The sequence below is a fragment of the Amblyraja radiata genome, unplaced genomic scaffold (assembly GCF_010909765.2).
Source record: "Amblyraja radiata isolate CabotCenter1 unplaced genomic scaffold, sAmbRad1.1.pri scaffold_4_ctg1, whole genome shotgun sequence".
In the NCBI taxonomy this organism is placed as follows: domain Eukaryota; kingdom Metazoa; phylum Chordata; class Chondrichthyes; order Rajiformes; family Rajidae; genus Amblyraja; species Amblyraja radiata.
The window spans coordinates 242,916-364,316 of NW_022630571.1; the positions used below are offsets into that span (position 1 = coordinate 242,916).

Sequence of the window (121,401 nt, forward strand, 5' to 3'; positions counted from 1 at the left end):
ATGCTGGAGTAACTCTGGGTCAGGCTGCAAGTGGAATGGATAAGGGAGAGCCAGTGGATGTGGTGTATTTGGACTTTCAAAAAGCCTTGGACAAGGTTCCACTCAAGAGATTAGCGTGCACAATTAGAGCACATGGTATTGGGGGTATGGTAATGACATGGATAGAGAACTGGCTGGTAGACAGGAAACAAAGAGTAGGAAATAATGGGTTATTTTCAGAATGGCAGGCAGTGACTAGTGGGGTGCCGCAAGTGTGCTGGGACCGCGGTTATTTACAATATATATTGACGATTTAGATGAGGGAATTAAATGTAACATCTCCAAGTTTGAGGATGGCACAAAGCTGAGTGGCAGTGTGAGCTGCAAGGAGGATGCTATGAGGCTATTCTCATAATCCCCCATGGTGGCAAGAACAAAAAGGCAGATTATTATCTGAATGGTCAGATTTGGAAAACAGGTGCAACGAGATATGGGTGTTGTTGTACATCAGTCACTGAAAGTAAGCATGCAGGTGTTGCAGGCAGTGATGAAAGCAAATGGCATGTTGGCCTTCATAGCGAGAGGAGCTGGGACGACAGATGGCACAATGGGCTAAGTGTTCGGCTGGCGACCGGAAGGTAGCCGGTTCGAATCCCGCTTGGAGTGCATACTGTCGTTGTGTCCTTGGGCAAGACACTTCACCCACCTTTGCCTGTGTGTGAATGTGTGTGAGTGATTGGTGGTGGTCGGAGGGGCCGTAGGCGCAGATTGGCAGCCACGCTTCCGTCAGTCTGCCCCAGGGCAGCTGTGGCTACAGAAGTAGCTTACCACCACCGAGTGTGACTGAGGAGTGAATGAATAATGCGATATAAAGCGCCTTGAGTATTAGAAAGGCGCTATATAAATCCCATCCATTATTATTATTATTATAGGAACAAGGAGGTCCTACTGCAGTTGTACAGGGCCCTGGTGAGACCACATCTGGAGTGTTGTGTTCAGTTTTGGTCTCCTAATTTGAGGAAGGACATTCTTGCTATTGAAGGAGTGCAGCATATGTTCACCAGGTTTGTTCCCGAGATGGTGGGACTGACATACGATGAAAGAATGGGTCGACTGAGCTTATATTCACTGGAATTTAGAAGGATGAGAGGGTATCTTATATAAACATGTAAAATTCTTAAGAGATTTTACAGGCTAGATGCAGGAAAATTGTTTCTGATGTTGGGGGAGTCCAGAACCAGGGTTCATGGTTTAAGAATAAGGGATAGGCCATTTAGGACTGAGATGAGGAAAAACATTTTCACCCAGAGAGTTGTAAAGTTGTGGAATTCTCTGCCACAGAAGGCTGTGGAGGCCAATTCACTGGTTGTTTTCAAGAGAGAGAGTTAGATTTAGCTAAGGGCTAAAGGAATCAAGGGATATGGGGCAAAAGCAGGAACGGGGTACTGATTTTGGATGAACAGCCATGATCATATTGATTGGTAGTGCTGTCTCGAAGGGTCGAATGGCTTACACCTGCACATTTTTTAAAATGTTTATATTTATGCACCTCTGATGAAAAGGAATAGGTGTCGTTCTGGGTCTGAAGAAGGGTCTCGACCCAAAACTTCCTTTTCTCCAGGGATGCTGCCTGACCCACTAAGTTACTCCAGCATTTTGTGTCTATCTTCATGTTTGTAGGTTAATTGGCTTCAGTAAAAATTGTAAATTCTCCCTTGTGTGTAGCATAGTGCTAGTGTACGGGGTGATTGCTGGTCGACGCAGACTCGGGGGTAGGGGTTGTCTGTAGGTTAGTTACCTAAAATTGTAGAATTCAATATTCATACCATTAGGTTGAAGGTTTCCCAAGCGAATGTGAGGTGCCGTTCCTCCAGTTTGCATGTTGCCACTCTCTGCCATTGATCACCTGTTCACACTAGTTCCATGTTATCCCACTTCCTCATCCACTCCCTACACACTCGGGGCAATTTACAGAGGGCCGATTAATCTACAAACCCACATGTCTTTGGGATGTGGGTGGAAACTGGAGCACCCGGGAGAAACCCATGTGGTTACTGGGAGAACGTACAGACTCCACATAGACAGCATCTGAGGTCAGGTTCGAACCCGGGCCACTGGCGCTGTGAGGCAGCATCTCTACCAGCTCTGCCACTAAGCTGCTCGATAAGCTCTGCTAGTTTCCTGCTCAGTGGACGTGACTAGTGATCAGGCGCCATCTAGTGGACAATACAACACCATATTTATTGCTGTAAAATGATAGACAAAAAATGCTGGACTAACTCAGCGGGTCAGGGTCCAACTCTGGAGAAAATGAATAGGTGACATTTCGGGTGAGGACCCTTCTACATTTATACTGCCTCCTTATCTGACACCCTCGTGTCTCATTTTTGTCCCCTTTTGAACCCTTTTGTCATCTTTTCATCTTTAATTTTTGTCCACCTATCTTCCAATCAACCCACTCTCCGTCATTTATCTGTATCCACCGATCACTTGCCAGACGTTGTCCTGTTCGCCCCCCCCCCCCCCCCCCCCCCCCCCACCCACAGCTTTATCCCACCCACGACAATCAGTCTGAAGCAGGGTCCCGACCAGAAACGTCACCTATCCACATCTTCCAGAGATGCTGCCTGACAAGTTGAGTTACTCCAGTACTTCGTGTTCTATGCAAGATTTCAGCACCTGCAGTTCCTTGTGTCACCATTTATATTAATTTCCATTATTTCGTTTGAAAGACACTTGGACAGGTACATGGATAGGAAAATGATTGAAGAATATGGGAGAAATGTGGGCAAATGGGTCTGGCGTAGATGGTCCATCCTGGTCAGCATGGACGAGCTAGGCTGAAGGACCTGCTGTTTCCATGCTGTTTAGCTCTATTTCCTTTTTGACATGCGTTAGTGCATTTCACATTCCTGAAGTGAGGAATTGTGACAGCATTGAGTCTGATAGTGGGAAGCCTGGTTTGTCAATGACTTAGACATTGATTAGAGACTGTCTACAGTTGTTTGCGGAGCAGAACACTTGGTCAGAGTACCTTATTCACTTACAGATGGTATAACTTCACTTAGAAGGGATTGAAAACCTTTGTTTAGTGTATCCTGAAATTAAAAATACAGAGGAAATTTTCAGCAAGGTGTTTAGGGATGGTGTCTTGACTAAAGCACTAATTGCTGGTGTAACTCAATGGGTCAGGCAGCATCTCTAAAGGACATGGATGGCCTATATTGTTGATCAGGACCCTTATTCTGATTGTCTTCTCTGGCTGAGGTGTATACAATCGGGGATCTTGGTAATAGTAAACAAAAAAAAACAATGAATTAGAAACCTTAACGTTAATTCAAACACCTCAAAGTCAGTCTTTCAGAATAGAGATAAGAAGAAATATTTTCACCCAGAATATAGTGAATTTTTAGAATTCTATACCCAAGAGGTCTTCAGCAGTTCAATTATTGATTAATATCAACTAATAATTATTGAGTGTATTCAAGAGTGTTATTGTTAGATTTTTTGATTTCATGGAAAACCAGGGATACGAGATTAATGCAAGAAAATGGTTTAGTTTAGTTTAGAGATATAGCATGGAAACAGGCCATTCAGCCCACCAAGTCCGACCGGACTAGCGATCACTCATACACTAGTTCTATCCTGCACACTAGGGATAATTAGCCTACGAAGCTGTGCGTCTTTTGAATGTGGGAGGAAACTGGTGTGCCTGGGTAAACCCACATGGTCACAGGGAGAATGTGCATACTCCATACAGGCAGCACCCGTAATCAGGACCGAACCCGGGTATCTGGTACTGTAAAGCAGCAACCTTACCGCTGCGCCACCGTGCTGCCTCCAGTGTGGTGGTGAGAGGTATGATTTGACTGACTGATGCGACAGATGGAAGTGAGACCAAAGGACCTGCATCTACTTCAGCCTCAGACTGCTGCCAAAGTCAAAGAAGGTTAATTTTAAGTGCTAGATAGATAGAGATAGAGAAATACAGCATGGAAAATTGCCCGTTTGGCCCATCTAGTCCATGTAGCCAATCAACCACCCATTTATACAAATCCTACACTAATCTAATCCAATTTTATTCTCTACACATCGTTTTCGATTCTACCAGTCGCCTACACACAAGGGACAATGTACAGCAACCAATTAACCTACAAATATGTCCATCTTTGGGATGTGGGAGGAAACCGGAGCACCCGGAGGAAACTCACGCGGTCTCAGGGAGAATGTACAAACTCCATTCAGACAGCACCCAAGGTCAGGATTTAACCCGGGTCTCTGGTGCTGTGAGGCAGCAGTAACAAGTCTTCTATTTAGTTTAAATTTCACTGGACAGATGCTGATGCATTTGAAGGCCACTTCAATGTTCCTTGACTTCCAAAGTTGAGTTTGAATTTGCCTTACTTGTCTTCAAACTTGGAGGAGTTTGGATGGAACTGAATATTTGTGCTCTGATTATTGAGCCCACCAGCCTTGACATCAATTTTGTAGGCTTCATATTTGTCAGACCAGTCCATCTCCAAAAGTTCCTTGGCATCTCTGTTCTTCCTGAAACACAACAAATAGAGCACATTTAGATTAAAGTTGTTTTAATTAAATGCAGGTTATAAAATAAACTACGTCTATGATGACAAATTATTGGAGTACAATAAAAAATATATTTTTAGCCAACTTTGGGTCTAAATTGGGTCTGGAGTGAGCATATGACTGGGTTCGTAACAAAGAACAAGACCACAACATAGGACTCAGTGCGCTGGAGTAACTCAGTAGGTCAGGCAGTATATCCAGAGAACAAGGATAGGTGATGTTTTGGGTCGGGATCCTTCTTCAGACTGATTGTAGAGAGAGAGAGAGGTCTGGAAGAATAAAGCTGGAAGAGGGGAGAGGCAGGACAAAGTGTGGCAAGTAAGAGATCAACACAGGCAAGGGTGTTTTTGGTAGGCAGATGGATGTAACAAAGCCTGCCTGTCATGCCGACTATCTGATTGAGCAGCTCCAGCATTTTCTGCTTCCATTTCAGATGACCAACAACCCCAATCTGAAGAAGGATCCCAACCTGAAACGTTGCCAGTCCATTCCCTCCCCAGATGCTGCCTGACCCACTGAGTTCCTCCAGCACATTGTGTTTTGCTCAAGATTCCAACATCTGCAGTTCCTTATGTCTCCCCAATATTTTGCCTCTGTTTACATTTTATTCCAGGCAGCCACTATCATTTGTGGGCTAGAGAGAGGTTGTTGAAATATTATTTCACCATTTTAGCCTGGGCCAACACTGACTAATCACTATTTGTCCCTTCTAACTTACATGGTCCCAGTTCCCAACTCCCTTCTGACCCACTGGGGCCCCAGTTCCCTTTCTTCCTTCCAATTTGCCAGGGCCTTTAGAGAGATGCAGCGGGGAAACAGGCCCTTCGGCCCACCGAGACCATATCGACCAGCGATCCCTGTACACTTGCACTATCCGACAGACTAGGGACAAATTTTACCAAAGCCAATTAACCCACAAACCTGTAAGTGTTTGGAGCGTGGGGGAAAACCAGAGCACCTGGAGAAAACTCACGTGGTCACAGGGATAACCTACAAACTCTGTACCGACAGCACCCGTAGTCAGGATTTAATCTGAGTCTCTCTGGTGCTGTAAGGCAGCAGCTCTACCACTATGCCACTCTGCCGTTCCCACGTTGTCTTTCAACTAACCATTTCCGATGCTCCCTTTAAACATCCCTGGCACAGTGGGACATTGATTATAATACAATGTAATATCGAAAAAGGTGAATTAACAACGTGTTGGGGTATTAGTCCAATAGTCTGGGGAATTTACTAATCTGGCCCCACCAAAGTGTTGTACGTTCCAAATAATTGTGATTATGACTGAAGATAAGTAAGTACAGGTCCACCATCGATTTTCTGGCAACTGGTGGTCCACCATCTCTGGACAAAATTAGGAGAGCGTACTTGAAATCTCCCACCAGAAGTCCCCTTGAAAATATGGCGCCTAGGTCGGATGAGGCGGCCAACCTCGACCTCTTTGGGGCTTCTCCGGCCGATCGGGGGTTGAATTTGCCGCCAACTACCGGGAGTCTAGGACTCTAGCCTGGCCGGAGCCGGCAGATCTGTTCCCATAGCCGACTTTGGGGATCGGTATCTCGGCCCCATGACAGCCTAGGCAAACCATTCTGGTTCCGTTGGACCTCTCAGAGGCCGTGACCAGCTCCTCTAGTATCTTTGGCCGTGACCTCTGTTGGTCCAGCAAAATGGACGATCCAGAAAGGCTCCGGAACCGAGGGTGCCCGAATAATCGATGGTGGACCTGTAATTTGTAATGGAAGTTGTCAATGGGAAAAATGTAGAAACAAAGAACTGCAGATGCTGGTTAATTCACAAAGGGACACAAAGTGCTGGAGTAACTCAGTAGGCCAGGCAGCATCTTCAGCAATGCTGCCTGACCTGCTGAATTACTCCAGCAGTCTGTGTCCTTTTGTCATTGGGAGAACAATGAATGAGAGAGGGATTGGTGACATCTTATCCCTAATGAAATTTGCTGACCTTATCTGAATATTGACCTGGTCCAAAGATCGCTTCAAAACTCCTTGGACATTCTGAATCAGATCAACCTCCTGGAATACAAAAAAACACCATGTTGTTGCAGTAAAGGTGCATTTCTGATGGAGCGGCCATTGTGATATGAAGCATTCCGGTCATATGCAAACCATAGACAACCTGCACCAAAAAATCATTAAAAATGTAGGTTTACCATCATGCTGCCTGGATTAGAGGGGTTCAGTCTCAAGGAGACGTTAGATAGACTTGGATTGTTTTCTGAGGGGAGACTTGAAGAGAGACGTATATAACATTATGAGAGGCATAGATAGATAGGGTAGACAGTCAGAACGCTTTACCTAGGGGTGGCACAGTGGCGCAATGGTAGATTTGTCACCTTACAGAGTCCAAGACCCGAGTTCGATCCCGACTACGGGTGCTGTCTGTATGGAGTTTGTACATTCTCACTGTGACCGTGTGGGTTTTTTCCGGGTGCTCCGTTTTCCTCCCAAACTCCAAGGGCGTACAGGTTTGTAGGTTAATTGGCTTCGGTAAAGATTGTAAATTGTCCCTAGTGTGTGTAGGATAGTGCTAATGTACGGGGTGATCGTTGGCCGGCGCGGACTTGGTGGGCGGAAGGACCTGTTTCCGCGCTGTATCTCTAAACTAAAATAAAATTGATCCTAACCAGACACCCTTTACATTCAGGTGCCTGGGATCTTGCACTGTGGGGGACCCAAAGCGTGCAAGGTCTCTAGGCTGGTCCTCTCACCCTGAGTAGTTCATCCTCCACGATATCCTTGACCAGGTCAGGACCTTGCCTCCTCTCCCTGTTCTGCAAGTTGTCCGTGGAGATGAACATGGCTATCTCGGTGGCGTCCAGGGCAATTTCCAGCCGCCTCTTCCTCTCCAGTAGAAGCTCGGTCTCGGCTAGCAGGTCTTCGATTTCCCTCTTGAGCTCCGACTTCCAGAAGAAGATATCTTGCAACCTCTCGCCCAGCTTCTTGGTGGAGCTGGCTTGGGTATCTTGAGTCAACTTCTCCCTCTCCACGATCAGAGATTTGGACTCGTTGCGCAAGTTCTCCGCAGTGTCCCGGTCGGCGAAAGACTGGTAGAACTTCGAGTAGTTGTTTTGCATCCATTCTTCAGGGATGTACTTGGCCGTGCGAAACCCGGCCGTGGCCAGTCCCGCCGAGGAATGCAAACCCAAGTTCTTGATCATGCAATAGGGTTTGCAAGGCAATTCCTCCTCGGGTATACACCGCGCTATCTGAGGGTGGGACACCAAAACCTCTCCAACAGACATGGTTTCTTGGAGATACAGGGAGATAGTTCCTTTGTCTTTTCTCTTTCTCTCTTCTTTCCCCAACAAAAATATATCACAAACGCAGAAATATATCGATGGCCACCACGTTGGGTTCGAACTCTTGCCTCATTAATCCCGTAGTCCCGGAACTAATGTCAACACTCTCCAGTAACTTGTATCGCTCCCTCCAAACTTTGGTTACATGGGTTTGTTGTGGACGTTGCTAGGTTACCCGCAGACGTTACCCGCAGACGTTACCATGGGGAGAACGTTTCGCTACGAAACGCGTGGATGTGGAGGTATCTCCTTCCTGTCCGTTCCCCTCCCTCGCTCCGTCTCCCCCTTCTGTTTAAACGCAGCCTGTTGCTTTACAATCAAGAGGTCAATATATTAAAAAACATATTACCATTGCTCTGTGGATCACCCAGGGATGTATCAAAGGGACTGGAAGAAGAAACAGGGAGGGTCCTAAGGACAACATATCTTTGCTTGAGAATGGTTGGAGACAGAGTCAACAAGGCTAACCAACGGGAAAGGTAGACACCAAGAACTGCAGGTGCTGGTTTACAAAAAATACACAAAGTGGTGGAGTAAGGCAGCATCTCTGTAGGACATGAATAGGTTTCGCTTCAGGAAGCGACCCTTCTTCACTGATTCTAGTAGGATGGGGGGAGGGGGGGTGGAGGTGGAGGAGGTGGGGGTGGGACAAAGCCTGGCAAAAAAACTAGAATAACTCAGTGGGTCAAGCAGCATCTCTGGAGAGAATTAATATATGATGTTTCGGATCGAGGCCCATCTTCGACCTCGAACGTCACATCCAGAGATGCTGCCTATCCCGCTGAGTTACTCTAGCTTTTTGTGTGTATCGTCAGTGTAAACCAGCGTCTGCAGTTCCTCCCTACATGCAAGTGATAGGTGGATCCAGGTGAGGGGGTTGATTGGCAGATAGGCCGACAAAGGCCAGAGATGTAATGGTGACAGAGGCCAAGTAACCTACAACATCTTTGGGAAACTAGAGCACCCACGTGGTCACAGGGAGAACCCACGTGGTCACAGGGAGAACGTGCAAACTCCACACAGACAGCACTCGTAGTCATGGTCGAACCTGGTTTTCTGGCATTGTATGACAGTAACTCAGCTGCTGTACCACTGTGTGGATGGTTCCTCTTGGAGAATGTAGAATTTGGTATCATGCTTACAAGTAAAATGTCACCCATTTAACCTGAGAGGAGGCAATATTTTTTGCTCTCGGATGGTCCTGGGTCTTTGAAACTTGCTTCCATTACACGTTGAGAAATTGGATAGAAAGAAATAGATTCTTGAAAAGCGAGGGGAGTGAAAGGTTACCAGGGTCGGGAGAGGGGAGGAGTATGGTCTTAGATTATAGTCAGGTCAGTCATGATCTTAATGAATGGAAGTCTAGACGAGAACCATTCATCCCACGATGTTAGTGCTGAATTTGATGACGCCCAACTCTTATCTGACTGCACATGATCTATATCCCCCCATTCCCTGCATATCCATGCGCCTGTCTAAAAGCCTCTTAAACGCCACTGTTGTTCAGAAAATGGTGTACCCTCCATGTTCCCAAGGGCAATTGGGTTTATTTAAATATTGGTTTTGCAAATGAAGCCTGCATCAGTATTTGCATAGTACAAATCCCATTGCAGAAATATGCTTCAATATTTCATCAACCGAGCTGTGGCCACTTTAGAATCATTTAGCCAAATCTAAACATCCTGGAGACGTTTGAAAGAAAAAAAAGAGGGAAAAATACCAATTATTTTACGATGCATAAATGTCACCAGCAATTTGTCTTGCCACAATGAAGCTATGGCCATGAGAGCACACCAACACTTCTACTTCCTTAGAACATTTAGTTAAATCAGCAATGTCCCCAACAACCCACACCAACTTCTACAAATGCGCTGTAGAAAGGATTTTATTGGGATGCGTCACAGCCTGGTTTGGGAACAGCTCCATCTAAGATCATAAGAAATTGCAGAGAGTTGCGGAAGTAGACTAGATCATCACGCAAACCGACCTCCCTTTCCATTGACTCCATCCACACTTTACGATGCCTCTGCAAGGCCACCAGCATAATCAATGACCAGTCTCACCCCGGTCACTCCATCTTCTCCCCTCTCTCATTAGGCAAAAGGTATACACATTTGAAAATGCATACCTCCAGATTCAGGGACAGTTTCGTCCCATCTGTTTTCAGCCAACTGAACCTTCCTCTCTTCAGCTAGAGAGCTGTCTTTACCTACCATCAACCTCATTGGAAACCTTTCAACTATATTTTATGGGGTGGGAGATTGCAACCTTCATGTGGTCCACCCTGTTTCGACGAGTGCAATCAACCTGGCGTGCACAAACAGAAGATCAAACAGAACAAGTTGTCTTACAACTTTAGGCTGGGCACGCCATACGCAAGAAGAAGAACTATATTTAATCAGATTTTATCTTACACTAAACATGGTACCCATTATCCTTTATCTGTAAACTGTGGACGGCTTGATTGTAATCATGTGTATTCTTTTCTTTGACTGGAGAGCCGGGCAAACAAAAGCTTTATTCTGTACCTCATTGCACATGACAATAATAAATAAACTAAACTAAACATTTGTGCATTCACTAATCTCCAAATGATTCAGTCCAATATATATTTTATTCCAATAATGTCAAAATATTATCATGTCACTTTCTATTACGATCTTAGATGGAATCAAAGTAATCTTTATTTCATTGAGGAAGAAGATACTCTTTACAATAGGTTCACGACTTCAAAGTATTACACAATACGAGTCATTAAAAGTGTAATTGCAACAATTATCCAGGCAAAATTGAATTAGGGAAGTCATTAAAAGATAGGGTTTTAATATACTGGGCATTATAACAATTTTGTCCTATAGATTAAATATTAATTTGTCATGGGAAATTTAAGTACATTGCCATAAATAATATAGTGGTCAGAATATTACATCATGTGCTTTATTCGATATTCCTTATATCAAGTTGCATCAACGTTACCATAACACACTGTGATGAAATGTTTCAACTGTAATCTTACAGACAGAATTCAAGGTGAAAGCTGTGGGCTATTTTGAAAAATAAATATCCTTTAATTCCTCATTTCCAAAACAAAATGACGCGTTTTGCTCATGATCCATTAACGGTTGCATGATCCATTAATGGTTAAATGATTCCACCTATGAAATATCCTGTATTAATTGTCGGTCTGAAATATCCTGTATTCATTGTTGGTTTGCATTTTCCAAAGCCTCGATTCAAAGTTTGATCCAATGAAGTCAAATAGATTTGAAGATGATACACAGCGGAGATAAAAATGATCAATCATTCCAGAATTACCAATATTTCTCTCTGTGTCAACACAAGATTATTACATTCTCCTTATTTCAATCAATGCAAGAATGCCATTTAAAAATTCAGCTTTTACAGATTTTTGAGTATTCTCAAGAGGGTTCTAAGTCAATGGTGGAATTGTATAAAGCCCAGCCTGTTGTGTAATGAGAGGATAGTCCAGGGCATTTTTCTCTCACAACTTCCCAACCTCTCTGTCAGCTTAGAGAATGGTTTTGTCAAGTCGGTGCCATGATCCTCTCCTCCTCTTAGTTTCTTTCATGGTTCTGCTACTGCTCTTGAATCCAACACAGGCTTGGTACAAACAGATGGCCAAAACTCGGTATTACGTGGTGGGACGAGCCTCTGGAATCTTGCTAGGCATCCACTAATCTCCCTACACAAGGCGAGCTCTACCTCACCTACATTTACCCATGTTTGTGGAGCCATCTCGCACTGGACACAAATTCAAAGATGCACGTGGTCCACCCACTGATGGAACCAAGGACCCATCACTGACTGGAGATCTATCAAGAAGCAAACTCTCCATTGGAAAGGATCCATATGAGATGAAAAGCTAGGAACAGGGAAAGCAAAATGAACTGCACATGAAGAACTAGGAAGCATGATAAATGATGGTAACATCTATTTTAACATTAGTGCTATTTTCTTGTATTGATGTGCAAACAAGAAACTGCTGGTTTTCAAAAGACAAAAGTGCTGGAGTAACTCAGTGGGCCAGGTGGCATCTCTGGACAATGGATAAGTAATGCCTTCCAAGGAAGTAGAGGCGTTGGTGTGTTTTCTTGGCCATTGCTTCGATATAGCAGGCCAGGCCAAGTTATATTATGTTAATAATGTTAATCTTCTATGTTAATAATCTTGCTACTAATCCTACTAATAATCATGTTAATAATCTTCTATGTTAATAATAAAAAAGATGCTTACAAAATTAAATAATAGTTATTTATGTTTATATATATCTGTAATATTAGCAGGCACTTACATTGACTGCAGGGCAAAATATCTTTCTTGAAGTTGGTTCTCTCTGTTTCGTAGAGAGTCACAGAGTCACAGAGTAATTCAGCGTGGAAACAGGCCCTTCGGCCCAACCTGTTCATGTCAACCAAAGTGCCCCATCTACACTAGTCCCATTTGCCTGCTTTTGGCCCCTAGCCATCCAAACCTTTTCTATCCAAGTTTTAAATGTCATTGCACCTGCCTCAACTGCCTCTTCTGGCAGCTTGTTCCATATACCCACCACCCTCTGATTGAAAATATTGCCCCTGTTTTCTATTAAATCTTTCCCCTCTCATCTTAAAAATCTATGTCCTCCGGTTCTTGATTCCCATACGGCAATTCATTATAACATAGGTTCCTTGTATTGGAATGGCCTAACTGGACTACTTCCATTATCACATCCATTCATAACACATCCATTCATTAACACATCTCCATCCATCCAGTTCGTTATAACTTTTCCTAGTAAGTTGAACAACCAAATAAATGTTTCAAAATAATTTGGTGCCATTAATGACCTTGCAACTTGTTTTTGTGAAGGTTTGTTGAAAGAAAGCCAATATTTCATAACATAGGTACCCTGTATTGGAATCACCTAACTGGACTGCTTGCATTCACTAGAATGCTATTTCATACAGTTGGCAATAACTTTTGTCAGGAAGATTGTACAACCAAATGTGTCCTTGAGACTCTTGAAAGGCGCCCATAAATAAAATTTATTATTATTATTATTAAATGTACATTTCCAATCGATTCGGCACTATGTGTTACATCAGCTAGACTAATTTACAACTGGTTATTGTGAAGGTTTGTTGAAATAAAAGCAATTGAATGTACCATAAGCACTCAGTATGGAATTGCCTACGTGGGCTGCCTACAGCAAGAAGCAAGCTTTTCCATGCCATTCACAATTATTCTTCTGAGGATAGTTGTACTGAGGATAGTTGTACGACCTAGTTCTCTGTGTAAAATACTCCATGGATTCACTCTATCAATAAATGATTTTATACACATTTATAAGATCGCCCCTTAGCTTCCTGCGCTCCAAAGAGTAAAGTTGTAATATAAAGCCCGTGATAGATGGTGTCTTAATAAGACATGGAGTATATTTCTGTCCAGAAGCTTAGAATGACCTCTTTTTTCTTCTCTCCAGCATTTTCCTGATCTGCAGACATGCAGGACCTTGCCTCCGAACACCATGATCTTGAATTGCAAGGCCCGATTTTAGATGGATAAATGGCATCGCTAAACAAACGGAACTACACCAAAGAAAAACACTTCCTAAGGACACTTTTACGAGAGTTTAAGAGATGAGCAAATTTTTGATATTAAGCTGTAGGATTTACACCAGCGATGACAGACTGTATGCAAAACCAACGTGGGCTGGAAGGCGCCACAGCTCCCCCCTCAGCCACCGAGTCACACAAGGTGGCGACTGCCTGGCTTTGCACTGCCCTGCCCTGTACTGGTCTGGCGGGTTGATTTTACGGCCTGATCTTGTTTGGTAGGTTTTTGACAGGAGGTGTTGGGGTCTTGTGACTTCGCCGGTTCGGTGGGTGAGGTAGTCGTTTGATTCTCAAACTTTAATTGGGTAAGAAGCCCGGCTCGCTGGCTTGGAGTCGGGCGTGGAATGCGAGTGCCCAGTGGGCCACTTTTGGTGAGCAGAACTGGCGCTGCGGGAAGAACCGAACGCTGGGTTAAGGCGCCCGATGCCGACGCTCATCAGACCCCACGTCGCAATGAAGGTGAAGGTTCGACCGAGGTGGGATCCCGGAACGGGTGAGACGGGCCGTGCGGTGGGTGCACCACCGGCCCGTCTCACCTATTCTGGCGTGGAGGTGGAGCAGGAGCGTATGTGCTAGGACCCGAAAGATGGTGAACAGGGCGAAGTGAGAGGAAACTCTGGTGGAGGCCCGCAGCGATCCTGACGTGCAAATCGGTCGTCTGACCTGGGTATTGGGATGAAAGACTAATCGAACCATCTAGTAGCTAGTTTCGTCTGAAGTTTCCCTCTGGATAGCTGGCACTCGCTCCGCATGCAATTTTACCTGGTAAAGCGAATGACTAGAAGCCTTGGGGCCGAAACGATCTCAACCTACATTCTCACCAATCATAACCCGTGTGCAGATAAGGCCAGTTAGTGCGTCTGAGCGTGGAGTTGTTATTGAGCTCTTGTGGCTGGAACTTCTCGTGAGGCTGCTGGCGAGTCGCCTGCGGTGACAGGCTGTATGCAAAACCAACGTGGGCGTGAAGGCGCCACAAAGCTATAGAAATTGCAGTAGTCCATTTAGCCTTCTGACCATGCTATATCTTGTCTAATCCGTATTTTGACTTCATTTATCCATCCTGGTTGTGTAACTCTTATCAAATGGGAAAGAAAAACAATCCATCAAAGAGGAGCCATTATTGGTTCTGAGATAATTGCTTTCAGTTTTAGTTTTAGTTTTTAGTTTTAGAATCACAGCGTGAAAACAGGCCCTTCGGCCCACCGAGTCTGCGCCGACCACCGATCCCTGTACACTAGCACTATCCTGCACACAAGGGGCAATTTACAAATTAACCTACAAACCTGTATGTCTTTCAAGTGCGGGAGGAAACCGGAGAAAACCCACGCGGTCACAGAGAGAATGTACAAACTTTGTTCAGATAGACTCTGTACTCAGGATCGAATCCGGGTCTCTGGCGCTGTAAGGCAGCAACTCTACCGTTGCACTATGTGCCACACTGATATTAGTTTTGGTTTTAGAGATACAGCATGGAAAAAGGTGGATACTGAAAACTTATCTGCAGATGCTGAGAGTTTCCTGCATATTTTTTTTAAATTTTAGATTTCTAGTATTGATTGAATTGATTGAAAGATACAGCATGGAAACAGGTCCTTCGACCCAGCAAATCCACGCTGACCATCAACCACCTTAATTCTATATTATCCCACTCTCTCACCCACTTCTCACACACATTGGGAAAATTTACGGAGGACAATTAACCTCAAAAACTCCACAAGTCTTTGGGATATGGGAGGAAATCAGAGCACCCGGAGGAAACGCAAGCGGTCGCAGGGAGAATTTGCAAACTCCACACTGACAGCGCGAGAGATTAGGATCGAACTCAGATCTCTGGTGCTATGAGACAGCAGCTCTACCTCCAGCGCCACTGTGCTGCCTCTATTTCTGGAGACTAATGAGCAGGTGTTCACATATTAAATTGCTAAACTTTGCAATATATATAAATGCTGTTAGTTTAGATAGATGCAATGTTCAAATCCATTGAAACATTAAAAAAAATACCACTGCTAATAATGTAACCTCCATGTCTATGCTAAACACACATGTCAATGCGTGCCAGAGGTTCACTTGCACCTCCTCCAACCATATCTACTGTATCCGCTGTTCTAGATGTGGACTCCTATATATCGGCGACACCAAGCGCAGACTGGGCAATCGTTTCACTGAACAACTTCCCTCAGTCTGCCTTGGCTTAGGCGATTTCCCAGTTGCCAAACACTTTAACTCCCCTTCCCACTCCCATACTGACCTTCCTGCCCTGGGCCTCTTCCACTGTCAGAGTGAGGCCAAATGCAAATTGAAGGACCAACACCTCATATTTTGCTTGGGCCGCTTACAACTTAGTGGTATGAACATCGATTTCTCAAATTTCAAGTAACCTTTGCATTCCTTCTCTCTCCATCCCTCCCCCACCTTAGGCATCCTGCTAGATTCACTGTAGTCCTGTTTCACTATTGGCATCATCTCGTTATGACTTCCACAGCCAACAATGGACCACTGTTGGCTCCACCTTTCCTTGATCATTGGTGCCGGCTCTGATTTGTTCTTTTCATACCTTCCATTCTTTTGTTCTCTGTACCTTTTCATACCTGCAGTTTCCCGCTCAAAAGTCTTGAGGAGATTGACAGATTCCTAGAAACATAGAAACATGGAAAATAGCTGCAGGAGTCTGCCATTCGGCCCTTCGAGCCAGCTCCGCCATTCAATATGATCATGACTGTTCATCCAAAACCAGTACCCCGTTCCTGTTTTTTCCTCATATCTCTTGATTCTTGGTGTTGGGGAGAATAGGGAGAAGGGGTTATGGGGAGAAGGCAGGAGAATGGGGTTGACAGGGGAAACAGCCTTGAATGAATGGCGGATTAGATTTGATGGGCCGAATGGCTTTATTCTGCTCCTGGACCTGGACAATGAGATCTGACCAGGTGTGTTGGGTTTAAGACCGGTGGATCAATGAGCTCAGGTTTGGAATAGTCATTGCCGGCTGGGATTTTAATTGCATACCCAAGCAAACATTAAATTCAAGTCATTCTTACAGCAGGTGGCAGAAATGAGCCAACTATTAAACCAAATTTTACAGTTCTGCAATTCTTCTGCTTGCTACTTGGTTCAAATCGTGCACCAGTCTAACGTTGCATCTTAGAAGACCTATGATTTAAAACAGCAGATGGCAGCTGTTGGATGACGTTGTATAATTCGTGTATACGGCCCATGTGTAAAATCCAAAGCAAAATAAAAATACAGACATTACTGCGACCAGTCTTCTTGTTAATAGAGGTGATCTTTTATATTTCTCATTATAGGCAACTTGAATGGTTTTGGAACCACCATAGTCAGACTGACACAAAAGACTATGTTTTACTTAAACATTGTATCAAGTTGATATACTTAAAATATGTATGTCCCCACCCTTGTAAAGGTAAAAATGGTAAGCTTATTCTAGTCCAGCCATCAGATATTTACACTAACCCTTGAGTCCACCACAGGTAGTGACTTCCCCGCCATCGGAGGCATCTATAAGAGGCACTGCCTAAAAAAGGCAGCTGGCATCATCAAGGATCCACACAACCCTGGACCCACACTCATTTCACTCCTGTCATCGGGAAAAAGATATGTAGGAATCTGAAAACCGTGACTTTCGGGTTCAAGAACAACTTCTTCGCAACATTAGGCTCTTGAACACCACAAACATCAACAGGTGAACTAGGGACTTTCTTGCTTGCATTTGGGACTTTGGGCTTTGTTTTGTTTTTGCACTATATTGTTTTTTTAATTTATTGATCTTGTTTTTGTTTTACTCTTAAAAGTATGTGCATAGCAATCTGCGGTGTGAATTTGTGGAATGGTCTGGAACAGGAGATAAAACTTAGCACACGCATAATTCAGTTAAAAAAGATGTACAAAAACACTTGTTTAAAAGGATATTGGGATGAGGATAGGTGATTGTGATATTTGTTATACTGATTGTATTGGGAAGGGTGATTATAGAGTGATGGTTGTAAATATGACTAAGATACTGTATAGTATTTGCGGGTTTTTTCTTTTCTTTTTCTTTTTTTCTATTTTGTATGGCTTTGTAAATATTTGATTAGTGTTCAAATGTAAATAATTTGGTGTACATATAGTGGCTGGTGTACATATGGTGTACATATAGCTGCTAAATTTGTATGAGATAATTACAAGCAGTTGAATAAGGGGTGGGAATTAATAAGCTTTGGCTTCTTCCAGCTCCTTTTCGGACACATATGATTTCATTTATTTATAGATATTGTTTATGACACTTTATAAATATTTTTGTTTTGTTTTTTGTATGCTGTTTCACATTTGCTTTTTATTCTTTTATTCTGTCCGAAATAAATAACTAATAAATAAATAAATACATTTGTTCATTATATTATCTATTGGGTACTGTGTTCACATCCCGTTGTGCTGCTGCTGCAAGTAAGAATTTCATTGTTCCATTTCAGGACATATGACAATAAAACGTTTGACCATTGACCCTTGACCCTTGACCAATCTTCTGATTCTGCCTGAAAATTGTCCTTGTCGGTGAGGATGGAAGGGGCATTAACTTTAATGAGGTTGATTGAAAAGATAAATAGGCAAGAATTGACTTCACATTGCCCCGCACTTAATCAGGTCCAATTTCACAGCTCCTGGCCACAAGAGGAATTACAGAGCACATATGGTGCATGGTACTTGTGCAGGTTCATTAGAAAGAAAGCCTTGAGTTACTATAGTGACTTTCACAGCCACGAGAGGCTCCCCACACAATGAGGTAATATGTCAAAGTGTAGTTGCTGCTGTAATGCGAGAAGCAGCTAAATAAAAACATGGACTATTGCAACTAGGAGGCCAGCTGGAGATATTTTTCTTTCCAATAAACTGGAGGCAGATGCAGAGGAAAATCCATTGGATCCGTTGCACAGACTGCATTTTCTCCAACTCTATTTTCCAGAAAAATCTAAATCAGCAAGGTTTGACTTTGGAGGATTGCAAAGCTTGGAAGCAATACAGAAGTTCATTCCCTTTTGGTCTCTCTTGCTCCCTGTTAATGAGGATGTTTAGAAACAAAGAGGGCAGTCAGGCAGATGCCATAAATTTGGAAAATCAAGCCTACAATTCCTACATTATGTTTTCATTGTTCATATTCATAGTTGCTGAGGTTAGTGTTGTGTAGTGTTCAAGAGCCTGATGGTTGTTGGGGAGAAGCTGTTCTTGAACCTGGTGGTCATAGATTCATAAGTGATAGGAGCAGAATTGGGTCATTTGGCCCACCAAGTTTACTTTGTCATTCAATCATGGCTGATCTATCTTCCCCTCAACCCCATTTTCCTGCCATCTCCTCATAACCCCTGACACCCGTACTAATCAAGAATCTGTCAATCTCCACCTTAAAAATATCAATTGATTCGGCATCTGTAGCTGCCAGTGGCAATGAATTCCACAGATTCACCACCCTCTGACTAAAGAAATTCCTCCTCATCTCCTTTCTAAAGGTATGTCCTTTTATTCTGAGGTGATGGCCACTGTTCCTAGAAGCACCCACTAGTGGAAACATCCTCTCCACATCCACTCTACCCAGGCTTCTGGTCACAGTTTTCAGGCTCCTTCTCTACCTTCTTCCCAATGGTAGGAGTGAAATGGGAGCATGGCCAGGGTGGTGTGCATTATTGGTACTGGCTGCCTTTTTGAGAACCCCTTCTATAGATTCCTTCAAAGGTGAGGAGTTTAGTACCCCTGATGGTCCTGGCAGTGTCTACCACTCTCTGCCATTTACTTTGTTCCTGGGTGTTTGAGTTGCCAAACCAGACCTATATGTGACCATCAGTGTGCTCTCTACCGTACACAGTCAGGACCATCAAGGTTACTAACATCCTCACCATTGAAGGGATCTATAGGAGTCATAGAAACATAGAAAATATGTGCAGAAGTAGGCCCTTCGGCCCTCTGAGCTAGCACCACCATTCAATATGATCATAGCTGATCATCCAAAATCAGTACCCCATTCCTGCTTTTTACAACAGTGCCAGTTAAGAGGATTTTGGACAGACACATGGATATGCAGGGAATGGAGGGATAATATGTGGAGGTAGATTTGAGTTGGGAAGATATGAGATTGTTGAAGTTTGAAGAAGGGTCCTGACCCCAAATGTCACCTTTCCATTATCTCCAGAGATGTTGCTTGACCCGCTAAGTTATTCCAGCATTTTTAGTCGACCTTTGGTCTCAACCAGCATCATCAATTCCTTTTAATTACAAATAAGAGTTGGTCTTGCTTTTGTGTTAGACACAGATATGGTGAGCTGACGAGCCCGTTCCCTGTACTAATGCTGTACTGTTCTATGATCTCTGTCTGTGGAAGGCTCAATCCTTACATTCTACTGTGTGCTGCTCTGCAGGGGCAACATGGCACAGTGGCACAGCAGTAGAGTAGCTATCTTACAGCAGCAGAGACCCGTATTCAATCCTGACTATGGGGGCTTTCTGTACGGAGTCTGTACGCTGTTCTCCCTGTGACCGTGTGAGTTTTCCTTGGGTGCTCAGGTTCCCTCCCACACTCGAAAGACGTATAGGTTTGTAGGCTAATTGGCTTTGGTAAAAATAGTAAATTGTCCCTAGTGTGTAGGATGGTGCTAATGTACGGGGATCACTGGTTGGTGTAGATTCGATGGGCTGACGGCACTGTATCTGTAGGCCATTCAGCCCACCAAGTCCGCACTGACCAGCGATCATCCCATACACTAGCATTATCCTAGACACTTGGGAATTTTTTTCTAAATCCAATTAACCTACAAACCTGCACGACTTTGGGGTGTGGGATGAAAGTGGAGCTCCTGGAGGAAACCCACGCGGTTACAGGGTGAACGTACAAACTCCGTACAGATGGTACCCGAAGTCAGGATCAAACCCGGGTCTCTGGCACTGTACCGCTGCGCCACTGTACCGCCCCACTATCACTATATTATGTTAGTGTATCTAACACTCCAGTCAGGCACCACAGAATACTGCGCTGTGAAAGATGACCTTTTCCAAAGACACTTTAAACTGAAGACTGCCGTATTTCTCAAGTGGTTCAGAATGATCCTCAGAGGCTGAGGAGAGACCTGACAGAAGTACATAAAACAATGAAAGGCATAGATAAGGTAGACAGTCAGAAGCTTTTTCCCCCCAAGGTGGAAATGTCAAACTATTATTAGGCAACTGAACTGTCCTCTCATCAACTAGAGTGTGGTCCTGATCTCCCATCTACCACATTGGAGTCCTTTGAACTCTCATTAATCAGACTTATACAGACCAATGTTATAACTTGCACTGATTATTATACCCTTCATCCTTTATCTGTGCACTGTGAACGGCTTGATTGTAATAATGTACAGTCTTTTCCTTGACTGGACATGGCCCGTGGAACCGAGGGGGGCTGCAGCCCCTCCATTTTTTTAGGGAGACATGCTTCATAACCCGAAATTATCCAGCCCGCAGGCGTATTTTTCTCTTCTTGAGAGTGGGCCCAGAGAGAGAGAGAGAGACGGGCTGAGATAGAGACAGAGAGAGAATCGGCCCCGAGAGGGAGGGAGAGAGAGGGAGAGAGAGAGAGAGAGAGAGAGAGAGAGGGAGGGAGAGAGAGAGAGAGTTGGGGGATGGCCTGTATTATCCTCCAGTTTTTGGAGGTCGAGCAACAACAATAAATAATAATTGTGCCACCCTCCCACACCCTCCTCCCGCTCAGTCGCTCCGCTCCCTCTCCGGGTGCCCCCGAGGCCGTTGATCATTGATCGCTCAGCCCACCCACTTACAAAAACCTTCTGCGGCCACAGTGGATAGTATGCAAACAAAAGCTTTTCACTGTACCTCAGTACACATTACAATGATAAACTAAACTAAACTAAAAAGACCCGAGGACATATCTTTAAGGGGAGAACGGCAAAGTCTAAATGAGATTGGTGAGGCTTGTTTTTTACACAGATAGTGTAGGGTGCTTGGAACGAGCTGCCATGGGTGGTGATGCAGGCAGATATGATAGTGGCATTTAAGAGGCTTTCAGATAAGCACATGGATATGCAGGCAGATGAGTTTAGTTACAGTTGGAATCATTTAGTACAGACATTATGGGGTGAAGGGCCTGTTCCTGTGCTGCTTTGTTCTATATTCTATGTAGAGCGTGGAGATATGCTCGAAAGTGCTGGTTAATATTTATTCTTCAAATAACTTCATAACTTTAAAGTGGAGATTGACAGATTCTTGATTAGTACATCTGTCAGGGGTTATGGGGAGAAGGCAGGAGAATGCGGTTCAGAGGGAAAGATAGATCAGCCATGATTGAATGGTGGAGTAGATTTGAATGGCCTAATTCTGCTCCTGGAACTTAAGAACATGAACTCCAAAGAAGGGTCCTGACCCGGATAGTTGCCTATCCATGTTCTCCAGAGATGCTGCCAAGACCGCTAAGTTACTCCAGCACTTTAGTTTCATTTATAGGTACAACATGGAAACAGGCCATTCAGCCCATTCGCATTAGTTTTATGTTATCCCACTTTCTCATCCACTCCTCACACACTAGAGGCAATTTTCAGAGGGCCAATTAACCTACTAATCTACATGTCTTTGGGATGTGGGAGGAAACCTACACAGTTGCAGGGAATTGTTTAAGAAGGAACTGCAGATGCTGGAAAATCGAAGGTAGACAAAAATGCTGGAGAAACTCAGCAGGTGAGGCAGCATCTATGGAGCGAAGGGAATAGGCAACGTTTCGGGCCGAAACCCTTCTTCAGACTGATAGGAGAACGTGCAGACTGCACACTTTGTGTCCTTTTGTGTAGACCAACATCTGCAATTCCTTGTTTCTACGTACTATCGTAAGGTTTTGTAGTCATATTGTAGCTAACGTCACGCAAACGAGAAACTTAATTGCAATCTAGTCGACATGACAATAAACTAATCTGAATTCGTTTTAATTGAATTGGACTGCCGAGCGTGTCTGGTGCGCATTCCCATTCCGTTATCTTTCGGCAGATGGCAGTCAATTAAAGGCCAGCAATTCTGCAAACCGAACTTGCAACAGACCCCAGTGTCATTGTTTATATCGTCGGCCTGCAATGCACTCGGTGTGTGCGCGAGTCATTCAATGAATCGATGAACTTACTTTAAATCTTTCCTTCTGTGATAATTTGGAGGAGGAGTGAGAAGGGGAGAACGAAGGACTGGATTCTGCGGAGTTAGTTTGAGTCGCAACGAACGGGACTTGGAAGTTTGCAAGGAAATTGAAGCGAGCTTCGCCTAGGGAGCTGCGACTGCGGCGGAGCGCCGGCAATGGGAGTTTAACTCCGGTTTTGGTGGGCGCTGTATCGGGGTACACACATACACAGAGGCACACATCCTTTCGGCAGAACAAAGTGGCCCGGAGAGAAGATAACCCTCGAGTGAATTTTTATTTTATTTTTTATTTTTGCAAATTTTTTCCTTTTTGCAAAATTTACTTTTCTTTGGCGAAAATTTCTCTTTTTTTTTTGTAAGGAGGTTTAAAGTAGAAAAGGATGGCGAAAGATCACCTGAAACCGCGTCTGTGCCATATGATAAAGGAGGAAGGTGGTTACGGTTTCCATTTGCACGGCGAGAGGGGGAAGCCCGGTCAATACATCCGCAAAGTGGAGCCCGGATCCCCGGCAGAAGCCTCGGGTCTGTCCGCAGGGGACCGGGTTATTGAAGTTAACGGGCACAATGTGGAGAAAGAAACCCATCATCAGGTAATTTATCTGTTCTCTTTATTGCCTTTTTGGTTATAAAGTTTGCTTTAATTGTCCCCAGAGGGAGTGAAATTGTAGCCTCTCGTCTTGAATAATCGATACATTCTCTCTGTGTGTGAATTTAATGGAAACATAAGGAACTGCAGATGCTAGACTTGAGAAAAATGCAAAGTACTGGAGGAAGGGTCCCAAGCCAAAACGTCACCCATCCATGTTCTCTAGAGATGCCGCCTGACCTACTGAGTTACTCGGGATACTTTGTGTCTTTTACTGTAAAGTAACATTTGCAGTTTATTTTACCCACTGAAACGTCGCCTGTCCACCCCCCCCCCCCCCCCCCAGATGCTGCCTGGCCTGTTTTGGTCAGTGGGAGTAAAATATAAGGACAATATTCTGTGATGGTGGTAAGAAACTTAAACCCAAGCTGCCGTCTACTTTGAAGACGGGACAGGCAACATCTCGGGAGAGAAGTACTGGGTGATGTTTTTGGTCGAGACCTTTCTTTGATAGACTTGCCATTTCTTTTGCTTCTTTCTCGACCCTTTTAGGGGTGAACATTCAACGTGGATGGACTACTATCTGGCTTTATGTTTGTAGAATGGAGAACTCTGTGGTCACAGGGGCAGTTTGGATGATGTGAGTCTGCGTTCTGAATGCAGTGGTGATTTATTACAGTAGGGTTTGAGTGCAAGATAGGAGGTCTTGTTGCAAGGGTTTAGTGAGTTCTACCTGCAGAAATTTTAGGAAGTTGCCAGGACTCAAGGGCTTGAGCTATAGGGAGAGGTAGAGCAGGCTAAGACACTCTACCTTGGAGTATAGGAGAATGAGGGGTGATTTTATAGAGGTGTTCAAAATCATGAGAGTAGCAGATTGGGTGGACACATTCGCCCAGAGTAGGGAGAATCGCGAACCAGAGGACATAGGTTAAGGGGGGAGGGGGGAATGGAAGATTTAATAGGAACTTGAGGGGTAACTTTTTCACATCAAGGGCGATGGGTGCATGGAACAAGCTGCCAGAGGAGGTAGGTGAGGCAGGTACTATTGCAACATTTAAGAAACATTTAGACAAGCACATGGATCAGATAGGTGTAGAGCAATATGGGCTAAACGCAGACAGATGGGACTAGTGTAGATGGGACATGTTGACTGGCGTAAGTTGGGCCGAAGGGCCAGTTTCCATGCGTTATGACTAAGTTTGGTCTCAATATCTAAAGTTGCCTTGGGGTCAGTGAAGTGTTAACTGTTTAGATTTTTTGGAATGAGGGGTTGGCCTATGGGAGAGCGAGTCTGATTGTCCCGAACTCTGGAACTTTAGGAAAATGGGATGGCGTTTCTTTGAAGCGGAAGGGATTTGGAGAGAGAGAGACGGGTGTACAATGTAGGGGAAGTAGTGACATGTGTTTCCCAATAACTTTCCATGTTCAGTGTGAGTTAGTTCTGCTGAGAGAAATTGGCAAGGGCAGACACTGAGGGGCTTTATCCTCTGGCTGGTAAGTTTGAGGTTTGAAGGGTCAGTCCTCTAGGACTGAAATGGAAAGGAAGGAACTACAAAGGAACCAGTGGCCGACTAGGAAAAGGGGAGATGCAGCGAGACCTGGGTGTCATGGTACACCAGTCATTGAAAGTGGGCATGCAGGTGCAGCAGGCAGTGAAGAAAGCGAATGGTATGTTAGCTTTCATAGCAAAAGGATTTGAGTATAGGAGCAGGGAGGTTCTACTGCAGTTGTACAGGGTCTTGGTGAGACCACACCTGGAGTATTGCGTACAGTTTTGGTCTCCAAATCTGAGGAAGGACATTATTGCCATAGAGGGAGTGCAGAGAAGGTTCACCAGACTGATTCCTGGGATGTCAGGACTGTCTTATGAAGAAAGACTGGATAGACTTGGTTTATACTCTCTAGAATTTAGGAGATTGAGAGGGGATCTTATAGAAATTTACAAAATTCTTAAGGGGTTGGACAGGCTAGATGCAGGAAGATTGCTCCCGATGTTGGGGAAGTCCAGGACAAGGGGGTCACAGCTTAAGGATAAGGGGGAAATCCTTTAAAACCGAGATGAGAAGAACTTTTTTCACACAGAGAGTGGTGAATCTCTGGAACTCTCTGCCACAGAGGGTAGTCGAGGCCAGTTCATTGGCTGTATTTAAGAGGGAGTTAGATGTGGCCCTTGTGGCTAAGGGGATCAGAGGGTATGGAGAGAAGGCAGGTACGGGATACTGAGTTGGATGATCAGCCATGATCATATTGAATGGCGGTGCAGGCTCGAAGGGCCGAATGGCCTACTCCTGCACCTAATTTCTATGTTTCTATGTTTACAGACGTTGGTTTATGCCGAAGATAGACACACAAAGCTGACGTAACTCAACGGGTCAGGTAGCATCTCTCGAGAGAAAGAATAGGTGATGTTTCAGATCAGGACCCTACTTCGACTGAAGGTAGAGGGAGGGAAATAAACGGGAGGCGAGCTGGGGATCACTGATGTTCAGGAATAAGGGGAGATGTGTTGAGGTGGAGGTTAAGCCATAACCTTATTGATTCAATGATATTGTCACATGTACCCAGGTACAGTGAAATGCCTTGCTTTGCATGCAACCTGGTAAAATAATACAGCAGACCTCACCCAGGCAGTACCCAGAGTTGCCACGTTTCTGGCACTGATAAAGTTACATAAAGTTATATGAACAGACTTATGTTCTGCTCGTAATGGCGAACCAGGCCTGCTGTCGCACATGGCCCACCTTCGATCTCGGTGGGTTCCCCCTTCGGTAACTCTGGCCCCTCTGTCAGGTCCCAAGAATGGTGAATTTCTTGATGTTCTGTATTTCTTGAATTCTTAGTTGAAGGATAAACATACTGCCGTTCAATAACCCACCTCTTCAGCTTAATCCTTTCTGCTAACTTAACGAACTCGTCCAAGAGATATCTGTTCCAACAGTGCAGTGCCCCTTCACTACTCTCATTCCAAGAGAGTATCACTATAGAGTTCACATTCAGACCCTTCCTTGCACTGACTCTGAACTCCAAATTTGAGGTGGAACTAGTTTCCAAGTGGGATGACGATACAAGAGTCACCAAAACCTGGTGACTCTTGTAAATGGACTCAGTGGGCTTTTTCTATGCATTTTCTACACTTAACTGAGGATTGTACATACGTATGGCAATAATATTTCTGGCCTGTATGACAAAAATAAGGGCGGTACAGAGGTAGAGCTGCTTCCTCACAGCCCCAGGGACCTGGGTTCCATCCTGACTACTTTGTATGGAGTTTGCACATTTGTGACTGCATGGGTTTTCTGCGGTGCTCCAGTTTCTTCCCACATCCTAAAGATGTAAAGGTTTGTAGTTTGAGAAACTCAGCGGGTAAGGCAGCATCTATAGAGCGAAGGAAATGGGCAACATTTCGGGCCAAAATGATGCCTATTTCCTTCGCTCTATAGATGCTGCCTCACCAGCTGAGTTTCTCCAGCATTTTTGTCTACCTTTGATTTTCCAGCATCTGCAGTCCCTTCTTAAACATAAAGGTTTGTAGTTTATTTGGCTTCTATAAAAATTGTAAATTGTCCCTAGTGTAGGATTGTGCTGGTGAACAGAGTGATTGCTGGTCAGAATGGACTCAGTGGGCTGAAGGGCCTGTTTCCGTGCTGTATCTCTAAAATCTAAAGTAAAGTCTAAAAAACTTCACTGTACTTTGGTACTCGTGATAGTAAATGAGCCATTAAACTATTCAGGTGACATTTTGAGTCTGAACCCTTCTTCAGATTGAAGAAGGGTCCTGATCTGAAATGCACCTATTCCATGTTCTCCAGTGATGCTGCCTGACCCGCTGAGTTACTCCAGCACCTTGTGTCCTTTTGTATAAATCAGCACTGCAGTTCCTTGTTTCTACATCAGTAAATGATGGCAAGATAGGTTTCTCATAAATGTGTCTTCCTTAACTTCATGTATACTTTATTAACTGAATATATAAGTTTGCCACAAGGCATTGGGGACCTTAATGGGTCGATGAACATATTTTGTTCAAGAGGGTTCCTGGATATAGATTTTTCTCCAGTCTCATCCAAAGCTTGAGTGATTTACTTTTGGATCATTCTGATCTGAGAAATGTGGTATACTGTCACAATCAAATAAAATCTGACAAGTTTGATTCATAAAATTCAGTCAAGATCAAAGTTGAACTTGTTATGTAAACCAGCATCTGCAGTTCCTTGTGTATACTTGATTTTTTGTTTAGTTTCGAGAACTAGTGCGGAAACAGGCCCTTCGGCCCACCGTGCCCGCGCCAACCAGCGATTCCTGCACACTAATGCTCTTGCGCATTGGGGTAAAGTTACAATTTTACTAAGCCAATTAACCTACAAATCTATGTCTGTGGAGTGTGGGAGGAAACCGTAGATCCTGGAAAAAGGTCAAAGGGAGAACGTGCAAATTCCTTACGGACAGGATCTGTAGTCGGGATTGAACCCGGGTCTCTAGCGCTGTAAGGCAGCAACTCTACCGCTGCGCCAACCTAATATACCGTCCTTATGCACTGAACTTTCTTTTTGTTATATTGTTTACTGAGTACTCTGTGTACATATTCTGTTGTGCTGCTGCAAGTAAGAATTTAATTGTTTTATTTGGAACATATGACAATAAAACACTCTTGACTTAATTTGGTCGTGTGAATTTCAAATGATCAAAATCTCTTTATCATGATGAGATCACGTGTATATTTCAATGCTGCAAATCTGATTTGGAATGGATGCACTTTTATGATTTGTAGTGAAAAATGCATTAAAAAACAGTGTATTGCAATGCAGCTGAGGAGTGTGGTGTTTTAGTACATTTTAGTTAAATTTCTGGAACTGGCCATTTGTGTGAACTTTATCCCAGTCGTCAGGAGGAGGAGTTTAACTTGTGATTCCATGCAGATCAGGGTTGAGTGTGTGGGATTGGGAGCGTCTTGCATATAATCATATTTTCTTTTTAAAATGTGTTTTCCTGCAACAACAAAAAACACACAATGGGCTGTTTCTACTGAAAGAAGTCTTTGGGAGGTTTGGTGAATAGGAGTCTTGTGAATGAGAGACTTGGTTGCGTGAATCTCAATTCACCAATTTTATTTTATGTAAACTTTTAACCCAAAGAAAGTGGGAGAGTGAGATCTATAGTCTGTGTGATCTTAAAGGATTCTTCAATGCCCATTTTGGGTTATAACCATATGGTAGTGGGGCAGCACAGCTGGAAGAGCTGCTGTCTCCGCACCAGAGACTCTGGTTCCAATCTGTATTCGAGTGCTGTCTGTACGGGTTGCACCTTCTCCATGTGACCACGTGGGTTTCCTCTGGGTACTCTGGTTTCCTCCCTCATCCTAAAGTTGTGTGTGTTTGTAGGTTAATTGGTCTCTGTAAATTGTCCCCTTGTGTGTAGCGAGTAGATGAGAAAGATGGATAATTCAGAACTAGTGTGAATGGGTTATCAATGGTCAGCATAGACTTGGTTTGTCAAAGGACTTGATTCAATGCCGTATCTCTAAACTAAACAAGTAGCAACGATTACAAATGTTAGTACCATATACTGAGTCTAGGTGTTACTATTGTAAAGTGGCGGATGAATCCAAGTGTAAGGGGAAGTATTCGATATAGATGCAACAATATTTTACTCTAGGTTTTGCTGCACCTGCTAGTAACTTTTTTCCTGTTTTGAGTCTATTTTCTATTGACTTATTCCTCAAGAGAATTATGGAGGACCAATCACAATTTGACTTTGAGATGAACTGTTGTACTTTGAGATGGACCATTATTTGTCTTTAGACTTTAGAGATACAAAGTGGAAATGGGGCCCTTCAGTCCACCAAATCTGTGCCGACCAGCAATCACCCCATCCCCATGCACTAGTACTATCCTACAAACTGGAGACAATTTGCAATTTGCAATTTGGAGAAGCCAATTAAACTACAAACCCGCACGTCTTTGGAGCACCCGGAGAAACCCAACACTGTCTCTGGGAAAACGTACAAACTCCATACAGACAGCACCCAATGTGACAATTGAACCCGGATCTCTGGTGCTGTAAGGCAACGACTCTACCGCTGCACCACCATGCCATGTTTACCAATAAATTCAATGTCTAATACAAAAATTGCCACTCCAGCTCAGTCTTGCAATGGTTCATTGCAATCATGTGAAGAATAGTTATTTTAGTTGATGTGTTCAGAAACGTCTCAAGGGTGATTTTTTGTGTGAAAGGTAGGTGCGAACATTACTGAGTATGACACTACTGGAATGTGTAGACAGTGTGAATGTCTGAAGAGTTTTTGCAGTTTTTTGTTTTGTGTGTATTTTAATTCTGAATGAAGCTTTTAGTCCTTGTTTTGCATTGGAGGCCTTGCCACAACTTCCGAGCATTTTTTTGATAGGTTGCTACCACCTCTTTCCCCAGGTTGTGCAGCGGATCAAAGCCATGGAGCATGAAACGCAGCTGCTGGTGGTGGATAAGGAGACGGATGAGTACTTGCGTAGTCAGCACCTTGCTAGCACAGGGGACTATGACCAGACTCTCCCTGCAGATGACTCCAAGGACAATGGGCTGGTGTGGAAGCAGCAAGTTGTATTAACCAGCGGGGAGCCCACAAGATTATCCATCAGGTCCATTGATGGGACCAAGAAGGTAGGAAATTAATTGAAAGATCACTGAGATATTTTCCAATGCTCTTTTCTTTAGTGATGTTGGATTGGCTACGGAATATATTTGAAGGAACTTTCCACTATCAAATACACTGTACTGCATCCCCATGTTATTTATTATGTTACCTCTAACCAGGGGATTAGCAAGACAAAAATACGGTATTGTACTGTTTGATTTACTTGCTCCTTTCAAAGGAGTGCACTGAATAGTTTGTAATGTAGTCAAGGTAAAAAAAATGGCTAGGTCATCTATGCTTTCAGTGGAGTTTTGATTAACTGGGCCAATGGGTCAAGGAATGACAGATGGATTTAATTCGGATAAATGTTGTGTTTTAGTTGGGCAAACCACAATAAATGGTGGTACCCAGTGAAATGTTATAGAAAAGAGACCAAGGGGTCCAAGTACATAGATCCATGAAGGTGGTGACACAGTTGGACAGGTTGGTAAGAAGGCATTTGATATACTTAAACATAGAAAATAGGTGCAGGAGTAGGCCATTCAGCCCTTGGAGCCAGCACTCCCATTCAATATGATCATGGCTAATCATCCGAAATCAGTACCCCGTTCTGGCTTTTTCTCCATATCCCTTGATTCCCTCAGAGCTAAATCTAACTCTCTTGCCTTCACAGATGAGGTTATTGAGTACATGGGTTGGTCTCATGTTAAAGCTGTACAAGACCTTGGCCAGGCTATGTTTGGAGTAATGCGTACCATGCTGGTAATCCTGCTTTGGGAAGAATGTCATTTTAACTAGAGACGATGCAATAACGGATTGAGAATCTTACCAGTTTTAGTTTGGTTTAGAGATACAGCGTGGAAACTGGCCTCTCAGGCCACCAAGTACACACTGAACACTGTTCACATTAGTTCTATGGTGTTCCACTTTTGCATCATAAGAGGGATTGATAAGGTGAATAGCTAAAGCCTTTCCCCCAGGGTACAAGAACCCAAAACTAGAGGGAATAGCTTTAAGATGAGAGGACAAAGATTTAAAAGGGACCTGAGGGGTGTGTTTTCTTCACAGTGGGTGGTGGGTATCTGGAACATAGCTGCCAGAGGAGGTGGTAGACTTATGTATAGGTATGGCATTAAAATATATATTTTTTTAAACAGTTGCTTTTATAGATTTGTAAGGTTTAGAAGGATATGGACCAGGCGTAGGCAACTTGATTCAGCAAATTGGTTGGTGTGGACCCGTTTGGCTGTAGGCCCTATTTCTGTGCTGTTCAGCTCCATGACTTGAAGTCACCAAATGGACAGGTTTGAAGTCAAGAACGTAGGAAAATATGGTCTTGTCAGGGAGAATATGTAAGGAGAGGAAAAAAAATGCATTACTTTATTATTAGAACTTGCTGTTGTGAATAAATGTTTGTTGTCATCAGTCCAACCGTGTAATGAATGATATAATGTAAATTCCTTTCACTAGTTTGTATCTCAGGCTGTCTGAGATGTGTTCATAATGATGTTGTTCTTGGGTTGGGGGTGGGGTGCATTTTCACGGTGCAGGGAATTTATGATATTTGGGCAATTTTTGAACATTTGACGGCACTGGGCTTGTACTCATTGGAATTTAGAAGGATGATGGGACACCTCATTGAAACTTGCTGAATAGTGAAAGACCTGGATAGAGTGGATGTGGAGAGGATGCTACCGCTAGTGAGAGAGTCTCGGACCAGAGGCTATAACCTCAGAATAAAAGGACGTTCTTTTGGGACGGAGACGAGGAGAAATTTCTTTAGGCAGATGGTGGTGAATCTGAGGAATTCATTGCCACAGAAGGCTGCAGAGGCCTGTCAATGAATATTTTAAAGGCGGAGATTGATAGATTCTTGATTAGTGTGGGTGTCAGGGGGTTGTGAGGAGAAGGCAGGAGAATGGGGTTGAGAGGAAAAGATAGATCCGCATGATTGAATGGGGGAGTAGACTTGATGGGCCGAATGGCCCAAATCTCTTCCAATCACTTATGAATTGTCAAATGCTGTACAAAGCTCGGAAAGAGGTAAAATTATAAGTGTGCCCATGCTTCTCTTGTGAGCAGCCGCACTGACTGTCAACCATAACCCATGCACACGATTAACCTGTGTAAATGCAATATGGAGTGTTAAAGCCCTGTCCCACGGTACAAGTTCATTCCAAGAGCTCTCCCGAGTTTGCCATGATTCGAACTCGGAGATTTACGGTAATGGCCACTCGTCGGTACTCGGGGCTCTCGTGGACATTTTTCAACATGTTGAAAAACTTCACGAGTCTTTCCGTGCTTACTTGCCGTTAGCGGGTCTTCCCGAGTACCTGCCGTTAGCGTTACGAGCCGCTAAGAGACGTCCCGAGCTACGACATACCCGCTACGTTAATTCTCCGTGCTTACCACGAGTTTTTTTTTTTTAACTCTCGAGAGCTCTTGGAATGAACTCGTACTGTGGGACAGGGCTATGAACCTGAGGTTTGTTTTCTTGTGAACTTTTTAATTTGAATCAGATAAAAATGGGTATGCATGTTTTTTCTGCTGATGAATAAATGTGAGGGGAGAAGAATTGGATATGCAGGAAATGGAAGGATATGGATCACGTGCAGGCTTGTAGGTTGATTGACTTTTGTAAATTGCCCCTCGTGTGTAAGGTCGAACTAGTGTACGAGTGAGTGATTGTTGGTCGGCACAGACTCGGTCGGCCGAAGGGCCTATTTCCATGCTCTATCTCTAAACTAACAAAGTAAATTAATCACTAACCAATATCATTAAATGAGCTGTGCACTGTCCTGGAATATTCAGCTGTGCTAAAGGCATTAATTAGACATCACAAGATTATTTGTTTAAAATGTTTTTGTTTGATTAGAAGTATGGTAAGTATCAGAGCTGCTAATCCTGTTGGCTCTGCTTGTTGCAAATCTCTTCGGGATGCTGCAAATCTGGGACACAGCCCCTTCACTGAATATTCCTTGTGGCATTTTTTTAAATTTAAATTGGAACCGGCCCAGAAGAAATTTATGCTTTCCAAGTTTCCAGTATTGTGTGTTTTTGATCTGTGTTCATATTGTGTTTCACAAGCTGATTACTGTTAAAGAATGCTGTCACATGGTCTCTGAGCTTCCTAAAAGGACTTAATAAAAAGCAGTGGCACAGCGGTCGAGCTCTGCCTCGCAGCACTAGACACCTGAGTTTGATCTTGACCTCGGGATCTGTCTGTGGAGTTTTCATGTTCTCCCTGTAACCAAGTGGGTTTCCTCCGGGTGCTCTGGTTTCCTCCCACACTCCAAAGATGCACAGGTTTGTCAGTTAATTCTCTTCTGTAAAATCTGCTTGGGGGTACAGTATGGAAACAGGCCCTTCAGCCCACTGAGCCCACACAGACCATTGATCACCCGTTCACACTAGTTCTATGTTATCTGACTTTCGCAACCACTCCCTCCGCGCATTAGGGGCAATTTACTCTATTTTATACCAGTGCCCCAGTAGCTTCCAATATCTTAAAGATGTGTGAGTTCGTAGGTTAAATTTGCCTCTCTAAATTGCCCCAAGTGTGTAGGGAGCAGATGCAAAAGTAGGATAACATAAAACTAGTGAGAACGGGTGATCGATGGTTGGTGCGGACTCGGTGGGTCAAAGGGCCTGTTTCCACGCTGCATAACTAAACTAAGGAGCAGTGTCAGGCTTTTATTAATGCTGAGGTTTCCCAAAGGAATTTTGCTTAGTGGCTCCTTGCAGTCTTGTGTAAATGTGGAGTCAAAGCTTTGAAAATCCAACCAAGAATATAGATTGATCACTTTGTGGTATTTTTTATATTCTTCCTGCTTTCAAACCTTCCCCGCCTTCCCCTCCTTTGTCGTGTTTTCCAGAGCTTCTTTCTGGGCACATTTTGTTACCTTTGTTCTTTTGAAGCGTATGTTATGCTGGAGAAATATTTTGGTGAATACCAGTCAGTTTTAAGGTCACCGATATGTGGATCATGGTTTTTGATTAGATTTGGAAGGGGGGGGGGGGGGGGGGAAAGGAAGATGCAATTTCAAACATTCTGGGCACATCGATACAATGTAGTATCGAGTGGAGTACTGTGTAATTGTTGATCCCTGAAGTACAGTAAACCCTCACAATAATGCACCTCTCTATAGCTGAATTCTGTTATAGTGGACTAAGGCTCCTGTTGCACCATCGTTGCCCCCGGGTAAAGCAGCCAACATCATTAAAGATGTGTCCCATCCCGGTAATTCCTCCTCTTCCCCACTCCTGTCTGGTGGAAGGTATAAAAGCCTGAAAGTGCGCATCACCAGACTCGGGAACTGCTTCTTCTCCTCTGTTATCAGGCTTCTGTACAGTCATTCCAAAAGCTAGGGTGTAGTCCCGATCTTCCAACCTACCTCACTACAGACATTGGAGTTTCTTTGTCTGGAACTGTTATGCGACAACGCTGCCAAACGCTATTGTGTAATCTGGCATCTTTCTCGTTGCTCTACCTGTTGTACTTGTGTTATGTATGCCTTGATTGTATTCATGTGTAGTATTATCTCCTACAGGTCCTGTCTGTCGGGAGTTTGTAAGTTCTCGCTGTGACCTGTGTGGGTTTTCACCGGGTGCTCTGGTTTCCTCCCATGTTCCAAAGATGTGCAAGTTAGTAGGTTAATTGGCTTGGTTAAATTGTCCGTAGTGTGTGTAGGATAGTGTTGGGATCACTGGTCGGCATGGACATGGTAGGCCGAAGGGCCTATTTCTGCGCTGCATCTATTAACTAAATCAACTAAACTAATGCTGACATGCAAAGTAAAGAATATCATGAAGTCATTGAAATGATGTTCCCTTTTGAAAGGCCCCACTTGGTTTATTAATATTCTTATGGGGAAGGAAGTCCATAGTCCTTGCCCTGCCTGGTCCTTCCATGGCTAGTATTTAGGCTCCTGACTGTCTCCCCAGTCCAGGGACCATTTGGGAGGAATTATAAACTTTGGCATTGTTGGAGATGACCACATCCTTAAACAAAAAAAAAAATACATTGAAGTAGTAACTTTGTTCCAAAGTACTTCCACATTTTATGTTGAAAGATGCAATAGAAATGCAGGTAATTCCATTCCTTTGCATCTTAAAACCATGACTTTAGAGAGTGGAAACGGGCCAGATTAGAACTTTCTTCAGACTGGAGTTATTCTAACACTTTGTGTCCTTTTAGTCAAACAGACTGGAAACAGGCCCTTCAGTCCAACTTGTCCATGTTGACAGGAATGTCCCATCTGTGCTCATCCCTCCTGCCCATATTTAGAGCTATATATTTCCTATCCATGTACCTGTCCAAATGTCTTCTAAATGCTGTTATAGTACCTGCCTCAACTACCTCTCTGGCACCTGGTTCCATACACCAACCACCTTTGTGTGGAAAAAGTTGCCCCTTAGGTTCCTATTAAATCTTTCTCCTCTCACCTGTGGAAGCATGGGATGTTCGATTAGATCCTGCAACCAGTTTTGGCAACTCTTCAATTCTCAGACAAATCTCTCCAGTAAAGCTATTCCCCTTTACCCTTCCCCACCGGTGTAACTGTAGGCATAATGAAATGTGGCTGTATCTTGAGTATTAATAGCAAAACTATGCAAATGTTAACTAGCTAAGAAATTTACTTTCAGATCAAAACAGGCTGGCAGGTTAGTTTGAAGAGGGTACCGGCATGAAATGTCATCTATCCCTGATCTCCAGAGATGCTGCCTGACCCACTGAGTTACCCCAGCACTGTTTTGCATTTGTTTTTGTGTTGGCACATTTGTTTACTGGGGAACTTTGCAATTAATTAAAGGGTGACAGGGTAGTGCAGCTGGTAGAGCTGCTGCCTCGCAGTGCCAGAGACCTGGGTTTGATTCTGACCTCGGGTGGTGTCTGTGTGGGTTTCAATGGTTCTTTATTGTCACGTATGCACATCACAGTGGCATTATTCTGCACAACCCAGTCGCCATATTGTGGTGCAGTTCACAAAGTTTTCCTCTGGTTTCCTCCCCCTCCCCAAGACGAGCAGGTTTGTAGGCTAATTGGCCTCTGTAAAATTGCCCCAAGTGTGTAGGGAGTGGATGAGAAAGTGGGATACAGATCTAGTGTGAATGGGCGATCGATGTTCGGCGTAGACCCGGTGGGCCGAAGAGCCTGTTTCCGCGCAGTAGCTCTAAAACAAACTGATTACCTCAATTAGCAAATTACGTGGTTTGGCATTTATCACTTTCCAGTCAAAATCTACATTTCTGAATTTATTGCCCTATATAACGCAGAGAGCCACTGGACTAGGTGGCTAAGAATTCTCCTTCAGGCATGTTTTTGTTTCTCTCTAGTATTGATTTCCATTTGCTAACTTTTATTTTTACCGCAGTCATACACCAGCAATATTCCTGGCTATTGTGAATCTAATTAAGTTGCCCTGTGAAGCGTAATTGTCCCTGACACACCGAGCCATCCATTTGGAACCAGGATCCTTTGTGTGATATGTGGACCAAGGTGAACTGTTCATTATGACTTAATTGTTTGTATTGTTCCAGTAGAATTCCAGGCTTCTGTTTGCAGTTTGATATGAAGGCAGAACTCTCTCGGGTCAGGATCCATATGTGGAGATTTGGTTTGCTTTTAACCTTTTTTAAAGTCATAACCTAGTCTTTTACGGGCATAAGAAATTACAATGGGAGCCGGCCATTAGGTTTTTGTGGTCTCTGCGAACATTCAGTAGCACTATAAGCTTAATACATTTGGAAGGTAATTGAATGGATAGAAACGGCTTGGTTGGATGGATGTGGGCCAGGAGAGGACAAGTAGGGCTAGCTTGCATATGGCATCTTGGTGATCACAGGAAATAGCCTCGTGACCACAGGAAATAGCATTGTAGCGAGCCAATTCCATTGACAATGTCTAATGTGTGCAATGGGGTAGCGGTGAATTGAACTGTACCCTAGCTTATGTTCAGAAGCCTGTTAAAACAGTGGCAAAGACTGGTCCTGGTGGTGCATGCTTTCAGGCTTCTGCATCTTCTACCTGATGGCACCGGGGAGAAGATAGAATGACTAGGGCAGGACAAGTCTTTGTTTATGTTGGCTGTTTTTCCCAAGCAGCTTGAAGTGCCGATGTAGTCAGTGGTGGAGAATCTGGTATGTGTGATGGACTGGACTATATCCACACTAAAACACTCCTGCCTGATCCCAGAACCTTTGAATTCCTGTTGTTCACTTATCTAATTCTTCTTTAGATGTATTTAGTGGTTCGGTATCTGCAATTCTTTGGGAATTCTAAATATGTACAATCCTCTGAGTAGAAATTCCTTCTTATCTCGGAGCTAAACAGACTACCTTATGGCCAACTTTATCTACAAACCATGCCCCCTCATTTCAGAATCCCTTGTCAAAAGAAAACATTCTCATTCATTTGCTCCACCCATCTATCAATCCAACCAGAACTCGTGTGTATCCACCTATCACTCGCCATGCATTGTCCTGCTCCCACCCCCTCTTCCAGCTTCCTCCCCTCTACTACAATCAATCTGTCTTAACCCAAATCATCACCTGTCTATTCCCTCCGGAGATGCTACCGGGGGGGGGGGGGGATCTGATTGAATAGCATGCAAAACAAAGTTATTTTTTTCACTGAACCTCAGTACACTGAACCTTTGGCAAGTTAAATATCCCCCCCCCCCCCCTCTCAGAGTTGAGTTGTTCCCATTCTATCTCTGTTCTCCTGCCCCAACCCCACTCCCACCAAAAGGAACAGCAAAAACCCCTATCTGCCTTTGCAATCTGGAAACATCCACTCAATAGCACAGTCTTCACCCTGAACCTCTATGCTTTTGAATGATTTAATTCACCGTCTCCTATAACTAAACTCCAGCTCTTATACAGAACATGTTTCTTCCTGTCCCTTTCCCAGTATTTGCTCTTCCAAGCTCAAGAAAACCAGCAGGTAGAGCTGCTGCCTCACTGCGCCAGAGATCCGGGTCAATCCTGACCTCTGGTGCTGTCTGTATGAAGTTTGCACGTTCTCCCTGTGTTCGCATGGGTGCTCCGTTTTTTACTCCCATGTCCCAAAGACGTGCGGGTTTAAGTTAATTGGCCCTCTGTAAATTTCCCCTAGTGTGAGCGGTTGATCGATGGTCGGCGTGGGCCGAAGGGCCTGTTTCCATGCTGTCTGTCTAAGCTCTAATAGGAACAATCTGCTTTATTTCTCCTCAGTCATTGACTTAAACCATGGAGTTAATCTCATGAACTTCCTTTGAACTGCTCCCAGAGCATTTATATCCATCCTTTAAATAAAGAGACCAAAAAGGCACAGAGTACTTTAGGTGTGGTCTCATTAAAGCTCAGTAGGTTTATAGCGAGACTTCCTTGCTCATCTTCCCCAGCCTCAGTGTAGCCACAGAAGAGGATGTAGATAGGTTCAGGGAATGGGGCTGGGTGAGGTAGACTGGGTGGGGACAGGCGAGCATTCACTGTTTTTGGCAGCAGCTGAAAATAATAGCTTCAATCGTGATGATTTCTTGAATTGAAGGAAGCCCCCTGTTTATGCAAGGATAGATTTGATGTCAGCAAAGCATTTGCACATACGGGAGGATGGTCAAAAGTTTACGATCCAGCCGTCATTGTGGCGTGTGAATCAGTAAATCACAGATACCCTTTGAATTTTAAGCAGTGACAATTATTTAGCTGGGATCTTTCAAGGCGAGGGGGGATGATTTAATAGGAGTCTGAGGGGCAATTTTTTAACAAAGGTGGGTAGGTATTTGAAACTAGCTGGAGGAGGTAGTTGAGGCAGGTACTATCATAACTTTAAAACAAAAATGGTTTGGACAGGTACATAGGATAGGGCAAATGCAGGCACGTGGTACTGGTGCCGATGGGGCATGTTAGTTGGCGTGAGCAGGTTGGGCCAAAGTAACCCGTTTCCATGCTGAATGATTGTTAGAATCTATGACTCTTTGACTGCGATTGCCTCCAAGTTGGGACTTCTCAGATTTTAAACTTCAGAAATGGGAGTGTCAGTACATGAGGGAATGTTGGAAGTTCCATCAGTAAATGAGACATTAAACGAGAAAGAGTGCTAGAGTAAATCAGCGGGTCAGGCAGCATCTCTGGTAAACATGGCTAAGTGCTGTTTCGGGTGGAGAACTTTCTTCAGACTGGAGTTACTCCAGCACTTTGTGTTCTTTTAGACTTGAGTTTTTAGAGATACAGCCTGGTGAGTGGGCAGAAGCATGGCAGATGCAGTATACTGTGGATAAATGTGAGGTTATCCTCTTTCATGGCAAGAACAGGAAGGCAGATTATTATCTGAATGATGTCAGGAAAAGGGAGGTGCAACGAGACCTGGGTGTGCTTGTACATTAGTCACTGAAAGTAAGCATGCAGGTATTTAAGAGAGTTAGGTAGAGCTCTAGGGGCTAGTGGAGTCAAGGGATGTGGGTAGAAGGCAGGCACGGGTTATTGATAGGGGACGATCAGCCATGATCATAATGAATGGCGATGCTGGCGCGAAGGGCCGAATGGCCGCCTCCTGCATCTATTTTCTATGTTTCTATGTATATCAGGCAGTGAAGAAATCCAATGGCATGTTGCCTTCATTGCGAGAGGATTTGAGTTTAGGAGCAAGGAGGTCCTACTGCAGTTTTACAGGGCCCTGATGAGACGGAACCTGGAGTATTGTATGCAATTTTGCTCTCCTAATTTGAGGAAGTATTATTCCTATTGAGGGAGTGCAGCTTAGGTTCACCACGTTAATTCCCAGGATGGTGGGACTGACGTATAATGAAAGAATGGGTCGACTGGGCTTGTATTCGCTGGAATTTGGAAGGATGAGAGGGTATCTTATCGAAACATGTAAAGTTCTTAGAGGATTGGACAGGGTAGATGCAGGAAAAATGTTCCCGATGTTGGGGGTCCAGAACCATGGGTCACAGTTTAAGAATAAGGGGTAGGCCATTTGGGACTGAAATGAGGAGAAACATTTTTGCCCAGAGAGTTGTGAATCTGTGGAATTCTCTGCCACAGAAGGCAGTGGAGGCCAATTCTCTGGATGTTTTCAAGAGAGAATTAGATTTAGCCCTTGGGGCTAGGGAACTGAGGGATACGGGGGAAAAAGCCAGAACGGGGTACTGATTTTAGATAATCAGCCATGATCATATTGAATTGGCTCGAAGGGCCGAATGGCCTATTCCTGTACCTATTTTCTATGTTTCTAACAAGCTCTTCAACCCACTTAGTCTGTGCCAACCAGCTATCACCCTGTACACTAGCACTATCCTACATACTAGGGATAATTTTTTCAATTTACCAACGCCAAACAACCTGCAGACATGTACGTCTTTGGAGTGTGGGAAGAAACCAGAGCACCCGGAGAAAACCCATGCAGTCATGGGGAGAACGTACCAACTCTGTCCAGACATCACCCGTAGTCGGGATCGAATCCCGTCTCTGGAGCTGTAAGGCAGCAACTCTACCGCTGCGCCACCCTTTGTGTAAACTATCATCTGCAATTCCTTGTTTTCATCAACAACTCCATCATCGTTACCGACGGCCACCACCACATTAAACAGGAACCTGTTCTCTTCCAATGGCAGGAGACCATTCGGTTCCTTGAGCATGCTATCTCATTAAATAAGATTGCATCTGATCTGCTCAGTACAGCACAGGAACAGGTCCTTTGGCCCACAATGTCTGTGCTGAACGTGGTGCCAAGACAAACTTTTATTAGTCTGCATGTTATCCATATTCCTCCATTCCTTCCATATCCAAAAAGCATCTTGAATTCATGTCACTTCAACTCTACTTTTTGCCTTGCTTTCTTGCTTATCAAAACTTCTATGCTCCATATTCCCACCACTCTGTGAAAAATGTGATCCTCTGGTTCCTATTAAATCTTTCCTCTCTCACCTTAAAGCTACACCCAGATAGGGTCTGAAGAATGATCTCAACCCGAAACGTCCCCTATTCCTTTGCTCCATAGATGCTGCCTTACCTGCTGTGTTTCTACAGCATTTTTATCTATCCTCCACTTCTCAATTCCTTGGGGAAAAGACTGCATTTGGCCTACCTATCGATGCACCTTGTGATTTTATGTTCCTCTAAAAGATCACCCCTCAGTATCTTGTGCGCACTATATGTTGTACCCTTTATCCTTTAACTGTGCATTGTGGATGACGTGATTGTGTTCATGTATAGTCTTTTAATTGACTGGACAGCTTTACACTCTGTCTTGGTACCTGTGATGATGATAAGTCCATGTCAGCCCAACCACTCCCTACACCTCGGGCCCTTGTCCAGACTCTTTTGGGAGAGGGGTAGGAAGGACAATTGTGCATCTGTTTGGAAAAAATAGTGAACACTACATTTGCGATACACTGTAATGCTAAACTTATTGACACGACCATTCAGAAATTTGCATTAATTTAACTTGGAGGTATTTTAAAATTAAGATTCAGTTTTAAAATTGAATTGGAGGTGAGCAGGGTAAGTGTATTTCAAGAGGAACCAAATATTTTGGAGGAGACTAGTCTGTCACTAACTTGGGGATGTAATTAGCTTGAGGTAAATAACGTGTTAACTGGGGTAAATGGCCCTATCTCCTCCCTTATGTTTTATTACAGTGTTTTTACAATGGTTACTGGCTTCACATGCATCTGCTTGGAAATGCAGATGTTTCCAAAAAGTTATGTAATCGTTTGGTCCAAAGGACATTTGACAGATGTGGCTCCTGTTTGAAGCCACTGCTTGGCTTTAGAATGGGTGATCGTTTTGTTTTTTCATCGTGCCCTTGGACACACATCCTGTTTGTATTTTTTAATCATTCCACCGTGGGATGTGGGTCTTGCTGGCAAATCTGTCATTTGTCCGTCACCTTGAATTGCCCTTGAATTAAGTGATTTAAGAAAAAAAATCTCTGAATTCTTTCTGGAGGTGGACTTTACTTTAGACTTGAAAGGAGCAAAGTTTAAAGGAGCGTTGCGGGCAAGTTTTTTTTTTTTTAAACCAAGGTGGTAATTACCTGGAACATGCTGCTTGTGGTGGCGGTGGAAGCAGATGCGACAGTGGCATTTAAGAGGCTTTTAGATAGGCACATGGATGTACAGGGAATGGAGGTATATGCATCACGGTGCAGGCAGATATTAGTTTCTTGGCATGTTCAGCACAGATATTGTGGGCTAAAGGGCCTGTTCCAATGCTGTACTGTTCGATGTTCTGTGACTCTGTGACGTCGATATGTCTGAAACCTTTTTTCATTTGGCTATCTCAGAGTGATGGTTGATAACACGATAGATAAACTGCCTTTCAAGGTCAGTTTTTGATTGATGTACAATTTTCTTTGTGTGGTGGATGCAAGTCTGAGTGAAAATGAATTGATCCATAGTCTGAAGAAGGGTCTTGACCCGAAACGTCACCCATCCTTTTTCTCCAGAGGTGCTGCCTGGCCTGCTGAGTTACTCCAGCACCTTGTGTGTATATTTGGTATAAACCAGCATCTGCAATTTCTTGTTTGTACATTTATCCATGGTCTGTGTGATAGACTGGGCTCCGTCCACAACTCTCTTTCAGAAGGTTACAAAGTGTCTTGCATTTATCTATGTGCAAAAACTGTAGTAATGTGGCTTGCAGTTGGTGTCATAAGAGTCTGGCAGCATAGAGACAAAGCCCTTCGGCCCATTGATTCCATGTGGACCATCATGCACCCATTCATGCTAATCCTTTTTCATCACTCTGATTCCAGGCTAGAATCAAAAGCAGGAGTGAAAACAGACAGTCTTGGTATGCCAGTACGTGTGTGACTTTTATCAATGCTCTCTCAAGTTATTTTTTGTGAAAGAGTTGAGTTGCAAGTGTTTTTTTAATATGGTAGCTATCTGAGGTGGCTCTAAGGAGGAGGAACTTTTGATCCTTTGCAAATAAAGGACAAAGCATTTAAAAAGATACAATAGACCTACGTCATTGACCAATGTTTAGGATGCAATGAAGAGCTTATCTGTATCAATTTATCTGAGTCATGGTTCAGGTTTTTGTCTAAATGTTTGCATTAGCAGTTTCACTGAACCCTCTCCTGATATTGATATTTTTACTTAACTTTCTGTTTCTTACAGCTGAGGAATATACTTGATCCAAAGTTTTGGCAAAGTTTAGAGATACAGCATGGAAAAGGACGCTTTGGCCCGCCGAGTCCACACTGACCATCAATCGCCCGTTCACAGTGATGACCTTCCCACTGATATTTTACAAACTGCGGAGTTTAAACTGTCGGTCAGGCTCAAGGGGCGACACAGTGGCGCAGCTGGTAGTGCTGCTGCCTTAGCGCCAGAGACCTGGATTCGATCCTGATGGGTGCTGTCGGTGTGGAGTTTGCACGTTCTCCCCGTGACCGGGTGGGTTTCCTCCCCGTAATCCAGTTTCCTCCCATATTCCAAAGATGTTTCAGTTTGTAGGTTAATGCGCTTCGGTAAGTTGTAAAACTGTCCCCAGTGTATGTTTGTTGGTGTACAAGGGTGAACGATGGTCGGCCCGGACTCGATGGGCTGAAGGGCCTGTCTCCATTCTATATCTCTAAATTCTAACGTCAACGTCAAGCTCCACCAATTACTGTAGTTTTCTGCAATGTAATGGGAACTAGTTGCATTTGTCGGGGATGCTGAAGCAAGACTGAGAAAGATAAACTCCATCAGTTTTGCATTAAGGTAATGAAATGGAAACGCAAGGCTTGGAGAATGTGAATAAAACTAAGGGCTCTGCTGGAAGCTGTTACCGCCATCTGTACAGGAAATGGGATGTACTTCAGTGATTAATACAGACAGCATTCCAGATTCTCCTGTGAGTGAGAAACATGTTCAATGTTTTCTTTTGCCAAATGCATTTCTGGTCTCTCCACAGTAAAGTAGTATGAAGTTACAATGTAAATGAACATTCTCATTAACCAACAGTATTTCACAAAAGCTTTTCACTGCATCTTGGTACAATGACAATACAGACCCACCACCGATTTTCTGGCACCCTTGGTTCCAGAGCCTGTCTGGGTTATTCATTTTGTCAACAGAAGTCACAGCCTCAGGAGTCCAACGTTACCAGAACGGCCCGCAGTCGGCCTCAGAACTCGGCTATGGAGACAGAGTTCCAGAGCCCCGGCCGCAGGGGGCAAACGTGACCTGTCAATGGTGCGAAAGCTCCGATGAGGTCAAGATCGGCTGCCCCACTTGGCCTAGGTGCCACATTTTCAGGGGAACATCCCTGGGTGGGGAGGTTGGGGAAGGGGGGGTGGGGGAGGTGGTTCTGTTGGGAGATTTGAAGTGTGCTCTTGTAATTTTGACCGGATTAATGGAGGTGCTGGACCACCAATTGCCAGAAAATCGGTGGTGGACCTGTATTTATAAATTTCCTTGACACGAGGAACTGCAGATGCTGGAAACTTGAGCAAAAAAAAAAAACGCTGGAGTAATTCGGAGGGTCAGGCATCACCTCTGTGGGACAAGGATAGTTGATGTTTTGGGTTGGGACTCTTCTTCGGACTGACTGGTACCTGGGGGGGGGGGGGAAAGGGGGGGAAGCTAGAAGAGAGGTGGAGATGAGGCAAGTGATGGGTGGATTGAGTTTGGAGGGGTTAATTGGCAGATGGACAGACAAAGGCTAAAGATGAAGAGGAGACACAAGCTGTGAAATAAGGAGCGGGGGAATTAATTGTGAGGCTGGATGAAGGGATGCAGATAGAAAGATAAGGGCGATGGGAGAAATGGGTGTGCACCCAAATGGGGCACAGGGAAGTAAGGGAAGGAAAAAGATGGAGGGGGAAGGGTTGATGGTTAGTAACCTAAAATTGGAGAATTCAATGTTCATACCACCAGGTTGTGAGCTACCCAAGTGGAATAAGAGGTGCTGTTCCTCCAGTTTTTGTGTGACCTTGCTCTGGTGATGGAGGCCCCGAACAGAAGTTGGTATGGCAATCTGAAGGGGGGTTAAAATGGTTAACCATAATATTTAACCTACATATTATGCTTGTGTAGGTTTAAATTTCCTGCTTTATATTTGATGACCTGATATTGCCAGTAATTTATTTTTAAATCTTTAGTCCAATTCTGTGATCTTGTCACTACTTCTCATAATCTGGAATATCCACAGTACCTGTGGGGGGGGGGGGAGGTTAAGAAATATTTATTTTTGGGGTGGAGGGAAACTAAAGTCCTTGTTAGGATGCAATAGACAATAGGTGCAGGAGCAGGCCATTTGGCCCTTCCATTCAATGTGATCATGGCTGATCATTCCCAATCAGCACCCCGTTCCTGCCTTCTTCCCATATCCCCTGACTCTGCTACTTTTAAGAGCCCTATCTAGCTCTCCCTTGAAAGCATCCAGAGAACCTGCCTCCACTGCCCTCTGAGGCAGAGAATTCCACAGGCTCACCACTCCATTTGTTACTTCAGAGTAAATGGGTTGATGCCTCCCACTGACTTCAATATCACAGATCAAACCTGTGGTTTGCCTCTCAATCTCCATGTGGCCCAGCCTGCATTCATTCATGCTTAATTTCATGCCAGAGAGAGAACTTTGCAGATGACAATAAACTGGGTGGTTTTGCAGACAGTGAAGATTATCAAAAATTATAGCTGGAACAGTTATGCACTCCTATAAGATCTCCACAGCCCCCTGCACACCATGAAATAAAGTCCTTCCTCGATGGCTCAGATGCTGAAGTTTAGGGTGGCATGGTGGTGCAGATGTAAAGTTGCCGGAGACCCAAGTTCGATCCAGACCTCGGGTATGGTCTATATGGAATATGTGTGATCTCCCCGTGACTGCATGGATTTTCCCTGGGAGCTCTGGTCTCCTCCCACACTCCAAAGACGTGCAGGTTTGTAGGTTAATTGGCTTTGGCATTAACCCCCCCCCCCCCCTCCATTAATGTGTGGAGATTGCTGGCCAGCGCAGACTCTGAGGACCGAATGGCCTGTTTATGTGCTGTATCTCTAAACTAAACTAAACTTGATCAGCTGGGCAGGTCTGAAGAAGTGTCTCGACCCAAAAAGTCAACCTATCCATTTAAAAAAAATCCATGTACTGCCCGAGCTGCGAGTTACTCCAGCACTTTTATGTCCTTTTGAGGAATGGCTAATAGATTTCAATGCCGATAAATGTGAAGTGTTGCATTTTGCGAAGTCAAACCACGACAGGGCCTTCAGTAAATGGTACAGCTCTGGAAAGTGTTGTAGAGCAGAGAGATCTAGGAGTTCCCTGAAACTGGCATCACAGGTAGTGTGGTAAAAAAGGGCTCTTGGCATATTAGCTTTCATCAGTTGGGACAATGAGTGTAAAAGTTGGGACATTATGCGCACTTGTGTAAGATGCTGGTGAGGCCGCGTTTGGAGTATCGTGTTGGAGTATTTTGGTCACCCTGCTATAGAATCAATGTCGTTAAGCTGGAAAGAATGCAGAGAAGAGTTACGAGGATGTTGCCAGGACTTCAGGACCTGAGCTATAGGGAAAGGCTGGGCAGTCTAGGACTATTCCTTGATTTGCAGGAGGCTGAATGGAAATCTTATACAGATGCATAATATCATTGGGGAATAGAAGGGGTGAATGCATGGCAAATCTTTCACCCAGAGAAGGGGAATCGAGAGCCAGAGGACATTTAAGGTGAGAGGGTTACTGAGCTGCCAGAGGAGGTAGATGAAGCAGTTACAATACCAATATGTAAAAGCTACTTGGACAGATGCATGATTAAGTCTGTGTCCAAGATGGCTGCCGTGAAGAGAGAGTGGACGCTGGCGCGCTTTGGCTGCCGCTGCTCTCTCTTCACACTGTTTATGATTTTCTGTTTTTGGATTGAATTCTGTTTTTAATTTGTCTCTGATGTCTTTTTTACCTGTTCTATTCCGATTATATGTTTTTATTCCGATTGCTATGTAAGGTGTCCTTGAGATGTCTGAAAGGCGCCCATTAAATAAAATTTATTATTATTATTATTAAGTCGTTATGGGGCTATTAGTCGAAGTGGGCAATTAGGACTAGCTTAGATGGAACATTTAGTCGGCATGGACTCGTTGGTCTGAAGTACCTGTTGCTTTGCTGTATGACTCTGAGGCTTGCTGCCCTAACTTCTAGCACTGTGTGGAGTTTGCACGTTCTCCGTGACCGCTTTTCTTTTTGTTACTCTGGTTTCCTCTCACATTCCAGAAATGTATATATTTGTAAGTTAATTAGTCTCTAATATTATTTAGGGAATGGATGAGAATGTGGGATAAGACAGAACTAGAGTGAATGGGTGATTTTACTTCGGAGTCACGTGAGTGACTACGTGAAGAAGGCAGTCAGCCTGCATGCGCGTCATTACGACTAACGCATTGCGCAACGACTGACTGGCAGGTGCGTTGCTCCTTCCAGCGGTAAGTTTAAAAGCCTCAGGTAAGTGTTTAAACTTTCTCTGAGGTTGTTTTTTGCTTAGTTCTGTAAAATTCATATCTACAGACGAGTTTGAACCATTCCTCGAAGGTGAAGAGACTGTCCACGGCAAAACCGGCCACCGAAGACCACGGGAATGCGGCTAACGGGTGGCTGTCTATATCACCTTCGCGGTCACTGGCGGTGGAGACAACGACAGCAGACTTGGTGCCGGGAGATGGCACCGTGGCAGTACCACTTGGGCGGAAAGCCACACATAAGTCTGCCAGGCCCATGGACTCAGATGATTCGGACCAGGAGGATTCCCCTCCTACACTGGGGAGCGCCAGTGGACGACTCGCCCACAAGGAGCACCTATTGGAGAGGTGGCTCCAAAATGATATGCTCCGAAGGAGGGAGCTGTATCAGCGCGGATCTCCATGGGGGACTGCACCTGCGGCACCCGTCACAGGGCTGCACAGTGTCTCCCTCTCTGGGGAAGGGAGCACAGGAGGTCAGTATCGAGCTGACTCTGAGTTCGGTGGCACAGCTGGTGAGTACACTCGGGGGCACGAGGTAGAAGTGCCAGTATTGGCATCAAGATTTGCCATCCCGTCGCAATCTGGGGAACCACTCGACGAAGACCTAGCCAGTGGTATACATTACCTGGCATCTCACCAGCTACAAGACCTGGCCATGGAGGAGACAATAAATAAATATCATGCTCCTGCCTATTGTTCACCTTTATATGTGCCAGTCGTGAACCACTCCATCTGGGGCATCATTGGAGCGGGCATCAGAGCCCAGGACGTAAGGCTCCAAAAGATTTTAAAGTTGCTCGCCTCAGGCATAACAGCGTTCGCCAGGTCAGTGGATGGGGAGACTCTATCAGACACTCAGCAGGACGCCATGGGTCTCGTGTGCAATGCATATTTTGAAATTAATTGCCTGCGGAAGAATGCCATCCTGCCGGCACTAAACCCCAAATTTGCTGCACTGTGCAAGGCCAGCAACATCCAACCGGCAAACTATCAGTTCGGGGAAGACCTGACTAAACGGATCCGGGAGCTAGATGAGGCAAAGACGGTGTGCTTAATGAACGTCCCCACCACGCCTAGAGTCTCACCATACCGGCGGCAACACCCCTACGCTCCCTACAACACCAGGCGGTACACTGGTGGAAGACCGGAACAGGCGACACAGAAGCCTTTTAGAGCAAGGCCCAAGCCGGCCAACATCCAGGATGCGCGGGAGGGCACCCACTATCAGGACTAACCCCCAAATCTCGGGAGTGGAAACCGGCACCCTACCACCAGTAACATCGGAGGTATGTGAATCTAGTTCCTTATGGAACACGTCAAACATGGCTCGGTCACAAGTTGGGGGAAGATTGCAATATTCTTGCAAAAATGGCGTTGGATCACTCTAGACCCGTTTATACCGCACAGTATACAAGGTTCCAAATAGAATCCCTTCACAATTTCACCCCACCATACATGTTTTTTCACAATAAGAAAGTTTGGAAGTACAAACTGAAATTGAAAAATTTACATAAGAAAGAGGTAATTGAGAGGTCATCTCATGAACCTTACCAATTTGGAGGATGCTGTATCATCCCAGACTTGACCGAACTCAACAACTTTTGTGCAGCATAAACACTTTAAAATGAATAAACTTTGTTACTGCCATACAACTGATATCTAAAGGAGGTTATATGGCATGCATTGACCTTAAAGATGCATACTACTCGGTACCCGTTCACAGGGAGCACTGGAGATATTTGAAGTCTAACTGGATGGGACAATTGGGGCAGTTTTTAAAGCATTGCCTAATGGTCTAACCTCAGCCCCAGTCTGTTCACAAATGATTGAAACCAGTACTGGGACTACTTCGAACCCAGAATCATATTGTCATGGCATATTGGATTACATCTTGTCATAAGGGAAACTATGAAATTAGCTGAATCATCTGCTTCAGCCACCAAGCTCATGCTTGAAAGATTGGGGTGTCTCATCCATCCAGTTAAGTCCAAATTGATACCTGCCAGGGTAATTGATTACCTGGGATTCACCATTAACTAAACTAACATGTCAGTGACTCTGCCCTGGGACAAGTGATCAGATTTGATAAAAGCTTGTAACAATCTCATTGTTAAAACAGCTGCATACGATTAGACAAGTAGCTAGTGTAATTGGCAAACTAGTGGCTGCCTTTTCCAGCAGAACAATTTCGGGCCTTTGCATTATCATATTTACAATGTGCCAAGGAGCAGGCACTCAAACTCAGTGCAGGTCACTACGGTAGACCAATGCGATTGCCAGCAGAGGCCACTGCTGAATTACAATGATGGGTAACGAATATTCGTGATTGCTCCAGAAAATTTTAATCAATTCACCGTCTGTTATTTTACAAACCAATGCAAGCGCCCTCGGCTGGGGAGCTACCAATACCACCTCTAGCTGCGGTGGTAGGTGGAATGTGCAAGAGTCACTAATTCTTCAGCAACATGGTATTAACTACTTAGAGGTTTTGGAGCACTCTATGGGCTGAAGGCTGATTGCATTAATATGCAGCATGTGCATGTTCAACCACAAATGGACAATACTACAGCGGTGGCATATGTTAATCACATGGGTGGAATCAAGACTATCTGGTGACAAATTGGCTAACCTTATTTGACACTGGTGTATTACGAGGAACATTTGGGTTTCAGCCATCTATCTACCAGGTAGATACAATATGGTGGCGGACACTAGATCACGGAAATTTAATGACGATTCAGAATGGATGTTGAGTCATGAAGTATTTCAAAACATTGTTGCTCGGTATGGCATACCGGATATTGATTTATTTGCATCCAGGCTAAATCACCAGCTACCCAAATATGTATCAAGGGAACCAGATCCAGGAGCGGTGGCAGTAGATGCATTCTCGCCACACTGGGGAGGAATATTTCTGTATGCTTCAGTCGCTGTTAGGCAAAATCAAGCAAGTCAACGCCTCGGGCGTTTTTAGTAGTACATGACTGGCCTACACAGTCTTGGTTTCCACTAGTCCTGGCTATGATGACATAGCCTTTTGTGGCTGTTCCCAAAAGCAGGAATCTGCTGGTTCACCCAGCAACAGGGAATAGCGATCCACTTCATGACCGGTTCAATTTATTCTTTTGCAGATTCTGAGGAGACCATACCTGAGGCTCGGATTATCAGAACGGACAGTGGATGTGATAACTGCGTCCTGGAGCAACAGTACTAAAAAACAGTACATCTCTCACATCAAGAAGTGGGAGATGTTCTGTTTATCCACAGGCATAACGTATGAAACAGCACAAATTACAGATGTATTGGAGTTTCTATCTACCCTATTCTATGATCTGAAACTGAGCTAAAGTGCCATCAACAGTGCCAGGAGCGCATTATCCGCATATTTAGTGCTGGGTATGGGCCATCATTCTGTAGGATCACACCCGTTGATAACGAGATTTATGAAGGGTATTTTTAATACCATACCGCCCAGACCCAGGTACACGGAGGTATGGGATGTAAGCGTGGTATTAACATAGAAACATAGAAAATAGGTGCAGGAGTAGGCCATTCGGCCCTTCGAGCCTGCACCGCCATTCAATATGATCATGGCTGATCATCCAACTCAGTATCCTGTACCTGCCCTCTCCATACCCCCTGATCCCTTTAGCCACGAGGGCCACATCTAACTCCCTCTTAAATATAACACTGCTTCGCCAGTGGGCACCAGCTTTGTCCCTCCCTTTATCCAAACTCACCCTCAAGATGGTCATGCTCATGGCGCTGGTCTCAGCACAATGTGTCCAGACGCCACACAAATTACGACTGGACAACATGGCCACATCTGTCAATAATATTACTTTTTACATTTATGATTTACCTAAACAGAGCAGAGTGGGGGTGTCAGGACTTAAACTAGTGTTTTAGCATACCACATGGACCCACGGTTGTGTGTGGTAACACACATTCTTCAATATATCAGGGTCACCAAGAACCTTAGAGGCACAGCGTTATCTGTACTCATTAGCTTCAAAAAACCGTACAAAAAGGTATCGGTATAAACCATCTCTAGATGGCTAAGAGAGGTCCTGGCCAATGCAGGAGTGGACACTGACACTTAAATCTCACGCCACCAGGGCTACATCTACGTTGGCAGCAAGGGCAATGAACATCCCCTTCGACCTCATCCTAGCGGCTGCAGGATGGGCCAATGAACAGACATTTCAGAGATTTTACAATCAACCCATTGCCGGACCAGGAGTCTTTGCCAGCTTTGTTTTAAGTTCTGTCTTATAGTTTCCCCCCAGGATGGGAGGGGTCGCTATTATTTTTCTTTTTGATAATTAAAGCATCAGCATTATTTTTAACAATCTCGTCATGTCTGAATGCTTAAATCATTCTCACTCATCCATGGTCAATTGGTGCAGTGTGACGCTTGGACTAGTTTCCGGCATGAAATCACAGAGCTTCAAAGTCTTCACTTTAGATTAGATTCATTTATTGTCATTCAGACCTTTCGGTCTGAACGAAATTTCGTTTCCCTGCAGTCATACATATAATAAAAAATGACAAAAACACACAATCAACACAAATTTAACATCCACCACAGTGAGTTCACCAAACACCTCCTTACTGTGGTGGAAGGCAAAATCTTAAAGTCTCTGTCTCTTCCCTCTATTGTTCTCCCTCTGCGCCGAGGCGATCCAGGCTCCAGATGTTGTGACCTCACCGGGTGATGGTAAATCCCGCGGCTCAACCGTGCTCCGCGAACGGGCCGGTTCAAACTCCGCGGGTGGTCGCTGCCGCTGCCACAGCCCCGAGGACGAGTCGGGTCTCCGTTGCCGCTGCCGCATCCACAGCTTCGGGGCCGAGTCGGGTCTCCGCTGCCGCTGCTGCTGCCTCCGCCGCCACAGCTTCGGGGCCGAGTCGGGTCTCCGCTGCTGCTGCTGCCGCCACAGCTTTGGGGCTAAGTCGGGTCTCCGTTGCCGCTGCTGCTGCCACAGCTTCGGGGCCGAGTCGGGTCTCCGCCGCTGCTGCCACAGCTCCGGGGCCGAGTCGGGTCTCCGCTGCCACCGCCACAGCCAGCTCCGCCATTAGGCCTCGGCACAGACGGAGATGGGGACGGGGAATACGACAGAAAAAAAAGTCGCATCCCCCGAAGGAAGAGACCAAAACATGTTTCTCCCACCCCACACACACACAACTTAATAAAACAAAATTAACTAAAACATGACATAGGAACAAAGAGAAAGAAAAAAAACAGAAGGACTGCAGGTGGGCCGCAGCTGTTAAGCCAACGCTGCCATCTTGCATCTAGTCACTCACGTGACTCCAAAGTGAAATAATAAGGTTAAACGAGAATTTACCAGTTTGAAGTTTGATCTTTATTTTATGAGGAGTTACGATGAGGGATTACGTGCCCTCCGCTCCCACTCATATTATAAAGATCATCTGGTAGGTTGTAGTCCTCTCTAATGTTCAGGTCAACTACTACTATCTGTGATTTCCCACCGCTGCTTTGAAGTTTGAAGCGCATGCGGGCTGACGGCCTTCTTCACGTAATCCCTCATCGTAACTCCTCATAAAATAAAGATCAAACTTCTAACTGGTAAGTTCTCGTTTAATCTTACTATCAATTTGGACTCCATGCTGTATGTTTTAATCTAGACTTTGGACTTTAGAGGTACAGCATGGAAACAGGCCCTTTGACCCAACGAGTTTGTGGCTACAAGCGATTACCCTCGCTTGTAGCACTACCCTACACGCTAGGGATAATTTACAATCTTATGGAAGCCAATTAACCTACAAAACTGGACGTCCTTGGGGTGGGAGGAAACCGGACCACCTGGAGAAAACCCACAAGGTCATGGGGAACGTACAAGCTCCATACAGATAGCACCTATAGTCAAAATCGAACCAGGGTCTCTGGTGCTGCAAGGCAGCAACTCTGCCGCTGCACCACTGTGCTGCCCCTAAAATCAATTAACCTAAAAGCATCATATTGTTATCTATGCAAAGGAGTGGGCATTTCTCAATTTTCATTTCTCTTTGTAATGCTTACAGAGTGCTGTAAAAGCTGAGCAAAGGCAAACGGCTTTCGATGGAAAGTTACAAATACTACTTTGTGTTTTTTTTAAAGAAAGTGAGCATACGCATGGTTGCATGGAGAATACGCTGTGATCGGCAGTCCATGCGTTTTCAATTCATATACATGTTGGTGCGAAAGCACCAGAGAAATCCCACTGAAAATATATGGAAAGGAGCGGAAGAAATTTGATCTGTGCAAGAGCTTGAGTTTAGTTATGAGAGCACTGTGAATTAAACCACCCAAAAGCATAAAGGTTCCAGCTGAAAAACGTGCTCTTGAGTAGCTGTGACTGGATTTCAAAGGCAAATAAGGTTTTTTGCTGGGAGAGGGGAAGCTGGAATGTTAACAACTTAACTCTGATGTTGACCTTAGGAGGGCAATCTAACTTGCCAGATATCCTGAAGCTCCTGAAATGTTACTCTAGGCCATGGGGAGCTTCTATTCTGAAGAGTGTTTGTGTGTTTTGTACACTGCTGCTTGAATTAAAGCTCCCAGTACAAGTTTAAGGTTTATTATTGTCACTTGCACAGGGGTACAGTGAAAAGCTTTGTTTTGCATACTATTCATAGTTAATACTGTACATAAATACAATCGTCAAACTTGGGTACAATAAATAGAACAAGGGGAAGATACAGAGTGCAGAATATGGTTCTGAGCATTGTAGCGCATCAGTTCCTTTACTTTAGAGATGCAGTGCTGGATTGGGCACTTCAGCACACTGCACTGACCAGCGGTCAACACTTTCCTACACACTAGCGACAACTTGCTACTTTTACCAAAGCCATTTTACCTACAAACCTGTATGTCTTTGGTGTGTGGGAGGAAACCAGAGTACTTGTGGGGGGAAAAAAAATCCGCGTGGTCACAGGGAGAATGTACAAATTCTGTACAGACAGCACCTGTAGTCGGGATCGATTCCGGGTCTCTGGTATGTAAGGCAGCAACACCACCACTATGCGGCCCTTCCATAGACAAAGTTCAATGTCTGCAATGGGGTGGACAGCCAGAGCCTTTTTCCCAGGATGGTTAAATTAAATGCTGGAGGACATAGTCATAAGCTGAGAGGGGCAAAGTTAAGGGAGATATGGGGGGGGGGAAGTTATTTCTGGATCTGGATGTAGTTACGCAGGGGGTGTTGGGTGCCTGGTATCCATTGCCAGGTGTGGTTGTGGAGAAGTCGGATATGATAGTGGCATTTAAGGGACTTTAAGATTGGCACTTGGATAAAGAGGGGATGGAGGAATACGGATGATGTGCAAGCAGCGACTAGTTCAATGGTACTTTATTTTCATGCACCTATGTTCAGTGATATTTTTTTTGGCATACAATTCAATGATATTCTTACTATAGGTCCACCACTTTTTTTTCCAGCAACTGGTAGTCTGGCACTTCCTATAATCCAGACAACATTTCGAGTGCACTTGAAATCCCCTCTGGCAGTCCCCCTGTGGTGGCCAATCCCAACCTTATCGGGACTTCTGTGCTGATTGGCGGGTTGGATGTGGACCTATTCCTGTGCTGCACTGTTTCATATCCATTCTATGAACCTAATTAAAGAATCAATATAAGGTTTTTAAACACTTTCTTCTGGAGCACAGATGAATACTAATTTTTTCAAACTTCTCCTAGCCTCAATAAACCCGAGCTTGCCCACTTTGTGAACCACACCATCTCGTTTCCCTGCCATTCCAGTGCTTGCTGTCCCATGTACCATTGTTAGCTTCTTTCTGCTACCTCCATTTTAACAATTCAGTCCTTATTTTCATCCATGGTCTCACCTTTGTAACCTCCAGTTTTGTGATTCTCTGAGATGCCTCAGGCTTAGATGGATACAGGCCAAACATGGGCAAATGGGTCTGGCATGGACGACTTGGGTCGAAGGGCCTGTTTCCGAGCTGTTTCTTTGACCGACTTTTTTCCCCCGCATTTATAATAACGAGAGTCACGAGTGTTTAATTGTCATATGTAGCGAAAGCGGAACAATGAAATTCTTGTAGAAACAAAGAACTGCAGATGCTAGTTTATACCAAAGATAGCCACTAAGTGCTAGCGTAACTCAGTGGGTCAGGCAGCACCTCTTGGGGGAAATGGATGGATGTTTTGGGTCAGGACCCTTCTTCAAACTAAAGAAAGGTACCGACACAAAATGTCACCCATCCTTTTTCTCCAGAGATGCTGCATGACCCGTTGAGTTACTCCAGCACTTTGTGTCTATCAGGAATGCAGCTTGTTGCATATCCAAACCTCCCACTGTGTTGGTTTGACCAACCAAAGCTGGTTGGGTAGTTGAATCTGGTGTCCATAACTAACATGAGAGGAAATTCTGTCCAAGTTCTATTTCCTGTTGGGTGTAGCTGAAAGTATTTCCCCCACCCAACCATTTGGGACGCGAGTACAAGTTAATTTTATTTAAAATGTTTTCCCATTGTTGATTAGCACAAAATCTAAGTTCCCAAAGGATTGGCATGGAGGCTTTTTGTGTAAGAGCTAGCTGGAGCAGACCTTGGCAGAACCATTGGTCGGTGAGCAGCTCGTTACGGGCTCTTGTTTGTCAAAGTTCCTGTGCTTGCTTTCCTTCCTCATTGTCTCCCCTTCTTTAAAGGCATTCAAACTCTCACCCCAGCCTGTCCTTCCTCTGAAAGTTAGGACTTCTTTGTTCCCACTGGCTACCTTACCTAGAATTTTTTCAAGACTGCGTGATATGCTAATTTTAAGGGAATGTGAGGGGAAAAATGGACACCCTCAAAACACCCACCCATAACATAGCTGCACAGTTACGCAGCAGTAAGTGTTGCTTCCTTGCAGTGCCATAGAACAGCTTTGATTCTAACTGCGGGCGCAATCCGTACGTTCTCCCTTTGACTGCATGGGTTTTCTCTGGATTACTCCCGTATTCCAAAGATGTGCAGGTTTGTAGGTTAATTGGCTGCTGTAAATTGTACGTATGTGTGCAGGATAGAACTAGTGTACGGGGATGGCTGGTTGGCGTGAAATTAGCGAGCCAAAGTGCCTGTGTCCACACCATCTCTAAACTAAAGGTCCTCAGCACTCGTAATCTGGATTCCTAATCACAAGTGTGTATTCCCATGACTTGTGTCACAAAACAGTTTAACATTGAACCCCTAGCACGCACCGGTTTGGCCTGTTCTAATGTATTACGCCTATTGCCGGCCACCGCACTTCAATGTTCAAAGAGCCAGCGTAGACTTGATGTGCCGAATAGACCCCTACTTCATTGTTCCCAGTTCTCTCATCTTTATGTGGACACAAAGAACTTCATATGCTGGTTTACCAAAAGAAGTACAAAGTGCTGGATTAACTTGGTAGGTCAGGCAGCACCTCTGGATCGGTGATTGTTCATGTAGGGTGTCTATCTTGAGTCTGAAGAAGGGACGTGATCCAAAATGGGGCTATTTTTGTTCCCCAGAGATGCTGCCTGACCCGCTGAGTTACTCGAGCACTTTGTTTTTTGTTGGCAGATCAGGTTGCTGGGTAACTTTGCAATTAACTAAAGGGTCGGCACAGTAGAACTGTCGCCTCATAGCACTAGAGACCCAGGTTTGATGCTGACCTCGGGATATGCCTTCGAGGGCTGAGGAAGACCTGAAACATTGCCTGTCCATGTTTTCCAGAGATGCTGACTATGCTGGGTTACTCCAGCACTCTGTCCTTTTCTGTAAACCAACATCTGCAGTTCCTTGTATCTACAGTTTATTCTGGTGCAGTCTAAAGTTGCTGCAATATTTCATGCGGAGGGGGGGGGGGGAGGGAGAGAAATGATGTCTCTTCCAGTGAGATTTTGTGCTTTTTTTTCTACCTTCTTTGTTCTTTGCCTCAGGCGATGATGTCTCCAGGCGATTATTTGTTTGGCTTTCCTGCACTTCATCTTGCACTAAATATTCCCTTTATCCTATATGTACAATGTGGGCTGTTTGATTATAATCATATAATACCCTTGCTGTTGACTCTAGCATGCAAGAAAAAAGCTTTTCGCTGTACCTCGGTGCATGTGACAATGAACAAAGCTAAACGAAACCAAACAAAGATGAGGTGTCATCATAGAGGCTGTTCGTGCCTGACTGCGTTAGTAAATGAATGAGCCAGACAAAGTGGTTTCACTTCCCACTGCCTCGGCAAGATCCTTGCACCACCCTCGGGATGGTGTTTTTCCCTTCTATCTTCCAATTCCGCTGCATTTTGGCATTGCAGTATTTTGGACTCTGCCTGCTTTTTCCTCATCATAGTATTCCCCTGCAGATTTTTCCTTTTACAAAAGTTTCAGAGTTTTTTTTAATAAAACGGCAGTATGAAATCTGAAGGAAGCAGTTGGGCAGTTTATCACATTTCCTATTGAATTATTAAAAAACAAAATTATACACTAAGGATTAACTATGTATGTGCCTGAAATTGAACTCTGATGAAACTTGAGATCAGTCATTTATTGACCAGTTTAGTGATACAGCACAGAAGCAGGCCCTTCTGCCCACCAAGTTCCTGCCAACCAGCGATCCCCATTACACTAGCACGCACTAGGGACAATTTACAATTTTTACCGAAGCCAATTAACCTACAAACCTTCATGTCTTTGGTGTGTGGCAGGAAACCGGAGCACCCGGGAAAAACCGACGTGGTCATGGGGAGAACATACAAACACCATACAGATAACACCCATAGTCAGGATCAAACCTGTGTCTTTGTCACTAAGGCAGCAACTCTACCGCTGCTCCACTGTGCCAAGGACAAGTTTTTACAAATGACAAATTTTAAACAAAATATATATCGGATTGTAATTAATTATTCATATTGTAGAATCATACAACGGGAAACGTATCCTTCAGTCCAACTTGCCCATGCCAACCAACATGCCCCATCTACACTAGTCCCAACTGGTTGTGTTTGGTCCATATCCCTCCAAACTATATCCCAACAATTCCCTCCTATCCATGCCCCTATCCAAAAGTCTTAAATGCCACTATCGTCTCTGCCTCCACAACCACCCCCTGCAGCGTGTTCCAGACACCCACCACACTCGGTCCTTTAAAAAAAATTAAAAATCCCAACACACCTTCTTTAAACTTTTCTCATCTCTCCTTAAAACTATGCCCTCTAGTATATGATACTGTATTTCCATCCTGGGAGAAAGATCTTGACCCCCGTATCTATGCCTTTCATAAATATACATACTTCTATTGGGTCTCTCCACAACCTTTGCTCTAGAGGAAACAATCCAAGTCTGCCTAACCTCTCTCTGTAGTTAATACCCTAATCCAGGCATCATTCTGATGAACCTCCTCCCTACCCTTTCCAAAGCCTCCACATCCTTCCTGTATTGGGGCAACCAGAACTGTACTGTTGTTTAATTGTCTGCCCTGCCCACTGTTTTGAGTCTTCAGCCTTGGTTTATTTTGTTTATCTGGCCCTCACCGTCAACATTGGTGTCATTTTCCACTCGCCTGCGTCCGTCAGGGTTCGCTTGGTGCCCGCCAGCTCCGAGGCCAAAGGACATGAGCTCGAGTTCCTTTCTGGAGACACTAATCTAAAATCCAGGCTGACAATCCCACGACTTCTCATTCGGATCCCAAAACAAGAGTTCGAATCCTACAACGGCATCGAGGGAATTTAAATTTGAGTAAATAAAGCTGGGATAAATGCTAGTTTTGGTATATGTAACCATGAATTACTAGCTTGTAATTAAAAACCCAGATGGTTCACAAATGTCAGACTTAAAACCTATGAAGTGTAAAAAATATTTCATGTACATGGTAGAAAATCTCTGGAATTGCCTATGTCTGGGGTGGTCTGAAAAGATTTTGCGCAGTTTTTATTTTGTATATATTTATCCTGAATAATGTTCATTTTAGCAAATGAAAATAAAATCCTTAATATTCACTGTGGGAGGTAGATGGACAATGGGGAGCTGGCACAGAGAGGAGTTGAAGCCTGGAGTAGATCAGCCATAATCACATTGAATGGTGGGACAAGTCTTGAGGGGCCGAGTGTCTTTCTCCTGTTTCTCTTGCATTATCAGTTTAGTTTATTGTCACGTGTGCCGAGATAAAGTAAAATGCTTTTTGTTGTGTGTTATCCAGTCAGCAGAAAGTCAATACGTGATTACAATCAAGCTGTCCACAGGATAAATGGAATAGCGGTTAGTGCAAGGTAAAGTCTGATTAAAGATTGTCCGAGTCCCAGTGAATAAAAGATTGGACAGTTCAAGGGTCTCCAATCTAAGTGACAGAATAGGCCCTCCAACATGGTTGACTGTGATAAGTTCATGGGCAATGAGGGACACACAATAAATGCTGGCGTTTCACATGAATGAAAAATAAAAACTAGATCCTGGTTTGCTCGGAGCAAATTGTTGTCGGGAAGACCTCGCCAGCTGAGGCTCCATCAACCTCGCTTAAATAGATTTATGTAACGGGTTATAGTGAAGAAACAAGTGGTTTACAAAATAAAAAAATACGCAGTGCTGGAGTAGCTCAGCTGATCAGAAAGCATCTCTGAAGAACGTGGATAGCTGATGTTTTGGGTTGGGATTCTTCAACCTGATTGTGTGTAGGGGGGGGGGGGGAGAAGTACCTGTCAATCAGATTGTCTGCTTTGATGTGGATGTATATTATCTAGTGCCATACTATTTATCATCCACACACCACATTGTTATATAATGTAAACACAAGGAACTGCAGATGCTGGTTCATTAAAAAAAAAAAAAATACAGTGCTGGAGTGACTCAGCAAGTCAGGCAGCATCTCTGGAAGAACTGCATTGGTGAGGTTTCTGATCAAGACCCTTCATACTAATTGTAGTAGGGGGAAGATCTGGATTTTTGCACCCATGTCTCCCACTATTCCGTCCCCCTTTCCACATCCCCCTGTCAACTCCCATTTTCCTGCTTTCTTTCCTCTTTCTCCACTCCCCCTCCCCCACACCACATTCTATCTAAAAAAGGGTCCCGAAATGACACCTATCCATGTTCTCCAGAGATGCTACTTGATCCGTTGAGTTATTCCAGCACTTTGCATCTCTTGTTTTGAGATTGTAATGGGATCTTGCTGTGCACATATTGGCTGCCGTGTTTCCTGCAGCTTTGAAAGTGCTCCATGTTGCAGGTTCTGAGTAAGAACACTAATTTTGGCGACCTTCGCTGAGAAGGCTCAACTTGTTGGTCTACTCTGTCTGCAACCTGAAACATTCCGCTGAAAAATGTTTTCGGTTTTCCCCTTTTAATGCTACTTTTCCATCCCGTGCAACCTTCTCCTCTCCGCCCTCCCCTCCCCCACCCCTCTCCTCAATTACAAATTACTTTTGTGAAGTGGAGCCAAACTTTCCAAAAATTCATCTTGTATTTGATTGGATTTGCCACTCCACGAGACCGTTTCCTTTCTGAAATTAAAATCGCCCTCCTGTGGGCTAATTAAATGTGATCTCTTCTTCCTGAACACATGCATGCTGCCCTTTTGCTAAATTAAGCTATTCCACATTTGCACACAAGGTCCTCAAAGATCATTTGCGTGGGTTTTCCCGAGTAACAGATGCTAAGCCTGCCTCTCTGGGTGCTTGCAAACTGCTGCAAAATGTAACCAACTTGCAGCAAATGTGAATTGAAATTTCGCAAACAAGTCTTGCATTAAGACTCGGAGTGCAATTTGTTTGCATCGGCCACTTTGTCTAAGAGCATTGAGCCTTTTTTTAACTTCCTGTGTCTGATTCCTCTATACTTGATAGAAATCTGATATCTTTTTGCCCCTCCACCCCCCTTGGTAAGTAGTAACAGATGTGAAGTCACTATTTAATAGACCAGAAATGTTTCTGGATAAGAGTTTCCTCTGAGTTTGGCTGCATTTGTAAAGTTTCACTGGGACTGATTTTTGACTTGTGAGGCAATGAGTTAGCAGCTTGCGCTTACTGGAATTTAGGATGAGAGGGCGTCTTATACTTTAGAAACATATAAAATTCTTGAGGGATTGGACAGGCTAGATGCAGGGAAAATGTTCCCCTTGTTGGGGGAGTCCAGACCAGGGGTCACAATTTAAGAATGTGGGGTATGCCATTAGGGAGAGATGAAGAAAAACGTTTTCACCCAGAGAGTTGTAAATCTGTGGAATTCTCTGCCACAGAAGGCAGTGGAGGCCAATTCACTGAATGTTTTCAAGAGAGAGTTAGATATAGGTCTTGGGGCTAATGGAATCAATAGATATGGGGAGAAATCAAGAGCGGGGTACTGATTTTGGAGGATCAGCCATGATCATATTGAATGGCAGTGCTGGCTCAAAGGGCTGAATGGCCTACTCCTGCACCTATTTCCTATGTTCTGAAGCTCTCTCCCATTTCTTTTTGATTTACATTCTGGTCATTACAATTCAAATTGAAGATGGATCTATACCTACTACAGTAATGGTTTAAGATAAGAGACACTTCATCATTGCTATTTCAACAGTTGTAGAGTGGCACAGTAACGCAGCAGTGGAGTTGCTGCCTTGCAGCGCCAGAGACCCAGGTTATCGCTGGTGGATGCTGACTCAATGGCCTGAAGGACCTGTTTCTGAGCAGCATCTCTAAACAAAACAGTTCCTCCATGTATTCTTGACTGCTTATTTGAACAGTTTTCCCTCTATTCAGCTGCCAGAAGTTGCCTGATAGAAGTTTATAAGATTATGAGGTACATAAATAGGGTAGACAGTCAGAACCTTTTTCTCAGGATAGAAACATCAAATACTAGAAGACGGCTTTAAGGTGAGAGAAGGATAGTTTAAAGAGATGCAAAGTTTAAAGAACCATACCAAACAAGTTTATTATTATTTTTTTACATAGATGGTCGTGAGTGCCTGGAACATGCTGCTGGAGGCATATATGATCGTGACATTTAAGATACACATTAGGATAGGCACATGGGTAAGGAGGGAGAATGTAGGAACAAGGAACTGCAGATGCTGTTCACCACTAACTTCCATCCGGCACTCAAATACACCTGGACTATTTCCGATACTTCCCTACCATTTCTTGACCTCACTATCTCCATCGTAGGTGATAGACTTCTGACCAACATCCACTATAAACCCACTGACTCCCAAGGCTATCTAGACTACACTTCTTCCCACCCTGCTTCCTGTAAGGACTCCATCCCCTACTCCCAAATCCTCCGTCTATGCCGTGCCTGCTCCCAGGATGAGGTGTTCCACACCAGGGCATCAGAAATGTCCTCATTCTTCAGTGAACGGGGGTTCCCCTCCCCTACTATAGATGAGGCTCTCACCAGGGTCTCTTCAATACCCCATAACACTGCACTCTCTCCCCATCCCCCCCCCCCTCCCACTCGTAACAAGGGCAGAGTCCCCCTAGTCCTCATCTTTCACCCCACTTGCCGTCACATACAACAAATAATCCTCCGTCATTTCCGCCACCTCCAACGTGACCCCACCACTCGCCACATCTTCCCATCTCCTCCCCTGTCTGCTTTCCGCAGAGACTGCTCCCTCCGTAACTCCCTGGTCAATACCTCCCTTCCCTCCCGCACCACCCCCTCCCCGGGCACTTTCCCTTGCAACCGCATGAGATGCTACACTTGTCGCTTTACCTCCCCCCTCGACTCCATTCAAGGACCTTCGCTCCATAGATGCTGCTGCACCCGCTGAGTTTCTCCAGCACATTTGTCTACCTTCGATTTTCCAGCATCTGTAGTTCCTTCTTAAGCACTGCAGATGCTGTTGGACACAAAGTGCTGGAGTAACTCAGTGGGGTTAATGAGCATGAGGCAGGACAAGCACAGCAGAACACAAGATGAAACCATATCAAAAACTGCAAGAAATAGGTTTAGGTTTATTGTCATGTGTACTGAAGAGCAGTGAAAGTATTTTGGGACTGTCACCTAGCTTATGGAAGGACCACTAGGAGAGGGGACAGCACAGTGGTGCAGCGGTAATTGCTGCCTTAAAGGACCAGAGATCCGGGTTCGATTCTCCTCTTGGGTGCTGTCTGTACAGAGTTTGTAGGTTCTCCCTGTGACCACGTGGGTTTTCTCCAGATGCTCCGGTTTCCTCCCATATTCTGACGTGCAGATTTGTAGATGAACTGGATGATGAAATTGTCCCTAGTGTGTAGGATGAGAACGAATGTGTGGGTGATCGCTGGTCAGTGCAGACTCAGTGGGCTGTGTCTCTAAACTAATCTAAAGTCTTACAATAGAGTGGAAGATGTTGTTCCCGTATCTGGTGGTGCACATTTTCAAGCTTCTGTACCTTCTACCTGACAGGAGTGGGGAGTAGAAAAAATGACTGGGGAGGGAAAGATCCTTAATTATCATAATCTTAATTTATTAGCCAAGTATGTTTTGCAACATATGAGGAATTTGGTTTTCCATACAGTCATACCAAAAAAGCAACAAGACACACAACTACATAAAAATTTGACATAAACATCCGCAGCGGCTCCTCCACATTCCCCACTGTGATGGAAGACAATAAAGCCTTATCTTTCCTCCTTTTCTCCCACAGTCAGGGGAGTCGAACCATCCACAGTCGAAGTGATCGAAGCTTCCGTGATCGGGGCGTTCGAAGCTTCCGTGATCGGGGTGGTCAAAGCTCCTGCGGCTTGGAGCTCCCGAAATCGGTCCCTAACCTAGGGACTGCGATCTCTATGATGTTAAAGTCCGCAGGCTCCCGTGGTTGATGCTCCGGCAAAAAGGCTGCCAGCTCCACGGTTAGGTTGCAGTGCAGATGGAGATACGACATGGAAAAAGTCACATCTGTCGAGGAAAGAGATTTTTAAAAAGTTTCCCCCAACCCCCGCATAATACAAAACTAAAGATAAACTAAAATGAAATAATTGAAATAATTTAATTGCCACACAACCAAGGTCGGTGGTATTTGGGTTGCCAGCAGCGGTACAATAATAAAGAACACAACCACAATAAAAATTTTACACAAACATCCACCACAGCATTCATCACTGTGGTGGAAGGCACAGAGCTTGGCCAGTCCTCCTCCATTTTCCCCCGTGGTCGGGACCACCACCCTCCACAGCCGTTGCTGCGGGCGTCCAGATGGTAAGGGACAAAGTCAAAGTCAAGGTGAGTCCAGGATCGGCTCTTCCCAACCAGAGACCGCGGCTTCAGGCTGGTGTAGGCCGCAGGCCGGCGGTCAAAGTTTTAAAGTACCTGCCGTGCCGCAGCCGGAAGCACCGCAGTCTGCAGGGCCGGCGGTCGAAGCTCCCCTCCTGGGGTGATGTTAAGTCCATACCGCACCCGCGGTAGAAGATGGCCGCGGGCCGGCGGTGGAAGCTTCTTCTTCCCCCCGGGTCCCCAACGTGAGATCCCGGGCTGTAGACGCCGCACCAGCTGGAGTTCTGCAGACCGCGGCTTCAGGCTGCCGGCTGCCGCGGGCCAGCGTAACGGAGCGCTCCCCTCCAGAGAGGTCTCACCCGCTCCGCGCCGAGAGTCCACGCTGTGCCCGCCGCTGAAGCTCCGGGCGCGTCTCCGGGAAAGTCCGCGCCGATCCTGCTGTTAGGCCACGGGGGAGGCGACCTGAAAAAGTCGCCTCTCCATGGAAGAGGCGGCCGAAACGGTTTCCCCCTTACCCCCCCACACCACCCCCCACACATAACACACAAAGAAACATTAAAAACAGACTTTTAAACATACTAAAAAAATAAAAAAAGTTGAAAAAAGACGGACACGCTGCCGACAGGCTGCTGCCAGTGCAGCACCCCCTAATGAAAATATACATTTTAGAACAAATTAAATATACAAAGAAGGAAAAAGACGAGACAGACTGTTGGCGAGGCAGCCATCGTTCGGCGCCCCTTATGTCGGCTGCTTTCATGATGGAGCATGAGGCGTAGATGGAGTCAATGGTGGGGAGTATGGTCTGTAATGGACTGGGCTCCATCCACAATATTAGGGTCAGGCAGTGGGTCTGAGAGAGAGAATATTTTCAGATTGATAACCTCGCATCAGAACTAAATAAGATTAGGAAATGAAAGGTGTAGTGAAGGCTGAATCTCTTTCTCCACAGATGCTGACTGATGTTGTAAATATTTCTCAAATCTCCTCTTTATGTTCAGGTCTCGTATACCGCCAGTGTTTAGTCTTTTCAGAGCTAAATTAAGTTTGATGTCTGAATCGGGGAGGGAGTGTTTCGAAGATAGCCACAGAATGCTGTAGCGAATAACTCGGCGCATCAGGCACTATCTCTGGAGAACATGGATCGGTGACGTTTCTGGTCGCGGCCTTTCTTCTGAGAACTTCTTCAAAGTAGGCATACCCTGAAGAGACTTTGCAGTGGAGCAGTCAAAATGTAATAAAAAGGTACTGCTGGTACTGATTTACACCAAAGATAGACACAAAAGGCTGGAGTAACTCAGTGGGTCAGGCAGCATCTCTGGAGAAATTGGGTGAAGTTTTGGGTCTGGATCCTTCTTGAGTGTTTTATCTCTTGGTTACGGTATCCATTTTGGCAATAGCTACTTGGCTGCCCTTTAAACAACCCTCCCAGAACTTTATTTCCACTGAAGGAGTAATGAGGGCTTGACGTCTCAGCTCATGAGACTTGCTTTTGACCTTATTTCACAAATAGCTGCTGCTCTTGGTTTGTAGAATGGAGACATAGGCAACTACAGATGCTGGAAAACTTGCTTGAATGACCCCTACATTTAAGCAGGAAAGAATCCGCTGACACCCTTTTCTGCTCCAGTGGAGTTCTTTGAATTTCTTTTGGGTGTGACCAGTTAACCGGTTAAACCCATGTGCTTGGGTTGATAGATAAGCCACGCCTGTCTAGTGGCCTTGCTACGTGCTGCCTGCCTTGGACAAACAAGATGTTCATGGCCTGATGCAGATGTGGGATGTAGCCTTGTATGTCGGTGTACTCCTCATAGCTGTTGCTGTGTGTCAGGAGCTTTGATCGGCAGCTGCTCATGCGGGTAGAGCTGATGCCTCGCAGCACTAAAGTCCCTGGTTCGATCCTGGCCTTGGCTGCGGGCTCTGTGGAGTTTGCACGTTCTCCCTGTGACCGCCTGGGTTTTCACTGGTTCAGTTTAAAGATACCGTGTGGAAACTGGACATTCGGCCCACCGGGTCCATGCCGACCAACAATCACCCATACGCTATTTGTGTTATCCCAGTTTTGCGTCCTACCCACTAGGGGTGATTTGCAAAAGCCTACAAGCCTACTTGTCTTTAGAAGCTGGAGCATCCGGAGGAAACCCATGCAGACACAGGGCGAAGGTACAAATTCTGTACAGACAGCATTGTCAGGATCAAACCCGAGTCTCTGGCGCCGTAAGACAGCAACTCTACTGCGACACCACTATGCCGCCCCATTCATCAATCCTGTATTACAGCCATGTAGATGTTTATGACGGAGGAAATAAACATAAATTCCTCTGAAGGAGTTGGTGGAATTCACTTCCCGATTATGTGCGTGTGTTGTTTCCTGCATTTCTGCAGTTTGTGGGACACGGGAGGTTGCTGATCATAAGGGATGGAACTTGAAGGAGTGTGCGGATGGGGCATTGATGTTAAATGTTAGTTTAGATTACCCGGCCCAAGGTTTTGTTCCACCAATAGCACCCATTGGGAATGGCTCCATCCAAGTTGTGAATGCAGCCTAGACCATAGTGCAAACCAACCTCCCTTCCATCAACTCCATCTGCACATCATGCTGATTCGGCAAGGCCACCTGCAAAAATCAAGGACGAGTCTCACTCCTTCACCCCCTCTTGTCTCCTCGTCCATTTGGCAAGAGGTGAGGCGACAACACAAATGTGAAAACACATACTTTACGATTCGGGGACAGTTTCTTCCCTGCTGTTATCTGGTAACTGAACTGACCACTCACCAACTAGATAGCAGTCCTGACCTCCCAACCAACTCATTGGAGACCCTGGATCTATTTTTAATTGGATTTTACAGGATTTTATCTTATTTACTAAATATTATACTCTTTATCCCGTATTTCTCCATTATGGCTTGAGTGTAGTTACAGTATGTATAGCCTTTTCACTGATGATAGATGCAAAGTGCTGGAGTAACTCAGCACATCAGGCAGCATCTCTGGATACAAATTATGGGTGACTTATCAGGTCAGAACACTTCTTGAGACTTCTCGTTATCTTGTTGCTGACTGGATAGCACGCAACACAAAGGTTTTTGCTCTACCTCGCCACACAATAATAATAAACTAATCTAAAAACTATGTCCAGGAAAGAAGTGCAAATGCTGTTTTACACCGAAGATAGACACAAAATGATGGAATAACTCAGTGGGTCAGGTAGCATAGGTCAATGCTGCCTGACCCGCTGAGTTACTCCAGCATTTTGTGTAAAATTAAACTGGTTTAAACAAAACCAGATCTGCCTTCGTGATGTGGCCACGGCTCGCCGGGATTTCCTTCACCATGTTTAACGTTACATCGGTAGAAATCGGTAAGTCATTGGAGATGTGCTGAATTTCCTTTAGTCTTTAGTTTAGCTTTTAGTTTTAGTTTAGTGATACAGCGTGGAAACAGGACCTTCGGCCCACCAAGACCGCACCAACCAGCTATTCCCAGCACACAAACACCGTCCTACACACACTAGGGACAATTTGCTTTTATACTAGGCTAATTATCCGACAAACCTGTATGTCTTTGGAGTGTGGGAGGAAACCGAAGATCTCGGATAAAATCCACACAGGTCACGGGGAGAACTTGCAAACTCCGTACTGATAAGCTCCCGTTGTCAGGATTGAACCCGGGTCTCAGGTGCTGTAAGGCAGTAGCTGTTCCGCTGTGCCACCATGCAGTAAAGGTGTTGCCGTGCTTTTCTGGCTATGGTGGTGCATGTGTTTTGGTTTCATCTGTTTTGGGTTCAGGCTGTGTATGAAAACTATGATAACTCCTAGATTGGTCATTCATTTCCCTCAAGCCTCCTTACGCCAGGCATCATCTCCGTCTAACACTATCTTCATTCCTTTCTCCCTCGTGTACTTCTTTACAAAGACGTCTCAACTGCACTTCAAGGTAATAACTTCCATACTCTTTGTGCGGTTTCTTTAGTGTGGATTTAATGGTAGCCGTGTTTATTTTATGGCACCCTAATTTTGGGCAACTCCCAAGAATTCTCTATATGTTTAACCAATCAATCCCTTTCATTATTTTAAATATGCGGCTAGATTCAGTCTGGCTCTACCCCAGATTAAACGTTAAAATGAATGAAAACTAAAGGTTGGGCAAAAGTCCTCGGTCCAGCAATGAACAGTGCTGGAGTAACTCGACAAGTCAGGCAGCATCCCTGGTGAAAATGGATAGATTATGTTTTGGGTTGGGACCCTTTAGACTGATTGCAGGGGGGGGGGGGGGGGAGAGTAGCTAGAATAGAGGGGCAGAAGTAAAAGCGTGGCACGTAAAAGGTGAAAGGTAAAAGGTAAAAGGGGGGGGGGGGGGTTGATAGGCAGATGGTTGAAACAAATGCCAAAGTTGAGGGAAAGGGTCTGAGACAAAAGGAGTGAAGAGTTACGATTATGAAGTCAGAGGATGGAATGCAGGTGATGGAGAATTGGTGCAAATCTAGGTGAAGCACAGGAGAAAGTGGGGGATGTGCGGGATGAGGGGAAGGGGTAGTTGTTAGAGTTAACTTAAAATTGGAGAATTTAATGTTCATACAATTGGGTAGTAAGCAGCCCAGGAATATGAGGTGCTGTACCTCAAGTTTGCTTGTGGCCTAATAAAAGGAACGATATTTGATTTCCTTAGCGGGCCTGCCAGCATCCCTGGAGAACTTGGAGGGTCACACTGATCTGTCTCAACCCGAGACGTCACCTACCCGTGTTCTCCAGGGATGCTGCCTGACCTGCATCTTTCCTTGGTCATCCAGCATCCGCAGTTACTTATTTCTGCAGTAATGGATTTATTGAGTTGTGCAATATTAAAAAACAGTTAATTTCCAATTTACGAACCCAACTCCGTGGATTGATTAACACCAGGCACAAATAATTAGTTTATTTCTGCTAAGTGCTAAGGCTTTTGTAAGAAATGGTGGCACTATAATGCAGTAAGTTGTCCCTAGTGTGTTGGACAGAACCGGCAGCCGGTACCTACTCGGTAGGCCAAAGGGCTCGTTTCCACGCTGCATCTCTAAACTAAAGTAAACGAAGCTTCACTGAATTACCAAGCGCAAGCTGGTATGGAATTACATGCTAGGTAATGGAGCTATTTTTTTTCTTGGCACAAGGAGGCACTAATTGAGCAACAAGTTCCCTATTTGGTTGCTAAGAAATTTAACTGAGGCAAATCTTCGAAGGAAATGCCTGATCACTCTGTGAAACAAAGTCTCTGGACATTCGGAAGGTTTGCAGTGCCTTGTTGGATTCCAATCCGATTTTGCGATAGTTGGATTGTGTTTGGATACTTTTTGAAACACGCAGTGCCGAGCGTTATCCAACAAACAAGCTATTGTATGGCATAATACAAATGCTGGAGTAAAGCCAAAATGGGGGTCATTGACAGCTTGAAATGTGGTAATTGATTTGGTTTGGTTACTGCGACCTCCCCTTGATTATTGTTCCAATATATTATGGGGTGGTTGCCTCCAGTAAACAAAGAATTGACCTATCTGTGGATCGATGAAAGGCTATGTGTTTTTTTTCTTCAATCCATTGTGCGGTGAGATTAACTAAACGAAGATGAGATCAGAGGACGCATTCACACATAGTCATACAGCATGGAAACAAGCCATTTGGCCCAACTTGCACATGCTGACCAAGATGCCCCATCGACGCGAGTCCCACCAGCACAAATGTTCCATATCCCTCAACCTTTCCTATTCATTTATCTGTCCAAGTGTCTTTTAAATGCTGTTGTGGTATCTGCCTCAACTACCTCTGGCAGCTCGTTCCATATGCCCATCATCCTTGAAGTTTCTACTTGTGTTCCATTTAAATCTTTCCCCCCATAACCTTAAGCCTATTCCTCTGGTTCTTGATTCCCCAACTCGGGGTGAAAGCACAGAATATTTTATTCCCCTCAGGATTTTATACACCTCCACAAGGTCACTCATCTGCCTCCTGTGCTCCAAGGAAATAGCTTTTAGCCTTCCCAACCTCTTTCTATATCTCAGGCATCAAGTCCTGGCAACCTCCTCTTTGCATTCTTTCCTGCTTAACATTCTTCCAATAAAATGATACAGTTCTGGAAGAACTCAGTGGGTCAAGTAACATCTCTGGAGAACATGAAGAGGTGGCATTTCAGTTCAGGACTGTTCAGTATTTTTTGTATACCAGCATCCGCAGTTCCTTGTGTTGACACCTTCCCTATAGCAGGGTGACCAAATCTGACCACAATACTTCAAACGTAGCCTCACCAATGTCTTAAGGGATTGGACATGCTAGATGCAGGAAACACGTTTCTGATGTTGGAAGAGTACAGAACCAGGGGCCACAGTTTAAGAATAAAGGGGTAGACTATTTAGAACTGAGATGAGGAAAAACGTTTTCACACAGTTATGAATTTGTGGAATTCTCTACCTCAGAAGGCAGTGGAGACTGATTCACTGGATGCATTCTAAAGAGAGTTGGATAGAGCTCTTGGGGCTAGCAGAATCAAGGGATATGGAGAGAAGGCAGCCGTGATCACATTGGATGGTGGTGCTGTCTCAAAGGGTCGAATGGCCTACTCCTGCACCTATTGTCTATGCCTTGTACAACTGTAACATAACATCCCAACTTCTATACTCAATCCTGATTGAAGGCCAAAGCCTTATTGACCACCCCATCTACCTGTGATGCCACTTTCAGGAAACTATACATACGCTCCAAGATTGCTTTGCTCTATAACATTCCCTGCCGTTCACTCATTGAACGTTATACACCTTTGTCCACTTGAATGGTAGTACACTGCTTAGTGACCACCCAGTCAAAATCGGTGTCAGTATTCCTCCATAGGTTGTGTTATTTGACGCCTACACAGCAACAGTCAAAGAAAATCAGTTGAATTTACATGAAACCTAGGTGTGTAGCAATCGGCCGTGTTTTTGAATAGCCTGGAATTTGGCCGGAAGTCTAAATAAATTTTTAATGGTGCATTAACAGGCTCGCAAACTCCTGAACCAACTCTATGCAAGTGGATGGTAATATTAATCTTTTTATATAATGTAGGTACATATATCTTGGCTCCTCCCTTGTGCTTCAATATATGGCACATATATATATATAGCAATATATAATAGTTAGTTAAAGTTTGCTTTCTAGTTTCCTGTCTGCAAGTGTTCTTTAACGTGACTGGTTGCTCGTCCAGATGTATGAAACACAGCTGAGGTGTTCCAGTGATCTCTCGAACTGAAATCAGACATCTGGCATAGATAAGGGGGGAGGATTTTAGCGTGGAGACTCCTGGATCCTTGTCGAGAGCTCTCTTTGAGGCCCAGGGCAAGTCTTTCTGCTTTACTCACTGTATGTTTCATTCTGTATTAATTGTGTATAAATAAGTCATTCTACACATGTCCATGCTGGGTGTATTATGCTCCATTCAAACTTCCGTGTCTTTTGATGGTTAGATCTGTTGTCATAACCCTTTATTCTCTACCTTGTGCAATTAACTAGACTTAACTTGCGTCTGAAGCAGGCTCCCGAACCAAAACGTTACCCATCCTCCAGAGATGCTGCCTGACTCGCTGCGTTACTCCAGCACTTTGTATCTATCTTTGGTATAAACCAGCATCTGCAGTTCTTTGTTTCTTCTTTAGACTTCAGACTTTAGAGATACAGCGTGGAATCTGGCCCTTTGGCCCATTGAGTCCACACCGACCAACGATCATCCCATGCACAAGCACTATCCTACATATTAGGGATAATTCACTTTTTTTTTTACCGAGGCCAATTAGCCTACAATCCTGCGTGTCTTTTGAGTGTGGGAGGAAATTGAAGCACCCGGAAAAAAAGCCCACACGGTCATAAGGAGAACGTACAAACTCTGTGCAGACAGCACCTTTGGTCAGGATTAAACCCTGGTCTCTGACACTGAGACAGCAACTCTACTGCTGCATCAGCATGCTGCCCAAAAAAGAAAATCTTAAATAAGTGTTTTTTAATAAATAACTCCACATGAATCCATCAACCAATAAGCTCTGGAGACATCAGTATTAGCTTGGCAACCTTGGATTCAACCAACTGGAGACATTCTCTTTAAGCTATTCACACCCTCCCCCAAAACTTGCAACTTAAAACTAGTTGTCTTACTTTTCCAATTCTGATGAGAAATCTTTGACCTGAACCTTCACTCTATTTCTCTTGCCAGATGTTGCCTAATCTGCTGAGTGTTTCCGGCATTTTGTTTGAATTGACGTTGGTCAGATGGTTCTAACGGCATTCAGCGCTGTAAATTTGAACCCTGACCTGTCAACGACACAACTACAATTCATCCTTTTAAAGTCCAAAGCAAGTAAATTCTCATGTACTCCATGGGATTTATAAAATACACATGGAATGAGCTGCCAGATGAAGTGGTTGAGGCAGATACAATAACAATGTTTAAACAAACTTTAATGAGGAGAACTTCTTCAAAGTAGCAATACTTTGAGTGGATTTCGCGGTGGAGCAGTAGGATGGTGAGGCACGATGCTGGGACCTTGAGCAATACACAAAGAGCTGGAGCAACCCTTGCCTTATAACGCCAGAGACCCGGGTTTAATCCTGACCACGGGTGCTATCTATGTGGAGTTTGTACGTTCTCCCGGTGACTGCATGGGTTTTTTCTGGGTGCTCCAGTTCCCTCCCACACTCCAAAGACTACAGGTTTGAGGGTTAATTGGCATTAGTAAATAAATCGTAAATTGTCCCTAGTGTGTAGAATAGTGCTAGTGTAAGGGGTGATCGCTGGTTGGCACGCACTCAGTGGGCCGAAAGGCACTTTATCTTTAAAGTCTAAAGAACTCTGCAGGACAGGCAGCATTGGCGAACAACTCAATGATTCTTATCTGTCAGTTGGCCACCTCTTTACCCGAGCAAGGATCGTCTGACCTAGTATGCAACGCTCCACCATTGATTCCATATACATTTCACACTACCTTGTTAATACAACCAATATTATCAAATACCTGTTCAACCCCAGTCATTCCTCCTTCTCTTCGCTCCTGTGAGGCAGCAGATACAGAAGCTTGAAGGCACAGGCTTCCATAAGCTAGGGTACTGTCTGATTCAGCTCTACCGCATTGCGGACATTGGACTATGTAGGACGACAGATGGCACAGTGGGCTAAGTGTTCGGCTGGCAACCGGAAGGTAGCTGGTTCGAATCCTGCTTGGAGTGCATACTGTCGTTGTGTCCTTGGGCAAGACACTTCACCCACCTTTGTCTGTATGTGTCCTTGGGCAAGACACTTCACCCACCTTTGCCTGTCTGTATGGAAGTAATTGTGTGAAGCACTTTGGGGTCAATGCAAGTTGACTAAAAATGTGCTATATAAATAAAGACATTATTATTATTATTATGTAACTGGTGCACTATAATGCTGAGAACTATATTCTGCACTCTGTATCTTCCTCTTCGCTATGCCTATTGTACTCGAGTTTGATTTTATTGTATTTAAATATAGTATTATCTAATTTGCTTGATAACATGCAACATAACACTTGTCACTGTACCTCGGTACGTGTGACAATAATAAACTTAAACCTATAAAATATTTTTGCTCCACTTGGGGCATTTGTGCATCACTTACATTTAATGTGTTATTACCTGTTCTGTAAGTTTTAGCTTCTATAGAACTATACCCGCCTTAGAATGGCAACACAAAGTTCTTAGGAAGTTTATCCAATGACAGTCCTAATTAATTGTGAAGATGTTGACTTCAAGTGCACATTTTTGGACAAGTCTTGATCCACGAGTCAAATAGTTGATTGTCTCGATTGTATTCATGGATTAGATTATCTGATTTGGTTGGTTCACATGCAAAACAAAGCTTTTCACTGCACCTTGGTACACGTGACAATAGTAAACCTAAACCTAGTGCTTGAGGTTAATTCGTCTGACTTGAGGAATAGCCAATGAAGAAAATTTGATGAAACTGCTCCTGTATTCCCTGGTGTTTAGAAAAATGAGTTGATTTTAATGAAACTGTTAAAATATCAGGGGAGTTTGATTGCTAGATGCTGGGCAACTTATTTCTCACTGGCTCTCAAGTCCAATTCTGGACTTGGGATTACGACTTGAATGTTAGTTTGGTTTAGTGCAGAGATACAGTGCGGAAACAGGCCCTTCAGCCCACCGAGTCCACGCTGACCACTAATACTATCCTACACACTAGGGACAATTTACAATTCTTACCGCAGCCAATTAACCAACAAACCCTAATTTGGAGTGTGGGGGCACCCGGGGAAAAATGGGTGGGGGGGGGAACGTACAAACTCCGTACAGACAGCACCCATAGTCAGGATCAAACCTGGGTCTCTGGGGCTGTAAGGCAGCAGCTCTACCGCTACACCACCATGTCGCCTGAGACTTAGGATTTAGGCCTGAGATGAGAGACGTCCTTTGTTTGCGGAGTTCTGAATCTTTGGAGTTCACCTACTCCCGAGGGCTGTACGTGCTTACTCGGCATAATCGAGGTTCAAGTTCATGGAGATTTGGACAACAGTGGAATCGAGGAATATGACGATCAAGTGATTTTGGGAACGATAATTTATGGTGAGGGCTTGCCGTGGTTTAATTGAACGGCTCTATGGCTGGCTTCAGTACTTATTTATCTTTATCAGGGCGGCACTGTGGTGCAGCTGGTACAGCCGCTACCTCAGTACCAGAGACCTGGGGTTCAATTGCGACCTCTAGTGGTGTCTGTGTGGAGTTTGCGCATTTTGCGTTACCATGTGGGTTTCCTCTGGGTGCTCCAGTTTTCTCCCACATCCAAAAGATGTGCAGATTTGTAGGTTAATTGGCCTCTGTAAACAATGTCTCTCGTGTGTAGGGAGTGGTTGTGCAAGTGGGTTAACATTGAGCTCTTGTCCAAAAAAGATTGATGCAATCCCAGTTTTGTTTTTTGTTTCCCCCATTACTGATTTAGCAGTGGGGCAGCGATCCCTGCAACCCTTCCTGAAAAACTTCTTTTAGATTTGAGAATTGAAAAAGGCCGGCGCAGTGTCACAGTTGGTAGAGCTGTTGCTTCATGGTGCCCGAGATTTGGGCGTAGATCCTGACCTTGGGTGCTGTCTGTGTTGAGTTTGCACGTTCTTCCCGTGACTGCCTGGGTTTCCTCTGGGTGCTACACTTTCCTCCCACATCCCAAAGATGTGCGGGTTTGTAAGTTATTAGCTTCTGTAAAAATTGTCCTGAGTGTGTACGGAGTGGATATGAAAGTGGGATAACATAGACCTGGTGTGTTCGACGGCCAGCATGGACTCAGTGGGCCAAAGGACCTGTTTTTATGCTATATCTTTCAAACAATTAACCTAACAGCATCAGATTGTTTTCTTGGCATAGAAGTGGAGATTTCTTAATTTTTATTTCTCTAGGTAACGGTGCTGTAAAAGCTGAATAAAGGGAAACAGCTTTCCATTGAAAGTCCCAAAGAAGTACAGCTTTGCAGGATAATTACCCCTGGTATGTAGGGGGTGAATGCGAAAGTGGTATAACATAGGACTAGTGTGAAGGGTGATCGATGGTCAGCATGGACTCAGTGGGCTGAAGGGCCTGTTTCCGTGCTGTTTCTCTTAAAATAAAAAACTTGAAGTCCGACCCAAAGAATGTTCCTTGCATATCAACTTGAATTTACAATATGGCACAGTTGTGAATGTATTTTTAAATCCAGTTGGGTCTCTGAAAGACTTTTTAAAACCAAAATATATTTACAACGTGTTTTTCCCCTAGGCATCCCAATACAAAGCATTCCATTGTGCCTGTCCAGTATTTAGTCAGCCCACTTTTCTATAGCTGTCACTCCCTCCATGCCTTTCAACACAAAACAGATATTCACACACAAAATCACTTTGATTTTTTTTTTTTCCTTCTGATTTTAAAGTAGGCCTCTTTGCTTTATTTGTTATCATAGTTGGGCCATGTTGATCCTTTTTATTTATGAAACGGGATATAATTGGTCCAAACTTGATATATACTGGTTGTTAACTCAATAAATTTCATAAGGGAGAGGGGGGTTGACTCGTACCATGGCATGTCTTTCAGATGTTTCACCAACGCATAGAGCACCGGGAGGAAATCTGGACAGTCAGAGGGAGAAGGTGCAAACTCCACACAGACAGCACCCGTGGTCAGGATTGAACCTGGATGTCTGGCAGAGTGAGACAGCAGCTCTACCATTTGAGCCTCAAGCCCTCTGACTTGGGGAAGGTGTCCAAATGAGTCCCAACGGGCATTGTTTCCAGTTTAGTTTAGATACAGTGCGGAAACAGATCCTTTGGCCCACCGAGTCCTTGCCGACCAGTGATTTTCGTTACACATGCACTATCCTACACACGAGGGACAATTTACAATCTTTACTGAAGCCAATTAACCTGCAAACTTGTCTTTGGCGTGCAGGAGGATACTGGAACACCCGGGTAAAATCCATGCAGTCACAGGGAGAACGTAAAAATCTGCAAAGGTAGCATCCCTGGTCAGGATCAAACTCTGGTCTTTGGCACTGTAAGGCAGCAGCTCTACCGCTGCACCACCGGACCGCCCTGACAAAGTATCTTTGATCTGAAGCTCTGTCCTTTTCTCCTTCCATGGATGCTGCCTGACCTGCCGAGTGCTTCCAGCTGTTTCTATTTTGTTCTCAGATTTTCAGCATCTGCAGTTTTTTTAATATTTTCACGCATTAGTCCTTCATTCAATTCAATTCAATTCAATTCAATTCAATTTATTGTCATTCATCTAATTGAATTAATGAATGGGGTGCTGTAGTGGCTAACTAATTGGTCTTGTATCCAGAGCCTAATCTGATAATTTGAGTTCAAATCTTGTATTAGCAGCTGTGGAGTTTAAATACAAATAACTTGGGGAAATCTGCAAGATAAATTTTGTATAAAATGTTACTACCAGATTACTGTGAAAACACTTGATTCCTAAATGACTTGCAGAGAAGGAAATCTGGAATACATTCCCATTCTGTCACAGCCCTGCCAGTATGATTGATTTTTATTTGCCTAAGCAGGTCAGGGGTAATTTAGGATGGGAGGTAAATGTTGGTACTGCCATGAGATCCAGGTTGAAGAAAAAAGAACACTACAGAAGATAGACACAAAATGCTGGAGTAACTCAACAGGACAGGGGGCATCTCTGGAGAGAAGGAATGGTTGAAGGTTTCGGGTCAAGATCCTTCAGACTGATGAGGAAGATTACAGCACAGGCACAGGCGCTTCGGTCCACAGCGTCTGTGCTGAATATGATGCCACGTTAAACTGATCTCCTCTGCCTGTTATCCAGATCCCTCCATTACATGCAAATCCATCTGCCTATCCAAAAGCCTCTTAAACGCTACCATCGTATCTGCCACCACCTCCACCCCTGGCAGTGAGATTATGGCACCCGACACTGAATGTGTGAGTTGTGTGTGGGGGGAAAACTTGCTCCCACACATCTCCTTTAAACACTGCATCGCTCACCATGAAGCTTTGCTCTCTTGTCTTTGACATTTCCACCTTGTAAAAAAATACTGACTCTGTCCTATCTCTGGCTCTAATTTTATATACTTCAAAGACATGTGCTGCTAATAGATAATAATAAAAGCTCAAGAAATCTGTTCAATACTGACCTCTGCTGTCAATGTGGAGTTTGCACGTTCTCGGTGCAAGCTCACTGGTTTCCTTCAAGTGCTCCAGTTTTCTTCTGTCTATCAAGGACATGAGTTGCTTTAGTTAATGGGCCATTGTGAATTGCCCCTTTTGTGTGGGTGAGTGGTAGAATGGAGGGGGAGTTGATGAGAATGTAGGGAGAATACAAAAGGGGGCAGCACAGTGGCACTGCTGGCAGAGCTGCTGTCTCACAGCACCAGAGACCCAGATTCAACCCTGAACTTGGGTGCTCCCTGTGTGGGGAATGCATGTTCTCTCCGTGACTACGATGGATTCCTCTGGATGCCACCTCACAAAAACGTGAGGGTTTGTTTAGTTTAGAGATACAGCATGGAAACAGGCCCTTCGGCCCATCGAGCCTGTGCCACCCATCCCCAGTCACCCCCATGCACAGGTTCTATGTTATCCCAGTTTTGCATTCTACACTCAAGGGGCAACTTACGGAAACCAACTAACTTGCAAACCTACATGTCTTTGGAATGTGGGAGGAAACCAGAACAGCCGGAGAAAATCCACTTGGTCACAGGGTGAATGTACAACACCCATAGTCAGGATCGAACCCGGCTCTGACGCTGTGAGGCCACTGTGCCTCTAGTCCCATTTGCCCTGTGTTTGGCCCACACCCCTCTAAACATCACCTATCCATAAACCTTCCTTTGAAATGCTGTGATAGTAATTGGGTGATGTCAGAACCGTCTGAGCCTGTGTGCATTCTGTGTGACCTTATGGCTTTAATATTCATCTTTATTCATCATTGAAAGCTGCTGCTAAGCAGTGTAAAAGCAGCTGGTTTTAATGACAGCCCTCTTGTTCTTGAATGTAATTATATAGATCTCTGCATGCACCACGCTGGGTGCAGGTGAGATTGGGTTTTTTTGGGGCTTGACCACCCTGTTGGCCCATAGCAACCATTACAATCGCAAGTACAGCTCTCCTTAGGATCATTTTTACATTAAGAAGAATGTAGTGCAGCTGTATATTTGATGTTGCCCCAATGTATACACAGATACTCTCTCGTGTTTGGATTAGGCTCTTAAGGTTTGTTTTTTTTCCTCTTGGTTTCCTGCACGAAAACTTAGAATTTATCCAACGTACACAAGGTCAGAGGTCCTTAAACTCTGGTATGCACTTCCCTCGGGTATGTGGGGCTCTGGGAAGTATGCAAGAAGTAATGTACACTAGCAGACTTGTGAGGTTACCTTTGCATTTAATTCTGGTCAGGTTTGCAGAAGGGTATAAGGGCGCAGTGGCGCTGCAGTAGATGCCTTGCCTCACAGCGCCAAAGACCTGGGTGGGCCGAAGACTCTGTTTCCACGCTGTTTCTCTCAACTAAACACAAAATTCCAAAGATGCGATTTGTTAGAATAGGTGACATTTCATTTTGGAACCCTCCTGCAGACTGTCTGAATAAAGGTTCCAATCCAAAATGTCACTTTTTTTCCCTCCTGTGATGCTGCCTGACTTGCTACGTTACTCCAGCATTTTGTATTACACTCATCAAACATAAGTAGAACGAAGGTGAAGATATAAGTTGCAGAGTGTACTCGCATTGTAGCACATCAGTGACAAATATGACCGGAAGGCTAAAACACAAATTTGGGCCCCAAATACATCCAAAATTAAATGTAAGTATTTGGGATCCAAGTTTGTGGGGCGGGGGGGGGGGGTTCCGCATCTGTGGAGCTTTGTAGCCAACATGGGCAATGTAATACTCCTGAATTTGCAACATTGCGAGGTGGGTCAAATGTGGTTATAGTGCACTTCAGGTTTGTTTTTGAATTTGTGCACATTACATCAGTCATGAAAGCTGAGGATTTCCTGCAGTCTATTGTGCTATTTTAGGAAATAGAAAGTGTGCTGTTGGTAGAACGCAATAGATGTGGGAATAATCAAGCCAGGAAATTCAATCCAACACTCCCTGGTTAATTCGATGCAATAAAACTTTTATCACCTGGTGTTTGTACGGAAGAGGAAAGGAAACTCAGTAAAGGAAAAATAAACTCTTATTACTATACTGCTTTTCACAAGCTGAGTTCCCAAAGTACTTCCAATGTGGTCAGATATCTTTGTACTCCCGCTGTTCCAGAGGGGATATGATACGGTACGATAGAGTTTAGTTTAGAAGTACAGTGTGGAAATGGACCCTTCGGCCCACCAAGTCCGCCCTGACCAGCGACCACACCGTACACTAGCACTATCCTACACTCGAGGCACAATTTTACAATTTTTACTGAAACCAATTAACGTGCAAAACCGCACGTCTTTGGAGTGTGGGAGAAAACTGGAGCACCAGGAGAAAACCCACGCCATCACAGGGAGATCGTGCAAACCCCGTACAGACAGCACCCATAGTTAGGATCGTATCCGGGTCTCTGGCACAATAAGGCACCAATTCTACCGCTGCGCCACTGTGCCACAGAAGGTGTAGCAGGCTATGGACCAAGTGCTTGGGAAATGGAATTTGTACTTGTTGGTTGGGACATGTGGGCTGAAGGGCCTGTTTCAGTGCTATACGACTCTTGTAGGTGACAGATTTCTCATTGAAGTAATATGGGAAGGAAAGTGAGTGCTCTTTACGATTTAAAATAAAATCCTGAATTCTGTTGCTGGTATTTTACAATGAAACTTTCAAAGACGAATGGACCTTTTGAAAACTGAAGTAGAATAATCTAGACAGTTTCAGGAGAATGTAATCACACCCTAAATAACTTAAATTTGCCTGCTTCAGTATTTTGTTTTAATCTGGTCCAGTCCTTGTTCTGCAAAGATTAAACATCTTAATCCAATTTTAATTCAAAGTGATTACCAAATTGATGAAGGTCTCTGCTTTAAATTCAGTTAAGCAGATTAGTGCAGTTTTAGTGTGTTTACATATGCAAACTAAACCAAGCCAGCTGGTACTAGCCCAGTATCTGATGTAGAAATGTTCTGGCTTTGGGGAATTGTTGTACAGTCCGATTGATGTATCCCACAGAACTGCTTTCTGTGGTTTCCAAAGGTGCTGTGTTGTGTGTGTGCATAATTTATGAAAGTGTCGCAGAATTTAATCTGCCTGGAGATCACTGTCCATTTTTGTTCTTGAGTTTACCTGCGTTCAGAGGGAGAAGGGGCTGTCTTCCTCACAGCACTTGCACACTGGCGTGCATAGAGCAGAACACATCGGTCTTCAGTCTCGACCTGAAAAATCACCTATCCATGTTTTCCAGAGATGCTGCCTGACCTGCAGTGTTACATTAACAATTTGTGTCCTTTTCTATATTAACCAGCAACTGCAGTTTCTTGTTTCTACATTGTCACACACGTACAATGCAGGTAACGTTCAGACACATATGACACGCACATACACACGTAACATACGCACATTCACACAGAAAACACATGCATGTGTGCACACACATGCACAAAGCGTGTGCACGTGCATGCACACACGCCTACACATAGATTGATAGTCAGACACAAGGGCTGATAGAGATGTTTTTTTTGTAAAAGCATGTTTGTTTTACCAAAGGTAGACACAAAACTCCAGAGTAACTCAGTGGGACAGGCAGTTGTACCTGTTCCATGCACTAGGTGGAATGTGCCAGTATAGGGACAGTTGAATGGGAGTGACTGGTTTAGTTTGTTGCATCCTTTAGGATAGCAATAGAAATAGGAATACTTTATTGTCACATGTGACTTGGCACAGTGAAATTCTTTGCTTGCATACACAATGTATACAAATAGCAGCCACCTACGGCACTGACAAAGTTACAAAGAACGCCGGCTCCTTCTTTTGTCCCCCGTGTTGGATCCCGATTGTCCTTTGTTTCCCCCCCCCCCCCCCCCCATTGTCCATTGTATTCCCCCCCCCCCCACCTCCCTCTTGGCAGTCCCTCCAAGCCGGGTCCTTCATTGTTCTTCTCCCCCCTCACGGCAGTTCCCCCCCCCCCCCCCCCCCCCCCCCAAGCCGGGTCCTCCTTTAGTTCTTTAACAACAGTAATTGTGATCTTTGATTTTCCTTTACATGGAGCTGTAATTTTTAATTTAAATTTCCCAGCATGTTGACGTTGACATTCATTTAACCATTCCAATCTGTGTCTTCTTCTCCCCCACCCCCCTCCCCCTCCTCTGAGCTGCAGAGGGTGAAATCTGAACGGGTTGTTTTTTTTTGCTCTGACTTGCGCTGCATTGAAAGACAGTATCATGACTGCATGCAGTTGACTAATTCATGTGCTTGTGCAACTCTCTCACGGGCTTCAATGTCTTGGTCAGTTCATGGACTTTGGCAGCAGATCAGGAGCTAACAAACAGTATTGTGTACCAAGGACTGCCATAAATCTAGGTTATCCTCAACAGGCCTAGCTTTGTAATTCTCTGGTGACGAAGTGGCAGTTCTGTTTAGTAAACCTACCGCCTTGTTTTTGCAGCGTGATGCATTTCCTGAGTAAACTATCCAATCTGATCTCTTAATCTGTTTGGGGCACTGAATAAAGCTGTATTCTCAATTACCAAAGAAGTCTTGACTAAATGCAGTGCCTTTCACAAATTCCTAAACTCTCCAATAACCAACAAGCTACCCCTGAGGTGAAGTCACCATTATAATTTCAAAGCATGTATAAAGGAAACAAACTACTATCTAATAAAGGTTTTATGGTTTGGTATAGTTTCAAAGCGTGGAAACAGGCCCTTCGGACCAACTTGCCCAAACCGGCCAACATGTCCCATCTACACTAGTCCCACCTGCCTGTGTTTGGCCCATATAAGCTTGTCCGATCCATGTACCTGTCTACATGTTTCTTAAACATTGTGATAGTACCTGCCTCAACTACCTCCTCCAGCAGCTTGTCCAATCACCCACCACTCTTTGTCTGGAGAAAGTTACCCCTCAGATTCCTATTAAATCTTCTCTTCCCCCCCCCCCCTCCTTAAACCTATGCCATCTGTTTCCCGATTTCCCTCACTCTCGGTAAGAGATTGTGTGCATCTAATTGATCTATTCCCCTCATGATTTTGTATATAAGATTGCCCCTGTGCTCCAAGGAAGATTCCCAGCTTGTTCAATCTCGCCCTATAGCTCAGGCCCTCGATTGCTGGCAACGTTCTCGTAAAATATGCTCTGCATCCTTTTAGTTTAGACATACGGGGTGGAAACAGGCCCTTTGGCCCACTGAGTCCGCCCCAACCATGATTGAGCAGATAAATTATTGCATTTTATTGAATTATGTTCTCTGTATTTTAATTATAACATTTGCAAAGTGACACTGTGTGAATCGGATATCCCACTGCAAATAAGTCTGAAGTAGGGTACCGACCTGAAACGTTGCCTGTCCAAACGCTCCACAGATGCTGTCGGACCCGCTGTGTTCCAGTGTTTTGTGTTTGGCTCATGATTCCATCATCTGCAGTTTCTTGTATCTCGAGCTTAGCCACCTGGCTTTCACGATCCAGTCCTCATCTTGTTCACCTTCTACAACCCTGCTTTAAACTCAACTGTGATCATTGGACTACCCTTGAAACCGTCCATGTCAATACTTAGTTTTGAATTCCTTGTGTGTTTGTGAAGTAACTGGCAGATAATTTTTTTGTTGATGAATATAAGTATTTGTTATTCTTCATTAATAATAGGATGGCACAGTGGTAGAGTTGCTGCCTCAGTGCCAGACACCTGGATTTTATCCTGACTGCGGGTGCTGTCTGTGTGGCATTTACACGTTCTCTCTATGGCTGTATGGGCTTTCTCTGGGTGCTCAAGTTTCCTCCCACTTCTTTGAGAGTCAAGATTGTTTAATTGGCATAAATACTGAATATGGAACAAAGAATTTCTTACTCTGAGCAGCATAACAGGCCTGTAAACATAATATTCATAAAAAACACAATAAAGAAAATAATTCAATAAATTGAAAACCTGAATATTATTGCAAACAGCTCAAAGTCCTTAGTGCAAGAAAGACAGTTCATAGTTTAGTTGGTGTTTGTAGTGTTCAAGAGTCAGATGGTTGCTGGGGAAGAAGCTGGTCTTGAACCTGGAGGTCATGGTTTTTAGACTCTTATACCATCTTCCAGATGGCAGGAGTGAAGTGAGAGCTTAGCCAAGATGGTGTTGGTCCTTGATGACGCTGGCTGCCTTTTTGAGGCAGTGACTCCTATAGATGTCTTTGAAGGTGGGGAGGTCAGTACCTGTCCGGAGAGGGTCTGAAGAAGGGTTCTAACCCGGAATTTCACCTATTCCATTTCTCCAGAGATGCTGCCTGATCCGCTGAGTTACTCCAGCACTTTGTGTCTATCTTCTGTACCTGTGATGGATGACCTTTCAACTCTCTTCCTCATTTATCCCACTCCCCCTCCTCCCTCCCTTCCACCACCCTGCCTCTCCTTCCTTCCCCAGTCCCTCCTTATTTACCTGGAAAAATATTGTTGGATACAAATGACTTTCAACTCTTCTGTAATTGTCCTAATGAAAATCTGAAATGCCTTAATTGGATTAACCCTGCACCATATTTACATAAACAATATTTGAACTCTGCCCATCATGAATGCAGTGAAAATCATTCTCTGCCATTTGTGCTATTTAAAATATTTATGTAAACGATATTGTCCGTCATGTTGAGCATCTTTGATTGGATGTACAGCTGCATAGAATTTTCCACCAACAAAAATTATTAAGAATTTAAGCTGATGGGGAAAATTGCGATGAGATAAACAAATTGAAAATGAATTTTAATATTTTGTCATGGCAATTGTTCAACATAACATCTATCTCCTGATATATATTTCAATTAAAGAATATTGGCACACGAGACTACAAATGCGAGAATCTTGAGCAAAATGTCGAACTGCTGGAGGAAATCAGTGGGTCAGGCAGCACCTGTGGAGGGAATGGATAACTAAAGCACCCGGAGATAACTTATGTGGCCACAGGGAGAACATACAAACTCCGTACAGACTGCACCCACAGTCAGGATAGAACCCGGGTCTCCAGCGCTGTAAGACAGAACTCTGCCACTGCCTTGTTAGGATGGGCTTTCTGGACCAAAGGGCCTCTTTCTACTCTGTATCAGAGCAATGAAGCAAAAGGAAGATTTACCAGCTGCAATCCATCTGTAGGTCAAACAAGGCATAGTTGGAAGCACCTGAGCCAAAATCCCACTCTTGTTGGAATTTACGTGGTGTAAATGACGACGGTTCAGAGTGAAATCAATGGAATTCATTCATTTTCAGCCTATTTTAATCTTAACCTGACAACTTTTACATTTATTTCTACTTTGGTTAAGCTGAGCATGTGGTTTTGTGTTCCCAGACCTTGTGGTTTTGCGTGTAATGCTCCAGTCAACATAATGGGGTCCTTGGCAGAAGAATCCTCTGGCACTTCCAATCCATTGCTCTTGAGAATGTGGGGACTTTTGACTTCAGAGTTTATGAACTTCAGGGCTCTTTCCCTGAGGACTCTGGATGCTGTGTCATTTTGTGTTTGAGGCCAAGCACAATGCATTTTATGGGAATTTAATAAAAATGTTGGCTTGAAGCTCAGAGTTAGTCATGATATTAATTGGTGCGGCTGGAACAAGGGCCCTGGAGTTTAGAGAGAGAGAGTGAGTGTGGAAACAGGGCCACACAGTCACAGGGAAAACATACAAACTGTGTACGGACAGCACTCATGGTCATGATCAAACACGTGTCTCTGCGTGCTGTGAAGCAGCAACTCTACCCCTGCACCACTGTTCCGCCCCTAGATGCAACACTGACAATGCTTCCAAGTATTTAATTGTGTGAAAAATATTTTGAGATATTATGTAGTCTTGAAACACAATAAGCAAAAGTGGTGGATCTATGGAACAAGCTGCCAAAGGAGGTAGTTGTGGCAGGTACTATAACAACAGCTTGGACAGGTATATATATAATAAACGAGGAATGGTCTGAAGAAGGATCCTGACCCGAAATGTCACTTATCCATGTTCTCCAGTGATGCTACCAGAGCCGCTGAGTTACTCTAGCATTGTGTCGTCTTCTGGACAGGTACATGGATAGGATAGGTTTAGAGGGACCAAATTCAGGTAAATGGCAAAAGCAGGCAAATTGAACTAGCTTAGATCTTGATCGGCAGGAAGGAATTGGCCAAAGAGCTTCTTTCCATGCTGTATGACTCTATGATTATACAAATGGCTTTTGCATACCCCATAGGTTAAATTATTAATTTCATCTTCTGGATTAATTCATCATTTATATTGAGACTCTTCAAGATTATGGCCGTCCAATTCTTCCTGAATGCTCTGATTTTCTTCATGGCGTCAATTAATTAATGGAAAGTTCTTTTCTGATTAAAACTAAATTGCAATAACATCAAATAGGACAGCAAGCAATTTTGCTTAAAGATTTTTAATTTTTTTTAATTTTCTTATTACTGGATTGGAGTTCAACTCGGGTTATGAATGGATTTAATAAATAAGGGGATGAAACACTTAATCGTTTCCTTTGCTCAAAGTATATTAATGTAGAATGTGGGACAGTGCATCGCAAGTCTAGGCCCTTCGGCCCATATTGTCCATGCCCATCAATATGATTCCAAGTCAAACCAGTCTCATCTACCTGATACTTTTGCCACCATTCCCCACATATTCATGGGCCAATCCAAAAGCTGTTTGGATTGGTACATGAGTATAACTATCATATAACAGGGGCGGCACAGTGGTGGAGTTGCTGCCTTGCAGCGCCAGAGACCCGGGTTCGATCCTAACTACGGGTGCTGTCTGTATGAAGTTTGTAGGTTCTCCCTGTGATCACGCAAGTTTTTTCTGGGTGCTTCAGTTTCCTCCCACATACAAATTTGTAGGTCAATTGTACTGGTCTTCTGTAAATTGTCCCTGGTGTCTAAGATAGAGCTAGTGTACGGGGGTGATTGAAGGTCGGCACGGACTTGGTGGGCTGAAGGGTCCACACTGTTTCCACACTGTATCTCTAAACTAAACTACGTGCTTCTTCCACCACCCCTGGCATTCAAAGTTCCCACAACTCTTCAGCCCAACATGCCCACACTGATGAACGAACATGTCCCATCTACACTAGTCCCACCTGCCTGCATTTCCCTCTCAACCTGCGCTATCCATGTACCTGTTCAAATGTTTCTTAAACATTGCGATAATCCCTCCCTCAGCTACCTCCTCTTGCAGCTCGTTCCATACGCCCTCCATCCTTCATGTGAAAAAATGACCCCTCTGATTCCTATTAAATCATTTTCCCCCTCACCTCAAGTCTCTTTCCTCTGGTTCTCGATTCCCCCATGTTAGTGAAGTGTTGACAGTTTCTCTGCAGAGATGCTGCATGACCTTCCTGAGTGTTTCCAGCATGTTATGTTTTCGCAATTGTCACCATCCACAGGAATTTACTTTTGTTTCACTGTGCTATATCTAGCTGAATATAGCAAAATAACCCTTTTGTTTGAATTAATGACTGGGTTGGGTTAGCGGGAGCCGGGCTGAAAGTAACTTGCTATATTTGTGAAAAAGTTTCCATCCTGGTGTGAGATGCTGTGATCAGCAGTACATGGTGTTTTGTACAGTTAGCACATTTGCTCAAGGCTTGGAGCAGTTCCCCTTTTAGCTGACTCTTATCTGGCTTCTGAACTCGGGGAGGTTACGTCGAACACGGGTTAGGTCACTGTTGGAGCACTGCGTTCGGTTCTGGTGACCTCGGTCTTCATTGGGATCTGAAGGTCTCGGAGGGTGGAGGGCACTTCGTGGAATGTGGGATTTTGTCCGGAGAGGCTGAAGTTCTTTTCCTTGAGGAGCGAATATTGGACAAGATGATGAGTGGTTTAAATAGAGTGCACAGAGGCAAGCTGTACCCAACACTGGACGGCTCAATAACCAGAGGGCACAGATTTAAAACCTTGTGGCAGGTAAGGAAATCTGTGGCAGCAAACTGGTGCGGCTAGTGGAGTTACCTCCTCATGTTAAATGACCCTAGTTCAATCCCGACCTTGGGTGCTGTCTGTGTGCGGAGTTTGTACATTCTCCCTGAGACTGTGTGGGTTTTCTCTGGGTGCCCCAGTATATGTTTAGGTTTATACGCCCGAACCTCCAGACTACGCCCAAACCTCCAGACTCAGGAACAGCTTCATTCCCAGAGCTATAGCGGCTCTGAACCGGCCCTGCTGAGTGCCCCCCACCCCCCATGGACTGTCTCCCTCGGATGGTCATGTCACACAGACACATCTGCACTTTAGTCTGTTTGAACTGTTTTACTGTTGTAATGTTCTTTTTACAAACCATGTTTCTAGGGGTATCTAAATCTAAATATTATTAGTTATTTAAGTTATGACATCAGATGGAAGCTGCATACCAAATCTCGGTGCACTTATGTGCAATGACAATAAATGATATTATTATTATTATTATTATTATTATTATTAATATTATTATTATTATTGGCACATGTATCAAGATGCAGTGAAAAGCTTTGTTTTGCATGCTCTCCAATCGGACCAGATTGGACGATTCATTGGTAATAAAATCAAGTAGTAGAGCAAAGGGGATGATACAGAGTGCAGAATATGGGTTCTCAGAATTGTCATAGACAAAGTCCAATGCCCGCTGAGGTGAATCGGACAGTGCCCTAGCTAATGGAAGGACTGTTCAGAAGCCTGTTCCCGAGTCTGGTGGTGCACGTTTTCAAGCTTCTGTACCGTCTGCTAGGTGGGAGCAGGGAGGAGTGACTGAAGTGGGATAAGTTTTCGATTACGTTGGCTATGATTAGGGTGTGGCAAGTCTTTTGATTATGTTGGATATTTGATTATGTTCCTCCCACAACCCAAAGATGTATGGGTTGGTAGGCAAGTTGCCCCTGGTTTACAGGTTGTGTCGGGAAGGGAGGGAGTTGATAGGAATATCAGGGGGAGAATAAAATGGGTCAGGTTAGGATTGGTTTCAATGGGTTTCTCTGTGGCTGTAACATTATATTCTACCCTCTTTCATTCCTCTTTGCACTAGTTGTACTCTTGTATGGTTTTGATTGTTTATCGTTTGTATTTCAGTACACGTGACAATAATAAAATAATACTAATAACAATACAAATATTGACTCGATGGCCAAAGGGCCTGTTTCCCTGCTATATCTCTCCAGGACTCCAACTTTATTCAGAGTGTAGCCATGATTGGGAACTCGGTCTGTAAGGGCAATGGAGACAATTATATCAGCACTTGCAGGAAAGCATCGATCTGAGGGATGGAAGGAGCTTGGATAGATTAATAGGCCGAATGGCCTTCAATTCTGAATGAATCTGACTCCTATAAATATCTTGGAACAATATGCAGCACGGTGGTGCAGCATTAGAGTTGCTGCCTTAAAGCCCTGTCCCACGGTACGAGTTCATTCCAAGAGCTCTCCCGAGTTTAAAAAAAATCAGACTCGTGGTAAGCCAGGAGAATGAACGTAGCGGGTACGTCGGAGCTCGGGGACGTCTCTTAGCGGCTCGTAACTCTAACGGCAGGTACTCGGGAAGCCTCGCTAACGGCAGGTAAGCATGGGAAGACTCATGAAGATTTTTCAACATGTTGAAAAATGTCCACGAGAGCCCCGAGTACCGACGAGTGGCCATTACCGTGAATCTCCGAGTTCAAATCAGAGCAAACTCGGGAGAACTCTTGGAATGAACTCGTACCGTGGGACAGGGCTTTTACAGCACCAGAGACCCGGGTTTAATCCTGACTACGGGTGCTGTCTGGATGGAGTTTGTACGTTCTACCTGTGACTGCATGGTTTTTTTTCCAGGTGCACCAGTTTCCTCCCACATTCCAAAGATGTACAAGTTTGTAGGTTCATTGGCTTTGGTAAGATTGTTCCTAGGGTGCAGGATAGTGCTAGTGTATGGGGTGATCGCCGATCGTCACGGACTCGGTGGGCAGAAAGGCCTGTTTCTGCACTGTTTCTCCAAACTAAACTAAATGAATTCCAGTGATTCACTGCCCAGTTTGGTTTCCTGCTCTGCGTGTGTGTGTTGACAGTGACCAGCCATTGTCCTGTAATCACAGCCTTTGATTATGAATTTAGATCAACACACAGGAAATGCACGCACACATGTTTATTTAAAGCTTTAGGGACCCATATGTTAAATGTATCCAAATGAGAGCACTGATTGAATCCGCTTTTATACATTGTCTAATTACTTTGATAATTTATAGGTCAGTGGGCATTCATGGATCCTGATACTGTGCAGTAGGTAGTTACCGTTTAGACAAGGTGGGGGGGAGGGCGAACTTCCTGGCTAAAATGACAAATTAATGCCAGATGTGTACATTGGTTGCAAACAAGTCAGAGGAGATAATGATAATCATACAGCAAAGAAACGGGCTCTTTCACCTAACTATTCCATGTCATCCAAGATACCCCATCTAAGATTGTCCCATTTGCCTGCAAAAAAAAAAATGCCACAAAGTGCTGGAGTATCTCGACGGGTCAGGTAGAATCTCTGGAGAACATGGATAGGTGACACTTTGTATCGGGACCTTCTTCAGACTCTCAACATCCTGACCCCAAACTTCCACTGGTTTTTGATTCCACTACCCTCGGTAAAAGACTGTGCATTCACCCTATCCAGTCCTCTCAAGATCACCCCTTAGCCTGCACTCCACGGAATATAGTCCAAGCCTGCCCAACCCCTCCCTATAGCTCAGGCCCACAAATCCTGGTATCGTCCTCGTAAATCTTCCCTGCGCTCTTTCCAGATGAATGACATGCTTCCTTTCGCAAGGCACTACCCCGGGTAAAAGACTTTGTGCATTCGCTCTATCTGTTCCTCCCATGATTTTGACTCCCTCTCAGGCCCTGAGCTACAGGGAGCGATAGCCTATCTCTCACTAGAGAGAGAGATCTTCTCTGCACTCTTTCCAGCTCAATGACATCCTTTTGCAAGGCACCCTACCTTGGGTGAAAGACTCCATGCATTCGCCCCATCTATTCTTCTCATGATTTTGTACCCCTCTGTAAGATCACCCTTCACGAAACTCCTCCATAAGTAATCCCTTGGGTATCCCTGGTGTAGATGAGGCAATTGTACTGTGGAGGAATGGACCAGGTTGTACATGGGTTACAGATCATGGAGGATATTATATTCCAAAAGGCCTCTGCCTTGTAACGAGGTGTGATTGACCTACAACGAATGATGTCGAGTGATTCTGTAGTGTGCTGACAGCAGTTTGCACTGTTCCTCCCATTTTTGTCCACTTTCCCATTGGCTTCTGTTTCCGCTTTTCCTTCACGTCTACCATAATGGTTCCTCTTATCACCTTGTTGAAACAAAGAACTACAGATGCTGGTTTATACCAAAGATGGACACAAAGTGCTGAAGTAACTCAGCAGGTCAGGCTGCTTTCTCTGGGGGTAAAAAGGATGGCTGATGTTTTGGGTTGGGACCCTTCTTCAGACTTAATTGTATCATCAGTATGAAGAAGGAGCCCGACCCGAAATGCCACCCATCCATTTTCTCCGGAGATGCTGCCTGAGCCACTGAGTTACTCCAGCACTTTGTATCTATGCCCTTATCACCTTTTGTGTCCAGCATGTGTAGCCTTTGTGTATAGTCTTTTCTTTGACTGGATAGCATGCAAGTAAACATTTTTTCACTGTATCTCAGTACACTTGACAATAATAAAGTAAACTAACTCAGCAGATCAGCAGCATCTTTGCACGGTACACTGCTGTGATGACGTTTCCATTTACTGTTTTACTTTTAGAGATACAGTATGGAAACTGGCCCCTCAGCCCATCGAGTCCATGCTGACCCATTCACACTAGCTCTGCCATCCCACTTCCTCATCCTCATTTTACAGAGGGCCAATTAACATAAAAACCCCTCTGAAGAAGGGTTTCGGCCCGAAACGTTACCTATTTCCTTCGCTCCATAGATGCTGCTGCACCCGCTGAGTTTCTCCAGCATTTTTGTGTAACATAAAAACCCACATGTCTTTGGGGTGTGGGAGGAAGCCGGATCGCCCACCCAGGGGAAACCGATTGCGGTCGCAGGGAGAACATGCAAACTCTGCACAGACAATGGCCGAGATCAGGATTAAAACTGGGTCTCCAGCGCTGTGAGATGGATGGTCTCAGATGTAACGCTGATGCTTTAAGGCACTGGTCAGACCACATTTAGAGTATTGTGAGTCTTTGGACCCCATATCTGAGCAAGGATGTGTGGGCATTGGAGAGGGTCCAGAGGAGGTTTACCAGAATTATCTCAGGAATCAATGGGTTAACACATAATGAGCATTTGATGGCACTGGGCCTGTACTTGCTTGAGTTAGATCGAGCTCTAGGGGCTAGCAGAATCAAGGGATATGGGGAGAAGGCAGGCATGGGTTATTGATTGTGGATGATCAGCCATGATCACAATGAATGGCGGTGCTGGCTCGAAGGGGCAATTGGCCTACTCTGGCACCTATTTTCTATCTTTCTATGACGTGGAGAACCCCGTTGAAACTTACCAAATAGTGAAAGGCCTGGATAGAGTGGATGTGAAGAGGATGTTTCTACTAGTGAGAGTGTCCAGGTCTGGAGGCCATAGCCCCTGAATAAAAAGATGTACCTTCAGAAAGGAGATGAGGAGAAATTTATTTTGTCAGAGGGTGGTGAATCTATGGAATAAATTTCCACAGACTGCTGTGGAGGCCAAGGCATTGGGTATTTTAAAGGTGGAGATTGACAGATTCTTGATTAGTAAGGGTGTCGGAGGTTATGGGGAGAATGGAGTTGAGAGGGAGAGATAGATCAGCCATGGCTGAATGACGTAGACTTGATTATGGCTTAATTCTGCTTCTATAACATGAACTTATGCGGGAGCAGCTCCACCAGCTGTGCCACTGTGTGCCACCTTGTTCAAAACCGAAAAGTTGGGTTTATAAATCTCAGTCGGGCAACTTCTTAGCTTCCGCCATTGAGTGTTTACAGTGGTTGGGGCCACAGTATGTTCTCATTCACTGCACCGTTAATGTTTGGCCATTCTGCGGGCCGCAGAATGGTATTTCATTACCCTGAAGATATGCAGCTCACACCCCACTCTGCTGCAGTGACCTTTCTGGACTGGAATTTCTGGAGTATGTCCAGTGCTTCGACCAAACCAAATGAATGGCAAAAGTCTGCTGTTGAAAAGACAACAGGTCTTTAGTGTAACATTTAACTCCCTACGGAAGATCAGATTGCTTCCGTTGGCTATTTTCTTATGCAGTGACATTTTTAGCACATTATTATTTCTCCCTCTGTAGCTGCCTTGTATCTGTTTGCCAAACATGTTACAACTACATCAGCCGATCATTGATACATTGCGTTCTGATGAGTGATGCCACTGCGAGTGAATTTTTCCATCTAAACATAGGGCGGCACGCTGGTGCAGCTGGTAGAGCTGCTGCCTCACAGCGTCTGAGATCTGGGTTCGATTCTGACCTCTGCATGAAGTTTGCATGTTCTCGCGTGGGCTTCCTCTGGGTGCTCCAGCTCCCTCCCACATCCCAAAGACGTGCGGGTTTGTAGATTAATTGGGCTCTAAAATTGGCTCTGTAAAACTGCAGGGAGTGGATGAGAAAGTAGGATAACGTAGAAATAATGTGGATGACGGGTGATCGATGGTTGGCATGGACGGTGGGTCGTGGGGCCGGTTTCAATGCTGAATCAATCCATCTTGCTTCTCTGTAGACAATGTTTAAGAAATTTGAAGTCTTCAGTCTGATGAAGGGTCTCAACCTGAAATGTCACCTATTCCTTCGCTCCATAGATGCTGCCTCATCTGCTGAGTTTCTCCAGCATTTTTGTCTACCTTTGCATATCTGTAGTGCCTCGTGTACCCTTAGGATATCCCAAAGCTTCCATTCATCAGTGATCAAAAAGGCAGCCAGTATCATCAGACCCACACCACCCTGACCATTATCTAATTTCTCTCGTACCATTTGGAAAAAGGTATAAGAATCTGAAAACCATGACTACCAGCTTCAAGAATAGCTTCTTGCCAACAACTATCAGGCTCTTGAACACTGCACAGCACTAACCTCAACTATGAATTTTGGACTGTTTTTGGTTGCATTTTGAACCTTTATTTTTGCACCAGTATTTGAGTTAATAGTTTATTGATTTTTTGTCAGTTATATATTATCCATGTGTATTCTGCTTGCAGTCCTGTTATGCTGCTGCAAGCAGAATACACATGGATAATATATAACTGACAAAAAATCAATAAACTATTAACTCAAATACTGGTGCAAAAATAAAGGTTCAAAATGCAACCAAAAACAGTTCAAAATTTCATTTTAAGACACAGTGCTGGAGTAACCCAGCAGGTTAGGCAGCATCTCTGGAGTACATTGATAGGTGACGTTCTGGGTTAAGACCCTTCTTCAGTTTGAACATCCAGATTCTCCAGAGATGCGGCCTCACCTGCTGAGGTGGAAACAGGCCCTTTGGCCCTCCGAGTCTGTGCAGACCAACGATCACCCATACACTAATTCTATCTACACACTAGGGACAATTTATAATATACAGAAGCTAATTAACCTTCAAACCTGCCAATCTTTGGAATGTTGGAGGAAACTGGAGCACTCGGAGAAATCCTGCACGCTCATTGGGAGAACGTGCAAACTCTGCACAGACAGCATCCTAGGTCAGGGTTGAACCCGTGTCTCTGGCTTGTACGGCAGCAACTCTATTGCTGCGCCACTGTGCCGCCCGGAATATATAGTTCATTAATTGTATTGGAACAAAAGTTATTGCTGTTTCTTGTTCTTCCTGAATTCTTGTGTCCTTGGATCATACAACCACTTTGTTGCTAAGTTTCAACATTTAACTTTTTCCCTATCCAAAAATAAACTTGCCTTAAATAAATCTCAGCTACAGAAATAGAAATGATCAAACGGCAGTTACGGAAAATCTGAAATAAAAGTGAAAAACACCATAAATACTCAGTCGGACAGATTGCATCTGTGGAGAGAAAAATGCTTCATGTTGATGAACTAGCAAAAGTTAGAGAGAGAGAATAAAATTCAGCATACAAGTACAAAAGATACAAATACTGTTGGAGCTATCTACTCCAGTTGAAACCATTGTTAAGATTGAGTTGCTAGGGTTGCCTCCTTACAGCGCCTGAGACCCGGGATCGATCCTGACTACAGGTGCTGTCCGTATGGAATTTGTACATTCTCCCTATGACCGCATGGGCTTTCTCTGGTTGCTCTGGTATCCTCCAACAATCCAAAGATGTGGGATAAAACTAGTGTACGGGTGATCAATGGTCGGTGCGGACTCAATGGGCCGAAGGGCCTGTTTCCACACTACCTCTAAACTAAAACTAAAAAGATAAAGTATAAAGGGTAAAACATATAGTGCAAGTCTGATAAAGTCTGATTAAAGATGGTTCAAAGATCTCCACGGAGGTGGATGGAAAGTCAGGACCGCTCTCTGGCTGGTGAGAGGGCCATTCAATTGCCTGATAACAACTGCGAAGACACTGTCCCTGAATCTGAAAGTTTGAATTCATGGGAATTTTAAAATGAACATATTGTGTAACTGGAAATCAGTGGCAATAGATTGACAACATGAGATGGGACACAAGCCATGAAATAGGTCGTGACCTCCTGTTTACTGAGAGTGCAATACGTTCTGGCTTTGACTAGATTTATTTTATTCTGCAGATGAAAGCCAACCATGCAGTTTGCTGAGCGTCGCTAATGCAAATCAAAATTATAAACAATGCATCCTGCAGCAAAAAAAAATCGGCAAAGGATGCCAACTTTTTTATTGAAAAGGAGGAAAGAAAGAGGAATTTGGGTCAGTCCAGTGAAGTCAGCAATGTTCTGTGAAAGGGTAGGATGGTGCAATAAATCAACGTCAGTGATACGCAAAGGTTTTAATCCTGAATCACCAAGCAGTGAGGAGAAGGATGACAGCACAGTCTTGGCTGATTTTCCATTTCAATAAGGAATCGTCACCAACAATAAGCTGACCAGATTTATTTTTCAACCACAGAATGGTGTGAGGCTGAAAGTTCTCCAAAATCAAATTAACTAACTTGGGAGTGAAAACACAAACGGGCACGACTTCCAAAATTATAATTGAGTTTTCATTTTGTTAACAGTTACATCAGTGGAGGTGGGAGAATGAGGTGGGGTAGTGTTCTCATGGAATCCGATTATCGCGGAGTGAGAAAGCACAGGAAAGGCACTTCGGCCCATCGGGTCTGCACTGACCATCACCAAGAGCTTTTTTTTAACGTCAATGCCACCTTAGCCCTTGAGCAAAACATAATGTTTAGTTCAGAGATAGAGTGGAAACAGGCCCACCTAGTCCAAGCTAACCATCGATCACTAGTTCTATGGTACCCTACTTTTGCATCCTATAAACTAGGGGCAATTTTGCAAGCAGCCAGTTAACCTACAAACCCACATGTCTTTGGGATGTAGAAGGAAACCGGAGCACTAGGAGCAAAAAACATACATGGCCCCAGGGAGAAAAGACAAACTCCACACGGACAGCACCTGAGGTCAGGATTGAACCTGGCTCTCTGGCGCTGCAAGGCAGCAGCTCTACCAGCTGCGCTACTTTGCCGCCCTTGTTATTATCGGAAACTGAAATTTCCCGATCTTGAATGTTTCCAATTCTGCAGAATTGTTTAGCAGTCTCCAGGAAACAGAAGGGCGTGGGGAAGGTTCTCGGCTATCTGTGATTTGGTAAACATGTAGGATATTGGGGTCAGTCTAGAGTCGGCAAGTTAGTCCATGAACAGCGAGAACGGGGAATTTTTATTTTTTGCTGACAAAAGTTCAAAGTTAGCATTCATTACCCATGAATAGAGACTGCAAATGCTGGAGTAACTCAGCAGGTCAGGCAGCATCTCTGGAGAACATGGCTAGGTGACCTTTTGTTAGCACCTTCTGTCTTTTCATCTTTAGCCTTAGTCCAACCATCTGCATATCAACCCCCCACCTGTATCAACCTAAAGCCTGCCAGGATTTGCCTTCCTCACTTCCAGCTTTCTTGTGTAACCCCTCCCCCCCCCCCCCCACTCCCCCACACCTACTAACAGCCTAAAGAAGGATTCTGATCTGAAACATCAACTACTCGCGTTCTCCTGAGATGTTGTCTGAGCCACTGAGTTACTCTAACACTTTGTGTCTTTCTGCCCCAGAGTCCCGGGTTCAATCCCAACTCTAGCTGCTCTCTGTGTGGAGTTTGCACGTTCTCCCTGTGATCGCATGGGTTTCCTCTGGGTGCTCTGGTTTCCTCCCACATTCCAAAGATCTGCTGGTCTGTAGGTTAATTTGACTGTAAATTGCCCCTAGTGTGTAGGTAGTGGATGTGAAAGTGGGATAACATAGAACTAGTATGAATGGATTATCGATGGTCGGTATTGACTCAGTGGGTTGAGGGGCCCGCCTATATCTCTAAATTAAACACTGCCTTACTTGCAATTACTCTAGCAATTTATTTTCTGCTCAATGTTTTCAGCATCGGCAGCCTCTTGTGTCTCCAATACTCATGGCCTGCCCCTTTAATGATCAATACGGATCAATATGGGTCAATCATAAACACACTTTGGAACTTAATTCTGCCCAACTTCTCACTCAGCCAGGAACATAGATATGAAATGTTTAAAGGGAAATGGGCCAAATGCAAGGTCAGCATGGGCAAGTCGGGCTGAAGGGCCTGTTTCCGTAGTGTGTGACTGACTCCCAGAAGTACTCTGATTGAATTAAACTACTGTCCATGTATACCTTAGCCTAAGCAGGGGTATGAATCGAACAACTAAACTCTCCCTGTCAGCAATCAGGTACTTTGGAGAATTGGGGCAGTACCCTAGTTCATGGAAGGACCATTCAGAAGCCTGATAACTGAGGAGAAGACGGTGTTCTGGAGTCTGGCGGTGCGTGCTTTCAAGCTGCTGTGCCTTCCGGCTGATCGGAGCAGGGAGAAGGAAAAATGACCAGGGTGGAAATGGCCTTTGATTTAATTCCTGAGGCAATGTGAAGTGTAGATGGAGTCAATGGTGGGGATAGACACAAAATGCTGGAGGAACTCGGCGGGACAGGCAGCATCTCTGGAGAGAAGGAATGGGTGACGTTTCGGGTTGAGACGCTTCTTCAGACTCGGTCTTCTCGACCCAAAACGTCACTCATTCTTCTCTCCAGAGATGCTGCCTGACCCGTGGAGTTACTCCAGCATTTTGTGTCTATCTTCGATTTAAACCAGCATCTGCAGCTCTTTCATACACATTTTGTCAATGGTGGGGAATCCGGTCTCTGTGATGGATGGGGCTGCAACCACGACTTTCTGTCATTTCTTGCGATCTTGGGCAGAGCTGTTTCTACACCAAGCTGTGATGCAACCAGACAGTCTGCTTTCTACGGTACATTTGTAGAAGTTTGTAAGACTCATTGGGGACGTGACAAATTTTCTCAGTTTCCTGAGGAAGTTCACGTTATAGTAGAATTAGGCCATTCTGCCCATCGAGTCTATTCTGCCATTAAATCATGGTTGATCTCTGCCTCCTTATTCCATTGTCCTGCCTTCTCCCCATAACCCTTGATTTGTCGAGGCGTGCTGTGCTTCAATGTGGTTGGCTCACATTGGTAATAATAATAATGCCAAGGAACTTGAAGCTCTCAGCCTTTCCATTTCAGCACCATGAATGCTGATTGCAGCATGTACTCTACTGTGCTTCCTGAAGTCGATACCGAGCTACTTGGTCTTGCTGACACTGAGGGAGAGGATGTTGTCCTGATGCCATTTTTTTGCTAAACTGTCTCTCTCTTTCCTGTATTCCCATCTCGTCATCGTTCGTGATCCAGTGGCGTTGCCTGCAAACTTGTCCATGGAGATAGTAGAATTTCAGGGCAGAGCTGAGAGTGTATAATTGTAGGGGACTGAACACATCCTTATGGGGAACTGGCTTTGAGAATTTATGGTAGGGATCCAATGGTACTTTTATTGTCAAATGCAAATGCGCAATGAGATAATTTTCTTACATACAGTCCAGTACAGTATTCTCATACCCAAGCACATAATCGATTAGCAACATGTACAGATAGTTCATTCCTGATCCTGCATGCAAGAGGCGCCATATTTTGGTGCCATTTTCAAAGTCCAGTCCGCACTCTAGTTCTTATGAGCAGTGCCTGTTCCAGACGAGCTCCAGGCCATTGCGGGCATCTTCCTTGGATGCCATGTTCCTCTCCTCGCCCGTCCACCTTCACCCTGGCAGCACCTATTGCAGCCTGTTCCCTCAGCTCTCCCACCAGCCTTGTTCGTCACATCCTCCTGGTCTCTGGCTCTTTGGGGGCGGAACAGAGGCTGTCTAGGCGGGTGGAGCGTCTGGCTAACACGGTTAAACTAACACGGGCCGGCTCAGCGGCTTCCTCCCTGCAGGTCGTGGTCCACCGGGTGTGTTGTTGCTTTTAGATAGTAGCATAGCTTGGCGCTAGAGCATATCTCTGCAGTGGTCACACATCATTAGCTGATCCCAGATGGGATTAGCTTGAGTATTAATGGTGGGAACGAGCAATGCAATCACATAACGGCGTTGGTTCGTAGCTTATTTCAAGCGACTGTGATTACATAAGGCACTGTACAGATAAGCTGTGCCTGACTCCGTGTGTTACTTACTAATTTTGATCTCACACTGTACTGCAGAATGTAGTTGCTGCCTCATTTTGTTTAACAAATCCACTATTTTATGCATTTCGTCTGACGTTTCAACCGTTGAACAAATTAATCAAAATTCATAATGTTTAGAAGTGAGATAATTGGAAGGCACACAGATCTTTACGGTGTAACAGTGGTAGAGTTGCTGCCTCTGAGCCAGAAACCTGGGTTTGATCCTAACTACGGGTGCTGTCTGTGTGGAGTTTGTATGTTCTCCTTATGACCACATGGGTTTCCTCCGGGTCCTCCGGTTTTCCCCCCACACTCCAGAAATACAGGTTTATATGTAGGCGAATTGGCTTCTGTAAATTGTCCCTAGGGTGGAGGATAGTGCTAGTGTACGGGGCGGTTGCTGGTCTGTGTGGACTCGGTGGCCCGAAAGGGCTGTTTCTGTGCTGTGTCTAAAGCACACAAAGCTGGAATCTGAAGGGTCTCGACCCGAAACGTCACCTATTCCTTCTCTCCAGAGATGCTGCCTGTACCGCTCAGTTACTCCAGCTTTTTGTGTCTATCTTTGGTTTAAAACCACATCTGCAGTTCCTTCCTACACATAAAGTTTAAAGGTATTTGGAGGTGCTCTTGGTTTTCTGAGTGTGAGTCCAAGATGGGAAATGCGCAGACGTGTGGTTTGATAAGTGAATAATTTCTGAAAGGGATTTTCTAACTTTTTAAGTGGTGGCACAACTGGTAGAGCTGTTGCCACGCAGCGCCAGAGACCACGGTTCAATCATGACTATGGGTGCTGTCCGTGCAGAGTTTGTACGTTCTCCATGTGACGGAGTGGGTTTTCTCCAGTTTCCCCTCATTGCAGGGATGTGCAGGTCTGTTGTCACGCTCTCATTGCGCTCCTACAATCAGGAAGAATGTAAAGCAATCTGTGGACTGTGAACACCAGATTAAAGAACAGCTTCTTCCCAACAACCATAAGGTTGTTGAACACTACAAGACACTGACCTCGACTATGAACTATGGGCTGCTTTAGATTGAACCAAGGGCTTTGGGTTTTTATTCAGTAGTTTTGGGATTACTGTTACATTTTGTTCATTATATTATCTATGTGTATTGTGTTTACAGGCCTGTTATGCTGCTGCAACTAAATAGTTATAGACTTATATACAGCATGGAAACAGGCCCTTCGGCCCAATTTGTCCATGCTGACTATGAAGCCCCATCCACACTAATCCCAGCTGCCTGCGTTTGGCCCATATCCCACTAAACATTTCTGATCCATGTACCTACCAAAATATCTTTCAAATGTTATTTAACCTGCCTTCTCTAGCTGCTCGTTCCATATACCCAGCACCCTCTGTGGGGGAAATATGTGCCCGTCAGATTCATAATGAACCTTTCTCATGTCACTTTAAAACTGATATTTATTGTTCCTTTGTCACTTCATGTGACGGTTAAACACTTTTGACTCCCTTTTCTCTCTGACATTAGGCTGCCAAAAGTAGAGCTAACTTGCGTTATCCTGCCCGATTAATCGTGCCCACAACGCTAAGTCAAAATGTCGCCACGTGCACGCAGGGTTATTTGAGCAAGAAAAATGCAGCGGGTGGAGGATAGCTGAACGCAATGTTGATGCCCGACACCTAGAGCAGCACAGTTTACAAGGCAATTACAGAGAGGGCATCACCTGGACGTTTTCGCTCAGATGGGGATAACGTTGTCACTCATTGCTGCACATTGTGTTTCATTGTACTGCAGGAACTCAATGGACAAGCCAAGGAACCCTGCCCACGACTCTGCTGCATGAAGAAGAGCCCTAATGGCTATGGATTTAATCTTCACAGTGAGAAAGCAAAGCCTGGACAGTACATCCGATCCGTCGATCCAGACTCCTGTGCAGCCAAGGCTGGCTTACGCCCTCAGGACAGAGTGGTGGAGGTAACTGAATCGTTTCCCAATGATCAAAATCAAATGAGTGTTTTTAGTCTTGAAGCTCTGCCCTGCATTCTTTCACTCATCCACCCCAGGGAAAAAGATTCTGACTGTCTACCATATCTATGCCCCTCATAATTTCCTCCTGTACTATTGGTAAACTTGCCTTTTGTCCTGCCAGTCTTTCCTATCAATGTATTTTAAACCTTTTTGCCTATTGCCCTTATTATTCGTGGCATGATTAATTTGAGTTTAGCCCATTGTTATATGTACCGAGGTACAGTGAAAAGCTTTTGTTGTGTGCTAACCAGTCAGCGGAAAGACTTTACGTGATTATAATTGAGCTATCCACAGTGTACAGATACCACATGGCTTAATTCTGCTCCTGTATCTTATGAATTTATAAAGAACAGCAGAAGTGGGAGTCGAGTCTTTGCATCCATCCATCATTCAGTTGACCCTGTCAGGAGGCCACTTCCATGGATGTTCTCCAGAGCCCACGCCATGAAAGTCAATCAATCTCGGCTTAGGTGCATTGAACGTCACGGCCACCCTGAGGCAGAGAATTCCTAAGATTCATGGCTTTGCAGCGCCAGGGACCGGGATTCCATCCCGACCTCCGGTGCTCCCGTGGAGATTCTTCCTGTGGCCATTTTCACCTCTTGATGCTCGGTTTTCCTTTAGCTTCCCAAATATGGGGGCAGATTGGTAGGACAATTGGCTGCTGTAAATTGCCCCACGTGCGTAGGTTGGTGGTAGAATGGAGAAGGGAGTTGACAGGAATGCAGAGAGAATAGATCGCAGGGTATATTGGTAGGTGAATGACATTGGATTCTGAGCTGGCATTGTGTAATGGGCTGAATGACAGATTAATTGGTAGGTTTGCACATTCTCCCAGTGTCTGCATGGTTTCTCACCTGGTGCCCCAGTTTCCTCCCACATTCCAAAGACGTGCAGGTGTGTAGGTTAATTGGCATCTGTAAATTTCCCCTAATTTGTAGAATCGAACAAGTGTACGGGTGATGTCTGTATCAGTGCGGACTCGGTGGGCTGAAGGGCCTGTTTCTGCGCTGTATGTCTAAACTGGACTAAACTAAGTTGGGACCTTGATGCTTTTGGGGGAGAATAATGCCTCCATCTTCTATCTGTAGGTGAACGGTGTTAACATTGAAGGGAAGAAACACAGCGAGGTTGTGGCTTGTATCAAGGCCAGTGAAGAGGAAGCCAGGCTGCTGGTGGTGGATCTAGAGACCGACCAGTACTTCAAGAAACTGGGAATAACTCCAACCGAATCGCATCTGAAAGGTGAGTTGGCATTGATTGGGTTTGGTGTTGTACGGAGGAAGCGACAGGTGACAATCCACACACCCTGAGCTTCATAATATAATTGGATTTCCTCTACCTCAGACTCCACCTCATTCTCCCACAGCTCCTGATAGGCACACAGTATGGAAACATGCCCTTCGGCCCATCTTACCCATGGCAACCAATGTGTCCCATTTGAAGAAGGGTCTCGACTCAAAACGTCATGTACTCCTTTTGCCCAGAGATGCTGCTGAACCAGCTGTTACTCCAGCATTTTGTGTCGATCTTCTGCCCCATCTATACTAATCCCACCTGCCTGTTTTTGGTCCATATCACTCAAACGTTATAATGGTACCTTCCGGGTGACCACTGGGTGGCACCAGCAATGGCTGCCTCACTAACAGTCTGTCTGACCCTTCTTTGTGTTTTAATAGTATGTTAAATGTATGTTTTTAGCTTGTTTTATGTGGGGGTGGGTGGAAACTTTTTCTAATCTCTTACCTTGACGAAGATGCGTTATTTATTTATTTGTTTACACTTAAGACTGATTTTTGAGCGCTCCACAGCGGGTGCTTACATCTAACATCGTGGAGCCCGTGATCCCTTTGCCAGGGATCAATCTCTGAGCTCTGCTTGCGGACATAACATCACGGAGCTCACGGTCTCTGGTCAGAGTCCGACTTCGGGAACTCCAAGCAGCGGGAGTTTCGACCGCCCCGACGCGGCAGCTCCGAACGCCCCGACTGCGGACGGTTTGACTGCCCTGACCGCAGGAGAATAAAGAGGAATAAGATTGGACTTTTCTTGCCTTCCATAACAATGAGGAATGTGGGGAATCTGCTGTGATGGATGTTTTTGTTAACTTTTATGTAGTTGTGTGTCTTGTTGCTTTTTTTTCGTATGGCTCTAAGGTAATTCGCTTATCACTGTACCTTAATTGGAACATGTGACAATAAATGACCTACGATACCTTTGCCTCAACTACCACCTCGTGTTCATAAACTCTAGGAACAGAATGGGGCCATTTGGCCCCATCAAGTCTACTCCATTAAATCAGGGCTGATCTTTCTTTCCCTCTCTACTCCATTCTCCTGCCTTCTCCCCTTAACCCCTGACACCCATACTAATCCTTGCTCCTTACTGTGGTTTTTAAATTTCCCTTACTCTGGACAAAAAACAATGCATTCAACCCATCAATTCCTCTCATGATCTTGTACACCTCTAAGATCACCCCTAATCCTCCAGCGCTCCAAATAATAAAGTCCTTGCCTTCCCAACCTCTCCCTATAGCTCAGGCCCTCGAGTCCTGGCAACATCCTAGTAAATCTTTGGCCAATGCAATTTTGTGGTTTCATTGAGGAACACCTGTAGTGGAGCTGCCTCTGAACCTTGTAAAATGGCTCAATGGTTCTTTATTGTCACGTATGCACAGCATGGTGAAATTCTTTTGCACAATCCACAAATGCACTGTCACCATATTTTGGTCACGTTTACAAAGGAGACAGTCCAAAGTCCAGTCCGCATGCTGGGAATACTGGAGTGCCCCCGATCCAGGTAATCCTGATAGTTGATATGATGGGAACAAAGGCCTGTTCCCGTGCTGTGTCTCTCTCTGATTTTATGATGCTAATTGAAGTTACTGTTTCAGAGCATATCTGCAATTAATAAATTTATGTTGTGTTCTTTGGTGGCAAAAAGTAAAGTGAGATTATTCTAAATCGCTTCAGAACTCTCAGCACGTGGCCCCAGTGAGATTCGGAGACCTTGTTCATACTGTAGTGAGTTTTACCAGAAATTTAAAAAATGAGTCGAGCCCAACACTGGCACCACATTTATCAAAACATTCTTGAAAGAATCAAAGCTCAGACTTTTGTTTAGTTTCAAGACACAGTGTGAAAACAGGCCCTTCGACCCTCTGAGTCTGCGCCGGCAGGCTAGGTGTACACTAGCTCTGTCCTACACACTAGATTACAGATTCCAATTAACCTCTAAACCCGCACGTCTTGGGAATGTGGGAGGAAACCGGAGCACCCGGATAAAACCCCCCATGTGGTCACGGGGAGAACGTGCAAACTCCTTATGGGCAGCATTAGTCGTTGGGATTGAACCTAGGTCTCTAGTGCTGTGAGGTAGCCCATGTTTTATTTACAAATGCAGTTGGAGAGTTAATGTTACAAGCCAAGTGATTTGTGTTGTTCCCATCTTAGCGCTCATCTTAAGCTCATTTACTCTGTGACAGCATTGAAACCAGCGTGCAGTACGTGCAACGATTTACAGTGTTGGTTGCAGGTCATCGAACCACACTGAGCCTTTAGTAAAAGCTCCCCCCCCCAAATCAAGAGACCTGATTAGGAGGAGCTAAGGATATTATGTAAATCTAGAAGGCCAGTGCAAATGAGGCAAGTCAGCTGTACTGGTCGCTTTCGCCGGCTCTGTAATAGAAGGCTGTTTCCACAACAATGTTAGCACTCAGTGCTGCAACACTGTTTGTTTGTTCAATCTAATGCTCCACACTACCAGGGTGGCACAGTGGCGCAGCTGGTAGAACTGCTGCCTCACCGCAACAGAGACCTGGGTTCAGTCCTGACTTTGGGTGTGCGGAGTTTGCATGTTTCCCCACATCCCAAAGACGTGAGGGTTTGAAGGATAATTGGCCCGCTGTAAATTGTCCCTCGTGTGTAAGAAATGGGATAACAGAACCAGTGTGAATGGATGATCGCTGGTTGGCATGGACTCAGTGGGTCGAAGGGCCTGTTTCCAAGCTCTATCTGTAAGCTAAATTGTACGAAGCAACTCCACCCAAGACTGCAGGGAATTGCAGAGAATTGTGGACGCAGCCCAGACCATCACACAAACCAACCTCCCTTCTATTGAGTCCAACTACACCTCACGCTGTCTCGGCAAGCCGCCAGCATAATCAAGGACCAGTCTCGCCCCAGACTCTTCCTCTTCTCCCCTCTCCCATCAGGCATGAGGTACACGAGTGTGAAAACGCACACCTCCCGATTCAGGGACAGTTTCCTCCCAGCTGTTATCAGGCAACTGAACCATTCTATCAACAACTAGAGAGGGGTCCTGACCTTCCATCAACCTCACTGGAGACCATCAGGCTATCTTTAATTGGAATTTACTGGGCTTTTTCTTGCACTAAACGTTATTCCCTTTATCCTGCATCTGTACACTGTGAATGGCTCGATTGTAATCTTGGTTAGACAGGATAGCATGCAAAAAAAGATTTTCACTGTATCTCGGTACACGTGTCAATAAACTAAACTAAATCATACTTCAATTCCCATTGTTTGAGATTTATACTGTTCAATGTCATGACCTGGAGGGTGGCTCAGTGGTGCAGCTGGTAGAGCTGCTCCAGTGACGCATGTTTGACTCTGATCTCTGCTGCTGCCTGTGTGGAATTTGCACGTTCTCCCTGTGACTGTGTGGGTGCTCTAGTCTGTCTCCTTACCCCAAAGAGATGTAGATGAGTAGGTTAAAAGGCCACTGATAATTGACCCAAGTGTGGAGGTGTGTGGTACAGCCTGGAAGGGTGTTAATGGACTGGAGGGCAAAATAAAATGCGATTAGTTTAAATAGGTGCTTGATGGTCAGCATGGCCTAGGTGGGCCGAATGGCTGTTTCCATTTTCTATAATACACTGGAATTCAATTTTGTTAAGTTTTGCTCATTTCCCACTGAAAATACAGGAGATGCATTTTCTCCAGGTTGGTGATCAAATACTATAATTATTACAAAATACCATAGAACCACTATAATTTACTCTGCAAGAGTTCACTGCTGTCACTGCACTTGTTTAGTAATATTTTCAGCACCCCCCCTTTTTGTATCAGCATCTCAACAACAAAATAATGATTCAGAGACATATTGTGTTTAGTTTAGTATTTCGCGCTTAGCGATACAGCATGGAAACAGGCCCTTCAGCCCATCAAGTGCATGCCGACCATCATTCACCCGTTCACACTAGTTCGATGTTATCCCACTTTCTCATCCACTCCCTGCATGCTTGGGGACAATTTACAGAGGCCAATTAACCTGCAAACCCGCACGTCTTTGTGATGTGGGAGGAAACTGGATCACCGGAGGAAACTTGCTCGGTCACAGGGAGAACGTGCAAACTCCACGCAGATGGCACCCGATGTCAGGATTGAACCCGAGTCCCTGGTGCTGTGAGGCAGCAGCTCCTGTGAGATTCAGGACAAACGTTTGCAACATTACTGAAGTGTTTTAATGCTTTCATCTTACTTTAGCATTGTATTTTTTTTTTAGGGTTTTCACAGCAGCTTGCAAACGGATCTCCACGGACACAGGTGAGTCAATGAAAGGTGTTTGCTCCTAACCGTGGAGTCATTTCAGTTCTATAACTTCCTTGGGAAATTGTCGCTGGCAAATACTTCTGCAGTTCTGGATCTCCACCCAAAACATCACCTATTCCTTTTCTCCGGAGATGTCGCCTGACCCACTGAGTTACTGACGCATTTTGTGTCTATCTTCAGTGTAAACCAGCAATTGAAGTTCCTCCTTACACATAAATTCTAATACCTGTAGATTAGATTATTTGGGGAAAGAATACAGGAATTTTGTAGCGGTGCAGAATTCACAGGTCCCGGGATATGGCCCTCAGGGTGGCACTGGGCTGCTGTTGCTGCCTCATGGCGCAGGAGACGTGGGTTCAATCCTGACTACAGGTGCTGTCTCTATGAAGTTTGTGCGTTCTCCCCGTGACCGCTTCGCCTTTCTCTGGGTGCCCAGGTTTCCTCCCATGCTCCAAAGATGTACAGGGTTGTAGGTTAATAATAATAATAATAAATAATAATACTTTATTTCAGACTCAAGGGGCAACATTACATAAAAATGCATTGCATATTAAAAAATATCATAAAGTACATATAAAATCTTAGTATATCACTTATAAAAGCATCATAAATTATATATTTTAAAAAAAAACACAATACATGAATTAAAATCCAGAATAAAAGAATGATCAATGTCCTACAACAAGACAATGATACCAGTGTCTCCACAGCTGGGATTCGTAGCGTGTAGTGCTAAACCTTATGTTTGACAAGGCCGCAATCATTACATTTTTAGTCATTTATCCTGCAAATGAATTTATACATATGATTTCTTAGGATAGCTTCTAAAGTACTGACTCCTGCAGCCACAAACATGTTGATTAGTTTCTGTAAAATTGTCCCGAGTGTGTAAAATAGTGCTAGTGTATGGGGATGATAGATGGTTGGTGCGGACTCGGTGAGCCATCGTTTGCATGCGGGTCTATGCATGCGTGTGTCTGGCGTTGTCTCTCTCTCTCTCTCTCTCTCTCTCTCTCTCTCTCTCTCTCTCTCTCTCTCTCTCTCTCTCTCTCTCTCTCTCTCTCTCTCTCTCTGTGTGTCCGTCTCACACAGCAGAAGGGATCGAGAGAGAATTCGGAGAACCAAGGTGAGCATGTACAGATGCCCCATGGTAGTGACCCAGTTAGTTTGCAGATCAGTCAATGAGGTGACTCGCCTGCCCAACCCCATTCCCTGAAGATAAATGTGTTTCCCAGATAGGCTGTCAGCTGGGTCATCAATTGTACCGAGGGAAAATCAACAACTCTAAATAAATTCATTCCAGATGCAGTGCGGGGTCAGAATGTTGACCTGCGAAGGATTCTGGTCTTGTAGAAGGGTAACTGAGGTGCTTGAAGCATAGTATTTGATTGCTGCAAACTGCATGGTCTGTCTTTCGTTTACTTTATTGTCACATGTACCGAGGTATAGTGATTAAGAAGGAACTGCAGATGCGGGAAAATCGAAGGTACACAAAAATGCTGGAGAAACTCAGCGGGTGCAGCAACATCTATGGAGCGAAGGAGATGGGCAACGTTTCGGGCCTGAAGAAAGGTTTCGACCCGAAACGTTGCCTATCTCTTTCGCTCCATAGGTGCTGCTGCACCCGCTGAGTCTCTCCAGCATTTTTGTGTACCTCCGAGGTACAGTGAAATGTATGTTTTGCGTGCTGTCCAGTTAGCAGAACGACTATGCATGATTATACATTATTACAATCAGGCTGTCCACCGTGTACAGATAAAGGGAATAATGTTTAGTGCAAGATAAAGTCCAGTAAAGTCTGATTTAAAGATAATTCGAGGATCTCCAAGGAGGTAGATGGTAGGTCAGGACTGCTCTAGTTGGTGATAGGATGCTTCAGTTGCTTGATAATAGCTGGGAAGAAACTGTCTCTGAATAGAAAGGTGAAAATATACAATTAATAGTGAGACCCTTAACAGCATTGATATACAGACAGATCTTGTGGTCCAGGTCCTTAACTCACTGAAAGTAGCAAATCCAATAGATAGAGTGGTAAAAAAGGCCTGTGGTATGCTTGCCTTCAAAGCTCGAGGCTTTGAGTATAAGAGTTAGGAAGTCATGACACAGTGTTATAGATCTTTGGTTTGACTGCATTTGGAGTCTTGGTTGTGTTACTGGTCACCCCAATACAGGAAGGATGTGGAGGCTTTCGAAAAGGTGCAGAGGAGGTTATCAGAATGGTGCCTGGATTGGGGGGGAATTGGCTATAACGAGAATTTGGACAGACTTGGGTTGTTTTCAGTGGAGCGCTGGTGGTTAACTTGATAAAAGTAAATAAAATTATGAAAGGCTTGGATAGGATAGATGGTTAGAACCTTATTTCTCAGAATGGAAATATCAAATACAAGAGGGCATACCTTTAAAATGAGAGGGGGAAAGTTTTTTGAAGGTGTGCAGAACAAGTTTTTTTGTTGTTGTGGTTTTTCTTTTTCTCAGAGGGTGTTATGTGCCTGGAATGCACTGCCAGAGGTGATGGTATAGGTGATTACAACAGTGGTGCTTAAGAGCTTTAGGATAGGCACATGGATACGCAGGGAATGGAGAGATTGGGATTATGAGCAGGCAATTAGTTTAGTTTATAGATACAGCGAATGGCTGATCGCCCAAACCAGTCTGAAGAAGGGTTTCGGCCCGAAACGTCGCCTATTTCCTTCGCTCCATAGATGCTGCTGCACCCGCTGAGTTCCTCCAGCAATTTTGTGTACCTTAGCCATTCACACTAGTTCTGTTCTACACACTCGGGTCAATTTACAGAAGCCAATCGACCAACAAACCTGCACGTCTTTGGAGTTTGGGAGGAAACCAGAGCACTTGGAGAAAACCCATAGTCACCGGGAACATGGATAAACTCCGTACAGACAGCACCTGTAGTCAGGGTCAAACCCAGGTCATTGGTGCTGTGAGGCAGCAACTCTACCACTGCCACCCAAGAGTTGGTCTTGGCATCATGTTTAGCGCAGACATTGTGGGCTGAAGGGCCTGTTTGTTTGCTGCACTGTTCCATGTTCTATGTTCATGCATGTAGCACATATTTGCTGTTATTTGTCCTTGCGGAGATTAGCAGCTTCAGTAGCCTGCCATCTCTTTAAAGGTTTAAAAAAAAACAGTGCACAAAGATCTTTAAGCTGCTTTTATTTATTTCTCAACAGGTTAATGGAGAATCTCCCGCATCTCTCAACCATGGCTACTACAGCCCCAATGAGGGGACAGAGGTAAACTTTTGATCTTCCCTCCTGTGACCTGGGGAATTGACCATTTTGCTAAAAGAAATGTGTTATTGCGATTCTTCCTACTATTTGGCACAGATATGTTAGTGTCACTTTCTTAATTGGAGAGAGAGGCAGGATCAAATGCCGTCATTATCAAAGATTTTCTATTTAGTCAAATGGTGTGGAAACAGGCCCTTCGGCCCACCAAGTCCATGCCGACCATGGATTGCCCCTTCATACTAGATCTACGTTATCCCACTTGCTCATCCACACTCTTGCATTGTCTGTGCCGAACAAGATGCCAAGTTATACTAATCCCTTCCGCTTGCATGTGATCTAAGGTTAAGGGGAGAAGGCAGGAGAATGGGGTTGTGATGGAAAAATATATCAGTTTAGTTTATTAGTGTTGCGAGGTAGAGTGAAAGCTTTTTTTTGTTGTTGCGTACTATCCAGTTGGTGAATAGATTATACGCGACTTAAAACCAAGCTGCCCACAGTGTACAGAGCAGGCCCGATGGGCTGAATGGCCTATTTCTTCTGTGTCTTATGATACCCCTCCACCCCAGCACATCCATGTGCCTATCGTATCTGCAACCCTGGTTTGTTACCTACCACCACTCCCCCCCCCCCCCCCCCCCCCCCACCACCAGCTCCCAGCTTATCAGTCTGAAGAAGGATTCCGACCCGCTATGTCGCCCACTTTGTTTCTCCAGAGATGCCTCCTGACCCACTGAGTTACTACAGCGACTTGTCTTCAGTATCTGCAATACAATTGCATCTTTGGTTTGAAGGAAGTTTTGTTGCAGCGGGAAGCCATCTTGGTCTAATTCACATAATAGCATGAGTATGGCTCGAATGGCCTCCTCCTGCACCTATTTTCTATGGATCTATTTGATCAGGAGTTTTACATAACAATTCCTTCCAGTGTTTCACAAAAAAAATCTGAAATGCTGAAACGGTGGCAGTTTTGCTATACTTTTCCCAATTTAACGTTTAGCCTGAGGGTGGATAATCTCAAGTTGTCTTGTAAATTGAGGTGCATATTTGCAGAAACAAGTGTGTCACTAAAAGCCCAGTTATTTTAGAATCGGAGCAAATATAATTGTAGCCCTTGGCAGTCTCAGCTCTCTGTAGGCGTTTCATACTGTATGGGGAGGAGTGATTATTTCTGAGCGTGTTTTTCATATTCTTCTTATAGCTAAATTATAGCAATTATAACCTAAAGATACACTAATAATATGAATTGGGTTGTCGAAGGGTCTTAATTAAAAATGTAACACATTTGCGATATGTATGTTAATGGAACAGCACCCTAATTAAAGCTGTAAAACCAGCTCGTGTGTTCAGGCAGTTTGCTTCTATGAATAGCGTCACAATTGGAAACTTTGATCTCTTGGAACATTATCAAATTCTACTTTGCAAGTTTGTTTAGAATGGGCCCTTTTCTCGGCTGCATATCACAGCATCTCCAACACTCAAAGTGGACGGTTAGGATGAGTGCAGAGATGGTAGGAAGGATTCCTCTTGGTAGAGAGGTCTAAAAGACAGGTTAGGTGTAGAAGGATTAGATTAGTGGTTCCCAACTCCTCCCCATTGCCCCCCGAAGCATTTCAGAATGGCTTTTTTTTTAATAAGAGATCAGCAGCTCATCAGAATTGATACATTCATTTGATTGATAGGACGGCACAGCTGGTAAAGCTGCTGCATCACCACGCCGGAGACTCGGGTTCGATCCTGACCTCGGGTGCTGTCCATGTGGAATTTGCACGTTCTCCCTATTACCGTGTGGGCTTTTTCCAGGTGCACCGGTTTCCTCCCATATCCCTGGTTTGTAGATTAATTCCCCCCTGTAAATTCCCTCCGAGTTTGTTGGGAGTGGATGTGAAAGTGGGATAACATAGAACTGGTGAGAATGGGGAATTGACGGTCTTTAGAGTTTGGACATCCGAGATGCAGCGCGGAAACAGGTCCTTTGGCCCATCTAGTCCACGCCAACCGGTGATCTTCCCATATACTAGCAATATCCTCCACACCAAGGGCAATTTTCAACTTTCAAAATGCAGGCAAATGGAATTCACTTAGATGGGGCATCTTGTTCGGCATAGATGAGTTGGACTGAAGGGCCTGATTCTGAGTTGTATGACTCCATGATTCTATATCTACCCTCCTCAACCTTGTCACCAGTTTTAAAGACCCCCTCATGTTAGTCCCCTCTCCACCTTTTATCCTATACAATGTTTATCTCTGTTATTTACCTGTTCTCCCCATCCACCCCACCTTGTTCTCCTTGATCTTGTAGGTGAAAAGAGAAGGGAACAGCGACCCGTTCGTAGAGAGTGGATTGAATTTGAGCCCCACAGCAGCTGAGACCAGGGAGAAAGTCCAAGCGAAGCGCAGGAACAAGCGGGCACCTCCGATGGATTGGAGCAAGAAGCATGAAATCTTCAGCAACTTTTAACGGACTATCCCATGGAACTCTTCAGTGACCCTGATCTTCAGTTAATTAATCTTCACTCATCCACTTGCTGTCACGGCAGAGTAAAAATTGCCTGTTAACGTGATTGATAGAACACTGTGACCAAAGCTTTACTCTTTATTTTCAAGCTAGCTACTTGCTTTGTGCATAGAATACGACTAGCAACAGATCTGCTGTAGTGTGGGTTTAAGATACATACCGTATACACGCCAGAGATCTGGTCTGTCTTCCATCCATTATTTTTCTTCTTTTTGTGTTCCTGACCCAGATTTTGATACATTAAGTGGCCAGGATAATGGGATAGAATTATTCTGCTATTATATGGTATGGGGGGGGGGGGGGGGGGGGGGGGGGGTGGGGGGGGGTGTCATTTTGTAAAGTCTTTTATGAATTTAGAGCATTTAAAATCCTCGTTTGATCCTATTGACCTGCAGGCTATGAAACCATTTGCGGAGGCAGTGTATGACTTTATCTTTTAAGTGTCTGACGAGATGCTTGGCTTGCAACATCTTGGCTTACCTACTGTTGTCTTTCATCTTGTCACAAGTTCATTTCACCAGACAGTGGTTTAATTGCAAAGTCTTATTAAATTTAATGGCAACTTAGATATTGTGAGGTGGGTAAGAAAAGAGGTGGTTGTCCCTCAGGATTACAGCCTTAATGTAAGGCACTATATAGATGATCAGTTTACTGCACATAAGACATGTATTAACTTTTTCTTTGTATGCTAACTGCTGTTTTAAGCAGCACCGAAAATATTTTTTTACACTCTTTCCCTTTGAATGTTTTCATTTGGTTTTTATTGATAATTATGAAGTGAACTATTTCGAGAGGGAGCACATTTGAGCGTTCATGGAGATTAAATGTTGGCCTATTGGTAGACACTGTTACAAGTTGGCAAAATGCGTTTGATTCTTTTACTGGTTATCAATAAATAAACGCTCAATTACCCAATGTATTTAGAGTAATAGAAAATCCAGAAGTAAGCTTAATTTGACCACTTGTTTTTCAATCTGGTAGCTCAAAGAGGAAAGATCTTGGCATTAACCCAAATTTGATAACATTCAGTCAATACTCAAGTTGTTACCCATTGAATGGAATGGTGACATTTATTGACACTTTGTGTGATCCCTGCGAGTCTGTGACCATTTGAGATGGGGAGAACTGAGGGGAGAAAAAACAAGCGATTGGGATTGTTGTTGATGGATTTGTTGGAATTGTTGCAAATTGTAAAGAGGATGGATTTCCACATTTAAGAGGATATTGTTGGTCTAATCAGTCCCTTGTCACTGCTAATTTCTCCGAATTTTACAGCTGTAAGAAATCATTCATTTCACTTCTATTCCCGCTGAAAAGAGGTTTCTTGTGCAGTGATCTGCACTTTGTGGATTAGCGATTTTTTCCAGGGGACTGTGCTTCATTCTTTCTGCCTCTTGCATCTCGCAATCTCTGAACCACTTATTTTGTTTTAACCCAAGGCCAAATCTAGGTGCCACATGTAGGAGTCGCTGTTATTGATCAACTAGGACCATCACACAGGAGGGGTAAGTTGAGGATTATACGTCCAGTTTAGACAAGACCTTTTTAGCATTTAGTGCTGAAAAGTGGACGAACTTTGAAAATTGTTTGATTAAATTGGTGGGAATACTCAGCAGAAACTTTGAGGGCAGAATGAGGGCGAACATTTCAGGTAAATTGTCTTGCATTCCAACCTCTCCGTCCAACTTTAATTTTACGTCGTAGACCTGAAATGTTAATTTGGTTTCCTCCTCCATAGCCGACAGCGGGTAAAGTATTTCTAGCATTTTCTTTTCCTTTGCTTGTCTCCGATTTTGGGAATCTGCAATTTCCCCTCCTCTTCTTTTTGACACTTGTATGAAATGCTGGAAGTGTACTCCTGAAAATAAAACAAAAAAGCTAGGAAAAAAGTTTTTTTTTAAGTGGAAGGTATACAATTATGGACTCTGCGCTGAAATGTTTAAAGTGACGTCTCAACCATCTCTGCGGACAGGAATTATCTTTGCTTTCTTGCTGAATACTTTGCAGTTAATAACGTAAGATGGTTAGCTATTTAAAGGAAAGCATATAAACATTGATATAAACCTGCAGATTTCTGATTCCAGTGACTTGTGCCGTTGTTATGCCTTACACTTAATTTAGTTTGAGTCTCAAATAAACACATTTCAGTAACTTGTATTATAGATTGTACTCTGTGCATACTGTATATTGTTAATAAATGTATTTCAGCATGATGGACGTCTGTTTTGGATTTATTTAACTTTTATTTTAGGTATTTTTAATTATCCGTGGTCGGGTGTGATCCAGACCGCATTGCATTTGGATCGCATCTTAAATGTGATCAAATATTCAATGACACTGATGTGCAAGAGAAGAATTGGGTTGGTGGGTATACGGATGCTGGAGTAACTCAGCGGGTCAGGCAGCATCTCTGGAGAAAAGGAATAGGTGCTATTTCAGGTCGAATCCCTTCAACCTGAAACGTGGACTATTCCTATTCCCCACAGATGCTGACTGACCTGCTGATCCAGCATTTTATGTCAGTATATGGTGTAAGCCAGCATCTGCAGTGCGTTCCTACAGAAAGTAGAGGTAGGTATAATGACAGCACACATGGATAGGTAAGGTTAAGAGGGTTATGAGACAAAGTGTGCAAATGGGATTAACTTGGACGGGACACAAAATGCTGGAGTAACTCGGTGGATCAGGCAGCATCTGTGGAGAACAAGGATACATGACGCTTTGGGTCAGGACCCCTCTTCAGACTGCATGGATAGGTGATGTTTTGGGTCAGACTGACGAAGGGTCTCAACCTGACACATCACCTATCCATTTTCTCCAGAGATGCCGTCTGGCCTGTTGTGTTATTCCAGCACTTTGTTCCACACACGATTCCAGCATCTGCAGTTCTTTGTGTATGAAATCTCTATGAAATCATTTCATCTGCATTCCATACTGCCCTGTTAATATTTAATTTGTTTTTAATTAGCCAATTTTGCATTGCAGTCGTTCTATGTAACAGCTCTATTAAGCACTGTCAAATAAACTATTTGTAGATATCCAGCCCAAAGAAAATGCCTACTAACTGTCTGTTTACAGTGCCCTCCATAATGTTTTGGACAAAGACCCATCATTTATTTATTTGCCTCTGTACTCCACAATTTGAGATTTGTAATAGAACAAAAATCACATGTGGTTAAAGTGCACATAGTAAGATTTTAATAAAGGCCATTTTTATACATTTTGGTTTCACCATATAGAAATTACAGCTGTGTTTATACATAGTGTCCCCCCCCCCCCCCCCCCCCCCCCCCCCCCCAATTTTCAGGGCACCATAATGTTTGGGACACAGCAATGTCACGTGAATGAAAGTAGTCGTGTTTAGTATTTTGTTGCATATCCTTTGCATGCAATAACTGTTTGAAGTCTGTGATTCATGAACATCACCAGTTGCTGGGTGTCTTCTGTTGATGCTCTGCCAGGCCTGTATTGCAGCCATCTTTAGCTTATGCTTGTTTTTGTGGCTAGTCCCCTTCAATTTTATCTTCAACATATAAAAGACATGCTCAATTCGGTTCAGATCGGGTGATTAACTTGGCCACTCAAGAATTGACAATTTTTTAGCTTTGAAAAACACCTTTGTTGCTTTAGCAGTATGTTTGGGATCATTGTCTTGCTGCAGAATGAACTGCCAGCCAATGTGTTTTGAGGCATTTGTTTGAACTTGAGCAAATAGGATGTGTCTATATACTTCAGAAGTCATTATGCTACCACCATCAGCAGTTGTATCATAAATGAAGATAAGTGAGCCAGTACCTTCGGCATCCAATGACAGTGGTCATTGACAAATCCACACCTGACTCCTGAAGAGTGTTTCTGATATGTCGGACAAGTGCTTAGGGATTTGGCTTTATTATAGAGAGATAATTCTTCTGTCACAAGCTGTGGAGGTCTTCCTTGGCCTGCCAGTCCCTTTGCGATTAGTAAGCTCACCAGTGCTCTCTTTCTTCTTAATGATGTTCCAAACAGTTGATTTTGGTAAGCCTAAGGTTTGGCTGATGTCTCCAACAGTTTTATTCTTGTTTCTCAGTCACAAAATTGCTTTGTTGACTTTCATTGGCACAACTTTGGTCCTCGTGTTGATAAACAGCAATAAAAGTTTCCAAATGTGATGGAAAGACTGGCGGAAAGATTAGGTGCTGAGAACTCTGTTATACCTGCATTACAATACAATACAACACAATACCTTTTATTGTAATTTGAACATCACATGAGGTTCAAATGAAATTTGGTTGCTGCAGCCATACAAAAAAAGAACCAAGACACACACCAACACAATACAATTCACATAAACATCCATCACAGTGAGTCCTCCTCACTGTGATGGAAGGCAAAACTTAAACATATCTCTCCCCTGCACTCCCCTCTCCACCCATGTCAGAGTCAAAGACAGAGTCAAAGCCCCCGGCGGGCGATGTTAAATGTCCCGCAGCCATTAAAGCCACGCCGGGTGATGCAAGGCCACGCACCGGGTCTTGGTGTTGGAGCCCCGGCGGGCTCTTGGTGTTGGAGCCCCGGGGGGCGCTCACAAAGTCCCGCGGCCATTCCAAGCCGCGCGGGGCGGTGATGTAGGCCCCACTCCAGGTAATTTTCAACCCCGCAACTCGGGCGGGAGAAGTCGCCGCTGCGGAAGCCCCGAAAAGCGGTCTCCCACCAGGGACCCGCGGGCTCCCGGCATCACTGTCCACAGACCTGCGGTAGGAGCCTCCGAATCTCCGGGTGTCGGGTCACAGCAGCGTCCACCACAGCTACACCCGCTCCGGACTCGGCCAGCTCCGTGATGGTGAGTAGATCCGCAGCTCCGCGACTGGAGCCCCAGGTCATTCCTGTTGGAGGCCGCTCCACGTTGCAGCCCCAACGACAACAGAGACCCGACAAAGAAAAGGTCGGGTCTCCCGTGCAGGGGAAAGACCTTAAAGTTCCCCCACCCCCACACACATACCCCGACAAAAAAAAACAATAAAAACTACATAGAACAAGACAGAAAACAATAAAATGCCGGCCGTCTGCAGAGGCCGCTGCTGACAAGAGTCGCAATTGGGGGCAATTAAACACACCTGAGCAATTACAAACACCTGTGAAACCATGTGTCCCAAACATTATGGTGCCCTGAAATGGGGGGGAACTATGTATAAACGCAGCTGTAATTTCAACATGGTGAAACTATAATGTATAAAAATACCCTTTAATAAAATCTGACAATGTACACTTCAACCACGTGTGATTTTAAATTACAAATCTCAAATTGTGGAGTACAGAGGCAAATAAATAAATGATGGGTCTTTGTCCCGAACATTATGGAGGGCACTGTATGTTGTGCTCTCAATCTTTAGCTGTGTGAAAGTGCTGTGGGATACATGGCTTTGATTTTTATTGGCATGGAGATTGTCACCAGCTGACTCTGTTAAGGTCTTTTCCATATTATGATAGGTCAGGAATGTTGGCTTATTGCCAGCTTCGGTTTAACAGCCAGAATCTTTTAGTTTGGAGTACGCACTGTCCAATTTAACATTCTTTTCACAGTCTTTTATTGTGATACGTCAGCCGTGGCTCAGCTGGCAACCCAACCTCGGTTCTTGAGTCAGAATATTGAGAGTTCAAATCCCATCAGCATATTCCAGAGCAAAATCGAGGAAGTACTGCAAAATTGGGGGTGTTCCCTTTCAAAGGAGACCTCAATACACGTCTCTTGCAGTTTAGAGCTACAGAGTGAAAACAGGCCCTTTGGCCCACTAATTCCTTGCCGATTGACAATCACCCCTAAGTTCTATCCTACACACTGGGGGACAATTGGAAAAGCCAATTAACCTACAAAACTGCACGTGGTTGAAATGTAGGAGGCAACCGAAGCACCTGGAGAAAACCGACGTAATCACGGAGAACGTGCAAAATCTGTAGACAGCACGTGTAGTCGGGTTAACCTGCCTGGGCTTAATATGGCCAGCGTGGAGAAGCAACGCTGGTATCCCGTCAGTCCAGACAGGGCTGTTGGTTAACCCGGTGAGACAGGCACAGTTGAGCTGCATTTAGCACTGCATTGAGCCTCCGAAGCCTCGCGTGTGTGTGTGTGAGTGTGCGCATGCGCGCGCGGCCGCCAAAAAATTGTGTCCCCCGTCCCCTCCATGTTTTGATAGTGAGCTCCGCTCTTGGTCACATAAGCACTGCGCGGTGAAATTATTTTTGCACAGCTCACACATGCACAGCAGCCATACTTTGGCACCATTTACAAAAATAAAAAGTCCAAAGTCTACAGTCTGGCAGTATTGGAGTGCCCCGATCCAGGTAAACCCAGTCTCCTGCAGGGCCTCCTCTGTCACCCTTGACCGGCTTGGTCTGCAAACCCACGTCCCTCTCCTCGCCTGACTGCCTCTGTGCACTGAGAGACCTCTCTGGCCTCAGAGTTGGGGGAAACTTTTAATATTCTGAAGAACTAGGGGCATTTTTCCCTGGTGTTCTGGACTATACCTAATCTCCCCATTAACAAGTGTAAAAAAGATTATCTTACCATAGTTACGGGAGCTGGCAGTGTTGAGACCAACAATCGATGATCACATGGAAAGCATTACATATATTGTAAAACTACTCCAGCATTTGTCTTTTATTTTGTAAACTAGGATGGCACAGTGGCACAGCGATAGTTGTAGCTTTACAGTGCCAGAGAGCCAGGTTCAATCCTGATGGAAGGTGCTGTCTGTGTAGAGTTTGTACATTCTCCCTGTGAACACAAATTTTCTTTGGGCGCTGTTTCCTCCCACAGCCCATTGAAACTTACTGATAGTGAAAGGCTCAGATAGATTGGATGAGGAGAGGATGTTTCCATGAGTGGGAGAGTCTAGGACCAGAGGCCACAGCCTCAGAATAAAAAGACGTACCTTTAGGAAGAAGAGATGAGGAGGAATTTTTTTAGTCAGAGGGTGGTGAATCTGTGGAATTCATTGCCACAGAAGGCTGTGGAGACTGTCGATGGATATTGTTAAGGCAGAGATAGGTTCTTGAGTGGTACGGATGTCGGGGGTTATGGGGAGAAGGCAGGAGAATGGGTTTGAGAGGGAAAGATAGATTAGCCATGGTTGAATGGCGGAGTAGACTTGATGGGTCGAATGGCCTAATTCTGCTGCTACAACTCTCTGTAATTTATTTGCAGTCTTTTTGGGCAGAACTGTTCCCAAACCAAGTTGTGATGCTACCCGACAGTATATTTTCTATGAAATGGTAGTTGTACGACAGAAAATCTCACGTGTTGATTCTTGACAATTAATTTCTAATCTGTCTAACCGAATGTGAGAGCTGAGCAAACTAGACCATTTGGCAAATTTGAGTGATCTAAATGGAGTTATTGTTCCCCTGGTTTACATTCCCCTTCAACAGCCTCTGGCTATTGCCAGTGTCAGAACAACACTTGGAAGCAACAAAGCTGAAAATAGACCCTTGTGCATCTTTGAGAACATTTCAGTATCATGTCAGGCTGTACTTTATTTTATCTAATTAACAGACTTCAATGTTACATCTTTGCACTAAATGTTGTCCCACTTATCATAATTATAGAGTAATTCAGCGTGAAAACAGGTCCTTTGGCCAAACTTGCCCACTCCGACCAACATGCCCCATCTACACTAGTCCTACCTGCCTGCATTTGGCCCATTTCATTCGAAATCTATCTATTTGTCTACCTGTCTAAATGTTTTTTTACACATTGTGATGGTTCCTGCCTCAACTACCTCCTCTGGCATTTCATGCCATATACCTACCATTCTTTTATTTTAAAAAGTAACTTGCCCCTCAGGTGCATAATCCTTTATCTTTGCACTGTGGATATCTTTGCTTCATTGTATTTAGGTACAGTGTTTCTCTTAATTGTCTAGCATGCGAACAAATGCTTTTCACTGTGTCTTGGTGCATGTGACATTAATAATTTTGCCCAATTTTGAAAGGTACGAGGTTTTGGCAACTGCTATCATTACAAGAGATGTAGTGCATTTTTCTTTCATTTGGTAAATCTTTCTTAATCAGCCTTTAAAGGCATAATTTGATTACCCCTGTACCAAACCTTGGGACATATGCCATGTTATAGATGCTATAATCAATAGACTTTGGAATTCTAGGGGGTCCCTTAGAATAACGTGGGCTTGGAGCTCAGGAACAATGATGACCTTATTGAATGGCGATGCAGGTTTGAGGGGTGGATTAGATCCCACTTTCCACTTCCTGTATGAAAGCCGGTTGTTGCTGCAGTTCACTGAACTGTCACTGTCTCCAGAAGCTGCAAATATATCAGAGAGACTGGCAAGGAACTGCAAATGCTGGTTTACAAATAAAGACACAAAGTGCTGGTGTAACTC

General features: G+C 44.4%; 2 protein-coding genes and 1 long non-coding RNA gene across 4 annotated transcripts in view; 2 read left to right on the plus strand and 1 right to left on the minus strand.

The window, feature by feature from the left end:
• tekt4 (tektin 4) overlaps positions 1–8,039 on the minus strand; it is an 11,077-nt gene extending 3,038 nt beyond the window's left edge. The window contains exons 1-3 of the mRNA XM_033016785.1: positions 7,292–8,039; positions 6,526–6,596; positions 4,384–4,527 (exon numbers count right to left, since the gene is read on the minus strand). Of these exons, the coding sequence (XP_032872676.1) occupies positions 4,384–4,527; positions 6,526–6,596; positions 7,292–7,825 (749 nt within the window). The 5' untranslated portion in view covers positions 7,826–8,039. The remainder of the gene's footprint in view (positions 1–4,383; positions 4,528–6,525; positions 6,597–7,291) is intronic.
• A 14,397-nt stretch (positions 8,040–22,436) lies between these two features.
• slc9a3r2 (SLC9A3 regulator 2) lies at positions 22,437–115,236 on the plus strand. Of its 2 annotated transcripts, none has more exons than XM_033016797.1 (7): positions 22,437–23,237; positions 29,657–29,884; positions 101,454–101,633; positions 102,779–102,932; positions 107,214–107,254; positions 110,446–110,511; positions 112,808–115,236. In XM_033016797.1, exons 1-7 carry the CDS (start codon positions 23,028–23,030, stop codon positions 112,964–112,966), a joined length of 1,038 nt encoding a protein of 345 aa, XP_032872688.1. In that variant the 5' UTR covers positions 22,437–23,027; the 3' UTR covers positions 112,967–115,236. The 2 variants fall into 2 exon arrangements, with proteins under 2 accessions (XP_032872688.1, XP_032872689.1); XM_033016798.1 differs by having other exon boundaries at positions 22,441–23,237; positions 110,449–110,511.
• LOC116970064 lies at positions 41,177–63,669 on the plus strand. Its single transcript, XR_004410994.1, has 3 exons — positions 41,177–41,188; positions 59,445–59,450; positions 63,526–63,669. It is a non-coding gene; the product is annotated as an uncharacterized LOC116970064 (long non-coding RNA).
• Positions 115,237–121,401: the final 6,165 nt, after the last annotated feature.

Excerpts from the sequence above, each read along its gene's own strand:
- slc9a3r2 (XM_033016797.1), top strand. The coding sequence starts at position 23,028 with ATGGCGAAAGATCACCTGAAACCGCGTCTGTGCCATATGATAAAGGAG. Across the intron at positions 23,238-29,656 it reads AGAAAGAAACCCATCATCAG|GTTGTGCAGCGGATCAAAGC; the intron begins GTAATTTATCTG and ends CTCTTTCCCCAG. Across the intron at positions 101,634-102,778 it reads CTCAGGACAGAGTGGTGGAG|GTGAACGGTGTTAACATTGA; the intron begins GTAACTGAATCG and ends TTCTATCTGTAG.